Source organism: Ursus maritimus, unplaced genomic scaffold (genome assembly GCF_017311325.1).
Source record: "Ursus maritimus isolate PB19 unplaced genomic scaffold, ASM1731132v1 scaffold_7, whole genome shotgun sequence".
Lineage (NCBI taxonomy): Eukaryota > Metazoa > Chordata > Mammalia > Carnivora > Ursidae > Ursus > Ursus maritimus.
In genome coordinates this window covers 38,332,432-38,461,079 of record NW_024426885.1, presented here as the reverse complement: position 1 = coordinate 38,461,079, position 128,648 = coordinate 38,332,432, and the positions used below count along the sequence as shown (strand labels likewise).

The following is a 128,648-nucleotide window of genomic DNA, read 5'->3' as shown; positions in this document are numbered from 1 at the left end:
TGAAAAGCAGAGCAATCTACACTTTCAATGCTATCGATCAAAATACCGATGACATTTTTAGGAACTGGAATAAATAGTCCTTAAATTTGTCTATGGAAGCAAGAAAAGGCCGAATGTAAGGAACTGTTGAAAAGGAAGAAGCCAAGCTGGGGGCATCACAATGCCGGATTTCAAGCTGTACACAAAGCTATGATCACCCAAGACAGAATGGTACTGGCACAAAAACAGACACATAGACCAATGAAACAGAATAGAGAACCTTGAAATGGACCCTCGGCTCCTTGGGCATTCATCACACAAAAGTAAAGCGAGGAAAAAACATCCACTGGAAAAAGACCAATCTCTTCAATAAATGGTGCTGGGGAAAATTGGACAGCTACATGCAAAGAATGAAAACTTGATACTCTCTCACCATACACAAAGATAAGCTTCAAATGGATAGAAAGACCTCGGATATGCAGACAGAATCCATCAAAATCTGGGGGAGAACATGAAAACAACCTCCTCTGACATCGGCCAAAAGCAACCCCTTTTCATGACACATCTCCAAAAGGCAAAGAAACAAAGATAAAATGAACATGTGGACATCATCAAGATAAAAGCTTCTGCACACAGCCAAGGAAACGCAATCCAAAAAAAAAACTAGAGGCAGCCCACGGAATGGGAGAAGATATTTGCAAATGACGTGTGCTACAGATAAAAACTAGTATCCAAGATCTACAAAGAACTTCTCAAACTCAATGCAGAAACAAATAAGCAAATCATAAAATGGGCAGAAGATATGAACAGACACTTTTCCAACGAAGACATACAAATGGCCAACAGACACATGAAAAAATGTTCAAAATCATTAGCCATCAGGAAATTCAAATCAAAACCACACTAAAGATACCACCTTACGTGAAGTTAGATGGCAAAAATCAACAAGGCAGGAAACAGCAATTGCTGGAGAGGATGTGGAGAAAGGGGATCCCTCCTACATTGTTGGTGGGAATGCAGGTTGAGGTGCAGCCACTCTGGAAAACAGTGTGGAGGGTCCTTAAAAGTTAAAAATTGAGCTACCCATGACCCCAACCATTTGCACTACTGGGTATTACCCCAAAAGATACAGGCGTGAGTGAAGAAAGACACACAATTATGCACCCAGTGTTCATAGCAGCAATGTCCACAATAGCTAAATCGTGGAAAGAAAGACACTGGATGCCTTCAACAGATGACTGGATTAAGAAGCTGTGGTCCATATATACGTGGAATAGTACTCGGCTATCATGAAAGAACGAGTTCTCAACATTTGCTGCAATATAAGACGGCACTGGAGGAGATAATGCTAAGTGAAATAAGTCAAGCAGAGAAAGACAATTATATGATTTCTCTCATCTATTGAGCCGTAAGAACTAGGATGATCGGTAGGGGAAGAAAGGGATAAAGAAAGGGGGTAATCAGAAGGGGGAATGAAGCATGAGAGACTATGGACTCCTGAGAAACAAAGTGAGGGCTTCAGAGGGGAGGAGAGTGAGGGGAATGGGATAGACTGGTGATGGGTAGTAAGGGCACGTGTTGCTTGGTGCTGGGTGTTATACGCAACTGTGTGAATCATCGAACTTTGCATCAGAAACCAGGGATGTACTGTACAGTGACTAACATAATATATAATATAAAATTTTTAATTAAAGGTAAAAAACTAATGATATATTATGTTGGCTAACTAGTTTCTAAGCTAATATTTTAAAGCCCTGTTGTTGATTAAAAAAGCAAATAAAAAAATAAAACGAAGCCACTATAAAGTGAAAAATTAGATATTTCAGGAGGTTAAATCCCAGGTTAAATAAAAGGATTTATTTTTATATAAGTGGCAATTTCAAATACCTCTTTGACATTATATAGGAAGGTTTTTAATCTCCCCAAAGTATTGTTTATAAAACCACTGAATTTCTAGTTCTTGTACATTTTGGATAGGGAGAATATGAACCCTATAATATCTGATTTAAAAATTATTTTAGAATACTGATATCTTCTTTTTATTTTAATATGTGGACCTTGGGCACATGCAAGGAAACTGTTTATCTTTGTAGGGTAAAAGGGTTCCTTTCTATAACAAGTCTCCATAGTTTCATCTCATTAGTCACTGTAGGAATGGCAATTTTCCTCTATATTTATCTTGGATGTTTTCTTCCGTGTTATTTGTTGAATATCATGAATTTATGTTGATCTCCTGATGGTAAAAACCTGACCTAGAAGAAATATGAGCTAATAATTAACGAGAACCCAATCTAATATGGAGGGTCTGCTTTGACTCAGTATGTGGACACACACATATATCCAATCCAAACTTCATCTATTACATACTGTACAGAACATATTTCCCAGGTATAAAAACCCTTGGCATTAGTACCTAAACTTCAGAATATATCTTTCAGTAAAACTTGTCGACCAATGTTTATGTGGAAATATTAGTATTGCTGGTTTCAGTACTTAATACAACATCAAAACAAATTATGTGCAAGGAAAGACTTTCATATTTGAATTTAAAGATGAATATTTGGCACAAAAATCTTTGTAAAGTGGTAGGGGTTTTGGCATTTTTTGGTACTAGGAACAGTAGAGAAAGCCATGGTTTGCCAAGAATCAAATAGGTTTCTTGAAATCATGAAGCAAAGTCAAGTATTTTACCCTAAGGCAATGGTATTATTTATATAGTGACACTTTGCTGTGTTTTAGAATAATGGTTGGGAACTGGGATTTATTTGGCTAATTTATTTTATTATATATTAGTCACCATACAGTACATCAGTACATTTTGATGTAGTGTTCCATGATTCATTGTTTGTGTATAACACCCAGTATTCTGTGCAATACATGCCCTGTATACCCTTCATTGGGCTAGCCCATCCCCCCACCCTCCCCTCTAAAACCCCTCTGTTTGTTTCCTGGAGTCCATTGTCTCTCATGGTTTGTCTCCCTCTCTCATTTTTCCCTGCCTTCATTTTTCCTTCCTTCTCTTAATGAGCTCCCTGCTATTCTCTATATTACAAACTAAATGGCGAAACCATATGATGTAATTGTCTCTCTTGACTTACTTCACTTGGCATAAATCTCTTTCTAGTTCCATCCATGTGTTGATGCAAATGTTGGGTAATCATCCTTTCTGATTTAATACAGAAAATAGTTTTCCATTTAAACTAATCGGAAATAGGATTTCATTTTATATTTCACAAACCATATTTGATTTGCATAACTGGTTTACTGACATTAGCAGGGGTTGCCTATATATTCTGAGATCGTCTAAGGGTGTGTACTGGATCCATCAAGGATTTACTGTTTCTAAATATTATACTCTAAGATCTTGACATTTCTTATATTTCTATCTAGTTATTATTCATAATTTTAGTCTATAGGGTGAGTAAATGGTAAGGGATAAGTATTTAACTATGATACACACATTCCTCTCGTTAGAGAATATTGGTGGTGAGTTTCTCCCAGGATCTTCATTTACTTACCATATGATATCACATGATCAGTCAGGGTGGGAAGGCAAATTAACATAAAAATTCCCACTCAGTTTTGTTTTTTTTTTTCCTTAACATGATATTTTATGCATTACTCATTATATACATTATTGTGACTTTAAATGCATGCATGATGTTTAGTTGCATTTCACAATTATTCAGCTATATATTCTATGGTTGTAACTTGTATTATACAGACTGTGTGGTTAAATTGCCATGTGATTTAGATATTCTCTGACGACATTAGGCCAGAGACTCAGGAACACTACCTTGGCTAGACACATTCTTCTTTCAATTAACTTCCTGGGAATATATGCACAAGAAGTCAATAGAAACTAGCTGTGGTGCTGCCAAACAGAGGAGCCATGGTCTGGAGAAGGGCAGCAAGGAGAGTAAAAGCACGGTGAATGCGCAGGAAGAACATTTTCCAAGCCATTGACTGAGAAAATATATGAGGAATGATTTTCTGTGAGTTCTTGCAAGCAGAGTGGAGCTTAAGACTGAGTTTTAAAGGTCAGGCTTGTACTGCGCTCAAAGGACAGGAAGGCAAATAACCTGGACAGCAGATGGCATGGGAAACAATGATTTGAAAATACCTGGAGCATTCACCTGTGCTTTACTCTCCCTTGCCCTTCTCCAGACCATGGCTCTCTGTTTGGCAGCACCTGAAATAGTTTCTTAGCTGGACTTCTCTGTGCATATATTCCCAGAGGGTCATAATTGAAAGAAGAATGTGTCTAGGCCAAGGTAGTGTTCTGAGTCTCTGGCCTAATGTCTGTCAGAGAATATCTAAATCTGTAACTTAATTTAACCACAGTCTGTGGTTACAAGTTACAACCATAGAATATATAGCTGAATAATTGTAATGCAACTAAATATCATGCATATGCATTTAAAATCACAATAATGTATATAATAATAAGGTAATGCATAAAATATCATGTTAAGGAAAAAAACAAAACTGGTGGGGAAATTTTTATGTTAATTTGCCTTCCCCACCCTGACGATCATGTGATATCATGGTAAGTAAATGAAGATCCTGGGAGAAACTCACCACCATTCTCTAACGAGAGGAATGTGTATCATAGCAAATACTATCCCTTACCATTTAATACCCTATAGACTAAAATTACAGAATAATAACTAGATAGAAATATAAGAAAATGTCAAGATCTTAGAGTATAATATTTAGAAACAGTAAATCCTTGATGGATCCAGTACACGCATAGGCGATCTCTAAAAGGAGAAAGTATATAGGCAACCTGCTTAATGTCAGTAAAGCCAGTTATGCAAATCAAATATAGTTTTGTGAAATATAAAATGAAATCTATTTCTGATTGATTTAAATGGAAAACTATTTTCTGTATTAAATCGAAAGGATGATTGCCAACATTTGCATCAACATGGATGGAGACTGAAAGAGATTATGCTTAAGTGTAAGTCAAGCAGAGAGAGACAATTATCATATGGTTTCATTTATTTGTGGAACATAAGGAATAGCAGGGAGCTCATTAGAGAAAGGAAGAGGAAAAATGAAGGCAGGAAAACAGAGAGGAGACAAACCATGAGAACAATGGACTCCAGGAAACAAACAAGAGGGTTTTAGAGGGGAGGGTGGGATGGGCTAGCCCAATGAAGAGGGTATTAATGGGGCATGTAACACAGAATATACAGGTGTTATACACCAAACAATGAATCATGGAACACTACATCAAAATGTACTGATGTACTGTATGGTACGAAGCTAACATATAATAAAAATAAATAAATAAATAATCAGTTCCCAACCATTATTCTAAAACACAGCAAAGTGTCACTATATAAATAATAACCATTGCCTTAGGGTATAAAATACTTGACTTTGCTTCATGATTTCCAAGAAACCCTCGTGATTCTTGGCAAACAATAACTTTCTCTACTGTTCCTAGTACCAAAAAATGCCAACCCTACCACTTTGTCAACATTCTACAGGTTTTCAAATATTCATCTTTGTAATTCAGTTTGAGTCTTTCCTTGCACATAATTTGTTTTGATGTTGCGTATTAAGTACTGAAACTACAAATACTAATATTCCCACATAAACATTGTGGTCGACAAGTTTTACTGAAAGATATATTCTCTGAAGTTTAGGTACTAATGCAAGGGTTTTTATACCTGGAACATGTTCTGCAGGTTGTGCATGTAATGAATGTGAAGTTTGGATTGATATATGTGTGTCCATACTGGTCACCACAGACCCTCCATGTATTAGATTGGGTTCTCTATTATTAGCTCATATTTCTTCTGAGTCGATTTTTACCATGAGACTGCTTCAATGACATTCAACAAATAACACGGAAAACATCCCGAATAATATAGAGGAAAATTCACATTCCTACAGTGACTAATGAGATGAAACCACACGGAGACTTCATATAAGAAGGAACCCTTTACCCTACAAAGATAAACAGTTTCACTACACATGTGCCCAAGGTCCATATTAAATAAAAAGAAGATATCAGTAATTTAAAAATAATTTTTAAATCAGATAATATAGGGTTCATATTCCCTATCCAAGCATGTACAAAGAACTAAATTCAGTGGTTTTTATAAACAATACTTTGAGGGGATTAAAAACCTTCTATATAATGTCAAAAGAGGTATTTGAAATTGCCACTATATAAAAATAAACTTTTTATTTAACCTGGGATTTAACCTCTGAAATATCTAATTTCTTTTCACTTTGTAGTAGCTTTCGTTTTATTTTTTATTGCTTTTTTTTTTTAATCAACAACAGGAGCTTTTTTAAAAATTATTATTACTCTTCAGTTAATGACATAATACATCAGTGGCGTTTTTAATTTTTAATTAAAATTTTTTATTATATTATGTTAGTCACTGTACAGTACATCCCTGGTTTCTGATGCAAGTTCGATGATTCATTGGTGCGTCATAACACCCAGTGCAAGCAATTGCCTCCTTACTACCCATCACCCAGTCCTATCCCATTCCCGACCCCCTCCCTCTGAAGCCCTCTACTTTGTTTCTCAGAGTCTGTCTCTCATGCTTCATTCCCCTTCAGTTACCCCCTTTCTTTGTCCCTTTCTTCCCTACCGATCATCCTGGTTCTTGCGTTCAACCAGATGAGAGAAATCATATATTGTCTTTCTCTGCTTGACTTATTTCACTTAGCATTATCTCCTCCAGTGCCGTCCATATTGCAGCAAATGTTGCGAAGAACTCGTTCCTTTCTGATAGCTGAGTAATATTCCATTGTATATATGGACCACAGCTTCTTAATCCAGTCATCTCTGTTGAAGGGCATCTCGGCTCCTTCACGATTGCTTGTCAAATGGGCATTGCTGCTATGAACACTGGGGTGCATCTGACCTTCTCTTCACTCGTCTGTATCTCTTTGGGGTAAATACCCAGTAGTGCAATACCGCTGGAGTCGCCAAGGTAGCTCAATTTTAACTTTTAAAGGACCTCCACACTGTTTTCCAGGTGGCTGCACCAACCTGCATTCCCACCAACAATGTAGGAAGGGATCCCCTTTCTCCACATCCTCTCCAGCAATTACCACTGTTTATCCTTGTTGATTTTTGCCATTCTAACTGGCGTAAGGTGGTATCTTAGTGTGGTTTTGATTTAATTTCCTGATGGCTAATGATTTTGAACATTTTCATGTGTCTGTTGGCCATTTGTGTTTATATTAGTTGGAAAGTGTCTGTTCATATCTTCTTGTTTATGATTTGCTTATTTATTTCTCATGTATTGAGTTTGATTCTTTAGCCAGATCTTGGATACCAGTCTTTTATCTGGCAGCATCATTTGCAAATATCTTCTCCATTCAGTGAGCTGCCTCTTAGTTTTTGATTGTTTCCTTTGGCTGTGCAAGCTTTTTATCTTGATGATGTCCCACATGTTCATTTATCTTTTGTTTCTCTTTGGAGATGTCATGAAAAGGTTGCTTTGGCCCGATATCGTGGAGGTTGCAGCCTATGTTCTCCTCTAGGATTTTGATGGATTCCTGTCTTACATGGAGTCTTTTCTCCATTTGAAGTTTATCTTTGTGTATGGTGTGAGGAAGTGGTCAAGTTTCATTCTTTGCATGTAGCTGTCCAATTTTCCCAGCACCATTTATTGAAGAGATTGTCTTTTTCCAGTGGATGTTTTTCCTGCTTTGTAAGATTAGTTACCCAGGAGCCGAGGTCCATTCTGCGTTCTCTATTCTGTTTCATTGGTCTATGTGTCTGTTTGTGCCAGTACCATTCTGTCTTGGTGATCACAGCTTTGTAGTACGCTTGGAAATCCGGCATTGTGATGCCCCAGCTTAGTTTTCCTTTTCAACAGTTCCTTGGCGGTCGGGGCCTTTTCTGCTTCCATACAAATTTAGGTTGTTGTTCCAGTTCCTCGAAAAAATGTCATCCGGTATTTTGTCGTCGGGATAACATTGAAGGTAATAGTGCTCTGGCTTTCATAGATGGTTTTATGAGAGTGAGAATGTACCCTCTATCCTACAGTCTGAAGGGTTTTAGTCAGGAAAGGATGCTGTATTTTGTCAAAATGCTTTTTCTGCATCAATTGGGAGGATCATGCTGGTTCTTGACTCTTTTCTTGTTGATATGATCTATCGCACTGATCAACTTCTTGAGATTGATTACCCTTGCATCGGGGATGAATCCCACTGGGTTGTGATGGATAATCGCTTTTAATGTACTGTTGGATCCTATTAGCTAGGATCTTGTTGAGAATTTTTGGCGTCCATATTCTCAGGGATATCGGGTCTGCATGGTCTCCTTTTTGATGGGGTCTTTGCCTGGTTTGGGGATCAAAGGTAATACTGGCCTCATAGAATGAGTTTGGTAGTTTTCCTTCTGTTTCCTATTTTTGAAACAGCTTCAAGAGAATAGGTATTATTAATGTGCTTTGAATGATTGATAGTATTCCCCCAGGGAATCCATCAGCCTGAACCTTGTTTTTGGGAAGGTTTTGATCACTGCTTCAATCTCTATTCATAATTAATTGGTCTGTTTAAATAATCAGTTTCTTCCTGTTTCAGTCTTGATAGTTTATAGGCTCTGGAAGGCATCATTTCTTCCAGGTTGTTTAATTTATTGGCATAAAGTTGTTGATAAAGTTTCTAATGATCCTTCCTATTTCACTGGTGTTGGTCATGATCTCTCCCTCTCATTTTAATTTATTAATTTGTCCCTTTCTATTCTTTTGAATAAGTTTACCTTCGGTAACTATCCCGATCTTATTTATTCTTGCAAAAGAACTAGCTTCTGAGGTTCTGTTGGGTCTGTGTACTGTAACCTGGTTTCTATTTCATTGATCTCTGCTCTAATCTTGATTACCTGTCTTCGTGTAGGTTAGGCCTGTTCTTCTGTTCCAGCTCAACTTCATGAAGTAGTCTCACTTCCCATTTTAGATTTTCTATTCTTTAACGGGTGAGGCTTTGATGGCTATGTATTTTCCCCTTAGGACTGCCTTGCAGTGTCCATAGGTTTTGGACTGATGTGTTTTCATTCTCGTGACGTCTCAAAAATTGTTTAAACTGATTTTTAATTTCCTGGTTGCCCAATCATTCCTGAGCAGGATGGTTCTTGGATTTCCAGGTGTTTGAGTTTCTTCCAAATTTTTCTTTGTGATTGAGTTCCACTTTCAAAAACTGTTTTGTGGTCTGAGAATATCTGCAGAAAATAATCTAATCTTTTGGTATTAGTTGAGAGCTTGTTTTGTGACCCAGTATATGGTCTATTCTGGAGACAGTTCATGTGCGTCGAGAAAGAATGAGTATTCCTGTTGTTCTGGGGTGGTGTTCTCTTCTTCATCTATGTGGTCCATCTGATCAGTATAGCAATTCAAAGCTCTTGTTCCTTTGTTGATTTTCTGTAGGTGATCCTGTCTAACCCTTGCTGAGAGTGAGTGTTGGGTCCCTATTAATGTATTTTTATCTATCTATTTATTCCCCAGTTAAGAGAGTTGGCTTTGTTTATCTAGCTGCTCCCCTGTTGGGGGCATAGATATTTATAATTGTCATATCCACTTGTTGGATCCCACTCCTTTAAGAATAATATGAGTGTCCTTCTGTCTCTATCAACAGCCTTTAATTTAAAATCTAATCAATACGATGTAGGAGACTGCCACACCCCAGCTTTCTTTTTGAGGTCATTGGCATGAAAAATTGTTTCCATCCCTTCACTCAGTCTGAATGTATCTTTAGGTTCAAAATGAGTCTCTTGTAGACAACTATGTCCACATGGGTCATGTCTTTTAATCCAATCTGCAACCTGTATTGTTTTATGGGAGCATTTAGGCCTTCACGTGGCAGTGATTATTGAGAGATACGATTTTGTGATGTCCTTTGTTGCCTGTAAAGTCTTGTTTCTATAGATTGTAAATTTCTGTTCTGTATCTACACTGGGGACTTTTTACTTTTATAGAACCCTTAATATCTCATGTAGGGCTGGTTTGGTGATTTACAAATTCATTCAGTTTCTGCTGATCCTGGAAGGTCCTTATCTCTCCATCAATTCTGAATGACAGACTTGCTGGATAAAGGATCCTTGGCTGCATGTTCTTCTCTAGCAGCTACCCTGCCAACCCTTCTAGCCTGCCAGTCTCTGTAGACACAGGTCTGACATTATTCTGAGGGGAAATATTTTACCTCTGTACATAGGATTTTCATTCCCACACAGCTGCTTTCAATACTGTTATCCTGGGATCTAATATTTGCAAAGTGCACTATGTGACGTGGTGTAGGTCTGCTCTCATTGACTTTGGGAGAGGTCATCTCTGCCTCTTGGACGCTGAATGCTTGTTTCCTTTGCCGGGTAGGGAAGTTCTCAGCTACAATTTGTTCAAATATCTCTTCTAGACCTCTCTTTCTCCACCCCTTGGGGATGTCGATGATTCTGACATTGGAGCGTTTATTGAGTCAGTAATCTCCCGTAATCTACATTCTTGAGATTGGATTTTTGAGCCACGTTTCTGTTTTAACTTTCTCTGCTCTACCATCCCATCCTTCAATTCACTAATTCATTCTTCTGCCTCATTACTGGCTTTGCTCTAAGACGTCCTGAGTTTTGGGCTGCATTTGATTCTCCTCGTATTTTTAATTTCTGCCAGATTCGCTCTCATTTCTGCCCTTAGAGATTCTGTATTCTCGTTAATATTTTCATTAATAATTTTCAAGCCTACACATCATCATGACCATTGTTACTCTGAACTCCATTTCTGATAATTTGGCTATAATATCCATATCCATCAGTTCTACATGCCAGAGGCCACAGACATATTATCTTTTCTTTTCACCAGGGGGATTTCTCCTCTTGTCATTCTGATGAGGAGAGGTTGCAGTGTTGCCCAGAGCCCTAAAGTACTGACCAGGACCCAGGCCACGGTGTGCACTTAACATAGGGACCTTAAGGATGTGGGCTTCTTGATTTCAGCCTGCCTTCTGGAGGAGGGCCTCGCGTGATTTTCAGGCAACCTGTTTGGGGTAAGTACTTTGCTCCCCTGTGAGGGGAGATGGGATGGGCTCAATGTGAGCCAGTATTTCAGGCTTTTGTTCTCTGGCGGCTTTCCCTGGCAGTTTTCTGTGACTCTTCTAAGAGTCAGAGCAGCAGTGGCGGAATCCCAGCCTCTGTCTCAGAACAGAAAGTGCAATCCACTCTCACTGAGCTCTCTTGGCCACTTTAACTCTGTTTCTGTCAGTGCTGCTAAAAAACCCTGCAGCATCCCGGGATGTGCCCACGCTGCTCTCAATCCTCACTTCAGAGGCTGGCACGTCTCTGTCCTCTGTGCTTATAACACCACCAGCCGCCCCTGGTTCCCGAGCACGCTCTGAGCTCCCAGTCTCAGTCAGTTTAATAGCGCTCCGGCGCTCCCATTTCAGGTTATCCAGTCTAGTTGAGCGCCTGCTCCCAAGCTCCCAGGTATCAGTCTAGTTGAGTGTGCGCTCCTGAGCTCCGGATTTCAGTCTGGTGCCACCTTCATTCCCAGGCTCTTGGTCACCGTCTTCTCCTCCAGTACAAGTGGATGATCTGGCCAGCTCCCCAGTGCAGGAAGCTACCGCTCCCGGTGCCCCGAGCCGAGCGGCTCCCTCCCCCTTCCATTTATCTTCCCGATATCTGTGCGCAGATTAACAGCTCCTCGCTTCGTACCTCAATTTCATCGCTGGAGATGTTTGTTTATAGAGATCAGATGTATCTTCCTCGTCTCAGGCTGATCCATAGTTTTCAGGATGGTCTACAGTACATATCCAGCTCGACTCGGGACCAACCGAAAAAGGGTCCCCCTACTCCTCTGTCGTCTTTCTCTCCTTGCAGAAAGTAGTCAGCTTTCTGTTCGCGAGTTCTGCTACTCTTTTCTTCATTCTCGGTTGTGTTCATAGGTGTCAGAATGGTTTGACGAACTCCCAACTGGCAGATTCATGGAATGAATGAACTAGAAAGTTCCTAACTCCTCATGCATCTTGGAGGCTTTCCCTAATTTACTCAATCTTAATCTTATTTACAGATGAGGAAATAAAGGTGCAGTTTTTCCTTTTTTGAGGATAGATATCATTGCTTATTTCATGGGAAAAATTGTCTCAAGAATTAGTAGCAGATGGTGCCACCAAGCCAATTTTATGCCTCTAGCCATTCATTTAATGTTTATAATTTATTTTAACATTTTGTCATTAATGAATGATCCAGAAGATTCTGCACTGAAAATTGTTCACCCAAAGCCTAAAAAGCATCCAACCTACTTTCTTCTAATATCAAAAGTTGTGACGAAGTTATTAAATGAATTCTGTGGTCTTTTGCGAAGAGGAGTATGTTTATTTATTTTTTGATCTGGAAAGGATTTAAGATTTCTTTATGTTTGAATTGTTTTAAATTGTATAATGTCATGTCTAGATACCAGCCTTTTTAAGTTGTAAGCTGTTCAGACAACCAATTTGGAGGTGTCTTGATTGTTTATGTAATAATTTATTCCCCTCTTTTCCTCTGTTCTCTATGCCAAAATTCCTCATGGGCAGAATTTGGATATACTGGACAAATTAATTTACCTCATTTTTCCTACCTCTTTTCCGTCCTGTATTTTACTTTCTGGAAACTTCTCCATTTACTTGTCAACAATCCTGATTCCTCTTCTTTCAGCTATTATACTTTTAATTTATAAAAAGTTTTTCTTTATTGATTGTTTACCTCAATACTTAATGGTGTTTAAGGATCCAGTATTATCTTGAAGCACCCTGTATAGTTTTGTTTTCCATTTTCTGTTTGGCCAGTTTGGGAGGAAGAAGTGGCAGCAGTTGTTTCCACCCTGCTCTATCCACCATCTAGATCACAGCCCAGCTATTTTCGGGAACTACATTTTAGAGAATCACTTCAACTTGGTTCCAGGTGAATCCCAGTAATGAAAGGCATAGTGTGATGGCTGGAAGGTAGAAGAAAAGCAGGGCTATTATCGTTCTTCTAGAAGTGGTGGTTTGTGTGAACTTCCAAAGAAAATGGTATCAAGGTCGAAGGCTGGAGAACACTGTGTGTTTGTGGCAAAACATTTAATAAAAATGTGAACTCCAGTTAATCTGAAAGCCACTCACATCCCCATTGAAGCCATAGTGGCTATTCATACTAATATAAATCTGACCTAGCTTACCAGCATTTAAACCGCGAATAGATCCCCCCATTGCCCTCAGATAAGCTAAATGTCTACTTTTAAATATCTTCCTGTTTTAGTTCCTGTGAGAGTCTATTTCCATTCAGCTACTGAGAACTCTACCTATACATGGTATTTGACATCATGATAATTTAGACTCTGCCTTTGCCTTCAGCTCATCTTGTTCTATTTCTTTTCCATTTCACCATCACTAAAACTATCAAAGTCATTTTATAGTTGCCTGCTTCTGAAATGCTGGTTGACCATCTTGAAATGCTCTTCATTTTTGCCAAATGGAAAATTTCTTGTGTCTTCAAAAATCGTCTGCGAGTGAAGTCTCAAACATATAAAGAGACCAAAAAGAAACTATTTAAAAATGGAGAAAAACTGAATAGACACTGTTTTCCAAATAGGACACACAAATGGCTAACAGAGTGCAGCAAAGATGCTCACGAGAAATGCAAACATCACTAAGGAAAAATACAAGTACAATCACCATGAGATATCTCTCACACACTTGTTTAGATGGGGTATTACCAAAAGTCCCACAAAGGATAAGAAGTGTTAGGAAGGGATATTTGAAAAAGAGCCTTGTACATTACTGATAAAAATATAACTTGGTGCCTAGCCACTCTGGTAAAACAGTATAGTCTTTCCTGAAGCATTTCAAAACAAGATACCATTTGATCCAGCAATCCCACCTCTGTGTATATATCCAAGGTGACATATGGATCTCAAAGAACATCTAGCTATGTTCACTGCAGCAGTTTTCCAGAATCGCTATGATGTGGAAATAACTAAAGTCCATGTATAGAAGAATGGATTAATAAAGTGTGGCACATGCACAGGTATCTGCAATATCATTCAGCCTTTATAAAGAAAACTTGCCACTTGTAACAACATGGATATACCTGTAAGGACTGCTATTCTAAGTAAAATAGGCCTGAAACCCTGCATGATCTCACTTGTATGTGGAGTCTAAACAAATACATGGAAGCAGAGTGTAGAATGGTTGTCAGGACCCAAGGGAGGAGAATAGGTAGGTATTGATCAGGAGTTTCAGTGACATAATAAATAAGTTCTGGAGTTCTGTATAAATAGGGCCTGTGATTAACAATATTTTATTGCTTACTTAAGATTTTGCTAAGCGTGGACCTATCTTAGATTAAATGCTTTTACCTAGTATCTGTGAAAGAGCCAAAAAAATCAACAACAAGGGGCCGGGAAGAAATTTTTGGAGGTGATAGAGAGAGGTTAATGGCATTGATAGTGATGATGGTTTAAGGCTGTGTACTTATCTCGAGACACATCAAGTTGTAAAGCATTAAATAACCACAGCTTTTGTATGGCAATCATGCCTCCAATGAAGTGGTTTAATTTGTATATGATTGGAAGTATCATAAATAGAATTAGCTTAGGAAATTTGTCTCAATAAAATGTTTTATAGGACCACAATCTATTACATTATAATCTTCACATTAGGGTTTTGTCCTTTACTAGAGGACCATATACATGGCTAAAAGCGTGACCATTCCTGGATTTATAGACTCCGTTTTTTGGATTTCGGTCTTCATTTTTATATTTGTCAGAAAGCTCATTCTTCAATCATACTCTACCTCTAATTATACAAAAAAATTCATTTAGATTGCCCACTTTAAATAAAAAATAATAATAATAATTTAGGAAATGAGGCTGGTCAATAAAGGGATGCTATGGCCATTCCCTCTCATGAAAACGGTCTAAGCCTTAGAAGAATTCTGTTTCCCTACAGCATGAGATTGATGCACACACATGTAGCAGCTAAGCTAAGGGCCAAGAGTGGCATTTCAGAGCATACACAATTATAAACCATATATATTCAAAGGCGAAGGGTACTAGGACCACTACTTTCTGAGCTGAGTATGGAAGGAATGGACCCAAGAATTGGTACCTAACCACAACATAATATACAACATTCTATAATTTTAATTATATATGACAGTATACATGGTAAATCATTATTAATTTTGTTGTTCCATGTTTATGGCTAGAAAGGGAGAGTGAAACAAAAAAAAGATGTAAATCTACAAAATTTTGGAAATTTCAAACTACATGGCTTATATCATGGAGGGAAGAATAAAATTCGGAAAGGATTTTTGAAAAACAGATTTCCATTTTCTAGGGATATGCAGGTGTTCAAGTGAGATATACCGAGAAAAATGCACTAATTCTCGTATTGTTGGCAGAATGAAAACACCTGGTTCTCTGAAGTCTTCCACTCCCACAGACCCCATGTGATTTTTTTATCTTAATATTTTCATTCTGCACGACTGTCTCCCCTCAGAGCCCGGTGGACCTGCTTGTTCATGAAGTGTAGATGACAGGGTTGAGCAGTGTAAATTACTGCTGTGATCCACAAGGGCAGCCCCCTACTGGAGTCAGCCTGTTCGTCTGCTTTGGTTTCACATATATAAAGGCCTACTATATACATCAGAGAACTATGAAAGAATTTGAGATCTAAACAGGTGGAAGAAAGCTTTCTTTTTCTCCTTGGCTGATATGGAGTCTTTATTTCTTCAATACTATGTTACTGTAGGCAATAGAGGTTATGATAAGGGATGTCAAAGGATAATGGCGACGACAGAGCCAACATTTCAGCAGACCTGGAGTCAGAACAGGAGAGATGAATCAGGGCTGGCATCAAGAAAAAGTGGGGGATGACATGAGGTCCACAGAAGGATAACTGGAAATCTTCACTAGTGGACCAGTGATGAGGAAGTGAAGGGCAATGTAGAAGCAGGCAGTGACCAGGGAGGAAGCAAGTCTTCGAGCTCTACTGTGATGGTTGGGTAATGCAGAGGCTTGCAAATGGCCACATGCGATCAGAGACATCACTGCTATGAGGAAGAAACTCCTACGCCAGAGAAATACAGTAACAAAATGCTTGTATGAAACAGGCGGGAAAGGAAATGGTTGCCTGCCTAAGAGAAAGATGATCAGCAACTTAGGAATAACAGTACTTGTGAAAGCAACACTCAAGAAGGAGAAAATGCTGAGGAAAAAGTACATAGGTGTGTGGAGCCGGAGTCAGCACAGGTGATGGTGACTATGACAGCATTGCCTGCAATGGATGCCAGGTACGCCAGGGTGCCAGGAGGGCGTTTCCCAGATGCTGGCTGGCAGGAAACCTCCAAGATGAATTTTTTGGACAGGTGTCCCATTCCCCATTTCCCTTGGGCATCTCTCTGTGACATCCCGGCTGGTCTTAACCTACCAATAAGACATCCAGGAACACAAACAGTTTGAGGAGCATATGATTGTTTGCCTATCCAAGGCGTTGGCTGAGCTGAGAGCTGATTTGTTTAGGCAGTTGATTCTTGAATCAGAAGAACCTGAGTTCATAGGCGCCTAAGGTAGCGCAGTCGTTAGCCGTCTACCTTGACTCCAGGGCGGCGTGATCCTGGCATTCGGGATCGGAGTCCCACATCAGGTTCCTCTACTGAGAACTCTTCTTCCTCTCCCACTCCCCTGCTTGTGTTCCCTCTCTCGCTGGCTGTCTCTCTGTCAAATAAATAATGAAAAATCTTCTTAAAAAAAAAAAGAAGAACCTGAGTTCAAGACTAGTTCAATACTGATTCAATACTGAGTTCTAACTCTTGAGAGATGGGTCATCTTTACCACAAAAGCGTTAACCTTTGCTTTGAACTTCACTTTCACCCTGTGTAGAATATAAAAGATAGGATCTACCTGTTCATGTTCTTGTGGAAATTACTTAAGATAAAGTATCTTTAACTCACTTGCCATATGATGCCAACGTAATCTATATGTGTGCCTCAAAGTCTAATTGTAATGTAATAATGGTCATTATTATAATCCTTAAATAAAGCAACAATACTAGGCAGGAAAACATTATTTTCAAATCATACAAAATTTATGCATACTATCAATTCATAAATCATATACCAACAGTAAATATTGCGAAATATCCCCTTTGAATATCATTTTAAAGATTTGTTTACATTCTATGGTCAAGTTATCATCGATCTATTATGTTGAGGACATATGCTTGAGTACTATGCTGGTCACTAAATGTCAGTATTTTTATTAATAATAATATTTAATAAATGTATATATTTATAAATAATTTATATATATAAATAATTTGTGAATATAAATATAGATATTTATATATTATATAAATATTTATATATATAATATATTTATATATTTTATATATATTTATATTTATATATATATTTATATATTTATATATGATTATATATTTATATATATTTATATATATAGAATTATAAATATAATATATAATATATTATAAATATATAAATACATATAGAGAAAATATATATAAATATATTTATACTTCCATATGTAAATATATAATTAATATTATTTATATTATATATGATTAAGATTATATATATTAAATTAATATATATTATATATTATATATATTATATATATTAAATTTATATAGTATATATAAAAAATATAAATAAATATAAACAGACATATATTATATTTTTATTTTTTTATATTTTATATTTTTATTATATTTTATATTATATATAAATATATTTATATTATATTATATAATTTATATATAATTTATATATAATATAAAAGTATAATAATATTTAATATTAATATTTAATAAATTTAATAAATTTTTGTTAATAAAACCAACCATGAGCCGTTCTTCTCCAGAAGCGGAAACTGAGGCTTAAGGAGTTCCAGAGAGCTTGGGTCATACAGCTGGTTCTTGACTAGATCCGCCAGATGATATAGCCCTTACTGATTTAGATATGGTGTTAAAATATTTTAAAGAAACAAATGTATTGTTTTGATCTCTACACCTGAAGTGAAAAAAGTGCTTTACTTAATAGTTTCCATCCTTAGTTAGAGTCACTGATGAGTTATTGTTGCAACGGAATGACACCAGGCTTAGAGAGGATCTACTTTCAGAACAAGCATGTTATAGAAATACAGGAGACCAGAGACATTATGTTTGCTCAACAACGTACATAAAGTAGAAATACAGGATTTACCACCCCCACCCAGGGTTCATGCTGGGTTGTGATGGAGAGGTGGGAGTGACAGTAGGTCATAGGATTAGCAATATAGGTGGATGTGCTGGACACTTGGCTCTCTATCTCAGTCTTACTATCAAAGCTCAGTGAACATCTCTCTTCAGTCCTTTCATCCAGCATCTTCTCTCACGATGAATTTTGGCTCTAGCACCTCAATACTGAGTTAAAGACTCACAGTGTTGGATGTGTCATTCTCACTAACCCACTGTGGGCCCAGTCATCTGAAGGGCTGCTCATGAAACCAAACTGCTTACCCCTGGTGGACAGCTTGAAGGAGGCGTCTCCTGACCTGTTGACCCAATAAATCCAGCAAGCCCTGGGAACCCTGAGGCCCAGGCAGACACAAGTCACCTCATGAAGAGCAGGGCTTCCTCCTCAAGCAGCTATTGTCTTCAAGAAATCAAAACGCTGTGGCTAAGGAAAGGAGAGGAGAAGAAGCTTACTGCCACAGTCTGTTGTTCCAGATTGGGGTGAATGTGCATCTCATGCTGCCAGTGTTCTTCTGACAAAGCCCTGTTTCCATAGCCCAGAATGTTTCATAGCACAACAAGGCTATGTAGCGTATGACCACTACTAAAAGCCTGAAAGGATCGGACAGATTAAAACAACCATATTTCATGGTGCACTGGAGTTTATATGCAAATAATGAATCATGGAACATTGCATCAAAACTGGGAATGTACTGTGTGGTGACTAATATAACAAAATAAAAATTATAAAAAAATAAAACAACCATGTTTCATTACCTCCAATCTGGGCTAGCTGGACTCACAGACTACTTAGGGTTCTGATGAAAGTCCTGGCTCTGCAATCCCAGGGTAATAGCCCGTCACATGTAACATTGCTGTACCTCCTATACTATTTAACAAAGAATAGACAGCTTCTTCTATTGTTTATCCCTAGGAGTTACTGAGACAAGGGTCCCTCTGCTGCTCCATCCATGGGTTCCCCTGCTTGAGGAGCACCTTTTATTGCACTGTGCTCCTCCATCTATCCGCAACTTCCGTGTGGGCATCCTTGTTTACTGCATCTGCCAATGAGGCTGCTTACATACAGTCTGAGGCTCTGTGATATTTTCCCACCAGACTGTATATAGTCAACAAGCAGAATGGACCCAGGCAGTGAACTTAGAGGCAGGCCTCTAGCACATCTTCATAGCGGTCTGAAAAGACAGGTGCAGAAAGTAGGAAGGCCGACTAGTGTCCTAGGAGCAGGTAACTGGTCACTGGTGAGGATAGGAGATGCTGTGCAACCTTCTAGTATCCTCCATTAAAATGCCTGTGATGATGCTGACTCCCAGAAGCGTCTACACCTGTTCTCTACCAAGATTTTCAAGGAAATTATATGAAGATTTCCCAAACAAGGGTTTCTAAAATCCCAAGTTGAATAATTGCTACTGATTTGAAACCAAAGTCTAGTTTAATTTTCTACATGTGATGTATGTGTTTTGGCCAGAGCACTGTTGTTCTAGCAAATTGATTTTATGGTGAAAAGGCTGACTTACACCTGACTTTCATCGGGCTTTTGGGAAGATGCTGAAGTCCTTCTGGGTGTTTGGATCCTCTTTCCTGCTCTCCTTTGACCGCAAGACACATTCTTCATGTATGCAACTTTGGGGCCTTCTATTAAATGGTTTGTCTATGCCCTTAATTTCTGTCGCTCTGTTTCTCAGTGACACAGGATCCATAGTGGCTGTGACACTTTCTTGTGGTACATCTCGGTGCTTTGTTTAAAGGAGCAACAATGCAATTCTTGTGTATTCTTTCAAAGGTGTGGAAAGAGTTGATGTAATTTCCAAAAAACATTATAAGCAGAATATTCTCTTTTTCCCACATTTATTGTGGCACACAAGTGACATATAACCTTGTGTAAGTTTAAGGTGTACAAAGTATTGATTTGATACACCCATATATTCTGAAATGTTACCACAATACCCAAGGTTAACTAACACCTCCTTTACTTCCCCATATTTACCATTTTATTGTTGTTATGGTAAGAACATTAAAAGTTCTACTCCAGAGCAATTTTCATATGTGCATTACAGTATTACATTAACTATAGTCACAGTGCTGTCTTAGATGCTCAAGAACTTACTTATTTCATAACTGAGAAGTCTGTGCCGTTTATTTGACCAACATCTCCCCGTTTCCCCCACCACTCAGCCCCTGACAACCACCATTTCACTGGCTCTGAGTTAGATGTTTTTAGGTTTCACATATACAAGAGATCCTTGCAGTATTTGTGTTTCTCTGTTTCGCAGGAATAAAATACATCAGCAGATTTATGACAAAGATGACAGTCAATGCAGTAGGAAGTGATAGTCCTTCAATAAGTAGATGGTGCTGCTTCGAAGAGAGTAGGTATTCCAAATGGAGAAAATACCCAACTTGACCCTTACTCTTTAGCATACCAAAAAAAAAAATGTTAAAAGTGAAGGAAAAAAAGAAAGAAATGCAGAAGGTGAGACTTGGATCTAAATGTAAATGGATAAAAGACCTGTGATGTGAGACAGAATCCATCAAAATCACAGAGGAGAACACAGGCAGCAACCTCTTTGACATCAGCCACAGCAACATTTTCATCACACATCTCAAGGTAAGAAACAAAAAAAAAAATGAACTTGTGGGACTTTATCAAGATAAAAAAAGCTTCTTCACAGCCAAGAGCAGTCAAAAAAAAAACGAAGAAGCAGCCCACGGAATGGGAGAAGATATTTGCAAATGACACTACAGATAAAGACTGGTATCCAATATCTACAAAAGAACTTCTCAAGCACTATTGCACTGAGAAACAAATGATCAAATCAAAAATGGGCAGAAGATATGAATAGACACTTCCAATGAACATACAAATGGCTAACAGACACATGAAAAATGCACAAAATCGTGCCCAGGCATCAGGAAATTCAAATAAAAACCACCTTGAGATACCACCTTACACCACTTAGAATTTGCAGGGGTGACAGGCGGTAAACAACAAATGTTGGAGAGGATGTGCTTGGAGAAAGGGGATCCTCTTACACTGTTGGTGGGAATGCAAGTTGGTATAGCCACTTTGGAAAACAGTGTGGAGGTCCCTCAAAAGTTAAAAATTAGGCTACCCTATGATCCAGCAATTCCACTACAGGGTATTTACCCCAAAGATACAGGCGGCTAGTGAAGAGAGAAAGACCTATGCACCCCAATGTTCATACCAGCATTGTCCACAATAATAGAATTGTGGAAGGAGCTGAGATGCCCTTCAACAGATGACTGGATTAAGAAGATGTTGTCCATATATACAGTGGACTATTGCTCAGCCATCAGAAAGAAGATTACACAGCATTTGCAGCAACATGGATGAGACTGGAGGAGATTATGCTGAAGTGAAATAAGTCAAGCAGAGAAAGACAATTATCATATGGTTTCCTCATTTCTGGAACATAAATAGGAAAATGGGTAGGAGAAGGAAGGGGAAGAAGAAAAGGTGGGGTAAAAGGAGGAATGAACCATGAGGCCCCTTGGACTCTGGAAACAAACTGAGGGCTTCAGAGGAGGAGGGTGGAGATTGGGATAGCCTGGTGATATAGGTATTCAAGGAGGGCCAAATATTTCATGGGACTGGGCGTTATCATGACATAATGAATCATGGAACATTGCATCAAAAACTGGATGTACTGTATGGTGACCTTATCAAGAACACAATAAGAAAATATTATTATAACAATAAAAATATAATACATAAATAAATAAATAAATGTAAATTGTCTATAATCTATCTAAAGAAAACCTTGGCAGAATATCTTAATGTAAACATGGGAAGGCAAAAAATGCCTTGACCAAGACAATAGAATTCACCATAAAAAAATAATGATATTAAGTTCTTTTTGTTTATTGGGGCATTAAAATGAAAGCGGAAGCCACAGTGTGGGAGAAGCTATTTTAATCTGAAAAATCACCACACAAATCATTAGGAAAGACAAATGCAAATAAAAGAAATCTGGGGGAAAACAAACAGCAGAGTTCTTTCTAAAGACCATACAAATGTGTTCAATGTTATAATATAAATGTTCAGGTTATTTTAATAGTAAGAGAAATATAAATTAAAAAAACCCATGGTACAGTATAATGTCACACAAACCGGAAAAGCTAAATGCAGAATTGAAGCTGATTGCCAAGTGTCATTAAGTTACCTGAACTCTATTCACTGAGGCTGAAGTTCGGGTGGAAATCTATTGAAGTTTAGCATATTTACATATTTGTTGTGCATGATCCCAGCAATTTCTATTTATGTATTGTGTGTGACTACACACACACACTGTATATATAATACAAGAAGAAAAAGAATTTTAATGATTCATTTACTTATTTTAGAGTGAAGAATGAGTGAATTGTGGGAGGGGCAGAGGGAGATCTCCCAAGAAGACAAAATAAAGATTGATCCCACAACTCTGAGATCATGACCTGAGCTGAAGCCAAGCCCCCCCTATGTTCAACTGGCTGGGAATACCCAGACACTGATATAACAGATTTAGTAAAAATGTTATGTATATACATACATATGCACACATGTATATATATTCTAGAGATATACATCTTAGAAGTACTATATCCATTAAAATGTATTTTGTAGCACTAATTATAAGCCCCAAACTCTTAAAAATATAAGCGTCCTTCAAAGTGAATAAAAAGAAATGGTAGTATATTCAACAAATACTGAACAAAACTTCACGTTCAGGAAACAACATTAGTAAACACAAGCCAATATGTTTGAGCGAAAAAAAAAACCAGAAACAGATCCATAACATTTGCTTCTACTGATCAAAAATACTCAAAACACACTGCAAAAGTAATCTTTGTGATTTTCAAGCAGTATAGTGATTACCCTAATGGACACTAGTTTCTTGAATGTGTTTAATTTGAAAAATATCTAGTTATGTTTTAGAACTTTAAAATATGTACATTATGATTTAATAAAATTCTATTTGAAAGTGCACAAATAATTTGAACAAAGGAGAATAAAGGAAAAAATAGATGTAGAAAACAGATAGTAAGGCCGTCAGGATTAACCCAAAAATATAATAAGTGTGAAAATAGTGGATATCAATTTTAAAAGAAAGAGTAGCTCAGATTAAAAAATAATAAACCTACTAATGCTATATGCTGCTCACTCAGAAATAGTTGATGTATAAGAGCTATAGAGAGGTTGTAAGTAAAAGGATGAATAAATAGAATGAAATATATGCCATACACACTCAAAAAACTGGTAGAGGTAGTTGTGTATTTGACCAAGTAGACATTAAGACAGACTGTCTCTGAAAGTAAGATGTAAACATTTGTATACATACAAACATATACCTTAAAAGTATATTATAATAATTAAAACTACATTATAATAAATTATTATAATAATTGAATAAAAATAAATAATAAATATAATAATAATAGGAAGACACTAACAGTCTAAATTGAACTTCAAAATATATGACTCAACGGATGACAAAGCTAAAATTAAATCAATCATGAATAGGAGATTTTAAACTATCTATCTCAGCGACCATAGAGTGATATTATTCTCAGTTCCATGAACATTAATCAAGTGATCGTATGCTGAACCATAAAGAAGTCTCAGCATACTTCTAGTAGACTGATAAGGACATTACATGCAGAAAGGACAATTTGACTAATCTGTCAATAAATATAGATGCAATTGTGAATAAAATCACAGCAGAATATTTTGTGAAATTAATGAGCTGGTTCTAATTTTTATAGAAGTGAAGCACCAAAGACCATCAAGATAATTTTGATGAATTACAGAAATGGGATTTGGAGAATATATGATTCGAGACTTCTAAACTATGGTGAGGAAACACTGGGCATTTATTTGAGAAAAAGATATAGAAAGAACATAGCACATCTATTGTTGTGACTGAGCTTCTAGAAAGCCAAAATTCATTTGTAGTAGAAAAGTAACTCTGGGAAGAATTCAATGAATAAATATATTTTCTTCAATTTATAATTTCTCTTTGTCCGTTGGGGTAAAATAGTAAGTGTTCTTGCTGGAGCTTCTGCAGTTCATGACCTGGATATGAAGGCATGATGTTCCTTCCTCCTTGGAATCTAAAATTATGATAATTTGATTTGCCATTTATCACTTAAGTCTACATTAATTTTGCATCTGGTATAGCCTGGATCACTTTTGGTGGAACTAATGGATGGAGAATAAACACATGTACCCATATTTCTTACTTTTTATTTTGAAAAAACTGAAACCTTTGAAGGATTTGAAAGCTTAACTTACCAAGAAATTTCAGAGTTCAAATCCAGATTCTGAAACAGTTTCATTTTTATTAATATGCTTATTAATAAAACATATTTATCTTAATATTCTCTCTTGTGATATTTTCTAACCTGTATAGCTTGACGCTGAAGTCCCATTGCTCAGAAATACTTCAGTATGTATTTCCTAAAACCAAAGAAAAGAAAGTTTTATGGATTGAGCGGTGTTTCCCCCAGTCACATAATTTGAATCCCCAACCTCAATATTATTTGAGAGTTAATTATTGAAACCTTATAGGTGATTAAGTAAATAGAATCATAATGGTGGGACCCTACTCAATAAAGTGGGATCCACGATAAGAAAGAAGAAGGATGCAGGAGTGTGCATGCACACAAAAGAAAGAGTATTTGAGACACAGCAGGAAGGTGGAAATCTGCAAAACCCATGAGAAGAAAAATCTCATCAGAAGCCAACCTGCAGACACCTTGTCTTGGACTTCTAAGCTGAGGCAGAAAATAAATTTCCGGGCTGCCTGGGTGGCTCAGTCGTTAGCGTCTGCGCCTAGCTCAGGGCATGATCCAGGGTCTGGGATCGAGCCCCATCAAACTCCTCCACACAGGAGCCAACTGTCCTCCTACTCCTGCTTGTGTTTCCCTCTCTTACTTTGGCTGTCTCTCTATCAAATAAATAAATAAAGTCTTTAAATAAATAAATAAATAAATAATAAATAAATAAATAAATAAAAATAAAACTACCCTATGATCCTTTGTACAGTACTAGATACACTCAATAGATACAAAGCACAGATTCAAAGGGATACATACACACAGTATTTGCTGCATTATCCTCAATACCCAAATTATATGGAAAGAGCTAATGCCCCTGTATTGTTGATGATGGGTAAAAAAAGGATGTGATGCATATCATCCACCCTAAATGGAATATTACTCAGCCATCAAAAGAATGGAATCTTGCCATTTGAAGATGTGGGTGGAGCTAAGAAGTATTATACTAGTGAAATAAGTCAGAATACAAATACCATGTGATTTCACTCGTATGTGGAATTTAAGAAGCAAGGAACTGGGGAGGAAGAGAGAAAGAGACAAACCAAGAAACATATTTTTAAAGATTTTATTTATTTATTTGACAGAGAGAGACAGCAAGAGGGAACTGTAAGCAAGGTAGTGAGAGAGAAGTAGGCCTCACTGCCAAGCAGGAGCCCGATCGCGAGGAGCTCAATCCAGGACCCTGGGATCATGACCCTGAGCCAAAGGCAGACCCTTAATGACTGAGCCACCCAGGTACCCCCAAAACAGATTTTAACTATAGAGAACAATCTAATGGTTGCAGAGGGAGGTGGCTGGGGATAGGTGAAATAGGTGATGCTGAGGGATTAAGGAGGGCACTTGTGACTCTGGGTGTTGTATGTGAGTGTTGAATCACTAAATTGTACACCTGAAACTAATATTACACTGTATATTAACTAACTATGAAAAATAAATAAAAACTTAGAAAGTGGAAAAAAATGGGCAGAGAGAAACCAGATGGACATTTTTCCAAAGATATACAAAGGGCCAACAGGTACATGAAAAGATGCTCACCATCAATATTAATAGACATGCAAACATCATTAAAGAAAAAAGTACAAGTAAGTAGCAATGAGGTATCATTTCATGCTTCTTTGGATGGAGTATTACCAAAAAACAAACAACAAAAGCAAAAACAGAAACAAAAAACACCCAACAAAAACAAAGGATAAGAATTTGTTGGTGAGGATGTAGAGAAAAAGGAACGCTTGTACATTATTGATGAAAAGGTAAATTAGTACCTGTAGCCACTCTGGTAAACAATATAATGTTCCCAGAAACATTCAAAATAAAATTACCATTTGATCTAGCAATCCCTCCTCTGGGTATATATCCAAAGGAATTTGAATATGGATCTCAAGGAATATCTGTACTCCCATGTTCACTGTAGCATTATTCACAATAGCTAAGAGGGAAATGGCCACAAAGTCCATGTAAAAAGAATGGATAAAGAAAATGTGGTATATGTACATTGTGGAGTCTCATTTAAACTTTAAAAGAATCCTGTCACTTGTAAGAACACGGATATACCTGGTGAACATTATTCTAAGTAAAATAGACCTGAAACAGACAAACACTGCTTATGATCTCTTATATGTGGAATCTAAACAAATACATGAAGCAGAGCATAGAATGGTGGTTGTCGGGGCTGGAGGGAGTAGGAAATAAGGAGGTATTGATCAAGTCTCAGTTATACGTAGTAAATAAGTTCTGGAGATCTGTATAACGTGGGGCCTATGATCAATAATGCTATTACCTACTTAAAATTTGCTAAGATGCTAGATCTTAAATTATAATTATCTTACTTGTATATAAGGATAAAGGTTAACAACAAAGGGACCGGAAGAAGTTTTTGGAGGTGATAGACGAGTTCCTAGTATTGAAGTGATGATGGTTTCAAGGGGAACATACTTATCTCCAAACACATCAACTTACATACATTAAATATCTACAACTTTTTATGTATCAATCTTATACTCCAATAGAAAGTGGTTTGAAATTGCTTAATTGGAAGTATCGTCAACATAAATTAATTTAGGGGATTTGTCTCAATAAAATATTTAATATCCCAAGAATATCATAGCATTAATCTCTACACATTAGGGTTTATCCTTCTCGGTACCATCTATGGCTGGTAACCATCAGCCTGGAATTATAGACTCAGTTTTGGATTTCTGGTCTTCATTTTTGTAGCTATTTCTCAAATCACTCTTCAATTATATTCTGTATCTCAAAAGTAATATAAATGCATTTAATTAATTAAGTATAATAAATTATTTGCAATCATGACTAAAATGTTGGGGAAGGCTCACAGTCACTATTAATTTGACCCTGATTCCATCATTTATTCCTACACATTATGGAACCTCAACCACTTTAATACACTCTTCCATAATTCAACTCTCAAAGCGTGGAACATTATTTCCATGTTCCTGAAGTATCCTTGTTGCTATGTCCATAATTATTTTCAAGTGGACCCTAGAGATTATCTGGCTCAATCTCCGCCTTTATTTAATGGAGAAGGTGACTTGTGTGTTTTTGGAAATTGCCTGACAGTTAGTTGAAGGCAGCATAGTCTTGTCCAATACAAATGATTCAGAGTCTATCTGGTCCCTTTGTATTCCATTCCCCTGCACTTCCCTTAGCTATAATTCTCTTTCTTTAATTCCTGTAACAGTGTGTGTACCCACTTTCCTACTCTGATCTTGGTTTTCTAAACTCCTTTTAATACAATGTGTATTGTGAATCATCTGTGATTTTTTAGGCATGTTCGATACTTCTTTCTTGTCAATCAGATGAAATCTGAACTTTTGTAATAGGACCTCAAAGGCCAAATAGGATCTAATCATGGCCAATAGCACATGTTTCATAAAAAATGTATTTGAGATTATCTACTTCAGGGTTTTTGGGTTAAGACAAACAAAATAAAAATTGTCTTAATCTTTTTTGAGGTGTTTCTTCTGAATAATAATAGAAACATTGCGGTTGGAAAGGTGAAAAAGTACTCAAAGTTTAGAGATTGAGATAACAAGAAATGTTGGGTTTAAAATGAGTTATCAATCAGAAGATCCACCTTAACAGTTGACAACACCACTCAACCAGGATATATGTTTAATTTGTTTGTATTCTTCTTGTATAAAGTAGATAAACCCAAAAATAACAATTCCAGAACTTGAATCTTTGGAAGATATTATAGAAATATGAAATAAGGGCTTCCTTCCACTGACATACAAGCATTCTGTGGTAACAGTTTTAGGAGATGAACCGATCATAAGTATCATTATGCATCTGAGGAGTTGGAACAGGAAGAATAAATAACTTGGAACTAGGGTATTGGTCAGCTGTGGGATACTGTGGTTATTACCATTACTTAGGATTTGGTTCTCTAAGACTGAGAACAATTCTGTTTCTCTCCAGCATGGGGTTGCTGCATACATATGTAACTAAGCTGGAGCCAGAAACAGCATTTAAGAGAGCACACCTGATGCAAACCATATATATTCCAAAGGTGAAGGTACTATGACCATTATTTCCTTGGGATAGGCAGCATCAGAGGAATATTGACCAAGCATTTGTACTATTCCATCCTTTCTTCTAACCACATCTTAATATACAACCTCCTATTATTTTAATTATCAAAGTGCCTTTCTTAAGCATTATTAATTCTGTTGTGCAATGTTTATGACTAGAGAGAAGTAAAATAAAAAATGTATATATTACTAAAATTTGAAACTTCATTATGATTTTATCAGGAAGAATAACAATTCAGTAAAAGAATTTTTCAATTAATCAATTGTCATCAATATATGTGGAATATGTGAGGAGAATAGTTATGCATCAAGGTAAATGTGGCCTTTAAAACAGATTTCCATTTGCTAGGACGTGCAGATCAGCTGTAGTTGCCCAAGACCCTGCTACAACTCCTGTGGACTGCTAAATTCGCCAGAATGAAGACAAATTATTCTCTAAACCTTCACTCCAAGGCCATGTGTTGTTGTTGTTGTTTTTATCTTGATATTTTCATTCTGCACATTGTCTCACCCAGAGTGATATGTCTCTTGTTCCTTGAGTGTAGATGACAGGGTTGAGCAGTGGGGTCACCACCGTGTTCACAAGGGCAGCCTCCCTGTTGGAGTCCAGCCTGTTCGTCTGCTTTGTTTCACATATATAAAGACACAGCTGCCGTATATCAGAGAACTATGAGGTGAGAGGAGCAGGTGGAGAAAGCTTTTTCTGTTTCTCCCTGGCTGATGGGGAGTCGCACAATTGATTACTATGTTGCTGTATGCAATGAGGTTATGATATTAGGATGTCAAAAGGATAACCAAAGCAAGGACAAGGGTCAACATTTCCTTGAAGACCTGGTGTCAGAACAGGAGAATGAATCAGAGGCCAACATCACAGAAAAGGTGGGGGATGACATGGGGGCCACAGAGGATAACTGGAAACCTTTACTACTAGACCGGTGATGAGAGTGAAGGCCAAAGCGAAGCAGAGTGACCAGGAGGAAGCAAGTCTTCAGATTCATGATGCTTGGGTAATGCAGAGGAGCTTTGCTAATGGCCTGCCATCCAAAGACTAACACTGCTATGAGAAGGAAACCTTATTGCTCCCAGAAATACAAAGACAAATGCTTGTATGAAACAGGCACGGGAAAATGGTTTGTTTGCCTAAAGAAAGATGATCAGCAACTTAGAATAGCAGCACTTACATTACAACACTCAAAGAAGGAGAAAATGCTGAGGGAAAAAGTACATAGGTGTGTGGGCCGAGGTCAGCACAGGTGATGGTGACTATGACAGCATTACCTGCAATGGATGCCAGATCACGCCAGCAGGTGCACGAGGAAGAGGACCTTTCCCAAGATGCTGGATGGCTTGGAAACCCCTCCAGATGAATTCTTGGACAGTTGTCCCATTCCTCATTTTCCATGGGCATGTCTTTGCACAGCATCATCTCAATGCTGATCTAACCTAGAATAAAGACATCAGGGAGGACAAAGGTTTTGAAAGCATGATTAAGTTGTTGCCTATGAAAGAAGGTGCGGCACACCAACAATGGTTTAATCCCTTGGTTCTTGAATCAGAAGGACCTGAGTTTAATACTAGTTCAATACTGAGTTCTAACTCCTGAGAGATGAGTCATCTTTGGAAAGGAGATTAACCTTTGTGAACTTTTTCACTATCTGTAGAATGAAGATGATAGATAGGAGCTACCTATTCATGTTCTAGGAGAATTAATTAGTCTAAAGCATGTAAGTCACTTGCCATATGATGCCAGTGTTTATTGTGTGTTCCTCAAAGTCTAGTGCAATATTATGATCATTAATACCTGATGCCTTAATAGAGCATCATTACAAGGCAAGTCATTGACTTTTCATACTTACAAAATATTTTTTAATAATATTAATTTGTAAGTAAACATAAGCCATAATGTTAGTAATATTCCTTTGACTATCCCCTTGTAAAATATACATGTTCTATGGTCTAAGTTGTGTGGCATCATCATCGTCATCTATTTGAGGACTTCTGCTTGTTCTGTGCTGGTCACTAAAATTCAGTATTCTAGTACTATTCACAATAACCATGAGCCCCTTCTTTTGCAAGCAGGAAGGTGAAGCTTAGAGTTCCAGAGAGCTTAGATCACATAGCTGGGACTTTGGGAGAATGCCAGAATCTGGAGGATCTGCCATTTCCAAATGCAGTGACAAATTATTTTAAAATGGGATCTAATATATGTTGTTGATGATCTATCAATTTTAAGTGAAAGATTAGCTTTATTTATCATAATTGTTTCTACACCCTTGGTTAGATTCACTGATGAGTTACAGACCTGTGGAATGACATGGGGCTTACAGAGCAACTACTTTGCTAGCATTTTTACAAGAGCCTGGAGACCAGGACATTACAGGGAGCTGCTGACAACTTGAGTGGTGTAAATCCAGGATTTACCACCACCATCCCCACCCCAGGAGTTCATTTTTGTGCAACAGCGGTGCAGGTGGAAGTGATAGTAGTTTATAAGATTAACCCACTGTGGAGGTTATGCAGGGCACCTGGCATTCATAAATTTCTCTTGCATTAAAGCTCCATGAACATTCCTCTCTCTTCAGTACTCTCAAAATATTAACTTCTCTCAAGGATGGTGTTTGTCCTAGCATCTCAATACTAGGTTAAAGTCTACTGTGTGGAATGTGTTTATTCTTACTAACACATCTTGGGCCAGGTCCTCTGAAAGGCTGCTTCTCGCTGAACCAGCTGCTCCCCCTTGAGTGGCACAACCAGAAGGCCTCTGCTTCTGTTCCTGTTGACCCCAGTCGTCCACCAGGTGCCTGGGTCCATGAGGCCAGGGCACACAGGAATCACCTCATGGGGGGGCAGGGCTTTCTCCTCTTGGGTAGTCTTGGAAGACATCAAGCTTGTTACAGTAAGGCTGAGGGAAAGAGGAGAAGGAAACTCATTTGTCACAGCTATTGTCCCCAAGGGGATAAATATGACATTCCATACTGCCAGTGTTCTGTTTTGACAAGGCCCTGTTTCCATAGCCCAGAATGTGTCTATTTACAAGAATTTTATGCAGCCTCAGCGCTGAAACCCCAGAGGGGAACAGATGGACTAAAGCAACTACATTTCACTATGGCCCCAATTCTGGGAAACAAGGCTAGAATCCCAGACTACTTAGGATTCTGAGGAAAAGTCTGACTGCCACCAGTGGTGAAGCCCACCTAACATGCAATATTGCTCACCTCTTATACCAGTTAATGGAGACGGCAGCTTCTTGCAGATTTAGGCCTGGGAGCTGCTGAGGCAAAGTCCTTCTGCGAGGTGCTCACGTCATGAGGGCGCATCTACTCCAAGTCACCTTCTACTGCACTATGGTCCTCCTTCATATCCCTCACCTTTTTCTATGGAGAAGCATCCTTGTTTACTGCAGCAACAGTTAGAAAAGGTGCTGACATGAAAATTTGAAGCCTCTGGTGTTTTTGCCCCACAATACCGTTTGGTGTTTCACCCAGCAGGAAGGACCCAGCCAGTGAGCAGAAAGTGTAGACCCCAAACCTTATCAGATGAAGAGACAGGGGGCAGAAAGTAAAGGCCTGTCTAGGGTCTAGGGCAGCCAATTAGCCAGCTGAACAAAATTACTGGCAGCCTGTGCCCTTATATTTATCTTCCCATTGTCTCTGGTGATGCTGATTCCCAGATGTCCCCATTGTTCTGCCAAGATTTTGAAGGAAATTATATGACAATTTCCCAAGGTTTTTAAAATCCCAAGTTGAATATTGCTACTGCTTTGAGGCAACAGTCAGACTACAGTTTTCTACCTGTGATATTGCACTGAGCAGAGCATAATTGCTAAAAGAACATATTTATGGTGAGAAATACCGTCACACCCTGGCTTTCATGTGGCTTTTGGAAGACACTGCGGAAGACCACCTTTCTTGGTCAATCATTCTTCATGCTTCTGTGTATGTGATTCTTTCATTGCATATTTTCATCTGAAAAATATTTTTCACTGTGCTCTCAATCTCTCCTTAGAAAAGACGTGCACATTTTCGCTTCAGAAGCAAGGGAAATGCTAGACACTTTCTGTAATATCTCTATAACCTGGCAGGCCCCACTCTCTTTTCAAATGCATCTGGATGTGGAATTTAATTCTTTCTAAATATAGAAAAGGCTAGATGTGAGCTTGAGGATGGAGAAGCTGTATCTAGCAACCACTGGGTTGGAAAAGGGCTTTGTCTCCTGGGTATCTCAGCTGGGCTGCTGTGTGAAGTGGCCAATTTTCTGTGACCTCTGGTTTCCCATCAGAGTACATTAAGGGGACTAAACTCCCAAAGTGTATTTACTGGCACCACATAGGGCTACATGAGTAGCTGGAAATTTGTCCTGCATGAATCTGCCTTCTCATAATTGGTCTTGTAAGGTCCAGAGCCAATTATTATAGAAACTTTCATGGTATTCATGGAATCCCATCTACCCATAAATACACAAAATCCCATTTTTACAACATCTATCATTTTCATACTTCTGCTTTCCAGGCCAGAAGCTTGGACCCACTCATGGTTTATTTTCTCCAGTTGGAAGTGAGGGAAAATGAAGAGTAATGAGAAGAGTTACAGTGCTATAGCAATGTGAGACCTTATTGTACAGATAAAAGGCTCATTTGTATGGAGTTTAATTTTATTCAGAAAAATTGCCAGCTTTATACTGGTGCAAGAAATACCTCTCCACTGAGTGAGCCCCCAATGCCAACATGGTAGTGAATGTGGGAGGAGAGGGCCTGACACACGGTTTTGATGGCAAGGCTTAGAAAGTGAACATTCAAAGAAATGGGCAGAACTAACTCTACATTGCATCTGGCGGAAGGGATGGTGAGCCTGGTACCAAGAAAGTATTTCTAATTGTCCTTGATTTAGTTTCTCTTTTCTGGATAGTGCCTTCATGTAAACATCCTTTACCCACTATTTTCTTCATGTTTTTAAACTATGGTACCTTGGCTCATTTGTTGTTTTTGGCCATTTTTCTGACTTTTGCTTGTGCTTTGAAGTGTTTAGTTATCCATTGGTAAGGAAAGGAGGACCAGTTCTTAAGGAAGATTGTATTTGTGATTATCAAAACTTAGAAGGATAAAGCACACGTCTGTTTATGGATTATCCTTTGCAAGAATATTATTATGTTTTCCATTCTGTCTTTCAGCCACTCTTGAGAAATTATATTTACCCCTATATTCAGGATTTGAATAATAAGAATGTTTTGTATAGTTTAAAAATTGTATCTGGTTAATATGGTCTATTCCTAGAATGGTTCCAATTTCTAGTATTATTTCATAAGGAAGGAGGCTTAATTAAGGCCCGAAAGCCTGCAAATCCATCATCTATGATATTTTGTGGGAGATCTGGCACTAGGGGATGGAATATGAAGAAGAAGTGGGAATCAGGATGGAGAGAAGCACTCAGTATGCCCCACCTCAGGCTGAGGGGAGCTGTGAGAATACTAATAATACTTTGAGAACCACTGCTGCCTCTCATGGAATGTCCACATATAGGTAAGGCAACAATGGCAGCAGCTTAGAGACCCAGAACACATCGAATTCCTGATTAAAGGGTTCATTAATATCACATGCAATACCCATTCATCCATGTGAGGGAAAGCATGGTGGTTGTATGATGTAGTTTCCAACTTGGGACCAGAAGCTGAAGGCATGGAGTAATTTATTCTGAGTTTCTTTGTTTGTCTTTTATTCTTGCATGGAAAAAAACCTTTTCTTTTTAATAAGCTACATCATATATATATATATATATATATATATATGAAATAAATTAATTCAGTTGAATTATGTGGGTGTAAAGAAAGAAGGGTAGAAAAAGGCTACCTATAAATCTCTAAGTGAAACATGTGCTTGTGAGTTCTGGATCCTCCTTTTTTTAAACTTGTATTTAAATTACAGATTATTAGGGTAGCCTGGCTGCTTTAGTCGTTAAGCGTCTGCCTTTGGCTCGGGCATGATCCCAGAGCTTTGGGATTGAGCCCCACGTCCAGGCTCCTCCGCTGAGAGCCTGCTTCTTTCTCTCCCACTCCCCCTCACTTGTGTTCCCTCTCTCCCTGGCTGTCTCTCTCTCTCTGTCAAATAAATACAAATAAACTCTTTAAAAAAATAAATAGATACAGTTATTTAAATTCCTTAAATGTTTGGTAGAATTTGCCTGTGAATCCATCTGACCCTGCACTTTGTATTTATTTTGGGAGATTTTTAATTCTGATTCAATTTATTTTTCTGGTTATCATTCTATTCAAGTTTCTATTTTTTCTGTTTCAGTTTGATGGTTTCTAGGTTTCTAGACATTTATGCATTTATTCCAGGTTGTCGGTTGGATTTGGCATGTAGTTTTTCTAATATTCTCTTATAATTGTTTGTATTTCTACGAGGTTGGTTTTGTTTCTCCTCTCTTATTTGTTTATTATTTAGGTCCTTTCCTCTTTTCTTTTTGATAGGTGTATGGCTAGGGTTTATCAATTTTACTGATTTTTCAAAGACTCAGCTCCTGGTTTCATTGATATGTTCTATTGTTTCTTCTGATTTCCATATCATTTATCTCTGCTCTAATCTTTATTATCTTCTTCTTTCTCCTGGCTTTAGCTTTGTTTGTTGTTCTTTTTCTAGCTCCTTTGGTGTAATGTTAGGTTATTTGTGTGAGTTTTCTTACTTCCCCTTCCCAGGTAGGCCTGTCTATATCCTTCCTTTTAAGTTGCTTTTTTCCTTTCCATCAGGTTTGGACTATTGTATTTTACACTTTCATTGGTTTCCATGTATTTTTATATCTTTGATTTCCTGGTTGACCCATTCATTGCTCAGTATGTTGTTATATCCTATATATTTGTGGTGTTTCCAATTTTCTTGTATGGTTTGACTTCCAGTTTCACTTAGCATTGTGCTCAGAAAAAAATTGCTGGTATGATCTCAGTTTTGTACTGCTTGAGGCATAATTTGTAACCAAGTATGTGATCTCTTCTGGTGGAGATTGACCTATGTGCACTGAGAAAAGAATATGTATTCTGCTGCTTTAGGATACATTGTTCTAAATATATCTGTTAAATCCATCTGGTCAGTGTGTCATTCAAAGCTATTGTTTCTTGCTTATTATCTGCTTAGATGATCTGTCCATTGATGAGTGGGTGTTAAAGCCCACTATTATTATTGTATTATACTCAGTATGAGTTCTTTTATGTTTATTATTGTCTTATATATTTGTGTGCTCCCATTGGATGCATAATATCTTTACAATTGTTAGGTCTTGTTGTTGGAGTTGTCCCCTTTACTATTATATAATGCCTTTCTTCAACTTTATTGCAGGCGTTGTTTTAATGTCTAGTTTGTCCAATATAGTAATATTGCTACTCTGGCTTTCTTTTGATGTTCATTTGCATAATAAATGTTTCTCCTTTCCCTCTTTCAGTCTGCTGGTCTGTTTAGTCTAAAATGAGTCTCTTGTAAGCAGCATAGATGGGTGTGGCTTTTTTAACCTTTTTATTTTAAAATTCAATCCATTAACCAATAATGTATTACTGGTTTCAGAGGTACAGGCCTGTGATTCATCAGTCTTATATAATACCAGGCTGCTCATTACATCACGCCATGCCCTCCTTAATGTCCATCACCCAGTTACCCCATTCTCCACCTGCCCCTCTCCAGCAACCTCAAGTTTGCTTCTGTAATTAAGTCTCTTATGGTTTGTCACCTTCTCTGGTTTTGTCTTATTTTATTTTGTCCTTTCTTCCCCCTATGGTCCTGTCTTGTTTCTTAAATTCTACACATATGGTGAATCATATGATAATTGTCTTTCTCTGATTGACTTATTTTGCTGCTTAACATAGTACCCTATAGTTCCATCTCATGTCTCATTGCAAACAGCAAGATTTCATTTTGATAGGTGCATAATATTCCAGTGTGTGTGTGTGTGTGTGTGTGTGTGTGTGTGTGTGCTTATCTCCTTTTCTTTATCCCTCATCTGTTGAGGGACATCTGGAGCTCTTTCCATAGTTTGCCTATTGGGGAGGACATTCTTGCTATAAACATTGGATATGATTTGAATCTTTAATGTATCATGGTGATATTTAATTTCTAACTCAGTCTTTTTATTTGAACCTCATACCGTTTTCCCGAGTGGCTGCACCAGCTTGCATCCCCACCAACAGTGTAAAGAAAGTTCCCTTTTCTCTGCATCCTCATCAACATTTCTTATTTCTAGTTTTGTTAATTTTAGCTGTTCTGACTTATGTGAAAGGTGGTATCTCTCATTGTGGTTTTGATTGTATTTCCTGATGCCAAGTGATGTGGAGCATTTTTCATGTGTCTGTTGGCCACTTGGATGTCTTCTTTGCAGAAATGTCTGTTCATGTCTTCTGCCCATTTCTTGGTTGGGTTTTGTTCTTTGGGTGTTCCAGGTTTGATAAGTTCTTTACATATCTTGGATGCTAGCTCTTTATCACAGTATGTCATTTTGCAAAATATCTTCTCCAAATCTGTAGGTTGTCTTTGGTTTTGTCAACTGTTTCCTTTGCTTTTATTTCCAATGCAGTCCCAAAAGTTCATTTTTGCCTTCGCTTCCCTTGCCTTTGCAGGCGTGTCTAAGCAAAAATGGCTGTGGCCAAAGGTCCAAGATTTGCTGCTTGGGTTCTCCTCTAGGATTTTTGCTGGATTTCTGGCCTCTCACTTTTAGGTCTTTCATCCATTTCGAATCTATCTTTGTGTATGGTGTAAGAAAATGGTCAGTTCATTCTTCTGTGCGGCTGTCAATTTTCCTTTGTTTATTTGAATTGTCTTTTTCCATTGGATATTCTTTCCTGCTTTGTTGAAGACTAGTTGACCATAGAGTTGAGGTCCATTTCTGGGTTCTCTATTCTGTTTCACTGATCGATGTGTTTTTGTGCCAGTACCTTCTGTCTTGATGATCACAGCTTTGTAATAAAGCTTGAAGTATGGCATTGTGATGCCACCAGCTTTGGTTTTCTTTTCAACATTCCTCTGGCTATTCCAGGTTTCTTTTCTGGTTCCATAAAATTTTATGGATTATTTGTTCCAGCTCTGTGAAAGAAAAATGTTGATGGTATTTTGATAAGGTGCATTGAATGTGTAGATTGTTCTAGGTAGCATAGACATTTAACAATATTTATTCTTCCACTCCATGAGCATGGAATGTTTTTCCGTTTCTTTGTGTCTTCTCAATTATTTTCATGAGTGTTCTGTAGTTTTCTAGGTACCTCCTTTTTGCCTTTTTGGTTGAGTTTATTCCTAGGTATCTAATGGTTTGGGTACGGTGTAAATGGGATTTACTCCTTATTTCTTTCTTCTGTCTCGTTGTTAGTGTACAGGACTGCCACTGATTTCTGTGCATTGATTTTAGCATCCTGCAACTTTGCTGAATTCCTGTATGAGTTCTAGCAATTTTGGTGAGTCTGTTGGTTTTTCTACATAGAGTATCATGTCATCTGTAAGAGTGAGTTTGGCTCCTCTTTGGCTTAATTTGAATGCCTTTTATTTCTTTTTGTTGTCTGACTGTAGGCTAGGACTCTAGTACTCTGTTTTGAGGAACAACAGTGGTGAAAGTGGGCATCTCTGTCGTGTTCTGATCTTGGTGAAAGCTCTTAGTGTTTCCTATTGATAATGATATTCTTTGTGGGCTTTTTGTGAGAAAGCTTTTACGATAATGGTGTGTTCCCTCTATCCCAGCAGCTGAAGAATTTTAGTCATGAAAGTGGTAACTGTACTTTGTCAAATGCTTTTTCTGCATCAATTGAGAGGATCATATGGTTCTTTTCTTTCTTTTATTTATGTAGTGTATTACTGATTGAATTTGAGGAGTTGAACCAACCTTGCAGCACAGGAATACATCCCACTTGAATGTGGTAAATAATCTTTTAATCTACTCTTGGATCTATTGGCTAGTATTTTGGTGAGAATTTTTGCATCCATGTTCATCAGGGATGTTATTTGGTCTGCAATTCTCCTTTTGGTGGGGTCTTTGTGTCTGGTTTTTAAGGTAAGGTATGCTGGCCTCATAGAAAGAGTTTGGAAAGTTTTCCTTCATTCCTATTTTGAGACAGTTTCCAGAAGAATAGTATTATTTCTTCTTTAAATGTTTGTTAAGTCCCCTGGGGCTCATCTGGCCCTGGACTCTGTGTGTAGGGAGATTTTTATTATTCTTCCATTTCCTTGCTGGTTATGGGTCTGTTCCAGGTTTCTATTCTTCCTGTTTCCAGTTTTGGTTTAAAATCTTAGTTTAATCTCTAGGAATGCATCCATTTCTTCCAGATTGCCTTAACTTTTTGGCTCATATTGCTCATAATATGTTCTTACAATTGTTTGCTGTTTCTTCAGTGTTGGTCACTTGTGATCTCTCCTCTTTCATTCATGATTTTTATTTATTTGGGTCCTTTCTCTTCTTTTTGTCTAAGTCTGTGGCGTTGATCAATCTTATTAATTTGTTCAAAGAACCAGCTCTAGTATCATTGATCTGTTCTGCTGTTCTTTTGGTTTCTGTTTCCATTGATTTCTGTTCTAATATTTATTATTTCTCTTCTCCTGCTGAGTTTTAGGCGCTTTTGTTTGCTATTCTTTCTCCAGCTCCTTTAGGTGTAAGGTTAGATTTATTATATTTTGAGATCTTTCTTGTTTCTTGAGAAAAAGGCTTGTATTGCTATACTTCCCTCTTAGGACTGCCTTTGCTGCATCCCAAGGTTTTGAACACTTGAGTTTTCTTTTCCACTTGTTCCCATGATTTTTAAAATTCTTTTTAATTTTCTGTTTTGACCCATTCATTCCTTAGTAGGATGCTCTTTAGCTTCCATGTATTTGAGTTCTTTCAAATTTCCTCTTGTGATTGAGTTCCAGTTTCAAAAATATTATGGTCTGAAAATATGCAAGGGAATGATTCCAATTTTTGGTACCAATTGTGACAGTATGTGATCTATTCTGGAGAATGCTTCCATGCCCTTGAGAAGGCCCAGAGAAATATACACTAAACAAATCAAGACAAGACCTGAAACCAGGAAAAGAAAAAGAGAGAGAGAGGAATATAAGTCAGACAGTGTGAGCAGAATAGAGCAATACTGGATTCTGTGTGTATTTTGGTCTGTTTTTGAAAACTAGATCCCAAAATTGTAAAGAAAAACGTGTATAAAAATAAAGTTGAATACAATGAAGGATGAGAATGTAACTGTAGGGGTTCCTGGGTGGCTCAGTGTCGTTAGCATCTGCCTTTGGCTCAGGGCACGATCCCGGAGTCCTGGGATTGAGCCCCACGTCAGGCTTCTCCGCTGGGAGTCTGCTTCTTCCTCTCCCACTCCCCTGCCTGTGTTCCCTCTCCCCTACACTGGCTGTCTCTCTCTCTCTGTCAAATAAATAAATAAATAAATAAATAAATAAATAAATACTAGATAGATAGATAAATAAATAAAATTCAAAAACAAAGAATGTAACTGTAAAAATGGAAATTAAAAGACATGAAAAAGTAAAGAGAGAGAAAAGCAGCAACAACAAAGGAAGGGATATGAACAGATGTATGAATTGGAACAGAGCAAAACACTATCTCTGAGTGTATTTTGGTCGGTTTGTTTAGAAGAAACTACATCTCAAAATTGGCAAGAAAGAAAAACATATGCAAATAAAATTAAATACATTGAAGAGATAGAATGTAGCTATAAAGATGAAAATTAAAAATGACTTTAACAAAACAAACAAAAAACGAAAAAAAGAGGGAGAAGAAGAAGAAAAAAAAGAGAAAGAAAGAGAAAAGCAACAACAAAGGAATATGATCAGACAGGTGAATAGAACAGAGCCATACACTAAGATTTTGGGTGTATTTGGTGTGTTAGAAAAACTGCATCCCAAAATTGTAAAGAAAGAAAGAAACATATATATACACACCCAGACATACACACACACACACACACACACACACACAGATTAAATACAATGAAGGAATGAGTATAACTGCAAAAATGAAAATTAAAAGATTTTAAGGGGTGATAGAGAGGTGGTTGTAAAGGAATGAAAAAAAACAAAAATTAAGGGTACATGTGGTGATGAGCACTGGGTGTTATATACAATAACTAATAAATTGATGAACACTACATCAAAAACTAATGATGTGATATATATGCTGGCTAATGTATTAAGACATATAATAATAAAATTAAAGTTGAAAGACTGAAGAATCATGGGAAAAAGCCGTGAATTCTATGTGCTGTATTTCCTAGCACTGGGGTTGCAGTTCTCCTGATCCATAAACTTGGTCTTGGCTGGAGGATTCTTGTTGATCTTCCTGAGAGGGACCTGTTGCATTGATTCTCAAGTGTCTTTGCCCCAGGCAGAATTGTACCACCCTTGCCAGGGGCTGGACTAAGTAATCTGCTTTGGTTTGCTCTGGCATGTGGCTTTTGTTCCCTGAGCTTTCTGTGCAGCTTTAGAGGATGAATATGAAAATGGCAGCCTCAATCTCCAACGCCAGAGGCCAAAGCGGCACCTCTCAGTGAGCCCTCAGAAAAGCAGTCAATCTCTCCTGTCTCCCTGGTCTTTGGCCACACCATGCTCACCTGGCCTTTGACTGTGAGCATTTCCTACCTCTCCAGGCACACGATTCCTTTTCAATTTCCAAACTCTGCAGACTCCTGCAGCATGCTCCTGTGCCACTCCTTCCATGGGAGGAAGAGGGAGTCTCTGGTTTTCCTGTTCTCTGAGCAGGGGCCCAACAATGCCACAGTTCACGGTTTATAAGCGACCTGGCTTTGAGCCACTCCTGGGCTCACTCTTTTGAATGGCATCCCCACTACGATGCCTAGGAGCTCTGCCACACGCAGGCACCCTGAGGTCTTCCTATGACTCTGAGGATCCTGAGAGCCCACACTGTCCCAGCTAGGGTTCTGCCCCACTTAGCAGCCTGGTGATGCCCCTCCTTGAAGTAGACTTCTCTCAAAGTTCCTATTTAGGTGCTCTGCTGCTGTATCACTTGCTGGCAACTGGCTTTCCGACGGAGGCTCCCTCCCCACCTTGGTCTGTCTTCCTATATGTACCTTGGATTCGCTTCTCGTGCCTCCTACCTTGCAGAAAGTGGTCACTTTTCTATTAATAGAGTTGCAGCCATTTTCTTTTTTCTTAGATCTCTGGTTGAGTTCTGGCAGAGGTGTTTTCAGAATGATTTGACAGCTATGTAGCTGAAAACCTGGGACCAGATGCAATTAAGGTCTCCTCCCCTCATGGCATCTTGGACTCCTGGGGCAGGGTCTTGCTCTTTTATCCATTCTGACACCCTATGTGTCCTATTGATTTGAACATTCTAATTACATTTACATTCAGAGAAATGTAATTATTGGTAAATACGTATTTAATGACATCCTTAGTATTGTTTTTGTTGTTGTTTCTGGAGATCCGTCTTGTCATTTCACTTTTGGTGTTTCCTATCCACTCAAGAGTCCTCTTTCAGGGAACTGGTTTCTTGTCCTTGGCGGGTTGTGGTCCACGAACTCCTTTGTTTTTGTTTGTCTGGGAAACTCTTGATCTCTCCTTATTCTGAATGGTAGCTTTGCTGGACAAGAGTATTCTTGCCTGCATATTTGTCCCATTCAGCACATTGGGCTATCATGCCACTTCCTTCTGGCTTGCCAAATTTCTATTGAGATATTTGCAGCTAGCCCCTAATAGGTCTTCTCTTGTAAAATTATGGACTTCTTTACTTTTGTCTTGCTGCTTTTAAAAGATTTTTCCTTATTGATATACTGTGCAAATTTAATTACAAATATGTGTTCTGCGTTGCCCTGCTCTTGTTTACGTTTAATGGGAGTTTTTCTGTGCACTCCTGGATCTGGATGTCTGTTTTCTTCTTCAAATTAGGGATGTTTTCAGCCATTATTTCCTCAAAAAATTTTGCCCCCTTTCTCTCTCTTCTCTAGGACTCCTGTAATATGAATGTTAATACATTTGATGGAGTCACTGAGTTTAAGTCTATTCTTGTCTTGCATAATTCTTGTTTCTCTCTTTTATTCACTTTCTTTACTTTTCTATTATTTTTATAAAAGTATTCTATGTAATTCATTCTGTACTTCTTCCATCCTGCTGTTCATTGCATCAAACCTGTTTCCAATCAGCTATGGGATTCTTCATTTCCTGAGTGCTTCTTGTGACTCTTGGATCTCTAATGATGAAGTATCTCCCTGAGTCTCCATTCTCTTTTTAAGCCCAATGAGCATCCTTATGATTGTTGCTTCAAATTCCCCACCAGGCATGTGCCTGTCTGTTTTACTTGAGCTCTGGCTGTGGCTTTATCTTGTTCTTTCATTTGGGATGAATTCCTTCATCACTTGACATTTGTCTAGGTCTCTGCCTTCCTACTGGGTTAGAAAAGTCATTATGTTTCCTCTTCCTGAGCATAATGGCTATGAAGGAGGTAGTGAGTGTCTGGGCTCTTGGCTCTTCAGGAGTGTCTCTGGTGTGTGCTATGTGTGCTGTGCTATCATGATTTGGCTGCTCCATCCTTCAGGAGAGTTGTCTGTAAAAGCTCTTCTTGCTTGTAGTAGGCGTTTATTCTTAGAATGTGGTGAGTTTTAACTAGGTGTGCTCTGATGCCTACCAGCAAGATGAGACCTGATTTACTTCTACTAGAACTGAAGCCCTGCAGAACTCTCTTATTAGGAGATGTGGTGTGGGCAGGGATATGCTGGTCTTCTGGAAGGGCTGCTGGGTCTCAGGCAAACTTGACTGAGAAAGTCCAGTCAACCAGAGTGCAGGGGTGTGGAGATTTAGGTGTAAGTTAGGCAACTGGTGTCAGTGCTGTGTTGTTTCCCCACAGGTGGCTCTATGTTTATGCTGTGGGCAGAGGTACTCCAACCAGCTCCTTTGTCCCTGGAGAGGGATCTCCATGAACTCTCCGCCTCTCAAAATCTGTCTCAAGAAAGGCAAATAATTTCCCCCTGTGTATCCCAGATATTCTTCAAAGCATTATTTCCACCTGATCTGTTTGCCTGACTTTCTCGGGAGCAACATGGTGACCTTTAAAACTCTAGGCTTTAAGCCCCACTGTGTTGCAAGAACTCGGAAAGCAACCCCTCTTCTTTTCTCAGTGAATGGCTTTGGGAAATGTTCTTGTGCATTGTCCCTGTGCTGCTCTACTCTCCTTGGCCTTCTCCATGACCATGGCTGTCCCCTTCTGCAACACCTGCCATCTTTTCTCCCTTAAACCATGTCTTCACACTTACTACCTTCTCTGATGTGGCCTCTTCTCCTTAGTTATGGGTTGTTCTGTAAGTCTTGGAGTTGTTCAGGGTATTTAGGATGATTTGGTAGTTATCTAGCTGTGTTCATGAGTATGAGATGAGCTAGGGACCTACTACTGAGCCATGCGGCTCCCCACCCACACCATCTCCCTACATTGCCCCATCCAGGAGTATTTAAATTTCTAGATGGAGACCTAGGGGAAGAAGGGTTATTCCAGCTTGGTGGAAGAGGAAGTCTTTAGTGAACTCTTTGAAATCAAAATTATTTTGGAATGAAAGGCATTTCTTTGTGAAAGACATTCCTCATATGGTAGCCTATGAAAATGATATGAGGATGGATTACAGAAGAACATTCCTATTATTACTATGTATACGATTTGCACAGAAGGTGTGAATTTCTGGGAATAAAACTCGTAGTAGAAGAAAACTCAATGTTTAGTTTGAGTTAATCCAGAAACAGACCAAGCAAGGGATTTGAAGACAAGTAGTTTATTGGAGGCTCCCGATTTCATGAAAGACTAGTAGGAATATGGGGAAAATGATATAGTAAAAGAATTGTATTACTAAGCCAGTGCCCTTCCGAGCATGGAGCCCAGTCTCACTATCGGAATTTTGAGTCATAATTAGCTGAAGATATTCCTTCACAGTTCTTCAAACCCAGAAAGAAAGAAGATGAAGGTGTGTATGGCAATTCTCTACCCATCACCTAGCTGATGATTGCTTGTAGAGTGTTCGTTTTCTAGCACTTCTTGCTTCTCTTGTGCATGGAAAAATGTGCTCCCAGGCCAGAAGATAGTGCTCTGACAGAGTTGCCATAAACCCTCTCAGATTACACTGACAAGTTGAATACAAGGTAATATGGTTGGGGTCCTGGCACTGTCTTCTTCATTATACCCTTTACACTAATTAGATTTATTTGTACATCACCTTGCAAAGGTGTCTGTCCTATTACTTATTTTCACTGCTGAGTGTGGTCATCTATTTCTTAAAGTAAAAAAAAAAAAAAACTTGGTTATACTTAAAAGTGTAAGTGGGTGAGCTGTGGTTCCTGCTGTTGGTCCCAAGAGCCAAATAGATATTCCAACATCTCCTTTCATGCTCATTCTTTCTGTATGTTTTCTTCACCTTTCTGTCAGACTGCTGGTGTCATTTTGCTTGTCCTCTGTCTAACAGACCTTTATACCTGAGAGGTCTGAGCCCCTGGTACACTATGTCCTTAACAGATCATTATTCATGGCTGCTGTTAATTTCCAAAGTTATTACCATGGAAGCAAAAAGATATATTCTACTGAATCTTGTTTAGTTTCTGTATATTTCTTCCTTCCTCTATTATATTGTAGAAACCCTGTCTCCTCCTTGTTAATCAGCGTCAGTTATCTGGCCCTATTTATACTCCCTCCTTTCATCTTTTTCATCCCATTCAAGATACACAACATTTTCATCATTGGGAAAAGTTCTTTGGCTCCTGTTGTCAAACCCCACCACTATATTCAGGTCTGGCAATCCATGCTGTTTTTATTTCACTATATGGTGTTTTTGCTTTTTCTGGAATTTCCATATATACATGGAATTGAATATACACTCTATGAAGCTCAGGAGTTTCTCTTCTCAATATGATGTTTTTGAAGGATTCTATGGTATATTTCATTGTAACAAACAGTTCGTTCTTTTTATGATTAGTAGTATCTCATTCTCTGGATAGGCCACCCTGTTGATGGGCAATTTTTAAAACAACTTTTGTATTGTGAATGAAGCTGTTGTAAACAACGTATACAACTGTCTGAACATACGTTTTAATTGCTCTTAGGTCAATACTTGGTCAATGTGAGATAGCTAAGTTATATGGTAAATGTATGTTTAATTTATCTGAAATAATACATTGTTTTCCAAGGGATTTATTATTTTGTATTCCCAACTATTATGTTTAAATTCCAGTTGTTTTTACTTAGCACTAACCCTGGGTTTTATCCATGCTTTAACATTTAGCCATTCAGTGGGGTTGCCATTTATTACAATTTTTAAATTTATAAGAAAAGTTAATTCTGCCTATTGCATAGTAGATCATATTTTAATGCCCCTCAGAAAAATCATTAAAAGGCATTATTAGTAAAATTAAAAGTATTCCATATTTTTGCTGACTGCCTGCTGCACCTGAGGAGCACTAACTTTGACTCTCACAGAGGAGTATACCCATGTTTTTATCAATGCTGCTCTCCAAATTCGAGGGTCCCTGAGGATGGCACAACGTCAGCACCAAATGGAGAAATTTTAATATATATATTTTTATGAGACTAAAGAATTTGTAGCAAAACATATAATTCAACCAATTTGGAATAGTCCGTTACTGTTTTATCAAATATTTGTTTTCTCATTCTCAGTTTTCTTATTATTAAAAAAATTTTTATTATGGTATATTACTCACCATACAATTACATACATCATTAATTTTCATGTAGTGTGTTCCATGATTAGATTTGTTTGCATATAACACTCAGTCTTGATCTAATGAAAACCTCACCTCAGCATTACCTTTCTGAGTCCTCCGCATAGTAATTGATCTGTATGCTCTTCAGTGCTGATAGGGCCACTTATGATCAGTGGACTGTGATGAGGACATTATTAATGACGTGGTATGGGCGCCTGGTAGCTCATTCGTTAGCGTCTGCCTTTGGCTCAAGAGGCGTGATCCGGTGTTCTGGGATGGAGCCTGCATCAAACTCCTCAGCTGGGAGCCTGCTTCTTCCTCCCCACTTCCCCTGCTTGTGTTCTCTCTCTCCTGGCTGTCTCTCTATCTCTCTCTCTGTAAATAAATAAATAAAATATTTTAAAAAATGATGACACAGTGGTGAAGATGTGGTGAATATAATGATGAAAGTGTGTGGTGGTGATGGTTGCCTTGCACAGTCCCAGCAAGTATAGGTGCTCCATAAATATATATTGAAAGATTAAGTGAATGAATAGCTCGGCTTTTATGGAAGATTTAATACTAATACTATGCTAATTTGAGTTTATCTCCTTATTCTTGTGATCCTTTGCTGTGGTTAATTCTCTTCCCCTTATTAAAGAAGCGGATAGTAGACATATAATAACTACTTACCTGAGTCAGATGTGGTCACTCAAATTCTAGTTAGTGCAATATCTATAGATTTAATTGTTCCTTCAATGTGTTATTTGCCTAGGTTCTCAGAATGTCAGGGATTAGAGGTTACAGTGAATATTAATTTTCCAGACACCTGTTTGGCATTTTTAGCCCTCCTGATTCCTAATAAACGTTTGTCTGCCTGTAAAGGCATGAAATGAGCAGCATAGTAGCTCTTTCAAGTGATCATACTGTGAGTGGACTTCTTCGTGCCTATATTCTAGGAAAGTTAACTGAAAGGAGATTGTGTCGAGCCAGGTAGAGTTCCTGAGTTCCCTGGCCTAATGCCATCAGAATATCTTAAATAACATGGCAATTTAACCATGGCCTGTGACAAGTTACAACTGTGGAACACATAGCTGAACAGACTGTAAAATCTAACTAAAAATTTCACATGTATTTAAAGTCACAATAATGTGTATAATAATGAGTAATACTTAAGATGATATCATGTTAAGGAAAAAACAAAATCAGTGTGAAATTTTAGTTGCGAAGGCCAGAAGTCTCACCTTGCCTTCCCCTCTGACCCAGTCACACATGGTATTCTATACTTTCTAACGCACAGGCAGGCAGCTTCTTCTATGTTTAGCTCTTAGGTGTTGCTGAGAGAAGGGTCCTTCTGATGCGGGGTGCTCCACATCTGGGTACTCTGACCCAAGCCACCTTCTTCTGCACTTGCCTTCATCACACATCTCTTTACCTTTCCTGTGGGAAAAGAAGCATCCTTGTTTTACTGTATCAGCAATGAAAAGCTGCTGACATGCAAATCTGAAGCTCTGTGCTATTTTGCCACAATGCTGTTTTGGTTGTGAAACAAGATGGACCCAATGGTGAGCAGAGGGTGGTCCCAAATCTTCTTATTAGATGCTGAGGCAAGGGCAGAAAGTAAAAGGCATGCCTGGTGTCCTGGGGCAATGGTCTGATTTCTGTTGAGGACCAGGAGGTTGTAGTTGCAACCCTTACTGTTATCTTCCCATTGTCTGTGGGCTGATGCTGACTCCCCAGATGTCTGCACTGTTCTACCAACTTTTTTGAAGGACATCATATGACAATTTCCCCAAGGGTTTTAAAGTCGAAGTTGAATATTGATAGTGCTTTGAGGTAAAAATCCAGACTACAATTTTCTATATGTGATGTGTTTGCACTGAGAGTAAGAGCATAGTTGTTAAAAGAACAGATTTTATGGTGAGAAAAAGAGCTTGAATATACCCTGGTTTTCATCAGGCTTTTGGAAAGATACCTAGGGGAAGACCACCTTTCTTGAATCCAATCATTCTCATGCTTCAATTTGTGACTGTTCATTGCATATTTTCATTTGAAGAATATTTTTAGTTGTGCTTCCCAATCTTTTGAAAAAGCACACATTTTCCTCTTCAGAGAAGGAGAATGTAGGTGGTTTTCTTACTATATCTCTAACCTGGCAGGCCCCTCTCTTTTAAAGAATTGGGCAGTGGATCCCCAGATTCTTTCTAGATGCAGAAGGAAAGAGATGTGCACCTGTGCAAGCTGTATCCATCCAGCAATCCGCTGCTTGGAAAACTGCTTCTTTTCCTGGAAGGTATGTCCTTTGGGATTCTGTGGCAGGAGTGACCCATTTTCTGTGGCCTCTGGCTTCCATCAAATGCCAGTGAAGGGGACTAAACTTCCAAGGTGTATTTGCAGGCTACCCTGATATATAGGAGCTATTTGGAAGTTTGTTCTGCATGAATCTACTTGAATTAATATTGATGTAGATAGTCAAGGCAAATATAGAAACTTTCGTGAGTTTTCATGTGGGTCGCACTTTTTCCACAAATGACTGATTTTTTGTTTGTTTTTGTTTTTGTTTTTTTTTTTTTTTTTTTTTTTGAGAGGAGAGAGAGAGTGTGTGCCCACTTGAGCATGGTGAAGTGTAGAGAGGGGCATAGGGAGGTGGAGAGAGAATCTTAAGCAGACTCTGTCCTGAGCATGGAGCCAGACACAGGGCTCCACTCCACAATCTATGAGATCATGACATGAGCCAAAATCAAAAAATTGGATGTCATTTGTGAGGCACCCAGGTACTAACAAAATCATTTTATAACATCTGCCCATCTACCCACTCTGCTTTCAATCCAGGTCACATCTGGAAGTGAGGAGAAAATAAAGAATATGCAGATGAGTTGCAAAGATCTAGAGCAAAGTGAAACTATGCAATTTAATGCTCAGTTAAGGTTCATTGGCATGGGGTTTTAATTTTATTCAGTGCAGGCTTCATGGTGCAGAAACACTCATCTAACCCAGGCAAGTCCCAGCACCAACACGATGGGCAGGAAGGTGGGAGGAAAGCTCTCCATGTTTTGATGGAAAGGTTGCAAATGGAACTCTCGAAGAAATAGGCTGACTAATTCTACATTACATCTAGCATAGGGGTGTTATTGAGCTGGCCCAAGAAATGTTTAAATTGTCCTTGGTATAGTTTCTCTTTCTGAACAATGGCTTCTGGCTCTCAATACCGATATTTCTTTATGGGTTTTTGTTTTGTTTTGTTTTGCTTTATTGACCTTGAGATCTCACTTATCAAAGACAGTTTTCAGTGTTCCTTGTGCTTTAGTATTTAGTTAGCCAGTTAGGATAAGGAAGAGGGATAATTCTTAAGTTGTATATAAGCGGTGCAGCTCAAAACATGGAAGGATAAAGCAAACATCAGCTTGGCTGGATTTCCTCACGAATATTATTACTTTTACCACACTGTCCCTCATCCTCTTGACAAATTAGGCTACATTTATATTCAGGTTTAGATTATAAAATTATTTTGGTTTTATAGTGTATGGATTCCAATATAGTCTGTTACAAAGGTTCCAATTTCTAGTATTATGTCCCTAAGGACGAAGGCTAAGTTAAGGCCTCTCGAAAGGTAAATCTATCATCTTTGTTATTGTGAGACGAGGTAGGGGATGCTAAATTGAACAGGAAGTAGGGATCAAGATGGAGAGAAGCACTCATTAGGCCCAACCCCAGGCTGAGGCGTGAGTTTTAGTTACTAATAACACTTGAGAACCCTGTTCTCGTGGATTTTCCATAAAAATAAGGCAACAATGCCTACTGGGGACCTGGAATATGTCACTTCTGACCTAGAGTCTCATATTAATATCACACTCAATACCTATCCCTCCACATGAGGAAAAGTATAGTAGTGTTAGTAGTTTCCAATTTGGGGCCAGGCGAGCTGACAGTATAGGGTAATTTTATTCGATCTGGGCATCTTTGTTCTCTTTGTAATACATGCATGGAAAAAGAAACTTTCCTTTTTAATGAACCTGACTTTATATGTAGAATGACTAAATTGAATTTGTATTGTGTGGGATAGAAAGATGTAGAAAAACCTATCTATAAATCTCAGAAGTGAAACTATTTTGTGAGTTCCACCTCCTCCACTTCTCTTAGTTTCTTGGTAGGGTTTTCTTGTGCTTGTCTCACCTCTACAAGGTGTGTGGATCTCAGAGTACCAAGGACAACACCTATGGTTCTTTGTTGTGATTTTAGCACAGATTCTTAAGTATCTTTACCTCAGTACCTTTCAAATAAATGGAATGTTACATTTTTGCAAGGTCAATATTTTTAGAAAGTATGGAAGAACCATAACCTCTTCCCTCCCCCAAACTGAAATGGGGGCAAAGTTCACATTTTGAGTTCACACCTCTTCCTGATAACACCACTTACAGCTGATTACATGCCGTAGTTTTACTTTTAATGGAGAACTACTTAGAGGGAAGATGAGCGATGTGCTATGGCAAGAAAACTAATTTATTGTCCTTTTAGGAAATGGGATCCTTTTGGCTGGAGCTTGAGACATCACCTCCTGTGAATTAGTATATTAGTTGGTGTCATAAAAATCAATTCAAGATTCTAGATTCCAGTAAAAGCAGAATGATCTCTTTCCCACGTGTGACCCTGGGGACTCTGATTGACAACATAATCAAATTCTGTTTTCTTATCCAGCACTTACTGTTGCTTGGAGACAAACTCCTGAGAAGAATTCCTAGGGAACCAGAGGAGATAACTTGGAATTCTTTGGCCTCCCAATATGACTGGACTGGTCAACATTGGATGGAGGTATCTACCAGACTCTTCTTCCTTAGTTGGGAGGGAGTTCAGGCCACCCACAAGGCAGGGAAGGAAAGTGGCCAATGCAGGCATAGTGGGGGAGCCTGTGCTCAGACTGATCCAAGAGGCACTGCCAGGGTAAGCACCTGTGGCATCCTCAGAAGGCTGGCTTCTTCTGAAAGCATGCCTCACCTTTGTCCATCATGTCCATAATGGGGAAAGATACAGCTACCAAAAATATAGGAGCTCTGCTTTCTCCTCATACCCATCTTAGTTTGACTCTTTGTTTTTGAACAGGGCTAAATCCTATCAATCATAGTCAGTGAGGGTTTTATTTCCTAAGTAGCATCTCATTCATAGAAATCACAAACAGGAGGATTAAGATGGCGGAGGAGTAGGAGCACCGTTTTCAGCGGTCCCGAGTTGAGCTGGATGGGTACCAGACCAGCCTAAGCAACCCGCGGAACCAGCCTGAGGCCTTGGGAAGACGCACATCTAGATCTCCACACAAATGAACATCTCCCAGCGCTGAGTGTGAGGTACGAGCGGGGAGCCATGAAACCGTGCACAGATATCGAAGATAAATGGAAGGGAGGAGCCGCCGTGTTCGGGCGCCGGGAAGCGGTAGCCACTTGCGGGAGCGGCGGGCAATGGGCGGCACCACAAAACAGCAGACTGGAACCGTGAGCCGGTGCGCGCCACCCAGGCATCTTGGAACCGGAGTCCCGGTGCGCTCACTGGATCAGACTGGACGCCGGGAGCTTCCGGAGCGCGGGAGGCGGCTGGCGGCATTAGAAACGACAAAAGGACGAAACCGACGCCGGCCCTGGAAGTGAGGAGCTGGGACGCCCGGGTGTGGTATCCCAGGATGCTGCAGGGTTGAGCAACCAACAGTAGCAGAGTTAAAGTGGCCCAGAACATTAATAGAATGGACGCAATCCCTCTGTTCTGTGACAGAGGCTGAAATTAGAGGCTGCTGCTGCTCTGACCCTCAGAAGAGGCACAGCAAGCCGCCAGGGAAAGCCGCCAAGAGAACAAAAGCCTGGACATGCCGGCTCACAGCGGTCTCCATCCCCATCCACCCTACGGGGACAAGGGAGACTCTACCCAAACAGGGTTGCCTGAGTATCACGCGGCAGGCCCCTCCCCCAGAACACAGAAGGCAGGCTGAAAAATCAAAGCCCACAGCCGGGCACCTGGGTGGTCCAGTCATTGAGCGCCTGTCTTCTGGGGCGTGATCCCGGCGTTCTACGGAAAGAGGTCCCTCATGGATCTCTCCACTGGGAGCCTGCTGTTCCTCTCCCACTCCCTGCTTCTGTTCCCTCTCTCGCTGGTTGGCTGCCACATAAATAAATAAATAAAATCTTTAAAGAAGCAGCCCACATCTCTAAGATCCCTATAAAACAAGGGAGCACGGCCTGGGGACCCAGTCAATAATTTGAAGCTCTGGAAACCCTGCAACCTCTCCTCATCAGAATGACAAGAAGAGGAGAAAGCCCCCAGCAAGAAAAGACAGTGAGTCTGGCATGGCCTCATACCCAGAAATGAATATGGATGTAGCAAATTATCAGAAATGGAATTCAGAGTAACGATGGTCAAAATGATGAGTAAATTGAAAAAGTATTAACAAAGGTTACTGAGAATATAGAATCTAAGGACAAGTGAGAATGAATCTGACAGAAATTAAAAATTCTATGAGCAAATGCAGGCAAAACTAGAGGCTCTATTTGGCCAGGGTCGCGAAGCAGAGAATGGTTAGTGGTGGAGGATGGGTTATGAAGGGGAAAAATGAAAATAGAAGATGGTCTCAAAAAAATCCATGCCCACGAATGTAGGTTACGGGAGTGCGGCTCAATGATACGATCCAATGTTAGAATCATCGGCATCCTGAGGGGGTAAAGGAGAAGGAAGAAAAACAGAGTCTAGAAGAGATATTTTTGAACAAATTGTAGCTGAAAACTTCCCCTAATCTAGCGGGGAAACAAACATTATTGTCAAGAGGCAGAGGACCCCTCCCAAGCTCAACCACAACAAACCTCACGCCAAATCACGTCATAGTGCAATTTGCAAATATTAGATGCAAGGATACAGTATTGAAAGTGGCCGGGCAAGAAGTTTCTCACGTGCCAAGGCAAAGGCATCAGAATTATGTCAGACCTGTCTACACAGACCTGGAATGAGAGAAAGGGTTGGGGAGCATATTTAAAGCTCTTTCAAGAAAAAACATGCAGCCAAGGATCCTGTATCCAGCAAGGCTGTCATTCAAGAATGGATGGAGAAATAAAGACATTTCAGAATCTTGATCACTAACCAATTTTGTAACCGAAACCAGCCCTGGGGAGATAATGGGGGGTTCTATAAAGTAAAAGGCCCCAAGAGTGATACAGAACAGAAAGTCACCTTAATACAAACAAAGACTTTACTGGCAACATTGCATCATTAAAATTCTATCTCTCAGTTCTTAATTGCCAATGTGAATAGTTTTGAGCAGCTCCCCATAAGCGCCACAAGTTTGCAGATTGGATAAAAAGTATTACATCCATTTGCTGTCTAGAAATCATTTGAACCCAAAGATGCATTCAGACTGAGAGTAAGGGGATGGAGTACCATCTTTCACGCCAAACTGGACCTCAAAAAGAAAGCTGGGGTAGCAATTCTCCTTATCAGATAAATTGGATTTTAAACTACAGATATAGTTGAACTGAAGGGCACTATATTATTCTTAAAAGTATTCAACAAGTGGATGCCCTGACAATTATAAATATATCTAGATGGTTTTTATGAAATTGAGGAATGTACCCTCTATCCCTACACTCTGAAGGGTTTTAGTCAGGAAAGGATGCTGTATTTTGTCAAATGCTTTTTCTGCATCAATTGAGAGGATCATATGGTTCTTGACTCTTTTCTTGTTGATATGATCTATCGCACTGATCAACTTGCGAGTGTTGAACCACCCTTGCATCCCAGGGATGAATCCCACTGGGTTGTGATGGATAATCCTTTTAATGTACTGTTGGATCCTATTAGCTAGGATCTTGTTGAGAATTTTGGCGTCCATATTCATCAGGGATATCGGTCTGTAATTCTCCTTTTTGATGGGGTCTTTGCCTGGTTTGGGGATCAAGGTAATACTGGCCTCATAGAATGAGTTTGGTAGTTTTCCTTCTGTTTCTATTTTTTGAAACAGCTTCAAGAGAATAGGTATTATGTCTTCTTTGAATGATTGATAGTATTCCCCCAGGGAATCCATCAGGCCCTGGACACTTGTTTTTGGGAAGGTTTTTGATCACTGCTTCAATCTCTTCATAATTAATTGGTCTGTTTAAATAATCAGTTTCTTCCTGTTTCAGTCTTGGTAGTTTATAGGCTCCCAGGAAGGCATCCATTTCTTCCAGGTTGTTTAATTTATTGGCATAAAGTTGTTGATAAAAGTTTCTAATGATCCTTCCTATTTCACTGGTGTTGGTCATGATCTCTCCCCTCTCATTTTAATTTTATTAATTTGTGTCCCTTTCTATTCTTTTGAATAAGTTTGGCCAGTGGCTTATCGATCTTATTTATTCTTTCAAAGAACCAGCTTCTAGTTCTGTTGATCTGCTGTACTGTGCTCCTGGTTTCTATTTCATTGATCTCTGCTCTAATCTTGATTACCTGTCTTCTCGTGCTTGGGTTAGGCCTGTTCTTCTGTTCCAGCTCCAGCTTCATGAAGTGAGAATATAAAAACTGCATTTTAGATTTTTCTATTCTTTTGGGTGAGGCTTTGATGGCTATGTATTTTCCCCTTAGGACTGCCTTGCAGTGTCCCATAGGTTTTGGACTGATGTGTTTTCATTCTCATTGATCTCCAAAAATTGTTTAAACTGATTTTTAATTTCCTGGTTTACCCAATCATTCCTGAGCAGGATGGTTCTTAGTTTCCAAGTGTTTGAGTTTCTTCCAAATTTTTCTTTGTGATTGAGTTCCACTTTCAAAGCATTGTGGTCTGAGAATATGCAGAAAATAATCTCAGTCTTTTGGTATTAGTTGAGAACTGTTTTGTGACCCAGTATATGGTCTATTCTGGAGACAGTTCCATGTGCATTCGAGAAGAATGAGTATTCTGTTGTTCTGGGGTGTAGTGTTCTCTATATATCTATGTGGTCCATCTGATCCAGTATGTAATTCAAAGCTCTTGTTCCTTTGTTGATTTTCTGCTTAGGTGATCTGTCTATTGCTGAGAGTGGAGTGTTGAGGTCCCCTACTATTAATGTATTTTTATCTATATGTCTCTTTATTCTGGTTAAGAGTTGGCTTATTTATCTAGCTGCTCCCCTGTTGGGGGCATAGATATTTATAATTGTCATATCCACTTGTTGGATACATCCTTTAAGAATAATATAGTGTCCTTCTGTATCTCTATCAACAGCCTTTAATTTAAAATCTAATCTGTCTGATATGAGAACTGCCACCCCAGCTTTCTTTTGAGGTCCATTGGCATGAAAAATTGTTTTCCATCCCTTCACTTTCAGTCTGAATGTATCTTTAGGTTCAAAATGAGTCTCTTGTAGACAGCAAATGCATGGGTCATGTCTTTTAATCCAATCTGCAACCCTGTGGTGTTTTATGGGAGCATTTAGGCCATTCACATTGAGAGTGATTATTGAGAGATACGATTTTAATGATGTCATGTTGCCTGTAAAGTCTTTGTTTCTATAGATTGTAAATTTCTGTTCTGTATCACTGGGGACTTTTTACTTTTATAGAACCCCCCTTAATATCTCATGTAGGGCTGGTTTGGTGGTTACAAATTCATTCAGTTTCTGCTGATCCTGGAAGGTCCTTATCTCTCCATCAATTCTGAATGACAGACTTGCTGGATAAAGGATCCTTGGCTGCATGTTCTTCTCAGCTTTGAAAATACCCTGCCAACCCTTCCTAGCCTGCCAGGTCTCTGTAGACAGGTCTGACATTATTCTGATATTTTTACCTCTGTACATAAGGATTTTCTTTCCCCTGGCTGCTTTCAATACTGTTATCCTGGGATCTAATATTTGCAAAGTGCACTATGACGTGACGTGGTGTAGGTCTGCTCTCATTGACTTTGGGAGGGGTCATCTCTGCCTCTTGGACATGAATGCTTGTTTCCTTTGCCAGATTAGGGAAGTTCTCAGCTACAATTTGTTCAAATATCTCTTCTAGACCTCTCTCTTTCTCCACCCCCTTGGGGATGTCGATGATTCTGACATTGGAACGTTTCATTGAGTCAGTAATCTCCCGTAATCTACATTCTTGAGATTGGATTTTTTTGAGCCAAGTTTCTGTTTTAACTTTCTCTGCTACCATCCCATCCTCCAATTCACTAATTCATTCTTCTGCCTCATTTACCCTGGCTGTCAGAGCGTCTAGTTTAGACTGCATTTGATTCATAGTATTTTTAATTTCTGCCAGATTCGCTCTCATTTCTGCCCTTAGAGATTCTGTATTCTCGTTAATATTTTCATTAATAGTTTTTTCAAGCCTACACATCATCTTGACCATTGTTACTCTGAACTCCATTTCTGATAATTTGGCTATATCCATATCCATCAGTTCTGTGGCAGAGGCCACAGACATATTATCTTTTCTTTTCTGGGGGGGATTTCTCCTCCTTGTCATTCTGATGAGGAGAGGTTGCAGTGTTGCCCAGAGCCTAAATTACTGACCAGGACCCAGGCAGTGTGCACTTGTTTTATAGGGACCTTAAGGATGTGGGCTTCTTGATTTTTCAGCCTGCCTTCTGGAGGAGGGGCCTGTCGCGCTGATTTTCAGGCAACCCTGTTTGGGTAGAGTCGCCCTGTCCCCTGTGAGGGGAGATGGGGATGGGCTCAATGTGAGCCAGTATTTCCGGGCTTTTGTTCTCTGGCGGCTTTCCCTGGCAGTTTTCTGTGACTCTTCTAAGAGTCAGAGCAGCAGTGGCGGAATCCCAGCCTCTGTCTCAGAACAGAGAGATTGCAGTCCACTCTCCACTGAGCTCTCTTGGCCACTTTAACTCTGTTTCTGTCAGTGCTGCTAAAAAACCCTGCAGCATCCCGGGATGTGCGCCCCGCAGCTGCTCTCCAATCCCTCACTTCCAGGGCTGGCACGTCTCTGTCCTCTGTGCTTATAACACCACCAGCCGCCCCTGGTTCCCGAGCACGCTCCTGAGCTCCCAGTCTCAGTCCGGTTCCAATGAGCGCTCCGGCGCTCCCATTTTCAGGTTATCAGTCTAGTTGAGCGCCTGCTCCCAAGCTCCCGGTATCAGTCTAGTTCGAGTGTGCGCTCCTGAGCTCCGGATTTCAGTCTGGTCGCACGCGCATTCCCAGGCTCATGGTCTTGGTCTGCTCTCTCACGGGTGCTGGTGGATGAGTCTGGCCCGCTCCCCAGTGCAGGAAGCTACCGCTTCCCGGTGCCCGAGCCCGGCAGCTCCCTCCCCCTTCCATTTATCTTCTGATATCTGTGCGCAGATTAACAGCTCCCTGCTTCGTACCTCAATTTTCATCGCTGGAGATGTTTGTTTATAGAGATCCAGATGTATCTTCCTGCGTCTCAGGCTGATCCCATGGATTTTCAGGATGGTCTGGTACATATCCAGCTCGACTCGGGACCAGCCGAAAAAAGGGTCCCCTACTCCTCTGTCGTCTTTTCTCCTCCTTGCAGAAAGTGGTCGCTTTTCTGTTCATAGAGTTTCTGCTACTCTTTTCTTCATTCTCCGGTTGTGTTCATAGGTATTCAGAATGGTTTGGTAGCTCTCTAGCTGAATTCATGGGACCAGATGAACTAAAGTTCCTGCTCCTCGGCCATCTTGGAGGCTTTCCCTAATTTACTCAATCTTAATCTTATTTCACAGATGAGGAAATAAAGGTGCAGTTTTTCCTTTTTTTGAGGATAGATATCATTTGCTTATTTCATGGGAAAAATTGTCAAGAATTTAAGTAGCAGATGGTGCCTGAAAAGCCAATTTTATGCCTCCTAGCCATTCATTTAATGTTTATAATTTATTTTAACATTTTGTCAATAGCTGAATGATCAGAAGATTCTGCACTGAAAATTGTTCACCCAAAGCCTAAAAGCATCAACCTACTTTCTTCTAATATCAAAAGTTGTGACAGAAGTTGATAAATGGAATTCTGTGGTCTTTTGCAGAAGAGGTATGTTTATTTATTTTTTTGATCTGGAAAGAGTTTAAGATTTCTTTATGTTTGGTGTTTGTAAATTGTATAATGTCATGTCTAGATACCAGCCTTTTTAAGTTGTAAGCTGTTCAGACAGGCAATTTGGAGATTGTCTTGATTGTTTATGTAATAATTTATTCCCCTCTTTTCCTCTGTTCTCTATGCCAAAATTCCTCATGGGCAGAATTTGGATATACTGGACCAAATTAATTTACCTACCATTTTTCTACCTCTTTTTCCGTCTGTATTTTACTTTCTGAAACTTCTCCATTTACTTGTCAACAATCCTGATGATTCTCTTCTTTCAGCTATTATACTTTTAATTTATAAAAAGTTTTTTCTTTTATTGATTGTTTACCTCAATACTTAATGGTGTTTTAAGGATCCAGTATTATCTTGAAGCACCCTGTGCTGGATTTTGTTTTCCATTTTCTGTTTTGACGGGTTGGGAGGGAAGAGGTGGCAGCAGTTGTTTCCACCCTGCTCTATCCTACCATCTAGATCACAGCAGCTGGCACTCGGGAACTACATTTTAGAGAATCCCTTGCCAGCAGGGTTCCAGATTGAATCCCACTAATGAAAGGCATAGTGTGATGGCTGGAAGGTAGAAGAAAAGCAGGGCTATTATCGTTCTTCTAGAAGTGGTGGTTGTGTGAACTTCAAAGAAAATGGTATCAAGGAATCGAAGGCTGGAGAACACTGTGTGTTTGTGGCAAAACATTTAATAAAAATGTAGACTCCAGTTAATCTGAAAGCCACTCACATCCCCATTGAAGCCATAGTGTCCTTACTAATATAAATCTGACCTAGCTTACCAGCATTTAAACACGAATGAATCCCCCATTGCCCTCAGATAAGCTAAATGTCACCCAAATATCTTCCTGTTTTCGTTCCTGAAAGTCTATTTCCATTCAGCTACTGAAGAACTCTACCTATACATGGTATTTGACATCACTGATAATTTAGACTCTGCCTTTGCCTTCAGCTCATCTTGTTCTATTTCTTTTCCATTTCACCATCACTAAAGCATATCAAAGAATCATTTTATAGTTGCCTGCTTCACAAATGCTGGTTGACCATCTTGAAATGCTCTTCATTTTTTTTGCCAAATGGAAAATTTCTTGTGTCTTCCAAAAATCGTCTTTTTGATGAAGTCTCCAAAACATATAAAGAGACCAAAAAAAGAAACTATTTAAAAAATGGAGAAAAACTGAATAGACACTGTTCCAAATAGGACACACAAATGGCTAACAGGTACAGCAAAAGATGCTCACATCACCAAGGGAAATGCAAACATCACTAAGGGAAAAATACAAGTACAATCACCATGAGATATCATCTCACACTTGTTTAGATGGGTATTACCAAAAAGTCCCACAAAGGATAAAAGTGTTAGGAAGGATGTTGAGAAAAAAGGAAGCCTTGTACATTACTGATAAAAATATAACTTGGTGCAGCCACTCTGGTAAACAGTATAGTCTTTCCTGAAACATTTCAAAATAGAATTACCATTTGATCCAGCAATCCCACCTCTGTGTATATATCCAAAGGAATTGACATATGGATCTCAAAGAGACATCTGTACTTCCATGTTCACTGCAGCAGTTTTCAGAATCGCTATGATGTGGAAATAACCTAAAAGTCCATGTATAGAAGAATGGATTAATAAAGTGTGGCACATGCACATTATGCAATATCATTCAGCCTTTATAAAGAAGAAGATGCTGCCACTTGTAACAACATGGATATACCTGTAGGACACTATTCTAAGTAAAATAGGCCTGAAACCCTGCATGATCTCACTTATATGTGGAATCTAAACAAATACATGGAAGCAGAGTGTAGAATGTGGTTGTCAGGACCCAAGGGAGGGAGAATAGGTAGGTATTGATCAAGTTTCAGTGACACATAATAAATAAGTTCTGGAGTTCTGTATAAAATAGGGCCTGTGATTAACAATATTTTATTGCTTACTTAAGATTTTGCTAAGTGGACCTATCTTAGATTAAATGCTTTTACCTAGTATGTAAGGGCAAAAAAAATCAACAACAAAGGGGCCGGGAAGAAATTTTTGGAGGTGATAGAGAGGTTAATGGCATTGATAGTGATGATGGTTTTAAGGCTGTGTACTTATCTCCGAACACATCAAGTTGTAAACATTAAATAACCACAGCTTTTTGTATGGCAATCATACCTCAATGAAGTGGTTTAATTTGTATGATTGGAAGTATCATAAATAGAATTAGCTTAGGAAATTTGTCTCAATAAAATGTTTTATAGGACCACAATCTAGTACATTAATCTTCACATTAGGGTTTGTCCTTTACTGGGGACCATATGTGGCTAGAAATGACCATTCCTGGATTTATAGACTCCGTTTTGGATTTCTGGTCTTCATTTTTATATTTGTCAAGCTCATTCTTCAATCATACTCTACCTCAAGGTAATACAAAATTCATTTAGTTACTTTAAATATAATAATAATAATAATTTAGGAAATAGGAGCTGGTCAGCCAAGGGATGCTATGGCCATTCCCTCTCCTTAGAGAACGGTCTAAGCCTTAGAAGAATTCTGTTTCCCTCTGGCATGAGATTGATGCACACACATGTAGCTAAGCTAAGGGCCAAGAACAGCATTTCAGAGCATACCTGATGCAAACCATATATATTCCAAGGCGAAGGGTACTAGGACCACTACTTCCTTGAGCTAGGTATGGAAGGAATGTGGACCCAAGAATTGGTACTATCCTTCCTAACCACAACATAATATACAACATTCTATAATTTTAATTATATATGGTAATTATACATGGTAAATCATTATTAATTTTGTTGTTCCATGTTTATGGCTAGAGAGAAGTGAAACAAAAAGTGTATAAATCTACAAAATTTTGGAAATTTCAAACACATGGCTTATATCAGAGGGAAGAATAAAAATTCAGGAAAGGATTTTTTGAAAAACAGATTTCCATTTTTCTAGGGATATGCAGTGTTCAAGTGAGATATGCGAGAAAAAATGCACTAGACCTCGTATTGTTGGCCAGAATGAAAACACCTGGTTCTCTGAAGTCTTCCACTCCAAGGCCATGTGATTTTTTTTTATCTTGATATTTTCATTCTGCACATTGTCTCCCTCAGAGCCCGGTGGACCTGCTTGTTCCGCAGAGTGTAGATGACAGGGTTGAGCAGTGGGGTCACCACCGTGGTCACAAGGGCAGCCCCCCTACTGGAGTCCAGCCTGTTCGTCTGCTTTGGTTTCACATATATAAAGACACTACTGCCATACATCAGAGAGAGAACTATGAGGTGAGATGAGCAGGTGGAGAAAGCTTTCTTTTTCTCCTTGGCTGATGGGAGTCGCACAATTGTGACTACTATGTTACTGTAGGCAATGAGGGTTATGATAAGGGATGTCAAAAGGATAACCAAAGCGACGACAAAGGCCAACATTTCAGCAGACCTGGAGTCAGAACAGGAGAGATGAATCAGGGGGCCAACATCACAGAAAAAGTGGGGGATGACATGAGGTCCACAGAAGGATAACTGGGAAATCTTCACTAGTGGACCAGTGATGAGAGTGAAGGGCAATGTGAAGCAGGCAGTGACCAGGAGGAAGCAAGTCTTCAGGCTCATGATGGTTGGGTAATGCAGAGGCTTGCAAATGGCCACATACCGATCCAGAGACATCACTGCTATGAGGAAGAAACCTCCTGCTCCCAGAAATACAGTGACAAATGCTTGTATGAAACAGGCAGGAAAGGAAATGGTTTGCCTGCCTAAGAGAAAGATGATCAGCAACTTAGGAATAACAGTACTTGTAAAGCAACACTCAAAGAAGGAGAAAATGCTGAGGAAAAAGTACATAGGTGTGTGGAGCCGGGAGTCAGCACAGGTGATGGTGACTATGACAGCATTGCCTGCAATGGATGCCAGGTACGCCAGCAGGTGCACCAGGAAGAGGACGTTTCCCAGATGCTGGCTGGCAGGAAACCCCTCCAAGATGAATTTTTGGACAGTTGTCCCATTCCCCATTTCCTTGGGCATCTCTTTCTACAGCAGCATCCCCGCTGGTCTTAACCTACAATAAAGACATCAGGGAACACAAACAGTTTTGAGGAGCATATGATTATTTGCCTATCCAAGACGTTGGCTAGGCTGAGAGCTGATTTGTTTAGGCAGTTGATTCTTGAATCAGAAGAACCTGAGTTCATGGGCGCCTGGGTAGCGCAGTCGTTAAGTGTCTGCCTTCGGCTCAGGGCGTGATCCTGGCATTCCGGGATCGAGTCCCACATCAGGTTCCTCTACTGGGAGCCTGCTTCTTCCTCTCCCACTCCCCCTGCTTGTGTTCCCTCTCTCGCTGGCTGTCTCTCTGTCAAATAAATAATGAAAAATCTTCTTAAAAAAAAAAAAAAGAAGAACCTGAGTTCAAGACTAGTTCAATACTGAGTTCAATACTGAGTTCTAACTCTTGAGAGATGGGTCATCTTTGAAAAAGACGTTAACCTTTGTGAACTTCACTTTCACCCTGTGTAGAATATAAGATGATAGGATCTACCTGTTCATGTTCTTGTGGAAATTACTTAAGATAAAGTATGTAACTCACTTGCCATATGATGCCAACGTAATCTATGTGTGCCTCAAAGTCTAATTGTAATGTAATGGTCATTAATATAATCCTTAAATAAAGCAACAATACTAGGCAGGGGAAAACATTATTTTTCAAATCATACAAAATTTAATAATACTATCAATTCATAAGTACGCATAACAGTAATGTTAGAAATATCCCCTTTGAATATCCATTTTAAAGATTTAACACATTCTATAGTCCAAGTTATCATCGTCATCATATGTTGAGGACATATGCTTGGTACTATGCTGGTCACTGATAATCAGTATTTTTATTAACAATAATATTTAATAAATGTATATATTTATAAATAATTTATATATATAAATAAACAATTTATATATTATATTTTTATATTTTATATTTTATATTTTTATTATATTTTTATATTATATATAAATATATTTATATTATATTATATAATTTATATATAATTTTATATATAATATAAAAATTTATGTATTAATAATAATATTTAATAGTAATATTTAATAAATTTAATAAATTTTTTGTTAATAAAATAACCATGAGCCCGTTCTTCTCCAGAAGCGGAAACTGAGGCTTAGAGAGTTCCAGAGAGCTTAGGTCATACAGCTGGTTCTTGAGCTAGATCCGCCAGATGATATAGCCCTTACTGATTCCAGATATGGTGTTAAAATATTTTAAAAGGGAAACAAATGTATTGTTTTTGATCTCTACACCTGAAGTGAAAAAAGTGCTTTACTTAATAGTTTCCATCCTTAGTTAGAGTCACTGATGAGTTATTGACCTGTGGAATGACACCAGGCTTAGAGAGGATCTACTTTAAGACAAGCATGTTATAGAAATACAGGAGACCAGAGACATTATGGGCTGCTCAACAACATTACATAAAGTAGAAATACAGGATTTACCCCCACCCCCACCCAGGGTTCATGCTGGGTTGTGATGGAGGTGGGAGTGACAGTAGGTCATAGGATTAACCCACGTAGGTGGATATGCTGGACACTTGGCTCTCATATACTCAGTCTTATATCAAAGCTCAGTGAACATCTCTCTTCAGTCCTTTCAATCAGCATCTTCTCTCACGATGGTGTTTGGCTCTAGCACCTCAATACTAGGTTAAAGACTCACAGTGTTGGATGTGTCATTCTCACTAACCCACTGTGGGCCAGGTCATCTGAAGGGCTGCTCATGAAACCAAACTGCTTACCCCTGAGTGGACAGCTTGAAGGAGCGTCTCCTGTTCCTGTTGACCCAATACGTCCAGCAAGCCACCAGGTTCCCTGAGGCCAGGCAGACACAGAGTCACCTCATGGGGGGCAGGGCTTCCTCCTCAAGCAGCTATTGTCTTCCAAGAAATCAAGAGCTTGCTGTGGGCTAAGGGGAAAGGAGAGGAGAAGGAAACACATCTGCCACAGTCTGTTGTTCCAGATTGGGGTGAATGTGCATCTCATGCTGCCAGTGTTCTTCTGACAAAGCCCTGTTTCCATAGCCCAGAATGTTTCATAGCACAACAAGGCTATGTGGCAGCCTTGACCACTAAAAGCCTAGAAAGGATCGGACAGATTAAAACAACCATATTTCATGGTGCACTGGGTTTTATATGCAAATAATGAATCATGGAACATTGCATCAAAAACTGGGAATGTACTGTATGGTGACTAATATAACAAAATAAAAATTATAAAAAAAATAAAACAACCATATTTCATTACCTCCAATCTGGGCTAAAGCTGGACTCCCAGACTACTTAGGGTTCTGATGAAAGTCCTGGCTCTGCAATCCCCAGGGGGTAATAGCCCACGTCACATGTAACATTGCTGTACCTCCTATACTATTTAACAAGAATAGACAGCTTCTTCTATTGTTTATCCCTGGGAGTTACTGAGACAAGGGTCCCTCTGCTGCTCCACGTCATGGGTTCCCCTGCTTGAAGACACCTTTTAGTGCACTGTGCTCCTCCATCACATCCGCAACTTCCGTGTGGAGAAGCATCCTTGTTTTACTGCATCAACAATGAGGAGCTGCTTACATGCAAGTCTGAGGCTCTGTGATATTTTTCCCACCAGACTGTATAGTCAACAAGCAGAATGGACCCAGGCAGTGAACAGAGAGCAGGCCTCTAAACGCTATGAGATGCTGAAAAGACAGGTGCAGAAAGTAAAGGCACGACTAGTGTCCTAGGAGCAGGTAACTGGTCACTGTTGAGGATAGGAGATGCTGGTGCAACCCTTCTATTTATCTCCCATTGTCTGTGGTGATGCTGACTCCCAGGCGTCTGCATTGTTCTCTACCAAGATTTTTCAAGGAAATTATATGAAGATTTCCCAAGGGTTTCTAAAATCCCAAGTTGAATATTGCTACTGATTTGAAATAAAAGTCTAGACTGCAATTTTCTACATGTGATGTATGTGTTTTGGCCAGAGCACTGTTGTTAACAGAATTGATTTTATGGTGAAAAAGAGCTGGCTTACACCCTGACTTTCATCGGGCTTTTGGGAAGATACTGAGGAAGTCCTTCTGGGTGTTTGGATCCTCTTTCCACTGCTCTCCCTTTGACCACCAAGACACATTCTTCATGTATGCAACTTTAGGGCCTTCTATTAAATGGTTTTGTCTATACCCTTAATTTCTGTCGCTCTGTTTCTCAGTGACACAGGATCCATAGTGGCTGTGACACTTTCTTGTGGTACATCTCGGTGCTTTGTTTAAGGGAGCAACAATGCAATTCTTATGTATTCTTTCAAAAGGTGTGGAAAGAGTTGATGTAATTTCCAAAAAAACATTATAAGCAGAATATTCTCTTTTTCCCCACCTTTATTGTGGCATAATTGACATATAACCTTGTGTAAGTTTAAGGTGTACAAAGTGATGATTTGATACACCCATATATTATGAAATGTTTACCACAGTAAGGTTAACTAACACCTCCTTTACTTCCCATATTTACCATTTTATTGTTGTTATGGTAAGAACATTAAAGTTCTGCTCAGAGCAATTTTCATATGTGCATTACAGTATTGTTAACTATAGTCACAGTGCTGTCTTAGATGCTCAGAACTTACTTATTTCATAACTGAAAGTCTGTACCGTTTGACGAACATCTCCCCGTTTCCCCCACCACTCAGCCCCTGACAACCACCATTTCACTGTCTATTTCTATGAGTTAGATGTTTTTTAGGTTTCACATACAAAAGAGATCATACAGTATTTGTGTTTCTCTGTTTCACTTAGGAATAAAATATACATCAGCAGATTTATGACAAAGATGACAGTCTAATGCAGTAGGGAAGTGATAGTCCTTCAATAGAGGTAGATGGTGCTGCTTCAAGTGGGTATTCAAATGGAGAAAATACAACTTGACCCTTACTCTTTAGCATACCAAAAAAAAAAATGTTAAAAGTGAAGGAAAAAAAGAAAAGAAATGCAGAAGGTGAGACTTGGATCTAAATGTAAATGGATAAAAGACCTCGATGTGAGACAGGAATCCATCAAAATCACAGAGGAGAACACAGGCAGCAACCTCTTTGACATCGGCCACAGCAACATTTTTCATCACACATCTCCAAAGGTAAGAGAAACAAAAGAAAAAATGAACTTGTGGGACTTTATCAAGATAAAAAGCTTCTTCACAGCCAAGGAAACAGTCAAAAAAACGAAGAAGCAGCCCACGGAATGGGAGAAGATATTTGCAAATGACACTACAGATAAAAGACTGGTATCCAATATCTACAAAGAACTTCTCAAACGCAATACATGAGAAACAAATGATCAAATCAAAAAATGGGCAGAAGATATGAATAGACACTTCCAATGAAGACATACAAATGGCTAACAGACACATGAAAAAATGCACAAAATCATTAGGCATCAGGGAAATTCAAATAAAAACCACCTTGAGATACCACCTTACACCACTTAGAATTGCAGAAATTGACAAGGCGGTAAACAACAAATGTTGGAGAGGATGTGGAGAAAGGGGATCCCTCTTACACTGTTGGTGGGAATGCAAGTTGGTATAGCCACTTTGGAAAACAGTGTGGAGGTCCCTCAAAAAGTTAAAAATTGAGCTACCCTATGATCCAGCAATTCCACTACAGGGTATTTACCCCAAAGATACAGACGTAGTGAAGAGAAGGGCCATATGCACCCCAATGTTCATACCAGCATTGTCCACAATAGCTAAATTGTGGAAGGAGCTGAGATGCCCTTCAACAGATGACTGGATTAAGAAGATGTTGTCCATATATACAGTGGACTATTACTCAGCCATCAGAAAGAAGATTACACAGCATTTGCAGCAACATGGATGAGACTGGAGGAGATTATGCTAAGTGAAATAAGTCAAGCAGAGAAAGACAATTATCATATGGTTTCACTCATTTCTGGAACATAAGAAATAGGAAAATAGGTAGGAGAAGGAAGGGAAGAAGAAAGGTGGGGGGGTAAAAGGAGGGGGAATGAACCATGAGAGACTGTGGACTCTGGGAAACAAACTGAGGGCTTCAGAGGGGAGGAGGGTGGAGGATTGGGATAGCCTGGTGATGGGTATTAAGGAGGGCAAATATTTCATGGAGGACTGGGCGTTATACGCAAATAATGAATCATGGAACATTACATCAAAAACTAAGGATGTACTGTATGGTGACTATCAGAACACAATAAAATATTATTATAACAATAAATAAATACATAAATAAATAAATAAATGTAAATTGTCTAACAATCATCTAAAAGAAAACATGGCAGAATATCTTAATGTGTTTAGGGGAAGGCAAAAAAATGCCTTGACCAAGACAATAGAATTCACCATAAAAAACAATGATATTAAGTTCTTCTATTTATTGGGAGACAGCATTAAGGAAATGAAAGCGGAAGCCACAGTGTGGGAGAAGCTATTTTTAATCTGAAAAATCTACAAATCATTAAGGAAAAGACAATGAAACAAAAGAAATCTGGGGAAAATATTCGCAGAGTTCTTTCACAAAAAGAGACCATACAAATGGTCAATGTTATATTAAAATGTTCAGGTTATTTAATGATGAAGGAAATATAAATTAAAACCATGGTACAGTATAATGTCACACAAACCGGAAAAGCTAAATGCAGAATTCAGACGGTGCCAAGTGTCAATGAGATTACCTGAACTCCTATTCACTGAGGCTGGAAGTTTAAAATTTGGAAATCTATTGAAGTTTAGCATATTTTACATATTTGTTGCATGATCCAGCAATTTCATATTTATGTGTGTGTGAATACACACACACACACTTGTATATATATAATACAGAAGAAAAAAATTTTAATGATTCATTTACTTATTTTAGAGTGAGAGAATGAGTGTGAATTGTGGGAGGGGCAGAGGGAGAGAACCTCCAAGAAGACTCCCTGCTGAGCGCAGAGATTGATCCCACAACTCTGAGATCATGACCTGAGCTGAAGCCAAGAGCCCCCTATGTTCAACTGGCTGAGATACCCAGGAGCCCCAGTATACAACAGATTTAAAGTAAAAATGTTATGTATATACATACATATGCACACATGTATATATATTCTGAGATATACACATCTTAGAAATTCACATATATATCCATTAAAATGTGTTTGTAGCACTAATTGTAAAAGCCCCAAACTCATAAAAATGTAAACGTCCTTCAAGAAGAGGATGAATAAAGAAATGGTAGTATATTCAAACAAATACTGAACAAAACACACGTTCAGGAAACAACATTGGTAAACACACAAACATAATGTTGAACGAAAAAAGCCAGAAACAAAAGATCCATAACATTTGCTTCTACTGATCAAAAATATCGAAAACACTGCAAAAGTAATCTGTGATTTTTCAAAAGCAGTATAGTGATTACCTAATGGTTACCTGGTTTCTTGAATGTGTTTAATTGAAAAAATATAGTTATGTTTTAGAACTTTAAAAATATGTACATTATGATTTAATAAAAATTCTATTTGAAAGTGCACAAATAATTTGAACAAGGAGAATAAAGGAGAAAAAATAGATAAGTAGAAAACAGATAGTAAGACCGTCAGGATTAACCCAAAATATAGTAATAAATTAATGAAAATAGGCCAGATATCCAATTTAAAAGAAGAGTATCAGATTAAAAAAAAATAAATAAATACACTAAGCTATATGCTGCTCACTCAGAGAAATAGTTGATGTATAAGAACATAGAGAGGTTGTAAGTAAAAGGATAGACAAATGAGAATGAAATATATGCCATACACACTCAAAGAACGGTGAGGTAGTTGTGTATTTGACAAAGTAGACATTAAGACAGACTGTCACAAGAGGTAAAGATGTAAACATTTGTATACATACAAACATGTATAAAATACATTATAATAATTAAAACTACATTATAATAAATTATTATAATAAATTATGAATAAAAATAAATAATAAATATAATAATAATAGGAAGACATAACAGTCTAAATTAGACTTAAAATATATGACTCAACGGATGACAAAGCTAAAATTAAATCCAAAATCATGAATGGAGATTTTTAAACCATCTATCTCAGCGACCATAGAGTGATATTATTCTCCAGTTCACATGGAACATTAATCAAAATTGATCGTATGCTGAACCATAAAGAAAGTCTCAGCATACTTCTAATGATAGACTTGATAAGGACATTACATGAAAAGGACAATTTGACTAATCTGTCCAATAAATATAGATGCAATTGTAATAAAAATCACAGCAGGTATTTTTTGTGGAAATTAATGAGCTGGTTCTAAAATTTTTATAGAAATTAGAAGCACCAAGAACCATCAAGATAATTTTGATGAATTAGAATAAAGTTGGAGAATATATATGATTCGAGACTTCTAAAGCTATGGTGAGGAAACACTGGGCATTTGTGCAAGAAAAGATATAGAAGAACATAGCATCTGTGGTATGACTGAGCTTCTGAAAGCCAAATTTCATTTGTAGTAGAAAAGTAACTCTGGGAAGAATTCAATGAATAAATATATTTTCTTCAATTTATAATTTCTCTTTAGCCATTTGGGGTAAAATAGTAAGAAGTGTTTCTTGCTGGACTTCTGCAAGTTCATGACCTGGATATGAAGGCATGATGTTCCCTTCCTCTTGGAATCTCTGCCCAAATTGTGACCAATTTCAGTTTTGCCATTTTATGCTTAAGATTACATTAATTTTGCATCTGAATAGCCTGGATCACTTTTGGTGGAACTAATGGATGGAGATAAATACATGTGCCATATTTTACTTACTTTTTTATTTTGAAAAAACTGAAACCTTTCAGAAAAGTTGCAAGCTTAACACAAGAACACAAGTTCATCCAGATTCCCCAAGTGATTTCATTTTATTAATATGCTTATTAATAAAACATATTTATCTTAATATTCTCTGCAGTATTTTTCTAACCTGTATAGCTTGACATGAAGTCCCATTACTCAGAAATACTTCAGTATGTATTTCCTAAAACCAAGAAAAGAAAGTTTTATGGATTGAACGGTGTTTCCCCAGAGTCCACATGGTGAATCCCCAACCCTCAATATTATTGAAGTTAGTAGCAGAGCCTTATAGGTGGTGATTGAAATTAAATAGAATCATAATGGTGGGACCCTACTCCAATAAGAGTGGGATCCCGATAAGAAGAAGAAGGGATGCCAGGAGTGTGCATGCACACAAAAGAAAGGTATTTGAGGACACAGCAGGAAGGTGGAAATCTGCAAACCAGGAAAAATCTCATCAGAAACCAACCCTGCAGACACCTTAATCTTGGACTTCTGGCTTCAGAACTTGAGAAAATAAATTTCCGGGCTGCCTGGGTGGCTCAGTCGTTAAGCGTCTGCCTTCAGCTCAGGGCATGATCCCAGGGTCCTGGGATCGAGCCCCACATCAGGCTCCTCCACTAGGAGCCAACTTCTTCCTCTCCCACTCCCCCTGCTTGTGTTCCCTCTCTTGCTGGCTGTCTCTCTGTCAAATAAATAAATAAAGTCTTTAAAATAAATAAATAAATAAATAAATAAATAAATAAATAAATATAAAACTACCCTATGATCCAGCACATGCAGTACTAGATATTTACTCAATAGATACAAAAATACAGATTCAAAGGGATACATACACCCCAGTATTTGTAGCTGCATTATCCTCAATACCCAAATTATGGAAAGAGCCCAAATACCTATTGACTGATGAATGGGTAAAGAGGATGTGATGTATATACACAATGGAATATTACTCAGCCATCAAAAAGAATGGAATCTTGCCATTTGAAGATGTGGGTGGAGCTAAGGAGTATTATACTAAGTGAAATAAGTCAGAGAATACAAATACCATGTGATTTCACTCGTATGTGGAATTTAAGAAGCAAAGGAGCATGGGGGAGGAAGAGAGAAAGAGACAAACCAAGAAACATATTTTTTTAAAGATTTTATTTATTTATTTGACAGAGAGAGACAGCAAGAGAGGGAACACAAGCAAGGGTAGTGCGAGAGGGAGAAGTAGGCCTCCTGCCAAGCAGGAGCCCGATGCGGGGCTCAATCCCAGGACCCTGGGATCATGACCTGAGCCAAAGGCAGACCCTTAATGACTGAGCCACCCAGGTACCCCCCAAGAAACAGATTTTTAACTATAGAGAACAATCTAATGGTTACCAGAGGGGAGGTGGCTGGAGGGATAGGTGAAATAGGTGATGGGGATTAAGGAGGGCACTTGTGATGAGCTCTGGGTGTTGTATGTGAGTGTTGAATCACTAAATTGTACACCTGAAACTAATATTACACTGTATATTAACTAACTGAAAAATAAATAAAAACTTAGAGAAAGTGGAAAAAATGGGCAGAGAAACCGAATGGACATTTTTCCAAAGAAGACATACAAAGGGCCAACAGGTACATGAAAAGATGCTCACCATCAGTAATAGACATGCAAACATCATTAAAAGAAAAGTACAAGTAAAGTAGCAATGAGGTATCATTTCATGCTTCTTTGGATGGGTATTACCAAAAAAACAAACAACAAAAAAGCAAAAACAGAAACAAAAAACACCCAACAAAAACAAAGGATAAGAACTGTTGGTGAGGATGTAGAGAAAAAGGAACGCTTGTACATTATTGATGAAAAGGTAAATTGGTATAGCCACTCTGGTAAACAATATAATGTTCCCAGAAACATTCAAAATAAAATTACCATTTGATCTAGCAATCCCTCCTCTGGGTATATATCCAAAGGAATTTGAATATGGATCTCAAAGAGATATCTGTACTCCCATGTTCACTGTAGCATTATTCACAATAGCTAAGAGGGGGAAATAGCCTAAAAGTCCATGTAAAAAAGAATGGATAAAGAAAATGTGGTATATGTACATTATGGAATCTCATTTAAACTTTACAAAGAAGATCCTGTCACTTGTAAGAACACGGATATACCTGGTGAACATTATTCTAAGTAAAATAGACCTGAAACAGACAAACACTGTATGATCTCACTTATATGTGGAATCTAAACAAATACATGGAAGCAGAGCATAGAATGGTGGTTGTCAGGGGCTGGAGGGAGTAGGGAAATAAGGAGGTATTGATCAAGTCTCAGTTATACGTAGTAAATAAGTTCTGGAGATCTGTATAACGTAGGGCCTATGATCAATAATACTTTATTACCTACTTAAAAATTTGCTAAGATGCTAGATCTTAAATTAGGTACTCTTACTTGGCATATAAGGATAAAGGTTAACAACAAAGGGACCGGGAAGAAGTTTTTGGAGGTGACAGATAGGTTCCTGGTATTGAGAGTGATGATGGTTTCAAGGGTGTATACTTATCTCCAAACACATCAACTTGCATACATTAAATATCTACAGCTTTTTATGTATCAATCATATGCCAATGAAGTGGTTTAAAAATTGTAATTGGAAGTATCGTCAACATAGAATTAATTTAGGGGATTTGTCTCAATAAAATATTTAATGGCTCCAGAATATAACGCATTAATCTCTACATTAGGGTTTATCCTTCACTCGGTACCATCTATGGCTGGTAACCATCAGCCTGGAATTATAGACTCAGTTTTGGATTTCTGGTCTTCATTTTTGTATTTCTCAAGCTCACTCTTCAATTATATTCTGTCTCAAAGTAATATAAATGCATTTAATTAGTGTAAGTATAATAAATTATTTGCAATCATGACTAAAATGTTGGGGAGGCTCACAGTCTTTTCAGTAATTTGACCACAGTTCCATCATTTATTCCTACATTATGGAACCTCAACCACTTTAATACACTCTTCCATAATTCAACTCTCAGCGTGGAACATTATTTCCATGTTCCTGAAGTATCTTGTTGCTATGTCCATGAGTATTTTCAAGTGGACCCTAGAGATTATCTGGCTCAATCTCCATATTTAATGGAGAAGGTGACTTGTGTGTTTTTGGAAGTTGACCAGTTAGTTGAAGGCAGCACCAGTCTTGTCCAATACAAATGATTCAGAGTCTACTCTGGTCCCTTTGTATTCCATTCCCACTGCCACTTCCCTTAGCTATAATTCTCTTTCTTTTAATTCCTGTAACAGTGTGTGTACCCACTTTCCTACTCTGATCTTGGTTTTTCTAAACTCCTTTTAATACAATGTGTATTGTGAATCATCTGTGATTTTTTTAGGCATGTTCGATACTTCTTTCTTGTCAATCAGATGAAATCTGAACTTTGTAATAGGACCATCAAGGCCAAATAGGATCTAATCATGTGTAGCACATGTTTCATAAAATGTATTTGAGATTATCTAACTTCAGGGTTTGGGTTAAAGACAAACAAAATAAAAAATTGTCTTAATCTTTTTAGAGGTGTTTCTTCTGAATAATAAATAGAAACATTGCAGTTGGAAAGGTGTGAAAAGTACTCAAAGTTTAAGGATTGAGATAACAGAAATGTTGGGTTTAAAATAGGTTATCAATCAGAAGATCACCTTAACAGTTGACAACACCACTCAACCAGGATATATGTTTAATTTGTTTGTATTCATTAGCAATATGAAGTAGATAAGCAAATAACTTAGATTCCAAGAACTTGAATCTTTGGAAGATATTATAGAAATATGAAATAAGGGCTTCCTTCCACTGACATACAGAAGCATTCTGTGGTAACAGTTTTAGGAGATGAACCGATCATAAGTATGCATTATGCATCTGAGGAGTTGGAACTAGAATAAATAACTTAGGAACTAGGAGTATTGGTCAGCTGTGGGATACTGTGGTTATTACCATTACTTAGAGTTTGGTTCTCTAAGACTGAGAACAATTCTGTTTCTCTCCAGCATGGGGTTGCTGCATACATATGTAACTAAGCTAAGGGCCAAGAACAGCATTTAAGAGCACACCTGATGCAAACCATATATATTCCAAGGTGAAGGGTACTATGACCATTATTTCCTTGGGATAGGCATGGAGGGAATGTTGACCAAGCATTTGTACTATTCCCATCCTTTTCTTCCTAACCACATCATAATATACAACCTCCTATTATTTTAATTATCAAAGTGCCTTTCTTAAAGCATTGTTAATTCTGTTGTGCCATGTTTATGACTAGAGAGAAGTAAAATAAAAAATGTATATATTACTAAAATTTAGAAACTTCAAACACATGATTTTTATCAGAGGGAAGAATAACAATTCAGTAAAGAATTTTTCAATTAATCAATTGTCATCAATATGTGGAATATGTAGGGAGAAGATAGTTATGCACATCAAGGTAAATGTGGCCTTTAAAACAGATTTCCATTTTGCTAGGGACGTGCAGATCAGCTGTGGTTGCCCAAGACCCTGCACTACAACTCTGTGGACTGCTAAATTCGCCAGAATGAAGACAAATTATTCTCTGAAACCTTCACTCCAAGGCCATGTGTTGTTGTTGTTGTTTTTTATCTTGATATTTTCATTCTGCACATTGTCTCCCTCAGAGCCCGGTAGACCTGCTTGTTCCGCAGAGTGTAGATGACAGGGTTGAGCAGTGGGGTCACCACCGTGTTCACAAGGGCAGCCTCCCTGTTGGAGTCCAGCCTGTTCGTCTGCTTTGGTTTCACATATATAAAGACACAGCTGCCGTATATCAGAGAGAGAACTATGAGGTGAGAGGAGCAGGTGGAGAAAGCTTTCTGTTTCTCCCTGGCTGATGGGAGTCGCACAATTGTGATTACTATGTTGCTGTATGCAATGAGGGTTATGATAAAGGATGTCAAAAGGATAACCAAAGCAAGGACAAAGGTCAACATTTCAGCAGACCTGGTGTCAGAACAGGAGAGATGAATCAGGGGGCCAACATCACAGAAAAAGTGGGGGATGACATGGGGGCCACAGAAGGATAACTGGGAAACCTTTACTACTAGACCAGTGATGAGAGTGAAGGCCAAAGCGAAGCAGGAAGTGACCAGGAGGAAGCAAGTCTTCAGATTCATGATGCTTGGGTAATGCAGAGGCTTGCAAATGGCCACATACCATCCAAAGACAACACTGCTATGAGAAGGAAACCTGTTGCTCCCAGAAATACAAAGACAAATGCTTGTATGAAACAGGCAGGAAAGGAAATGGTTTGTTTGCCTAAAAGAAAGATGATCAGCAACTTAGGAATAACAGCACTTACGATACAACACTCAAAGAAGGAGAAAATGCTGAGGAAAAAGTACATAGGTGTGTGGAGCCGGGAGTCAGCACAGGTGATGGTGACTATGACAGCATTGCCTGCAATGGATGCCAGGTACGCCAGCAGGTGCACGAGGAAGAGGACCTCTCCCAGATGCTGGATGGCAGGAAACCCCTCCAAGATGAATTCTTGGACAGTTGTCCCATTCCTCATTTCCATGGACATGTCTTTGCACAGCATCATCAATGCTGATCTAACCTAGAATAAAGACATCAGGGAGGACAAAGGTTTTAGAGAAGCATGATTAAGTTATTTGCCTATGAAAGAAGGTGGAGAGGCACATAACAATGTGGTTTAGTCCCTTGGTTCTTGAATCAGAAGGACCTGAGTTTAATACTAGTTCAATACTGAGTTCTAACTCCTGAGAGATGAGTCATCTTTGGAAAGGAAGTTAACCTTTGTGAACTTCACTTTCACCCTCTGTAGAATGAAGATGATAGATAGGAGCTACCTATTCATGTTCTAGGAGAATTAATTAGTATAAAGCATGTAAGTCACTTGCCATATGATGCCAGTGTTTATTGTGTGTTCCTCAAAGTCTAAGTGCAATATTATGATCATTAATATGATGCTTAATAGAGCATCATTAGGAGGCAGAGTCAGTGACTTTTTCATACTTACAAAATATTTTTTAATAATATTAATTTGTAAGTAAACATAACCATAATGTTAGTAATATTCCCTTTGACTATCCCTTGTAAAATATGCAACATGTTCTATGGTCTAAGTTGTCATCATCATCGTCATCTGTTGAGGACTTCTGCTTGTTCTGTGCTGGTCACTAAAATTCAGTATTTCTAGTACTCTTCACAATAACCATGAGCCCCTTCTTTACAGAAGCAGAAATTGAAGCTTAGAGAGTTCCAGAGAGCTTAGATCACATAGCTGGGACTTTAGGGAGAATGCCAGAATCTGGAGGATCTGCCATTTCCAAATGCAGTGACAAATTATTTTAAAATGGGATCATATATGTTGTTGATGATCTATCAATTTTAAGTGAAAGATTAGCTTTATTTATCATAATTGTTTCTACCCTTGGTTAGATTCACTGATGAGTTACAGACCTGTGGAATGACATGGGGCTTACAGAGCAACTACTTTAGCACAAGCATTTTTTACAAGAGCCTGGAGACCAGGGACATTAGGGGCTGCTCGACAACTTGAGGTAAGTTGTAAATCCAGGATTTACCACCACCATCCCCACCCCAGGGTTCATGCTGGCCTGTGGTGCAGGTGGAAGTGATAGTAGTTTATAAGATTAACCCACTGTGGAGGTTATGCAGGGCACCTGGCATTCATAAATTTCTCTTGCATTAAAGCTCCATGAACATTCCTCTCTCTTCAGTACTCTCAGTCAGTAACTTCTCTCAGGATGGTGTTTGGCTCTAGCATCTCAATACTAGGTTAAAAGTCTACTGTGTGGAATGTGTTATTCTTACTAACACATCTTGGGCCAGGTCCTCTGAAGGGCTGCTCATGAAACCAAACTGCTCCCCCTTGAGTGGCACAACCAGAAGGAGCCTCTGCTTCTGTTCCTGTTGACCCCAGTACGTCCACCAGGTCACCTGGGTCCATGAGGCCAGGCACACACAGGAATCACCTCATGGGGGGCAGGGCTTTCTCCTCTTGCAGGTAGTGTCTTGGAAGACATCAAGAGCTTGTTGTGGGCTGAGGGGAAAGGAGAGGAGAAGGAAACTCATTTGTCACAGCCTATTGTCCCCAAGGGGATGAATAGGCATTCCATGCTGCCAGTGTTCTGTTGACAAGGCCCTGTTTCCATAGCCCAGAATGTGTCCTAGCACAAGGGTACATGCAGCCTCGAGCGCTGAAACCCCAGAGGGGAACAGATGGACTAAAACAACTACATTTCACTGGCCCCAATTCTGGGCTAAAGCTAGAATCCCAGACTACTTAGGATTCTGAGGAAAAGTCTGGCTGCCACCAGTGGGTGGAAGCCCACCTAACATGCAATATTGCTTTCACCTCTTATACCAGTTAATGGGAGACGGCAGCTTCTTACAGATTTAGGCCTGGGAGCTGCTGAGGCAAGGGTCCTTCTGCTGCAGTGCTCCACGTCATGGGCGCATCTGCTCCAAGTCACCTTCTACTGCACTATGGTCCTCCTTCATATCCTCACCTTTCTATGTGGAGAAGCATCCTTATTTTACTGCAGCAACAGTTAGAAGGTGCTGACATGAAAATTTGAAGCCTCTGGTGTTTTTGCCACAATACCGTTTGGTCACCCAGCAGGAAGGACCCAGCCAGTGAGCAGAAAGTGTAGGCCCCCAAACCTTATCAGATGCTGAAGAGACAGGGGCAGAAAGTAAAGGCCTGTCTAGGGTCCTAAGGGCAGCCAATTAGCCAATTGAGAACAAGAATTACTGGCCTAACCCTTATATTTATCTTCCCATTGTCTCTGGTGATGCTGATTCCCAGATGTCCCCATTGTTCTCTGCCAAGATTTTTGAAGGAAATTATATGACAATTTCCCAAGGGTTTTTAAAATCCCAAGTTGAATATTGCTACTGCTTTGAGGCAACAGTCCAGACTACAGTTTTCTACCTGTGATATTTGCACTGAGAGCAGAGCATAATTGCTAAAAGAACATATTTTATGGTGAGAAATACCTGGATCACACCCTGGCTTTCATGTGGCTTTTGGGAAGACACTGCGGAAGACCACCTTTCTTGGTCAATCATTCTTCATGCTTCTACCAATATTATGATTCTTTTCATTGCATATTTTCATCTGAAAAATATTTTCACTGTGCTCTCCAATCTCCTTGAAAAAGGAACGTGCACATTTTCCGCTTCAGGGAAGCAAGGGAAATGCTAGACACTTTCTGTAATATCTCTAACCTGGCAGGCCCCACTCTCTTTAAATGCATCTGGATGTGGAACCCCAGATTCTTTCTAAATATAGAAAAGGCTAGATGTGAGCTTGAGGATGGAGAAGCTGTATCCATAGCAACCACTGGGTTGGAAAAGGGCTTTGTCTCCTGGGTATCTCAGCTGGGCTGCTGTGGTAGAAGTGACCCAATTTTCTGTGACCTCTGGTTTCCCATCCAGAGCCTGATAAGGGGACTAAACTCCCAAAGTGTATTTGCTGGCACCCATGGGGCACATGGTAGCTGGAAATTTGTCCTGCATGAATCTGCCTTCATCATAATTGGTCTTGTAAGGTCAAGGCAATTATTATAGAAACTTTCATGAGTATTCATGGGAATCCCATCTACCCATAAATACACAAAATCATTTTTACAACATCTATCCATTTTCATACTTCTGCTTTCCATCCAGGCCAAACTTGGACCCCATGGTTATTTTCTCAGTTGGAAGTGAGGGAAAATGAAGAGTAATGAGAGAAGAGTTACAGTGCTATAGCAATGTGAGACCATACATTTAATGCTAAGATAAAGGCTCATTTGTATGGAGTTTTAATTTTATTCAGTGCCAGCTTTATGGTGCAGAAATACCTCTCACACCTGAGTGAGCCCCAATGCCAACATGGTAGTGGGAATGTGGGAGGAGAGGGCCTGACACACGGTTTGATGGCAAGGCTTAGAAAGTGAACATTCAAAGAAATGGGCAGAACTAACTCTACATTGCATCTAGCGGAAGGGATGGTGAGCTGGTACCAAGAAATATTTCTAATTGTCCTTGATTTAGTTTCTCTTTTCTGGATAGTGCCTTCATGGCTTATCCTTTACCCACTATTTCTTCATGTTTTTAAATGGTACCTTGGCTCATTTGTTGTGGCCATTTTCCAGCTTTGCTTGTGCTTTGAGTGTTTAGTTATCCAGTTAGAGTAAGGAAGGGGACAGTTCTTAAAGTTGTATTTGTGATTATCAAAACTTAGAAGGATAAAGCACACGTCTGTTTATGGATTATCCTTTGCAGAATATTATTATGTTTTCCATTCTGTCTTTCAGCCACTCTTGAGAAATTATGTTACCCCTATATTCAGGATTTAGATAATAAGAATGTTTTGGTTTACAGTGTATCTGGTTAATATGGTCTATTCCTAGAATGGTTCCAATTTCTAGTATTATTTCCTTAAGGAAGGAGGCTTAATTAAGGCCCGAGGAAAGCTAAATCCCATCATCTATGATATTTGTGGGAGATGGCATAGGGGATGGAATATGAAGAGAAGTGGGAATCAGGATGGAGAGAAGCACTCAGTATGCCCCACCTCAGGCTGAGGGGTGGAGCTGTGAGAATACTAATAATACTTTGAGAACCACTGCCTCTCATGGAATGTCCATATAGGTAAGGCAACAATGGCAACAGAGACCCAGAACACATCAATTCTGATCTAAAGGGTTCATTAATATCACATGCAATACCCATTCATCCATGTGAGGAAAGCATGGTTGTGTTAGTAGTTTCCAACTTGGGACCAGGAGGGGAAGCTGAAGGCATGGGGTAATTTATTCTGAGTTTCTTTGTTGTCTTTTTTATTCTTGCATGGAAAAAAGAAACCTTTTCTTTTTTAATAAACTTCATCATATATATATATATATATATATATGAAATGATTAATTCAGTTGAATTATGTGGGTGTAAAGAAAGAAAGAGGTAGAAAAGGCTACCTATAAATCTCAGAAGTGAAACCACTGTGTAAGGTTCTGGATCCTCCTTTTTTTTTTAAGCTTGTATTTAAATTACAGTTATTTAGGGGCGCCTGGCTGGCACAGTCGTTAAGCGTCTGCCTTTGGCTCAGGGCATGATCCCAGAGCTTTGGGATTGAGCCCCACGTCAGGCTCCTCCGCTGAGAGCCTGCTTCTTTCTCTCCCACTCCCCCTCCTTGTGTTCCCTCTCTCCCTGGCTGTCTCTCTCTCTCTGTCAAATAAATAAATAAACTCTTTAAAAAAATAAATAAATTACAGTTATTTAAATTCCTTAAATGTTTGGTAGAATTTGCCTGTGAATCCATCTGACCCTGCACTTTTGTATTTTGGGAGATTTTTAATTCCTGATTCAGTTATTTTTCTGGTTATCATTCTATTCAAGTTTTCTATTTTTTTCTGTTTCAGTTTGGTGGTTTCTAGGTTTCTAGACATTTATCCATTTATTCCAGGTTGTCCGGTTGGTTGGCATGTAGTTTTTCATAATATTCTCTTATAATTGTTTGTATTTCTGCGAGGTTGGTTTTTGTTTCTCCTCTCTTATTTACGATTTTATTTATTTGGGTCCTTTCTCTTTTCTTTTTGATAAGTGTGGCTAGAGGTTTATCAATTTTACTGATTTTTTCAAAGACTCAGCTCCTGGTTTCATTGATATGTTCTATTGTTTCTTCAGTTTCCATATCATTTATCTCTGCTCTAATCTTTATTATCTTCTTCTTTCTCCTGGCTTTAGGCTTTGTTTGTTGTTCTTTTTCTAGCTCCTTTGGTGTAATGTTAGGTTATTTATGTGAGAGTTTTCTTACTTCTTCAGGTAGGCCTGTCTATATCCTTCCCTTTTAGGATTGCTTTTGCTACATCCAAGGTTTTGGACTATTGTATTTACACTTTCATTTGGTTCCATGTATTTTTTATATCTTTGATTTCCTGGTTGACCCATTCATTGCTCAGTAGCATGTTGTTTAACCTCCCTATATTTGTGGTGTTTCCCAATTTTTTCTTGTGGTTGACTTCCAGTTTCATAGCATTGTGCTCAGAAAAAGTGTATGGTATGATCTCAGTTTTTGTACTGCTTGAGGCATAATTTGTAACCAAGTATGTGATCTCTTCTGGAGATTGACCTATGTGCACTGAAAAGAATATGTATTCTGCTGCTTTAGGATACATTGTTCTAAATATATCTGTTAAATCCATCTGGTCCAGTGTGTCATTCAAAGCTATTGTTTTCTTGCTTATTATCTGCTTAGATGATCTGTCCATTGATGTAAGTGGGTGTTAAAGCCCACTATTATTATTGTATTATTATCAGTGAGTTCTTTTATGTTTATTATTGTCTTATATATTTGTGTGCTCCCACATTGGATGCATAAATATTTACAATTGTTAGGTCTTGTTGTTGGGTTGTCCCCTTTACTATTATATAATGCCTTTCTTCAACTTTTGTTACAGACGTTGTTTTAATGTCTAGTTTGTCCAATATAAGTATTGCTACTCTGGCTTTCTTTTGATGTTCATTTGCATAATAAATGTTTCTCCTTTCCCTCACTTTCAGTCTGCTAGTCTGTTTAGTCTAAAATGAGTCTCTTGTAAGCAGCATATAGATGGGTGTGGCTTTTTTTTTAACCTTTTTTTTTATTTTAAATTCAATCCATTAACAAATAATGTATTACTGGTTTCAGAGGTACAGGCCTGTGATTCATCAGTCTTATATAATACCCAGTGCTCATTACATCACATGCCCTCCTTAATGTCCATCACCCAGTTACCCCATTCCTCCACCTGCCCCTCTCCAGCAACCCTCAGTTTGCTTCCTGTAATTAAGAGTCTCTTATGGTTTGTCACCCTCTCTGGTTTTGTCTTATTTTATTTTGTCCTTTCTTCCCCTATGGTCCTGTCTTGTTTCTTAAATTCTACATATGAGTGAGATCATATGATAATTGTCTTTCTCTGATTGACTTATTTTGCTTAACATAGTACCCTATAGTTCCATCTATGTCATTGCAAATGGCAAGATTTCATTTTTGATGGGTGCATAATATTCCAGTGTGTGTGTGTGTGTGTGTGTGTGTGTGTGTGTGTGTGTATCTCCTTTTCTTTATCCACTCATCTGTTGAGGGACATCTGGGCTCTTTCCATAGTTTGCCTATTGGGGACATTCTTGCTATAAACATTGGGGTGCAGGTGCCCCTTTGGATCACTACATTTGTATCTTTGGGGTAAATACCCAGTAGTGCAATTGCTGGGCCATAGGGTAGCTCTATTTTCAACTTTTTGAGGAACCTCCATACCGTTTTCCCGAGTGGCTGCACCAGCTTGCATCCCCACCAACAGTGTAAGAGAGTTCCCCTTTCTCTGCATCCTCATCAACATTTCTTATTTCCTGGTTTGTTAATTTTAGCTGTTCTGACTTGTGTGAGGTGGTATCTCATTGTGGTTTTGATTTGTATTTCCCTGATGCCAAGTGATGTGGAGCATTTTTTCATGTGTCTGTTGGCCACTTGGATGTCTTCTTTGCAGAAATGTCTGTTCATGTCTTCTGCCCATTTCTTGGTTGGGTTTTTTGTTCTTTGGGTGTTGAGTTTGATAAGTTCTTTACATATCTTGGATGCTAGCTCTTTATCTGGTATGTCATTTGCAAATATCTTCTCCAAATCTGTAGGTTGTCTTTGGTTTTGTCAACTGTTTCCTTTGCTTTTATTTTAATGCAGTCCCAAAAGTTCATTTTTGCCTTCGCTTCCCTTGCCTTTGCAGACGTGTCTAAGCAAGAAGTGGCTGTGGCCAAGGTCAAAGAGGTTGCTGCTTGGGTTCTCCTCTAGGATTTTGCTGGATTTCTGTCTCACTTTTAGGTCTTTCATCCATTTCGAATCTATCTTTGTGTATGGTGTAAGAAAATGGTCCAGTTTCATTCTTCTGTATGCGGCTGTCCAATTTTCCCAACACCATTTATTGAAGAGATTGTCTTTTTTCCATTGGATATTCTTTCCTGCTTTGTTGAAGACTAGTTGACCATAGAGTTGAGGGTCCATTTCTGGGTTCTCTATTCTGTTTCACTGATCGATGTGTTTTTGTGCCAGTACCTTCTGTCTTGATGATCACAGCTTTGTAATAAAGCTTGAAGTATGGCATTGTGATGCCACCAGCTTTGGTTTTCTTTTTCAACATTCCTCTGGCTATTCAGGTTCTTTTCTGGTTCCATAAAATTTTAGGATTATTTGTTCCAGCTCTGTGAAAAATGTTGATGGTATTTTGATAGGGATTGCATTGAATGTGTAGATTGTTCTAGGTAGCATAGACATTTAACAATATTTATTCTTCCACTCCATGAGCATGGAATGTTTTTCCGTTTCTTTGTGTCTTCCTCAATTATTTTCATGAGTGTTCTATAGTTTTCTGAGTACACCTCCTTTGCCTTTTTGGTTAGGTTTATTCCTAGGTATCTAATGGTTTTGGGTGCAATTGTAAATGGGATTTACTCCTTAATTTCTTTCTTCTGTCTCGTTGTTAGTGTACAGGACTGCCACTGATTTCTGTGCATTGATTTTATATCCTGCAACTTTGCTGAATTCCTGTATGAGTTCTAGCAATTTTGGTGGGGAGTCTGTTGGTTTTTCCACATAGAGTATCATGTCATCTGTAAGAGTGAGTTTGACTTCCTCTTTGGCAATTTGAATGCCTTTTATTTCTTTTTGTTGTCTGACTGTGGAGGCTAGGACTCTAGTACTCTGTTGAACAACAGTGGTGAAAGTGGGCATCTCTGTCGTGTTCCTGATCTTAGGTGAGAAGCTCTCAGTGTTTCCCTATTGATAATGATATTCTTTGTGGGCTTTTTGTAGAAGGCTTTTACGATAATGAGGTATGTTCCCTCTATCCCAACGCTGTGAAGAATTTTAGTCAAGAAAGTGTGCTGTACTTTGTCAAATGCTTTTTTCTGCATCAATTGAGAGGATCATATGGTTCTTTTCTTTCTTTTATTTATGTAGTGTATTACTGATTGATTTGAGGAGTTGAACCAACCTTGCAGCACAGGAATACATCCCACTTGGATGTGGTAAATAATCTTTTAATCTACTCTTGGATCCTATTGGCTAGTATTTTGGTGAGAATTTTTGCATCCATGTTCATCAGGGATGTTGGTCTGCAATTCTCCTTTTTGGTGGGGTCTTTGTCTGGTTTTGGAGTCAAGGTATGCTGGCCTCATAGAAAGAGTTTGGAAGTTTTCCTTCCATTCCTATTTTTTGAGACAGTTTCAGAAGAATAGGTATTATTTCTTCTTTAAATGTTTGGTAGAATTCCCCTGGGAAGCCATCTGGCCCTGGACTCCTGTGTGTAGGGAGATTTTTTATTACTGCTTCCATTTCCTTGCTGGTTATGGGTCTGTTCAGGTTTTCTATTTCTTCCTGTTTCAGTTTTGGTTTAAAATCTTAGTTTATAATCTCTAGGAATGCATCCATTTCTTCCAGATTGCTTAACTTTTTGGCTCATATTGCTCATAATATGTTCTTACAATTGTTTGTATTTCTTCAGTGTTGGTCATGATCTCTCCTCTTTCATTCATGATTTTATTTATTTGGGTCCTTTCTCTTCTTTTTTTGATAAGTCTGGCCAGGCGTTGATCAATCTTATTAATTTGTTCAAAGAACCAGCTCCTAGTATCATTGATCTGTTCTGCTGTTCTTTTGGTTTCTGTTTCATTGATTTCTGTTCTAATATTTATTATTTCTCTTCTCCTGCTGGGTTTAGGCTTTGTTTGCTATTCTTTCTCCAGCTCCTTTAGGTGTAAGGTTAGGTTGTGTATTTGAGATCTTTCTTGTTTCTTGAGAAAGGCTTGTATTGCTATATACTTCCCTCTTAGGACTGCCTTTGCTGCATCCCAAAGGTTTTGAACACTTGAGTTTTCTTTTTCACTTGTTCCCATGATTTTTAAAAAATTCTTTTTTAATTTTCTGTTTGACCCATTCATTCCTTAGTAGGATGCTCTTTAGCTTCCATGTATTTGAGTTCTTTCCAAATTTCCTCTTGTGATTGAGTTCCAGTTTCAAAATATTATGGTCTGAAAATATGCAGGGAATGATTCCAATTTTTGGTACCAATTGAGACCTGATTTGTGACCCAGTATGTGATCTATTCTGGAGAATGTTCCATGTGCCCTTGAGAAGGCCCCAGAGAAATATACACTAAACAAATCAGACAAGACCTGAAACCAGGGAAAAGAAAAAAAAGAGAGAGAGAGAATATAGTCAGACAGGTGAGCAGAATAGAGCAATACTGGATTCTGTGTGTATTTTGGTCTGTTTTTTTGAAAACTAGATCCCAAAATTGTAAAGAAAGAAAAACGTGTATATGTATAAAAATAAAGTTGAATACAATGAAAGGATAGAATGTAACTGTAGGGGTTCCTGGGTGGCTCAGTCGTTAAGCATCTGCCTTTGGCTCAGGGCACGATCCCGGAGTCCTGGGATTGAGCCCCACATCAGGCTTCTCCGCTGGGAGTCTGCTTCTTCCTCTCCCACTCCCCCTGCCTGTGTTCCCTCTCTCACTGGCTGTCTCTCTCTCTCTGTCAAATAAATAAATAAATAAATAAATAAATAGATAGATAGATAGATAGATAAATAAATAAAATTTAAAAACAAGAATGTAACTGTAAAAATGGAAATTAAAAGACATGAAAAAACAAAAGAGAGAGAAAAGCAACAACAACAAAGGAAGGGATATGAACAGATGTATGAACAGAACAGAGCAAAACACTATCTCCTGAGTGTATTTTGGTCAGTTTGTTAGAAGAAACTACATCTCAAAATTGTAAAGAAAGAAAAACATATATACGAAATAAAATTAAATACATTGAAGAGATAGAATGTAACTATAAAGATGAAAATTAAAAATGACTTTAACAAAACAAACAAAAAACGAAAAAAAAAAGGGGGAGAAGAAAGAAGAAAAAAAAAGAGAAAGAAAGAAAAGCAACAACAAAAAAGAGAATATGATCAGACAGGTGAATAGAACAGAGCCATACACTAAGATTTTGGGTGTATTTTGGTGTGTTAGAAAAAACTGCATCCCAAAATTGTAAAGAAAGAAAGCATATATATACACACCCAGACATACACACACACACACACACACACACACACACACAAGATTAAATACAATGAAGGAATAGAGTATAACTGCAAAAATGAAAATTAAAAAAGATTTTAAAAAGGAGTTGATAAGAAATTGGTTGTAAAAGGAATGAAAAAAAAACAAAAAAATTAAGGAGGGTACATGTGGTGATGAGCACTGGGTGTTATATACAACTAATAAATTGTTGAACACTACATCAAAAACTAATGATGTATTATATGCTGGCTAATTGAACATAATAATAAAAAATTAAAGTTGAAAGACTGAAGAATCATGGGGAAAAAGCCGTGAATTCTATGTGCTGTATTTCCCTAGCACTGGAGTTTTGCAGTTCTCATTGATCCATAAACTTGGTCTTGGCTGGAAGTTCTTGCTGATCTTCTAGGGGAGGGACCTGTTGCATTGATTCTCAAGTGTCTTTGCCCCAGGCAGAATTGTACCACCCTTGCCAGGGGGCTGGACTAAGTAATCTGCTTTGGTTTGCTCTATGTGGCTTTTGTTCCCTGAGCTTTCTGTGCAGCTTTAGAGGATGAATATGAAAATGGCAGCCTCCCAATCTCCAGCGCCAGAGCCAAAAACTTGGCACCCCACTCCTCAGTGAGCCCTCAGAGAAAAGCAGTCAATCTCTCCTGTCTCCCTGGTCTTTGGCCACACTCCATGCTCACCTGGCCTTTGACTGAGCATTTCTATCTCAGGCACACGATTCCTTTTCCAATTTCCAAACTCTGCAGACTCCTGCAGCATGCTCCTGTGCCACTCCTTCCATGGGAGGAAGAGGGGAGTCTCTCTGGTTTTCCTGTTCTCTGAGCAGGGGCCCAACTGTGCCACAGTTCACGGTTTATGGCGACCCTGAGCTGAGAGCCCACTCCTGGGCTCACTCTTTGCAGATGGCATCCCCACTACGATGCCTAGGAGCTCTGCCACACGCAGGCACCCCTGGTCTTCCTATGACTCTGAGGATCCTGAGAGCACACTGTCCCAGCTAGGGTTCTGCCCCCACTTAGCAGCCTGAGTGATGCCCCTCAGCGAAGTAGACTTCTCAAAGTTCCTATTTCGTGCTCTGCTGCTGTATCACTTGCTGGCAGCTGGCTGACGGAGGCTCCCTCCCCACCTTGGTCTGTCTTCCTATATGTCACCTTGGATTCGCTTCTCCGTACCTCCTACCTTGCAGAAAGTGGTCACTTTTCTATTAATAGAGTTGCAGCCATTCTTTTCTTAGATCTCTGGTTGAGTTCTGAGGTGTTCAGAATGATTTGACAGCTATGTAGCTGAAAACCTGGGACCAGATGCAATTAAGGTCTCCTCCTCCTTCGGCATCTTGGACTCTGGGGCAGGGTCTTGCTCTTTTATCCATTCTGACACCCTATGTCTATTGATTTGAACGTTCAGTACATTTGCATTCAGAGTAATTATTGGTAAATACGTATTTAATGACATCTTAGTACTTGTTTTGTTATTGTTTCTGGAGATCCCGTCTTGTCATTTTCACTTTTGGTGTTTCCTATCCACTCAAAGAGTCCTCTTTCAGGGAACTGGTTTCTTGTCATGGCGGGTTTTGTGGTCACGAACTCCTTTGTTTTTGTTTGTCTGGGAAACTCTTGATCTCTCCTTATTCTGAATGGTAGCTTTGCTGGACAGAGTATTCTTGCCTGCATATTTGTCCCATTCAGCACATTGAACATATCATGCCACTTCCCTTCTGGCTTGCCAAATTTCTATTGAGATATTTGCAGCTAGCCTAATGGGTCTTCTCTTGTAAATTATGGACTTCTTTTGTCTTGCTGCTTTTAAGATTTTTTTCCTTATTGATATACTGTGCAAATTTAATTACAAATATGTGTTTGCGTTGCCCTGCTCTTGTTGATTTTAATGGGAGTTTTCTGTGCCTCCTGGATCTGGATGTCTGTTTTCTTCTTCAAATTAGGGACGTTTTCAGCCATTATTTCCTCAAAAAAATTTTTGCCCCCTTTCTCTCTCTTCTCTGGGACTCCTGTAATATGAATGTTATTACATTTGATGGAGTCACTGAGTTCCCTAAGTCTATTCTTGTGTTGCATAATTCTTGTTTCTCTCTTTTATTCACTTTCTTTACTTTTCTATTATTTTATAAAAGTATTCTATAGCAATTCATTCTGTACTTCTTCCATCCTGCTGTTCATTGCATCAAACCTGTTTCCAATCTCAGCTATGGGATTCTTCATTTCTGAGTGCTTCTTGTAAACTCTTGGATCTCTGTGGTAAGTGTCTCCCTGAAGTCTCCATTCTCTTTTTTAAGCCCAATGAGCATCCTTATGATTGTTGCTTCAAATTCCCCACCAGGCATGTTACTTATATCTGTTTTACTTAGAGCTCTGGCTGTGGCTTTATCTTGTTCTTTCATTTGGGATGAATTCCTTCATCTTGACATTTTGTCTAGGTCTCTGCCTTCTCTGGGTTAGAAAAGTCAGTTATGTTTCCTCTTCCTGAGCATAATGGCTATGAAGAAGAGGTCGTGTAGTGTCTGGGCTCTTGGCTCTTCAGGGAGTGTCTCTGGTGTGTGCTATGTGTGCTGTGCTATCATGATTTGGCTGCTCCATCCTTCAGGAGAGTTGTCTGTAAAAGCTCTTCTTGCTTGTAGTAGGCAGCGTTTGGTTCTTAGCAGAATGTGGTGAGTTTTAACTAGGTGTGCTCTGGTCTGCTTATGAAATGAGACCTGATTTACTTCTACTAGAACTGAAGCCCTGCAGAACTCTCTTATTAGGAGATGTGGTGTGGGCAGGGATATGTGCTGGTCTTCTGGGAGAGGGCTGCTTGCTGGGTCTCAGGCAAACTTGACTGAGAAGGTCAGTCCAGCCAGAGTGCAGGGGTGTGGGATTTGGTGTAAGTTAGGCAACTGGTGTCAGTGCTGTGTTGTTTCCCCACAGGTGGCTCTATGTTTATGCTGTGGGCAAGGGTGCCAGCCAGCTCCTTTGTCCCTGGAGAGGGATCTCCATGAACTCTGCCTCTCAGAGATGCTGTCCAAGAAGAGCAAATAATTTCCCCCCTGTGTATCCCAGATATTCTTCAAAGCATTATTTCCACCTGATCTGTTTGCCTGACTTTTCTCCGGGAGCAACATGGTGACCTTTAAAACTCTAGGCTTTAAGCCCCACTGGTTGCAAGAACTCAGGAAAACAACCCCTCTTCTTTTCTCAGTGAATGGCTTTGGGAAATGTTCTTGTGCATTGTCCCTGTGTGCTCTATACTCCTTGGCCTTCTCCATGACCATGGCTGTCCCCTTCTGCAACACCTGCCATCTTTTCTCCCTTAAACCATGTCTTCACACTTACTACCTTCTCTGATGTGGCCTCTTCTCTCCCCTTAGTTATGGAGTTTGTTCTGTCAGTCTTAAGGTTGATTTCCAGGGTATTTAGGATGATTTGGTAGTTATCTAGCTGTGTTCATGGTATGAGATGAGCCTAGGGACCTACTACTGAGCCATCTTTTGACTCCCCCACCCACACCCATCTCCTACATTACCCCATCCAGGGTATTTAAATTTCTAGATGGAAGACCTAGGGGAAGAAGGGTTATTCCAGCTTGGTGGAAGAGGAAGTCTTTAGTGAACTCTTTGAAATCAAAATTATTTTGGAATGAAAGGCATTTCTTTGTGAAAGACATTCCTCATATGGTAGCCTATGAAAATGATATGAGGATGGATTCACAGAAGAACATTCCTATTATTACTATGTATACGATTTGCACAGAAGGTGTGAATTTCTGGGGAATAAACTACGTAGTAGAAGAAAACTCAATGTTTTAGTTTGAGTTAATCCAGAAGCAGACCCAGAAGCAAGGATTTGAAGACAAGTAGTTTATTGGAGAGCCGATTTCATGAAAGACCAGTAGGGAGTAGGGAAAATGATATAGTAAAAAGAATTGTATTACTAAGCCAGTTACCCTTCCGGGAACTTGGAGCCCAGTCTCACTATGGAATTTTGAGTCATAGTGTAGAATATTCTTCACAGTTCTTCAAACCCAGAAGAAAAGAAGATGGGGTGTGTATATGGCAATTCTCTACCCATCACTAGCTGATGATTGCTTGTGGGAGTGTTCGTTTTCTAGCACTTCTTGCTTCTCTTGTGCATGGAAAAATGTGCTCCCAGGCCCAGAAGATAGTGCTCTGACAGAGTTTGCCATAAACCCTCTCCAGATTGCCTGACAAGTTGAATACCAAGGTAATATGGTTGGGGTCTGGCACTGTCTTCTTCATTATACCCTTTACACTAATTAGATTTATTTGTACATCACCTTATAGTCATCCTGTCCTATTACTTATTTTTCACTGTAGTGCTTGGTCATATTTCTTAAAGTAAAAAAAAAAACTGGTTATAGCAAAAGTGTAAGTGGGTGAGCTGTAGTTCCTGCTGTTGCCATTGGTCCCAAGGCCAAATAGATATTCCAACATCTCCTTTCATGCTCATTCTTTCTGTATGTTTTTCTTCACCTTTCACCATCAGACTGCTGGTGTCATTTGCTTGTCCTCCTGTCTAACAGACCTTTATACCTGAGAGGTCTGAGCCCCTGGTTACTATGTCCTTAACAGATCATTGTCATGGCTGCTGTTAATTTCCAAAGTTATTACCATGGAAGCAAAAGATATATTCTACTGAATCTTGTTTAGTTTCTGTATTTCTTCCTTCCTCTATTATATTGTAGAAACCCTGTCTCCTCATGTTAATCAGCGTCAGTTATCCTGGCCTATTTATACTCCCTCCTTTCATCTTTTTTCATCCCATTCAAGATACACAACATTTTCATCATTGGGAAAAGTTCTTTGGCTCCTGTTGTCAAACCCCACCACTATGTTCAGGTCCTGGCAATCCATGCTGTTTTATTTCACTATAGATTAATTTTGCTTTTTCTGGAATTTCATATACATGGAATTGAATATACACTCATGAGTGCCAGGTTTCTCTTCTCAATATGATGTTTTTGAGATTCGTATATTTCATTGTAACAGTAGTTCGTTCTTTTATGATTAAGTAGTATCTCATTCTCTGGATAGGCCACCTGTTGATGGGCAATTTTTTAAAACAACTTTTTGGCTATTGTGAATGAAGCTGTTGTAAACAACGTATACAACTGTGAACATACGTTTTAATTGCTCTTAGGTCAATACTTGGTCAATGTGAGATAGCTAAGTTATATGGTAAATGTATGTTTAATTTTATCTGAAATGGCCACATTGTTTTCCAAGGGATTTATTATTTTGTATTCCCAGCTTCAATATGTTAGAATTCCAGTTGTTTTATACCTTTTCTAACCCTGGGTTTTATCCATGCTTTTAACATTTAGCCATTCCAGTGGGGTTGCCATTTATTACAATTTTTAAATTTATAAGAAAAAGTTAATTCTGCCTATTGCATAGTAGATCATATTTTAATGCCCCTCAGAAAAATCATTGAACGTATTAGTAAAATTAAGTATTCCCTTATTTTTTGCTGACTGCCTGCTGCACACCAAAGGGAGCACTAACTTTGACTCTCTCACAGAGGAGTATACCCATGTTTTTATCAATGCTGCTCTCAAATTCCGAGGTCCCTGAGGATGGCTGCGTCAGCACCAAATGGAGAGGAAATTTTAATATATATATTTTTTATGAGACTAAAGAATTTGTAGCAAAACATATAATTCAACCAATTTGGAATAGTCCCGTTACTGTTTTATCAAATATTTGTTTTCTCATTCTCAGTTTTTCTTATTATTAAAAAATTTTTTTATTATGGTATATTACTCACCATACAGTACATCATTAATTTTTCATGTAGTGTTCCATGATTCGTTGTTTGCATATAACACTCAGTCTTGATCTAATGAAAACCTCACCTGTATTTACCTTTCTGAGTCCTCCATGGTAATTGATCTGTATGCTCTTCAGTGCTGATAGAACCCTTATGATCAGTGGACTGTGATGAGGACATTGATAATGATGACGTGGTATGGGGCGCCTGGGTGGCTCATTCGTTAAGCGTCTGCCTTTGGCTCAGGGCGTGATCCCGGTGTTCTGGGATGGAGCCCTGCATCAGGCTCCTCCGCTGGGAGCCTGCTTCTTCCTCTCCCACTTCCCCTGCTTGTGTTCTCTCTCTCCCTGGCTGTCTCTATCTCTCTCTCTGTCAAATAAATAAATAAAATATTTTTTAAAAAATGATGACACGGTGGTGAAGATGGTGAATATAATGATGAAAGTGTGGTGGTGATGGTTGCCTTGCACAGTCCCAGCAAGTATAGGTGCTCCATAAATATATATTGAAAGATTAAGTGAATGAATGAAAAATGGCTTTTATGGAAGATTTAATACCTGCCTAATACTATGCTAATTTGAGTTTATCTCCTTATTCTTACAATGATCCTTTGCTGTGGTTAATTCTCTTCCCCCTTATTAAAGAAACGGATAGTAAGGCATATAATAACTGCTTACCTGAGTCAGATGTGGTCACTCAGAATTCTAGTTCGTATGCAATATCTAGATTTAATTGTTCCTTCAATGTGTTATTTGCCTAGGTTCTCAGAATGTCAGGGATTAGGGTTACAGTGAATATTAATTTTCCAGACACCCTGTTTGGTACTTTAGCCCTCCTGATTCCTAATAAACGTTTGTCTGCCTGTAAAAGGCATGAAATGAGCAGCATAGTACTGTAGCTCTTTCAGTGATCATACTGTAGGTGGACTTCTTCGTGCATATATTCCCAGGAAGTTAACTGAAAGGAGATTGTGTCCAGGCCAAGGTAGAGTTCCTGAGTTCCCTGGCCTAATGCCATCAAGGAATATCTTAAATAACATGGCAATTTAACCATGGCCTGTGACAAGTTACAACTGTGGAACACATAGCTGAACAATTGCCAAAATCTAACTAAAAATTTCACATGTATTTAAAGTCACAATAATGTGTATAATAATGAGTAATGCTTAAGATATCATGTTAAGGAAAAAAACAAAATCGAGTGTGAAATTTTAGTTAACGAGGCCAAGTCTCACCTTGCCTTCCCCTCCCTGACTGATCACATGGTATTCTATACTTTCTAACATGAGCAGGCAGCTTCTTCTATGTTTAGCTCTGGGTGTTGCTGAGAGAAGGGTCCTTCTGATGCAGTGCTCCACATCTTGGGTACTCCTGACCCAAGCCACCTTCTTCTGCACTTGCTCCTTCATCACATCTTTACCTTTCCCTGTGGAAAAGCATCCTTGTTTTACTGTATCAGCAATGAAAAGCTGCTGACATGCAAATCTGAAGCTCTGTGCTATTTTTGCCACAATGCTGTTTGGTTGTGAAACAAGATGGACCCAATGGTGAGCAGAGGGTAGGTCCCCAAATCTTATTAGATGCTGAAGAGGCAAGGGCAGAAAGTAAAGGCATGCCTGGTGTCCTGGGGCAGCTAATTGATTTCTGTTGAGGACAAGAGTTACTGGTGCAACCCTTATATTTATCTTCCCATTGTCTGTGGTGATGCTGACTCCCAGATGTCTGCACTGTTCTCTGCCAACTTTTTGAAGGACATCATATGACAATTTCCCAAGGGTTTTTAAAGTCCGAAGTTGAATATTGATAGTGCTTTGAGGTAAAAATCCAGACTACAATTTTCTATATGTGATGTTTGCACTGAGAGTAGAGCATAGTTGTTAAAAGAACAGATTTTATGGTGAGAAAGAGCTTGAATATACCCTGGTTTTCATCAGGCTTTTGGAAAGATACTGGGGAAGACCACCTTTCTTGGTCAATCATTCTCATGCTTCCGTCAATTTGTGACTGTTTCATTGCATATTTTCATTTGAAGAATATTTTCGTTGTGCTTCCCAATCTTTTTGAAAAAAGAAAGCACACATTTTTCCTCTTCAGAGAAGAAGGAGGAATGCTAGGTGGTTTCTGTAACATCTCTAACCTGGCAGGCCCCTCTCTTTTTAAAAAGAATTGGGCAGTGGATCCCCAGATTCTTTCTAGATGCAGAAGGGGAAGAGATGTGCACCTGAGGGTGCAGAAGCTGTATCCATAGCAATCACTGGCTTGGAAAACTGCTTCTTTTCCTGGGTATGTCAGCTGGGATTCTGTGGCAGGAGTGACCCATTTTTCTGTGGCCTCTGGCTTCCCATCAAATGCCAGTGAAGGGGACTAAACTTCCAAGGTGTATTTGCAGGCTACCCTGATACATATGGGAGCTATTTGGAAGTTTGTTCTGCTTGAATCTGCCCAGATTAATATTGATCTTAGATAGTCAAGGCAAATATAGAAACTTTCGTGAGTTTTCATGTGGGTCGCACTTTTCCACAAATGGCCAGTTTTTTGTTTGTTTTTTGTTTGTTTTTTTTTTTTTTTTTTTTTTTTTTTTTTTTTTTTTTGAGAGGGAGAGAGAGAGAGAGTGTGTGTGCCCACTTGAGCATGGGTGAAGTGTAGAGAGGGGCATAGGGAGAGGTGGAGAGAGAATCTTAAGCAGACTCTGTCCTGAGCATGGAGCCAGACACAGGGCTCCACTCCACAATCCTGAGATCATGACATGAGCCAAAATCAAGAATTGGATGTTTAACTGACTGAGGCACCCAGGTGCCCCAACAAAATCATTTTTATAACATCTGCCCATCTACCCACTCTGCTTTCAATCCAGGTCACATCTGGAAGTGAGGGAAAATAAAGAATAATGGCAGATGAGTTACAGAATCTAGAGCAAAGTGAAACTATGCAATTTAATGCTCAGTTAAAGGTTCATTGGCATGGGGTTTTAATTTTATTCAGTGCAGGCTTCATGGTGCAGAAACACTCATCCTAACTGAGCAAGTCCCAGCACCAACACGATGGTGGGAAGGTGGGAGGAAAGCTCTCCATGTATTTTGATGGAAAGGTTACCAAATGGAACTCTCGAAGAAATAGGCTGAGCTAATTCTACATTACATCTAGCATAAGGGGTGTTATTGAGCTGGCCCAAGAAATGTTCCAAATTGTCCTTGGTATAGTTTCTCTTTTCTGAACAATGGCTTCTGGCTCTCCAATACCCGATATTTCTTTATGGGTTTTTTGTTTTGTTTTGTTTTGCTTTATTGACCTTGAGATCTCACTTATCAAAGACAGTTTTCAGTGTTCCTTGTGCTTTGAGTATTTAGTTAGCCAGTTAGAGTAAGGAAGGGGATAATTCTTAAAGTTGTATATGTGATTATCAAAACATGGAAGGATAAAGCAAACATCAGCTTGTGGATTTTCCTCCACGGAATATTATTACTTTTGCCACACTGTCCCTCATCCACTCTTGACAAATTAGGCTACAGCTATATTCAGGTTTAGATTATAAGAGTATTTTGGTTTATAGTGTATGGTTAATATAGTCTGTTACTAGAAAGGTTCCAATTTCTAGTATTATGTCCCTAAGGACGAAGGCTAAGTTAAGGCCTGCGGAAAGGTAAATCCTATCATCTTTGTTATTGTGAGAGACGAGGTAGGGGATGCTAAATTGAACAGGAAGTAGGGATCAAGATGGAGAGAAGCACTCATTAGGCCCAACCCCAGGCTGAGCGTGGAGTTTTGGATTACTAATAACACTTGAGAACCACTGTTCCTCGTGGATTTTCCATAAAAATAAGGCAACAATGCCACTGGGGACCTGGAATATGTCACTTCTGACCTAGAAGTCTCATTAATATCACACTCAATACCTATCCCTCCACATGAGGAAAAGTATAGTAGTGTTAGTAGTTTCCAATTTGGGGCCACGAGGCGAACCTGACAGTATAGGGTAATTTATTCGATCTGGGCATCTTTGTTCTCTTTGTAATGCATGCATGGAAAAAAGAAACTTTTTCCTTTTTAATGAACCTGACTTTATATGTAGAATGACTAAATTGAATTATGTGTGTGGGATAGAAAGATGTAGAAAAACCTATCTATAAATCTCAGAAGTGAAACTATTTTGTAAGGTTCCACCTCCTCCACTTCTCTTAGTTTCTTGGTAGGGTTTCTTGTGCTTGTCTCACCTCTGGTGTGTGGATGCTCCAGGTACTGGGGACAACACCTATGGTTCTTTGTTGTGATTTTAGCACAAGATTCTTAAGTATCTTTACCTCAGTACCTTTCCAAAATGAAATGGAATGTTACATTTTGCAAGGTCAATATTTTACAGAAAGTATGGAAGAACCCTCAATAACCTCTTCCCTCCCCAAACTTTGAAATGGGGGCAAAGTTCACATTTTTGAGTTCACACCTCTTCTGATAACACCCTTACAGCTGATTACATGTAATAGTTTTACTTTTAATGGAGGGAACTACTTAGAGGGGAAGATGAACGATGTGCTATGGCAAGAAAACTAATTTATTTAATCCCCTTTTAGGAAATGGGATCCTTTTGGCTGGGCTTGAGACATCACCTCACCAATAATTAGTATTATATTAGTTGGTGTCATAAAATCAGTGTCCAAGATTCCTAAGATTCAGTAAACCAGAATGATCTCTTTCCACACGTGTGACCCTGGGGACTCTGGACTAACAACATAATCAAATTCTGTTTTCTTATCCAGCACTTACCATTGCTTGGAGACAAACTCCTGAGAAGAATTCTAAGGAACCAGAGGAGATAACTTGGAATTCTTCAGCCTCCCAATATGACTGGACTGGTCAACATTGGATGGAGGTATCTACCAGACTCTTCTTCCTTAGTTGGGAGGGAGTTCAGGCCACCCACAAGGCAGGGAAGGAAAGTGGCCAATGCAGGCATAGTGGGGGAGCCTGTGCTCAGACTGATCAAGAGGCATACTGCCAGGGTAAGCACCTGTGGCATCCTCAGAAGGCTGGCTTCTTCTGAAAGCATGCCTCACCTTTGTCCATCATGTCCGCAATGGGGGAAAGATACAGCTACCAAAAATATAGGAGCTCTGCTTTCTCCTCATACCCATCTTAGTTTGACTCTTTGTTTTGAACAGAATGGAAATCCTATCAATCATAGTCAGTGAGGGGGTTTTATTTCCTAAGTAGCATCTCATTCATAGAAATCCTGAAACAGGAGGAGGAGTTAAGATGGTGGAGGAGTAGGAGACACCGTTTTCAGCCGGTCCCCCGAGTTGAGCTGGATAGGTACCAGACCAGCCTAAACAACCACGGAACCAGCCTGAGACGCAGGAAGACGCATCTAGATCTCTACAAATGAACATCTCCAGCGCTGAGTATTGAGGTACGAAGCGGGGAGCCATGAAACCGTGCACAGATATCGGAAGATAAATGGAAGGGGGAGGGAGCCGCCGTGTTCGGGCGCCGGGAAGCGGTAGCCACTTGCACGGGAGAGCGGGCGGGCTTGTGGACGGCACCCACAAAACAGCAGACTGAGACCGTGAGCCGGTGCGCGCGCCACCAGGCATCTTGCGGAACCGGAATCCCGGTGCGCTCACTGGATCCAGACTGAGACCGGGAGCTTCCGGAGCGCGCGCGGGGCGGCTGGCGGCATTAGAAACACAAAGGACAGAGACGCGCCGGCCCTGGAAGTGAGGGCTGGGACGCCGGGTGTGGGGTGCACATCCCAGGATGCTGCAGGGTTGAGCAGCACCAACAGTAGCAGAGTTAAAGTGGCCAGAACATTAATAGAGAATGGGCCGCAATCCCTCTGTTCTGTGACAGAGGCTGAAATTCGGCTGCTGCTGCTCTGACCCTCAGAAGAGGCACAGCAAACCGCCAGGGAAAGCCGCCAGAGAACAAAAGCCTGGACATACCGGCTCACAGCGTGCCCATCCCCATCCACCCTCGCAGGGGACAAGGAGACTCTACCCAAACAGGGTTGCCTGAGTATCCACGCGGCAGGCCCCTCCCCCAGAACACAGAAGGCAGGCTGAAAAATCAAGAAGCCCACAACCCGGGGCACCTGGGTGGTCCAGTCATTGAGCGCCTGTCTTCTGCTTAGGGCGTGATCCCGGCGTTCCGGAAAGGAGTCCCTCATCGGGCTCCTCCACTGGGAGCCTGCTTCTTCCTCTCCCACTCCCCTGCTTCTGTTCCCTCTCTCGCTGGTTTGGCTGCCACATAAATAAATAAATAAAATCTTTAAAGAAGCAGCCCACATCTCTAAGATCCCTATAAAACAAGGGGCACGGCCTGGGACCCAGTCAATAATTTGGGCTCTGGAAACCCTGCAACCTCTCCTCATCAGAATGACAAGAAGGAGAAGCCCCCCCCAGCAAAGAAAAGACAGTGAGTCTGTGGCCTCTGCCACAGAAATAATGGATATGGATGTAACCAAATTATCAGAAATGGAATTCAGAGTAACGATGGTCAAAATGATGAGTAGAATTGAAAAAAGTATTAACAAAAAGGTTACTGAGAATATAGAATCCCTAAGGACAGAAATGAGAATGAATCTGACAGAAATTAAAAATTCTATGAGCCAAATGCAGGCAAAACTAGAGGCTCTGACGGCCAGGGTCGCCGAAGCAGAGGAATGGGTTAGTGAATTGGAGGATGGGTTAATAGAGGAAAAAATGTAAGAAGATGGTCTTAAAAATCCATGCCCACGAATGTAGGTTACGGGAGATTACTGACTCAATGATACGATCCAATGTTAGAATCATCGGCATCCCTGAGGGGGTGGAGAAAAACAGAGGTCTAGAAGAGATATTTGAACAAATTGTAGCTGAAAACTTCCCTAATCTAGCGAGGGAAACAAACATTATTGTCCAAGAGGCAGAGAGGACCCCTCCCAAGCTCAACCACAACAAACCTACGCCACGTCACGTCATAGTGCAATTTGCAAATATTAGATGCAAGGATACAGTATTGAAAGTGGCCCGGGCAAAGAAATTTCTCACGTACCAAGGCAAAGGCATCAGAATTATGTCAGACCTGTCTACACAGACCTGGAATGAGAGAAAGGGTTGGGGGAGCATATTTAAAGCTCTTTCAGAGAAAAACATGCAGCCAAGGATCCTGTATCCAGCAAGGCTGTCATTCAGAATGGATGGAGAAATAAAGACATTTCAGAATCGCCAGTCACTAACCAATTTTGTAACCACGAAACCAGCCCTACAGGAGATATTAAGGGGGGTTCTATAAAAGTAAAAAGGCCCCAAGAGTGATACAGAACAGAAAGTCACAACCAATACAAACAAAGACTTTACTGGCAACATTGCATCATTAAAATTCTATCTCTCAGTTCTTAGTGCCAATGTGAATGGTTTGAACGCTCCCATAAACGCCACAGGGTTGCAGATTGGATAAAAAGAAATGACCCATCCATTTGCTGTCTACAAGAGACTCATTTTGAACCCAAAGATGCATTCAGACTGAGAGTAAGGGGATGGAGTACCATCTTTCACGCAAATGGACCTCAAAAGAAAGCTGGGGTAGCACAATTCTCATATCAGATAAATTGGATTTTAAACTACAGACTATAGTTAGAGACACAGAAGGGCACTATATTATTCTTAAGGGAAGTATTCAACAAGTGGATATGACAATTATAAATATATATGCCCCCAACAGGGGAGCAGCAAGATACACAAGCCAACTCTTAACCAGAATAAAGAGACATATAAATAAAAATACATTAATAGTAGGGGACCTCAACACTCCACTCTCAGAAATAGACAGAACACCCTGGCAAAAACTAAGCAAAGAATCAAAGGCTTTGAATGCCATACTCGATGAGTTGGACCTCATAGATATATATAGAACACTACACCCCAGAACCAAAGAATACTCATTCTATTCTAATGTCCATGGAACATTCTCAAGAATAGACCATGTTCTGGGACACAAAACAGGTCTCAGCCGATACCAAAAGATTGAAATTATCCCCTGCATATTCTCAGACCACAACGCTCTGAAATTGGAACTCAACCACAAGGAAAAATTTGGAAGAAACTCAAACACTTGGAGACTAAGAACCATCCTGCTCAGGAATGACTCGATAAACCAGGAAATCAAAAATCAAATTAAACAATTTATGGAGACCAATGAGAATGAAAATACAACAGTCCAAAACCTATGGGATACTGCAAAGGCAGTCCTAAGGGGGAAATACATAGCCATCCAAGCCTCACTCAAAAGAATAGAAAAATCTAAAATGCAGTTTTTATATTCTCACCTCAAGGAGGTGGAACAGCAACAGAGGGACAGGCCTAATCCACACACGAGGAAGCAGTTGACCAAAATTAGCGCTGAAATCAATCAAGCAGAAACCAGGAGTACAGTAGACCAGATCAACAGGACTAGAAGCTGGTTCTTGGAGAGAATCAATAAAATTGACAGACCACTGGCAAGACTTATCCAAAAGAAAAGAGAAAGGACCCAGATTATTAAAATTATGAATGAAAAGGAGAGGTCACGACCAACACCATTGAAATTGGAAGGATTATTAGAAATTTTTATCAACAGCTATATGCCAATAAACTAAGCAATCTGGAAGAGATGGAATCCTTCCTGGAAACCTATAAACTACCAAGATTGAAACCGGAAGAAATTGATTTCTTAAACAGGCCAATTAATTATGAAGAAATTGAGTCAGTGATAAACAACCTTCCAAATAACAAAACTCCAGGCCCGGACGGTTTTCCTGGGGAATTCTACCAAACATTCAAAGAAGAAATAATACCTATTCTCCTAAAGCTATTTCAAAAATAGAAACAGAAGGAAAGCTTACCAAACTCATTCTGTGAGGCCAATATTACCTTGATCCCCAAACCAGGCAAAGACCCTCAAAAGGAGAATTACAGACCGATTTCCCTAATGAATATGGACGCCAAAATCCTCAACAAGATACTTGCTAATAGAATCCAACAGTACATTAAAAGGATTATCCATCACGATCAAGTGGGATTCATACCTGGGATGCAAGCGTGGTTCAATATTCGCAAATCAATCAGCGTGATACATCATATCAACAAGAAAAGACTCAGGAACCATATGATCCTCTCAATCGATGCCGAAAAGCATTTGACAAAATACAGCATCCTTTCCTGATTAAAACCCTTCAGAGTGTAGGAATAGAAGGTACATTTCTCAATCTCATAAAAGCCATCTATGAAAAGCCTACTGCAAATATTATTCTCGATGGGGAAAGCTGGAAGCCTTTCTCTTAAGATCAGGAACTCAACAAGGATGCCCACTCTCGCCACTATTATTCAACATAGTACTAGAAGTCCTTGCAACAGCAATCAGACGACAAAAAGGGAACAAAGGTATTCAAATCAGCAAAGAAGAAGTCAAAATGTCTCTCTTCGCAGATGACATGATACTCTATATGGAAAACCCAAAAGAAGCCACTCCCAAACTATTAGAAGTTATAGAGCAATTCAGTAACGTGGCGGGATACAAAATCAATGCTCAGAAATCAGTTGCATTTCTGTACACGAATAACGAGACCGAAGAAAGAGAAATTAGGCAATCCATCCCATTTACAATAGCACCAAAAACCATACGTTACCTTGGAATTAACTTAACCAGAGACGTAAAGGACCTATATTCTAGAAACTATAAATCACTCTTGAAAGACATTGAGGAAGACATAAAAAGATGGAAAGATATTCCATGCTCATGGATTGGAAGAATTAACATAGTTAAAATGTCCATGCTACCCAGAGCAATCTACACTTTCAATGCTATCCCGATCAAAATACCAAGGACATTTTTCAAAGAACTGGAACAAACAGTCCTTAAATTTGTATGGAAACAGAAAAGGCCCCGAATCTCCAAGGAACTGTTGAAAAGGAAAAACAAAGCTGGGGGCATCACAATGCCGGATTTCGAGCTGTACTACAAAGTTGTGATCACAAAGACAGCATGGTACTGGCACAAAAACAGACACATAGACCAATGGAACAGAATAGAGAGCCCAGAAATGGACTCTCGGCTCTTTGGGCAACTAATCTTTGATAAAGCAGGAAAAAACATCCGGTGGGAAAAAGACAATCTCTTCAATAAATGGTGCTGGGAAAATTGGACAGCTACATGCAAGAGAATGAAACTTGACCACTATCTCACACCATACACAAAAATAAACTCCAAATGGATGAAAGACCTCAATGTGAGACAGGAATCCATCAAAATTCTAGAGGAGAACATAGGCAACAAACTCTACATCGACCAAAGCAACCTTTTTCATGACACATCCCCAAAGGCAAGAGAAACAAAAGATAAAATGAATTTATGGGACTTCATCAAGATTAAAAGTTTCTGCATAGCCAAGGAAACAGAGAAACTAAGAGGCAGCCCACGGAATGGGAGAATATATTTGCAAATGACACTACAGATAAAGGACTGGTATCCAAGATCTACAAAGAACTTCTCAAACTCAATACACGAGAAACAAATAAACAAATCAAAAAATGGCAGAAGATATGAACAGACACTTTTCCAATGAAGACATACAAATGCCTAACAGATACATGAAAAAATGTTCAAAATCATTAGCCATCAAGGAAATTCAAATCAAAACCACACTGAGATACCACCTTACGCCAGTTAGAATGGCAAAAATAGACAAGGCAAGAAACAACAATTGTTGGAGAGGATGTGGAGAAAGGATCCCTCCTCATTTGGTGGGAATGCAAGTTGGTGGCAGCCACTCTGGAAAACCGGTGGAGGTCCTCAAAGCTGGTAAAATTGAGCTACCCTATGATCCAGTAGCTTACGCACTACTGCGTTTACCCCAAAGATACAGACGAGTGAAGAGAGGGCCATGGTGCATCCCAATGTTCATAGCAGCAAGTCAAAAGCTAAATATGAGGAGCCGAGATGCCCTGCACAGATGACTGATTCAGAGTTGTGGTCCATAGTATACAATGGAATAACTCAGCAATCAGAAAGAATGAGTTCTCAACATTTGCTACAACATGGACGGCACTGGAGGAGATAATGCTAAGTGAAAAAAAGTCAAGCAGAGAAAGACAACTATCATATGATTTCTCTCATCTATGGAACAGAAGAACTAGGATGATCGGTAGGGGAAGAAAGGGATAAAGAAAGGGTGAGTAATCAGAAGGGGGAATGAAACATGAGAGACTATGGACTATGAGAAACAAACTGAGGGCCTCAGAGGGGAGGGGGGTGGGGGAATGGGATAGGCCGGTGATGGGTAGTAAGGAGGGCACGTATTGCATGGTGCACTGGGTGTTATACACAACTAATGAATCATTGAGCCTTACATCGGAAACCGGGGATGTACTGTATGGTGACTAACATAATATAATAAAAAATCATTAAAATAAAAAAAAAATTAAAAAAAAAAAAAAAAAAATCCTGAAACAGGACTCACAATAGGCCTGGTTGTCAAGGACACTAAAGGTGGAGAGTGATTCTAGATTCAGGCAACTCTAGGAACTTCAGCATCTGGGTGTTTGGATTCTCTTTCCACTGCTCTCTCATTGACCCTCAAGCCACATTCTTCATGTCTGCAGCTTTATGGCCTTCTACTAAATGGTGTTCTTTATACTCTTAATTTCTATCCCTTTATTTTTCAGTGGCATAGGATCCATAATGACTGTGACACTTTCTTGTGGTACATCTCAATGCACTCTTTCATAAGGTATGAAAAGAGTTTCCACAATTTCCAAAAAACTTCATACAGCTGAATATTCTTTTTTCCCACCTTATGGGGATATAATTGACATATAACCTTGTGTAAGTTTAAGGTGTACAAAGTGATGATTTGATACACACATATATTATGAAACGTTTACCACAGTAAGGTTAACCAGTACGACCTTCACATAATTTCCATTTGTTGTTATGGTAAGAATATTAAAATTTCTACTCTCATAGCGATTTTCAAGTGTGCAATACAGTATTGTTAACTATAGTCACCTTCCTATAGTTTAGATCTTCCTAACCTAACTCATTTCATAACTGGAAGCTCATACACTTTGACCAACAGCTCTCCATTTCCCCCACCACTCAGCTCCTGACAGCCACCATTTCACTGTCTGTTTCTACGAGTTAGATGTTTTTAGATTTAACATACAAATGAGATCATACAGTATTTGCATTTCTCTGTCTGACTTATTTGACTTAGCAATAAAATATACATCAGCAGATTTATGACAAAGATGACAGTCTAATGCAGTAGGGAAGTGAAAGTCCTGCAATAAATGTAGATGGTGCTGCATCAAGTGGGCATTCAAATGGAGAAAATACGACTTAACCCTTACTCTTTAGCATGCCAAAAAAAAAAAAAAAAAGAAGTTAAAAGAGGAGAAAAGAAATGCAGAAGATGAATGGTAGATCTAAATGTAAATGGTAGAACAATCATCTAAGAGAAAACATGGCAGAATACCTTAATGTGTTTAGGGGAAAGCAAAAAAAAAAAAAATTTTTTTTTTAAGATCCAGCAATCACGCTTCTTTTTTTTTAAAAGTATATTTTATTTTATTTTTTATTATAATAATATATTCTTATTATATTGTTAGTCACCATACAGTACATCCCTGGTTATTGATGATGATTCATTAGTTGCGTATAGCACCCAATGTACCATGCAATACATGCCCTCCTTACTACCCATCGTCAGCCTATCCCATTCCCCCACCCCCCTCCCCTCTGAAGCCCTCAGTTTGTTTCCCAGAGTCCATAGTCTCTCATGCTTCATTCCCTCTTCTGATTACCCCCCCTTTCTTTATCCCTTTCTTCTACCGATCTTCCTAGTTCTTATGTTCCATAGATGAGAGAAATCATATGATAATTGTCTTTCTCTGCTTGACTTATTTCACTTAGCATTATCTCCTCCAGTGCCATCCATATTGCAGCAAATGTTGAGAACTCGTTCTTTTTGATAGCTGAGTAATATTCCATTGTATATATGGACCACATCTTCTTAATCCAGTCATCTGTTGAAGTGCATCTCGGCTCCTTTCATGATTTGGCTATTGTGGACAATGCTACTATGAACATTGGGGTGCATATGGCCCTTCTCTTCACTACGTCTGTATCTTTGGGGTAAATACCCAGTAGTGCAATTGCTGGATCATAGGGTAGCTCAATTTTTAACTTTTTAAGGGACCTCCACACTGTTTTCCAGAGTCGCTGTACCAACTTGCATTCCCACCAACAATGTAGGAAGGGTCCCCTTTCTCCTCATCCTCTCCAGCAATTGTTGTTTCTTGCCTTGTCAATGAAAGTAAAAAAAATTCTTAAGCAAGACAAAAGAATTTGCCATAAAAACAGTGGTATTAAGTACCTCTATTTGTTGCAAGACAGCATTAAGGAAATGAAAGCCCAAGTCAAAGTGTGGGAGAAGCTATTTCTAATCTGACAAATCTACAAATCAGTAAGGAAAAGACAATAGAACCAAAGAAAACTGGGCAAAATATTTGCAGAGTCCCTTCACAAAAAGAGATTATACAAATGGCTGGTATTATATTAAAATATTCAGGGTATTTAATGATGAGGGAAATATAAATTAAAACCACACTACAAAATAATATTTCACAGAAATCAAAAAGGTTAAAATGTAAAACTCAGACGGTGCCATGTGTCACTGAGATGATTCAGCTTTCAGATTATTTAAAATACTGAAGTAACGCTACATCAACAAAATCATTTTTTTTGTTGAATCCAAATTTATATGATAAGAACTGCAAAAAGCCAGCCAAGAAGTATAAGTACATTATTGAAGTTATATATGGAGAGCATGATGATGCCATATTTGTGAAGCCTAGTCATTAAAACTGTGTTTGTGAACTACTCCCAGAACCATTGAAGGAGAAAAATGCTAGAATAATAATGAATGAATTTTTATTAGAAAAGTGCCACTGGGGATAATTGCCAAAGTGTTATCAGTAGGTAGAGAGATTAATATTCTGGCTAACAGATGGAGCAGGTAGGTGGAGACGGAATGAAGGCTTTTGTCGTTGTCAGCCCATCTGACTCAAGGTTTACACTTTGCCTCCCCTCCTGCACCCCACTGAACCACTCACGGTGCTAACAATGAGTCTTCTTCCAAGCACAGTGGAAAACCAATTCAATAGGTCCTTCCAATTTGATAAGCAATCTTCATCTGAAACACTCTTCTCCCTCATTATGCAACTGCCAGGTGATTATTAACTCCCTAATTGCAATGGTTCCCAAACTTTGGCATGCATCAGTGTCACCTAACGGTTTGTAAAAATACAGATTACTGGGCTCCATCCCAAGAGTTTCTGACAGTGTAGATGGTACCCACAAATTTGCATTTATAACAAGTTACCAAGTGATGTATTGCTACTGGTGTAGGGACCACACTTTGAGACCCAATGAAATATTTCACTCCTTTGACATCATTCCAATTCTCTTCCAGTAAGTGTGAATTCATCTTTCATGAAGATTATCAGTGAGGGAAATGAAGCTGAGGAAATAATAAGCTGTTTACATCCAGGAACAAAGTGGAGTATAAGCAAATCAATGCAGTGGGAAATAGTAGTCTCAAGTGTGGGGCTTATTGGAATGGAGCAGTTTGTAGGAATTAGGGATAAAAGAATAAAGAGGCAGGGTGACAGGCAAGAGGAAGTTTATTTATTTATTTTTGCTTACTTGGTGTGTCAACTAGCTCTAAGAGCCAAAAGCAGAAGTGGCTTCAGAGTTAGTTAGTGGTAATTGTGATAGAGCATTTTCAGGGAATTCTCCAGGGCTGCATGGGACCCTTGTCATCCCTGAACACCATGAGTAAGGAGCTACCACACAGAGATTCTCTGTGCACTTGGGCTTACAATAAGAAGTAACAAATTCATTTCCTAGCCTACCAGTGACACCAGTGGGATAAATTAACAGATAATCAATTCTTCAGGGAATATTTTTTAATTGTTTAGTTCAACTTAAAAATATTTTTCTGTGAAACTTACATGCTTGTGGGAAATCATAAAATATTACCATCATTACCTTGTTGATACTCTAATTAATGCAGGAAAATAGTTTTCAGGCATTTCCCCTCCCAAAACCTCAGTGAGTCTGCCCTTTGAATACAGAATGGGACTAGGCAAAGCACTTAGAATACAAAAGGTATGCAAGTAATTTATTAATACAGTGACTGAGTATTGGGCTTTGACTGGCAAAGAAGGAAAGTGAGTGAAGACCAGAAGGTGTTCAAAACCTAGAGGTCCAAGATTGGATGTAGGTGATATACAAAAATAAAGAAGCAATTAAATAATGGTAGAAACTAGTTTCAGGCACGTTGGGTAAAGATGTTCTACCCTGTCTCCCTCACTGAAAATGAGTATGAAACAGAATGGGTGGGGCAGCCATGAGAGGATTCTGCACTGTGAATCAAGCAGGAGCATTGGAAAGAAGTGCCACCAAGTCAGTGGTGTGTTCACCATGTTTTCTGTCCTCTGGTTCTCCTGCTTCTTGGTCCAGTCACAAAAGTGAGCAGCAGAGAAGAGTAACTAAGACCCCATGCTTCTGGCTACAGAGCTTAAAAGAGGCACTTCAGGGACATGAGATATATAGGGGAGATTATAATGAGAAGGAACTGGAGGAAAGAGATCCCATTAATTTGCTCAATAATTCAAAGATGTACTCCCAAACTATGCATGACTGCATCTGATCTTAGCATAATCAAGACTTTGAAAACTGAATTACCGAAAGATTCCTGGCCCTACCCAGACTGCCACTGGGTGGTGCACATGTGAGACAGATCTGAATAGCTTTGCAAAGGTTTTGAAAACTGCACTGACATTGAAACTGCAGCTTATAGGAGATGGGAGGGAACGTATGGCCTGAACCGAATCAGGTCTATTACTTGCCAAAATAAAGAAATCAACATTTTCAAAAGGATGGTTAAAAAGACTCAGAGTCTGAAAACCTGCTATCCCACTTCAAATTTACTCAGCAAATGAAGAACCAGGAAAATCTTGATTCTCTTGGGAAAGGATAGTCAAGATACATCAAGTCTCACATGTCAAAGATGTTGAAATTATCTGACAAAGACTTTAAATCAATTATTTAAAAATATTCTAACAAGCAATTACAAGCACTTGTAAAATGAATGGAAACATAGGACTCTGCAATGATGTTTAAAGAAGAAGCCAATGGAAGTATCAGAAGTGAAAAATACGGTGACTAAAAGTAATACTCACTGACTGAGCTCAGGAGCCTAAGTGGTGATGACATAAAATTGTCCGTGAAAGTGAAAATAGATCAGTAAAAATGATCACACCTGGAAAAGAAAGACAATAAAAAGACTTAAAACCAATGAAGGAATCCCAGGGACCCGTGGAAGAATAAAAGGTAAACCTTCTTGTCATCAGAAGGACAAGCACAAAGTGTTCAGTGCTGAAAAAGGTATTTCAAGAGATAATGGCTGAAAACTTCCTAAATTTAGCAAACCACATAAACCCACAGATTCAAGAAGCTGAAAAAACCCTAAACAAGATAAATCCAAAGAAGTTTCATGTTCAGACCAAACATAGTTGAAAGCTAAAGACAAAAAAATATTCAAATCAACCAGAAAAATAAAGGTGTATTAGCTGTAAGGGAAGAAATATTTGGATGACTGCAGATTTCTAACCAGAAACTACAGAAGGACGTTGCATGAGTTTTCAATTGCTGAAAGAGAAGTCCTAGTGTCAACTTGAAATTTTATATTTAGCCAAAAGCACCTTAGGAAATGAAGGTAAAGCGAGGGTGTTTTGAGATGAAGGAAAACTAAGAGAATTTTTCTCACCAGAGCTGCTATAAAAGAATTGCTAAATGATGTTCTTTATTATTATTGTTGTTGTTCTTATTTTATTTATTTTTATTTTTTAATTTAATTAATTTTTTTTTATTTTATTGTTTTAGCTAAAGAAAGTATTTAAAGCAGAGGGGAATGATACCAGAAAAAAAAAATTATGTTGGGGATAATGAGAAAGAGAAATGGTAAATATCTTTGTACATATTCTGCTTTTGAGTTCTTGAAAAATACATTTGATGGTTGAAAGGAAAAATGGTGACATTATGTGCAGAGGTTTTTCAGTGTATCGTGATATAATATAGAAGATAATTATAACATAAAGAGGAGGAGGGTACAGGGATCCATGTGGTTGAAAGATTTCTAAATTCTACTTAAATGATAAAGTGTTAATTCTATTTGGACTATGGAAAGTTCAATATGGAAATTGTAATTTTCCTAGTAACCAGCTAAAGAAATCAATGCCAATAGATATTATTTTTTAAAATCTAATGAATTAAAATGGAAGAATTGCAATAGTCTAGGAACTCAAATGAAGGCAGGATATGGAGATAAAAAGGAAGGAAAAACAGAGGAAAAAACACGTAAAACAAATTTAAAAAATGGTACACACAAATCTAAGGAAATCAATAATTGCATTAAGTGGAAATGACCTAAACTCACCCAACTAAAAGACAGAGATTGGCATAAGAAATACTGCAAGATTCCACTTATGTGGGGTATCTAGAGTACTCAAACTCTTAGAAATAGAAAGTAGAATGGTGGTTGACAGGGATGGGAGGAGGTGGAAAGGAGAGTTGTTTGATGGATACAGAGTTTGAATTTTGCAAGGTGAAAAGGCTCGAGATCTGTTACACAGCAATGTGGATATATTTACCGCTACTGTATTCTACACTGAAAAATGGTTCAGATGGTAAATTTTATGTTATGTGCTTTTTACTACAATAAAAAGGCAGAGACTGTCAGATTAAAAACATAGAAATGAACAAATAAAACATGACCAAACTAAATGTGGTTTATGAGAAACTAATTTGAGATACAATGATATACATAGTTACAAATAAAAGGATGGAAAATGACGTAGCATGCAAATGCTAATCAAAATAATGTTAGAGTAGCTATATTAATGTAAGACAAATATACTTCAGAGGAAAGATAATTGTGAAGATTTAAAGAGAAAGATAACATAATGATAAAATTGTCAATTCATGGGAGGAGTTAAGATGGTAGAGGAGTAGGAGGACCCTGAGCTTGTCTTGTCCCTCAAACACAGCTACATACTTATCAAATTATTCTGAATACCCAAGAAGTCAGTCAGAGGTCTGAGAGAATAAAACCTGGAAGTCTATAAGTAGAAAACCTTTTGGAAGGTAGGAGGTGTGGAAGTTCATTTGGGGAAGACATAGCTGTGGATGTAGCGGTGGGGAGGGAGCCTGCCTACGGAGGCTACTGCAAAGTATTAGAAGTGGTGTAGCACAAAATCTGAACTTTTAAAAGTTCACCACCATGGGGATTGTGCCTGGATTAAAGGTGCTCAGGTGGCAAAAGGGGCCGGAGTGACAGGTGGTCTGAGAATCCCCAGGGTCACAGGAAGAATGGGTGGCACCAAGTTGCGGCACTGTTCCCACGCATAGGATCTGGGAAGCTAGTAGAGTGCAGCAGATCATGGTGTCAGCTTTGTGCTCTAAACTGCAAACCTTTCCTAGGATAGGCCAGCAGGCATGGTGAGGCCCTCCCTTGGAGGAACACTGGGAGTCTGTGCTGTAGGCATCCCTGAAATTTGGAGTTTTGAGAAACTTGGCTACACACCTGAGATAACAAGGCCAGGGCACTGGCAGGGTGAAGACAGTATTCAGATGGAAACTGAGGATACAAATTGGGCAATTGATTGCTCTTCTGTGAGGGCTCACTCGAATGGGGCAGGAATCTTTCAGCTCTGAGGTTAGAGAGCAGGGGACAGCCATTATCATCCAGCCCATCAGTGATAAAGACTTTAGGGAGAAAACAGCACCACCTAGTGGAGGCTGGAGCTGTGTATATCATGAGTGCTCCACCCTGCCAAGCATTTCCACTGAAACAAGTCATCCTAAGAATCAGCTCAGTAGGCCTCTCCCGCAGAGGACCAGCAGAAACAACTAAAACAACTAGCTCACACCAAATTTATTGATCAGAGTGCTACAGAGCTTCAGCTCTAGAGGATTTAGGATTGAGCTGCCTTTTTACTTCTATTCTTTATTTTTCTTTTTTTTTTCATTTATTTTCTTATATTTCCCATTCCTTTTTTAAATTTTTATTAATTTTGAAATATATATATACACATATATATACACATATGTGTGTGTATATACCCTTTTCATATGTATTTTTATATATATGTGTGTGTATACATACATATATATATATACTTTTCATATGTATTTTCAGTTTCTTTTTTGGTCTATTTTCCTTTTAATTTATTTTATTTTGGGATCTAGATTCTTTTAACAAGCAGACCAAAACACACCCAGGATCTATTTTTCTTTTGTTTTGGTTTACTTTTTGGTTTTCTTTTGTTGTGTTTTTTTTCCCCCTTGTTTTTTCTTCGTTTCTGTTTTCTGTTTGTTCATTGTTTTTGTTTTGTTTTTATGTTCTTTTTCCTCTTTCTCCTTTTCTTTTCTGGACAAAATGACAAGATGGAGGAATTCACGCCAAAAGAACGCACATGAGGTAGAACTCTTGGCCAGGGATTTAATCAATACAGAGAAAAGTAAAATGTCTGACCTAGAATTTAAAACAATGATTATAAGGATACTAGCCAGGCTTGAAAAAAGCATAGGAGACATTAGAACATCTTTTACTACACAGATAAAGAACAAAAATCTAGTCAGACTAAAATTTAAAATGCTATAACCAAGATGCAAATACAAATGGAGGCCATAAAAACAAGGATGTATGAAGCAGAGGAGTGAATTAGTGATATACAAGAGAAAATAATGGAAAATAATGAAGCTGAAAAGAAGAGGGAAAGAAAGCTAATGGACCATGAAAGTAGGCTTAGAGAACTCAGTGACATAGTAAAACATACTAACATTCATATCATAGGAGTCTCAAAATATGAAAAGTAAGATAAAGGGGCAGAAGTTTGTTCAAACAAATTATGTCTGAAAACTTTCCTAATCTGGGGTAGGGCACAGACATGAAAATTCAAGAAGTACTGAGAACTCCCATTTAATTCAGCAAAAGTGGGCCATCACCAAGGCATATCATAGTCAAATTCACAAAATACACAGACAAGGTAAGAATCTTGAAGGCAACAAGAGAAAAAAAGTCCTTAGTCTACAAGGGAAGACAGATGAGGTTTGCAACGGAGCAGAAAGGAGTGGAAGGAAATATTCAGCACACTGAATGAGAAAAATTTGCAGCCAAGAATTCTTTATCTAGTCAGGGTGTCATTCAAAATAGAAGGGCAAAACAAAGAAACAAACAAACAAAAAAAACAATAAAAAAAGAAAAATAGAAGGACAAATAAAGAGTTTTCCAGAAAAAGAAAAACTAAAGGAGTTCGTGACAGCTAAACCAGCCTTGCAAGAAATTTAAGAGGGACTCTTTGAGTGCAGAAAAAAAGACCAAAAGCAACAAAAACTAGAAAGAATCAAAGAACATCTCCAGAAACACCAACTCTACAGGTAACACAATAACAATAAATCCATATCTCTTAGTAATCACTGTGAATGTAAATGGACTAAATGCGCCATTCAAAACACATAGGGTATGGGAATGGATAAAAAAAAATTAAAATCCATCTATATGATGACTACAGGAGACTCATTTTAGACCTCAAGATATCTACAGATTGAAAGTGAGGGGATGAAGAGCCATCTGTCAGGCTAATGGATGTCAAAAGAAAGCCAGAGTTGCCAAACTTATATCAGACAAAGGAGATTTTATTTAAGATTTTTTTTTTATTTTTTTTATTTATTTATGTGACAGAGAGACAGCCAGCGAGAGAGGGAACACAGCAGGGGGAGTGGGAGAGGAAGAAGCAGGCTCCCAGCAGAGGAGCCCGATGTGGGACTCGATCCCGGAACGCCGGGATCACGCCCTGAGCCGAAGGCAGACGCTTTAACGACTGCGCTACCCAGGCGCCCCAGACAAAGGAGATTTTAAAACAGACGATAACAAGAGGTGAAGAAGGGCATTATACCATAATTAAGGGGTCTACCCATTAAGAATATCTAACAATTGTAAATATTTACACCCCCAACTTAGGAGCACCGAAACACACAAATCAATTAATAACAAACATAAACTCATTAATGATAATACAATAATAGGAGACTTTAGGGGGATTCGGATAGGCCGGTGGTGAGTATTAAGGACGGCACGTATTGCATGGAGTACTGGGTGTTATACAAAAATAATGAATCATGGAACACTACATCAAAAACTAAGGATGTACTGTATGGTGACTAACATAACATAATAAAAAATTATTATTAAAAAAAAGTAAACAGTGACAATAAAGGAAGTAAACTTCTGACTCAAGGGTAGACAAAGAACAAGATAAGTTGAAGATAAAGAACAAAAGAGTGAATATAAATAAAAAGTTAACTTTGAGTTTGAATTGTGTAAGTGCATTACAGTTCAAATAAAATAAATTAAAAAAAAAAGAATAGGGGATTTTAACACCCCATTTAAGCAATGGACAAATCATCTAAGCAGAAAACCAACAAGGAAACAATGGCTTTGAATGACACACTGGACCAGATGGACCTAACAGATATATTCAGATCATTTCAGTCTAAAGCAGCAGAATACACATTCTTCTTGAGTACACATATAACATTCTGTACAAGAGATCACATACTGGGTTGCAAATCAGCCCTCATTACGTGCAAAAATATCGAGACCATACCATGCATATTCTCAGATCACAACTCTATGCAACTGAAAGTCAACCACAAGAACAAAATTGGAAAGACCTCATATACATGGAGCTTAAAGAACATCCTACTAAAGAAGGAGTGAGTTTAAAAAAATTCATGGAAGCAAATGAAAATGAAAGCACGACATCCCAAAACCTTTGGGATGCACCAAAAGATGTCCTAAGAGGGAAGTATACTGCAGTGCAGGCCTACCTCAAGAAGCAAGAAAAGTCTAAAATACACAATCTAACCTTACCCCTAAAGGAGCTAGAAAAGGTAACAGAAAAAAAAAAAAGACTAAAGCCAGCAGAAGAAGGGAAATAATAAAGATTAGAGCAGAAATAAATGATATAGAAACAAACAAAGAAAAACCCCCCAATAGAACAGATTAACAAAACTCAGAGCTGGTCTTTCATAAGAATAAAATAGATAACCCAAGTTGCACTTATCAAAAAGAAAAGAGAAAGGACCCAAATAGATAAAATCACAAATGATGGAGGAGAGATCACAACCAACAACACAGAAATACAAACCATTATAAGAGAATACTATGAAAAGTTATATTCCAACAAACTGGGCAAACTGGAAAAAATGGACACCTTCCTAGAAACTTGCAGACTACCCAATTGAAACAGGAAGAAATAGAAAATTTGAACAGACCCATAACAAGCCAAGAAATGGAATCTGTAATAAAAAATTTCCCAACAAACAAAAGTCCTGGGCTGGTTGGCTTCCCAGGGGAATTCTAGCAGATTTTTAAAGAAGAGTTAATACCTCTTCTTCTGAAGTTGTTCCAAAAATAGAAATGGAAGGAAAACTTCCAAACTCATTCTAAGAAGCCAGGATTACCTCGATTCTAAAAGCAGACAAAGACCTCAGTAAAAAGGAGAATTAAAGACTTATTATCCCTGGTGAATATGGATTCAAAAATTCTCAATGATACACTAGCAAATTGGATTGAACAGTATATTAAAAGAAGTATTCCCCAAGATCGAGTGGGATTTATTCCTGGGCTGCAGGGCTGGTTGAATATTCCCAAATCAATCAATAGGATACACCATTTTAATAAAAGAAAGGATAAGAACCAAAATTCCTGTCAATAGATGCCAAAAAAGCATTTGAAAAAATACAGCATCCTCTCCTGATAAAAACCCTCAACAAGGTAGGGATAGATGGAATATACCTCAACATCATAAAGGCCATATAATATCACCCTCAATGGTGAAAAACAGAGCCTTTTCCCCACAATCAGATATAAGAGAATGATGTCCACTCTCACCATTACTATTTAACATAGTACTGGAAGTCTTAGCCTCAGCAATCAGACAAGAAAGAGGAATAAAATGCATCCAAACTGGCAAGGAGGAAGTCAAACTTTCACTATTTACAGATAACATGATACTCTATGTAGAAAATCTGAAAAACTCCACCAAAAATTTCCTGGAACTCATGTATGAATTCAGCACGGGATATAAAATCAGTGTGCAGAAATCTGTTGCATTTCTATACACAAATAATGGAACAGCAGAAAAAGAAGTCAAGGAATTGATCCCTTTGCAATTGAACCAAAACCAATAAGATATCTAGGAATCAATCTAACTAAAGAAGTAAAAGAGCTATACTCTGAAAACTGTAACACATTTATGAAAGAAACTGAAGAGGACACAAAGAAATAGAAAAGCACTCATTCTCATGGATTAGAGAACAAACATTGTCAAAATGTCTATATTACCCAAAGCAATCCACACATGAAATGCAATCCCCATCAAAATACCACCAGCATTTTGCAAAGAGCTAGAACAATCAATCCTAAAAGTTGTGTGGAACCACAAAAGACCCTAAAGAGCCAAAGCAATTCTGAAAAGAAAAACAACTGGAGGCATCATGATTCCGGATTTCAAGTATATTACACATGTGTAGTCATCAAGACGGTATGCTACTGGCACAAAAACAGACATATAGATCAATGGAACATAATAGGGAACCCAGAAATGGACCCACAACTACGTGGTCAACTAATCTTTGACAAAGCAGGAAAGAACATCCAATGGGAAAAAGATAATCTCTTCATCAAATGGTGTTTGAAAACTAGGTGACAACATGCAGAAGAATGAAACTGGACCACTTACTTACACCATACACAAAAATAAATTCAAATGGATGAAAGACCTGAAAGTGAGATAGGAAACCTTCAAGGTCTTAGAGGAGAACACAGGCAGAAACCTCTTTGACCTCAGCTGTAGCAACATCTCGCTAGACACGTCACCATAGGTAAGGGGAAAAAAGCAAAAACAAACTATTGGGACTTCATCAAGATAAAAGGCTTCTGCATAGCAAAGGAACCAATCAACAAAACTAAAAGGCAGCCTACAGAATGGGAGAAGATACTTGTAAACAACATATTTGATAAAGGGTTAGTATCCAAAATGTACAAAGAACTTATGAAACTCAACCCTTCAAAAATAAATAACCCAGTTAAGAAATGGGCAGAAGCCATGAATAGACACTTTTCAAAAAAGATATCCGGATGGCTAACAGACATATGAAAAGATGCCCAACATTAATCACCATCAGAGAAATACAAATCAAAACCATGATGAGATACCATCTCACACCAATCAGGATGGCTAAAATTAACAACACAAGAAACAACAGATGTAGGAGAGGATGCAGAGATAGGGGAACCCTCTTGCACCGTTGGTGGGAATGCAAACTGGAGCAGCCACTCTGGAGCACAGTATGGAGGTTCCTCAAAAAGTTAAAAATAGAACTACTATATGGCCCAGCAATTGTACTGCTAGATATTTACCTAAAGGATACAAAAATACAGATGGGATATATGCACCCTGATGTTTATAGCTGTCTTATCAACAATAGCCAAACTATGGAGAGAGCCCAAATGTCCATCAACAGATGAATGGATAAAGAAGAAGTGGTATATATATAATGGAATATTAATCACCTATCAAAAAGAATGAAATCTTGCCATTTGCAACAACATGAATGGAGCTGGAATGTATTATGCTAATTGAATTAAGCTAGTCAGAGAAAGACAAATATCGTGTGATCCCACTCATATATGGAATTTAAGAATGAAAACAAATGAACATATGGGAAGGGGGAAGAGAAAAACAGGAGAGAGGAGAAAAAAGGCATAAGAGACTCTTAATGATAGACAACAAACTGAGGGTTGATGGAGGGAGGTGGGTGGGAGATGCTCTAGATGGGTGATGGGTATTAAGGAGGCTACTTGTGATGAGCATTGGGTATTGTATGTAAGTGATGCATCACTGAATTCTACTCCAGAAACCAATGTTGCACTGCATGTTAACTACCTAAAATTTAAATAATAAATAAATAAAAATTTAAAAATAAAACAAAGGGTATAACAAAGACAATGAAAGGATCCATCTAACAAGAGAATGGAACCCTTATTAGTATTCATGGACTCAACATAGGAGCACCTAATTATATAAATCAAATATTAACAGATGCAAAAGGAGAAATATTATTACAATAATAGTAGAGGACTTTAACAGGCCACATAACATCAATGGATAAATCATCCAGACAAATAATTAATAAGGAAACATTGTCCTTGAACAACACATTATACTAGATGGACTTAATAGATATATACAGGATATTCCATCACAAATCTCTAAAATACACCTTCTTCTCAATTGCACATGGAACATTCTCCAGTAGAAATCACATGTTAGGTCACACACAAAAATTGTCAATTCACCAATAAGGTGCAAAATTCCTAAATATATGTGTACCTCACAAAAGAACTTCAAAATGCTTGGGACAAAACAGGGAGAATTGAGGAGAAATAAATAAATCCACAAATATAATTGGAGACTTTAAAACCTCTATCAGTAATGGATTCAACTGGGGGAAAGAAAATCAGTATGTGGATGAACTGAACAGCACACTTATCTAAATAGATATAATTGACACAGAATGCTTTACAGAACAATAGCAGAATCTACATGACTTTCAAGAGGACATGAGCATTCATCAATAAAGACTTTTTCATGCATCATAACATAAAATTTAAACAAATTTATAATAATTTAAATTGTGCAAATTACATGTATTCTCTGACCATATTTGTGTTAAACTAGAAATTTATTTTTTAATATTTTTTATTATATTAGTCACCATACAGTACATCCCTAGTTTTTGATGTAAAGTTCCATGATTCATTACTTGTGTATAACACCCAGTGCACCATGCAATACGTGCCCTCCTTAATACCCATCACCAGCCTATCCCATCCCCCACCACCTGAAGCCCTCAGTTTGTTTCCCAGAGTCCATAGTCTCTCGTGGTTCATTCTCCCTTCTGTTTACCCGCCCTTTCTTCTTCCCTTTCTTCTCCTGCCGATCTTCCTACTTTTATAACAAAGATAACCAGAAAATTTGAAATTAAATAATGTATTTCAAAAACTTTCTTGGACAAAAAGAATTTATTTATTTCAATCTATTATGTATTTATTACCAATAAGACGTATGAAGGAAAATATTTTCATATTTTGAACTGAATGAAAAATGAAAACATAACATCAAACTTTGTGGGATGGAGCTAAAGCAGTGTTTCCAGGGAAATTTAGAGTGTTACATGATTATAAGTGAGTCGCAAGTCTGCCCATACTCAGTGGAAGGATATTACACAAGAGTGAATACTAGGAGGTGGGGATAATTGGAAGCCACATGAGAGTTTATATGCCACGCCACCTTTATAAGATTTCCATTGGAACAGAATTAGAAAGTTAGTCCAAAGTAAATCTGTCCTTAGAGAAGGAGAATGGATTTTGTTAGTCCTTTACTCACAAAGTGTTTAGAGAAAAAGTGCCTAATCTCTCCTTTCCCCTCCCATCTCCTCTGTCTCCATCCCAACACAGTCCCTTCATGCAGCCACTGTTAGTGGTGGAGTTTGTAGCCTTCCTTAAATACTCATGTGCTTAAATACTTATGTATTAACAATACTTAAGTCTGCTTAATGGGTATTTTCTTTTTATAAAAGTCTGAGCATGTTGATTACATTAATTTTAAAGATATTTATTTATTTATTTATTTGAGAGAGAGTACAAGATGGGGAGGTCAGAGGGAGAAGCAGACTCCCCACTGAGCAGGGAGTCCAATGTGGGCTCAATCCTGGGACCCCAGAATCATGACCTGAGCCAAAGGCAAACACTTTAACAAACTGAGCCTCCCAGGTGGCTGGCCCATATTGATTACACTAATTTTATATTTGCTTTATTGCCTTAAACTTTTTATTTAACCTTTCACTTTGAAATAACTTCAGAGTAACCAGAAAAGTTGCAAACTGAACACAAGCAATTCTCATATACCCTTCATACAGCTTCTGAAAGGATTAACATATAACTAGAGAGCAATGGTCAAAACTGGGAAATTAACATTTTATTTTCAGATCTATTCATATTTTGTCAGACGTCCTACTAAATGTCCTTCTACTGGTCCAAGATCCAATCCAGGGCGTGTGTTGTATCTGTGCATACTTTCTTGCTTCCTAGACCTTCTCTGATCTGGGATAGTTTCTTTCATATTTCATTTCCTTTCATGACTTTGATACTCTTGTAGGGTGCTATTTATTCTATACAATGATGCTCAATGTGGGGTTGTCTGATTAAAGTTAGCTTGTGGGTTTTTGTCAAAAATACTATGGAAAGATATTGTGCCTTTCTCAGGCATATAATGTCACATTCTTATTACTAGTCATGTTAGTCATGGAGCCACTGATAGTGGTGGAGTTTGTAGCCTTCCTTAAATACTCATGTACTTAAATACTCATGTATTAATAATACGTAAGTCTGCTTAATGGTATTTTCTTTTTATAAAAGTCTGAGCATATTGATCACATTAATTTTGAAGATATTTATTTATTTATTTATTTATTTATTTATTTATTTATTTATTTATGATAGAGACAGAGAGTACGAGATGGGGGAGGGTCAGAGGGAGAAGCAGACTCCGCACTGAGCAGGGAGTCCAATGTGGGCTCAATCCTGGGACTCCAGGATCATGACCTGAGCCAAAGGCAAACACTTTAACAAACTGAGCCTCCCAGGTGGCTGGCCCATATTGATTACACTAATTTTATATTTGCTTTATTGCCTTAAACTTTTTATTTAACCTTTCACTTTGAAATAACAGCAGACTCCGCACTGAGCAGGGAGTCCAATGTGGGCTCAATCCTGGGACTCCAGGATCATGACCTGAGCCAAAGGCAAACACTTTAACAAACTGAGCCTCCCAGGTGGCTGGCCCATATTGATTACATTAATTTTAAACTTGCTTTATTGTCTTAACTTTTTATTTAACTTTTCACTTTGAAATAACTTCAGAGTAATCAAAAAAAGTTGCAAACTGGACAGAAGCAATTCTCATATACCCTTCATACAGCATCCTAAAGGATTAACATATAACTAGAGAGCAGGAAATTAACATTTTATTTTCAGATCTTATTCATATTTTGTCAGATATCCTATTAAATGTCCTTCTACTGGTCCAAGATCTAATCCAGGGCATGTGTTTTATCTGTGCATAGTTTCTTGCTTCCTAGACCTTCTCTGATCTGGGATAGTTTCTTCCATATTTCATTGCCTTTCATGATTTTGATATTCTTGTAGGGTGCTATTTATTCTATACAATGATGCTCAATATGGGGTTTTCTGATTAAAGTTAGCTTGTGCGTTTTTGTCAAAAATACTATAGAAAGATATTGTGCCTTTCTCAGGCATATAATGTCACATTCTTATTACTAGTCATGTTAGTTTACTGTCAGTGATAGGTAATCACTTGGTTAAAGTGGTGTCTGTTTAAAATCAGTAAAGTAAGTATTTTTCCCATTGTAATTAGTGCCTTATTAGAAGATGCTCTGAGGCTATGTAAATATTCCATCCTTATACTTTTGCCTACTCATTTAGTATCCAGTAAAGATTCTTGCCTGAAACAATTTTTACTGTGGTATTTTTCAAATGGTGATGTTCTATTTCCATCACTCCATCCACACTTAAGAGAATACTAGTGTAAGGAAGTGGTTTTCCTTCCTACTATCTGTTTATTAATTCAACTATTTATCCATATCAGCATGGATGGACTCACGGGTATTTGTTTTATTTAATGGTCTATATCTATTCGTACCACTGTTCCTTGTGTTGCTCAAATTGTTCCATATATGGCCACTGGGAGCCCCGTCAGGTCAGCTCCTGTGCCTTTTGACATGTCTGCATTATTCTGGGGGCACCTCCGAACATCATAAAGGAGCTCCAAGCTCATCTTGATCTTTCTTGTAGCAACACTGTAATCAGCCATTTTCGAAAGAGCTCTGGTTCCATTTATTGGGTTGACTTGGGCCATTTCAGCACAATCACAATTGATGTGTGTCCCCATTGGTCATCTGAAGCTCTCTCTTTTTTTTATAATTTTTATTTTGTTATATTAGTCACCATACAGTACATCCCCAGTTTTTGATGCAATGTTCCATGATTCATTATTTGGATATAGCACCCAGTGCATCATGCAATATGTGCCCTCCTTAATACCCATCACTGGCCTATCCCAATCCCCCACGCCTCTCCCCTCTGAAGCCCTCAGTTTGTTTCCAAGAGTCCACAGTCTCTCATGATTCATTCCCCCTTCTGTTTACCCCCCCTTTCTTCTTCCCTTCCTTCTCCTACCGATCTTCCTATTTCTTATGTTCCATAAATGAGTGAAACCATATGATAATTGTCTTTCTCTGCTTGACTTATTTCACCTAGCATAATCTCCTCCAGTCCCATCCATGTTACTGCAAATATTGTGAAATCGTTCCTTTTGATGGCTGAGTAATATTCCATTGTATGTATGGACCACATCTTCTTAATCCAGTCATCTGTTGAAGGGAATCTCAGCTCCTTCCACAATTTAGCTATGGTGGACAATGCTGCTATGAACATTGGGGTGCATATGGCCCTCCTCTTCACTACATCTGTATCTTTGGGGTAAATCTATTTGCAAAAGAATGAAACTTGACCACTCTCTCACACCATTCACAAAGATAAACTCCAAATGGATGAAAGACCTCAAAGTGTGACAGGAATCCATCAAAATCCTAGAGGAGAACATAGGCTGCGACCTCTTTGACATTGGCCACAGCAACTTTTTTCATGACACATCTCCAAAGGCAAGAGAAACAAAAGAAAACATGAACTTGTGGGACGTCATCAAGATAAAAAGCTTCTGCACAGCCAAGGAAACAGTCAAAAAACTAAGAGGCAGCCCATGAAATGGGAGAAGATATTTGCAAATGACACTACAGATAAAAGATTAGTATCCAAGATCTACAAAGAACTTCTCAAACTCAATGCACAGAAAACAAATAATCAAATCAAAAAATGGGCAGAGGATATGAACAGACACTTTTCTAATGATGACATACAAATGGCTAACAGACACATGAAAACATGTCAAAATCTGAAGCTTCCAATTCTTTAATAGAGTTTCTTACCACTGAATCTAGCTGCATTTATTTTGTTTTCCTAGGACTGGTGTTGTAAGTCCTCATGCACTCCCACATGCTTTATTGGATTACTTAGTTTTTGAAAATTATAAATAGGTAGGAATTTGTGATAGAAACTCTCCTGGGAGGAGTATTGCTTTTCCCTACCATCATTTCCAGATCCAAGTTCTGACATTCTCTTTCCTTTTTCTTGCCTATTTTGTTTGACCCTAGCTTGAATGTTAAAAGGGAAGCTTTTTTGCACCCTCAGTGATAGAGATTTTCTTACTCACCATTCCGCTGGCTTTGGAGAAGATGCTGTTAGGCCAGTTTTTGCTTTTGATTATTGCTGTAACAATAAACTCTTCCTCTAAAAAACGCTCTGTGGGAAGATTCTGTCTTGTATGTTTAGAAGAGAGAGCACTTTAACATAAGAGTTCTTCATTCTTAGTTTTCTGACTCTAGAGCTAATGATTTCTAGGCTATTAACTGTATAGTTTTGAAATCAAAAGCCTGACACACCATTTCATGAGGACCCCTGGATGTTGTCTATCAAGACTTGCTCTTTTTTTTGTGCCACAAAGAGTCTCTCTGGGCCCACATCAAACCTTCTTTAAGCAAAACTCATATGTATTCTCACTATAATCATAATTCTTGTGCTTAAATTCTAAAAGAGCACAATTTCACTAAGCATGATTTAGAACTGCAAAGGCTATTTATGGGGAACTTTTCAAATGGCAAAGACAAAGCATTTTAGAGTAGCTTCTGGAAAGAAGGAAACATACCAAATATTCAGAAGGCAGTTTTTTGGATTGGTATGCTGAGGGCTCAAAACAAAATTTTGATTCCATTACAGCCATCCTCAAAAATTCTCTGGGAAAACCTAAAGTTAAGAACACACTTCATTCGCTTCATCATATGCTGGTCCTCACTCTGGCTTCTTATGTTCTACCTGCTGTGATTTCACAATGCAGACTACTTTCCTCAGGGTTTTACCCAGAAGACTATTGATTTAATGGGTCATTCCTCACTTCAGATGTCCAGAAGGTAAATCGGTGGAAGATGAATATAAGCTGCGTCATATTAGAGCCATAATAATGGACTTCCAAAACCACAGAAAAACCAAAGCATGGCTATGGGATGTTGAATTGTATTAGTCATTTACTGGCCAGGGATTTTAGATCTGGACCACTTAATCTTTCTCGGATAAAGACAAAATTTATTTTGAAAACTGTCATGTGGGAAAGTTAAAATGATTTTTAAAATTCCATCATGGAAAACACCTAACAAGGCCTAGAAAGAGCAAGAAAGGAAAAGTAGGTCATTTTGAATAGCTACAGTTATAAACAACAAAGGAGACAACTCTAGAGAAGATTCTAGAATTCTGTTTCAAGAAACTTTAAACGATATTCTTGGGTGGACTCCATGCTAATGTGGAAGAATCCCTGTCCTCTCTTTGTATAAATGGTCTAAAACCTGAAATAGGGAACTTGGTCAGAAAATTGTATGAGAAATTGTAGATCTGGGAATCTCCAATATGTGGCTGAACATTTTCAGATGGACTTAGAAAAACTAATAAGCTTAGGGCCAACAATAAACTTATGCCGTTGAGATAAAACAAAAAGATCCTTGAAAAAGAAATTAAATTGAAAGGCCCTCTATCATCTAAGAACTATAGAACTATTAATGAGGACATGTGCAGCTATATAAACAAAACGGTAATGGGAAAAGTCAATGTACTACTTTATCTATTTATCTATCTATCTATCTATCTATCTATCTATCTATCTATGTGCTTTCAGTGGCTGCCCAAAGGATTCCACATCTTGGAATGTCTGTAGTCTTTGGTTCTTCATCAATGACACAGTGTTTTGTTTTGTTTTTCTTAAGTTTTTATTTAAATTCTAGTTAGTTAACATACAGTGTACCATTAGTTTCAGGTGTACGATTTAGTGATTTAACATTAAATACAATACCCAGTGCTCATCACAAGTGTGCTCCTTAATCCCCATCACCTGTTTAACCTGTTGCCCCACCCACTTCCTCCTTGGTAACCATAAGTTTGCTCTCTAGTTAAGTGAATGTTCTCTCTCCTCTTCTCTCTTTCTGTATGTGAAGCTTTTATTTTGATGTAGTCCCAATAGTTTATTTTTGCTGTTGTTTCATTTCCCTCAGGAGACATACCTCCTAATAATAAGGAGACATGATAAGGAGTTGCTCTGGCCGATGTCAAAAAGGTTATGGTCTGTGTTCTCTTCAAAGATTCTTATGGTTCCGTATCTCCCATTTAGATCTTTTATCCATTTTGGATTCATTTTTGTGTATGGTGTGAGAATGTGGACTAGTTTAATTCTTCTGCAAGTTGCTGTCCGATTTTCCCAACAGCATTTGTTGAAGAGACTGTATTTTTTCTATTGGATATTTCTTCCTGTTTGGCCAAGATTAGTTGACCATGTAGTTGCGGGTTCATGTCTGGTTTTCTATTCTTTTCCATTGATCCTATGAGTCTATTTTTGTGCCATCACCATACTGTTTTGATCACAATAGCTTTTTAATATAACTTGAAGTCTGGAATTATGATACCTTCCGCTTTGCTTTTCTTTTTCAAGGTTGTTTTGGCTCTTCAGGAGCTTTTGTGGTTCCATAAAATTTTAATGTTGTTTGACTTAGCTCTGTGAAAAATACTGTTGGCATTTAGATAGGGATTGTATTAAATATATAGATTGCTTTGGACAAGCTTCTGCACATGAAGGAAATAGTCAACAAACTAAAAGACAACCTATGGAATAGGAGAAGATATTTTGGGGGGCCTGGGTGGCTCAGTTGGTTAAGCAACTGCCTTCAGCTTAGGTCATGATACTGGAGTCCCAGGATCAAGTCCCACATTGGGCTCCCTGCTCAGCAGGTAGTCTGCCTCTCCCTCGGACCCTCCCTGTTCTCATGCTCTCTCTCTCTCTCATTCTCTCTCCCTCAAACAAATAAATAAAAATCTTAAGATATTTGCAAATGAAATATCTGATAAAGAGTTAATATGTAAAATTTAAAAGAACTTATAAAACTCAACATTCAGAAAATGAATAACCCAATTAAAAATGTACAGAAGATGTGGTAAACCATTTTCCAGAGATTACATACAGATGGCCAACAGACACATGAAAACATGATCAATATCATTCATTACTAGGGAAGTACAAATCAAAACTACAATGAGATACCACCTCACACCTCTCAGAATGACTAACAGCCACTATGCAGGAAACGTCAGTTTTTGGTAAAGATGTGGGGGAAGGGGTGCCTTCTTACACTGTCAGTGGGAATGTAAACTGTTGAAGCCACTCTTGGAAATGGTATGGAGGTTCCTGAAAAAGTTAGAAATAGAAGTACCTTATGATTCAGCAATTACACTACTAAGTATTTGCCTAAAGGATACAAAAACACTAATTCGAAGGAATACATGCACCCCAGTATGTATAGCAGCATTATGTACAATAGCCAAATTATGGAAAGAGCCCAAATATCTATTGACTGCTGAATGGATAAAGAGGATGTGGCATAAATATATGCAATGGAATATTACTCAGCCATCAAAAAGAATGAACTCTTGCCATTTACAAGATGTGGATGGAGCTAAGGATATTTTGCTAAGTGAAATGTCAGTCAGAGAAAGACAAATACCATGTGATTTCACTCATATGTGGCATTTAAGAAACAAAATGGAGCATAGGGGAAAAAAAGAGAGACAGAGAGGAAAACAAAGAAATAGACTTTTAACTATAGAGAACAAACTGATGGTTATCAGAGGGGAGTTGGCTGGAGGGATGGGTGAAGTAAGGGATGGGGATTAAGGAGTGCAGTTGTTGTGATGAGCTCTGGGTGTTGTATGTAAGGGTCGAATCACTAAATTGTACAGCTGAAACTAATATTACACTGTACATTAAATAACTGAAATTTAAATAAAGACTTAAAGAAAGTGAAAAAGATGGGCAGAGAAACTGAATAGACATTGTTCCAAATAGGACACACAAATGACCAACAGGTTCATGAAAAGATGCTTACCATCACTAATGCAAATGCAAACATCACTAACGGAAAACACAAGTAAAACCACAATGAGATATCACTTCTCACTTCTTTGGATGGCTATTACCAAAAACCCCACAAAGGATAAGAAGCGTTAGCAAGGATATGGAGAAAAAGGAACCCTTGTACATTACTGATGAAAATGTAAATTGGCGCAGCCACTCTGGTAAACAATATAGTGTTTCCTGATACATTTCAAAATAGAAGTACCATTTGATCTAGGAACCCCACATCTGGGTATATAGCCAAGGGAATTGAAAGAAGGATCTCAAAGAGATATCTGTACCTGCATGTTCACTGCAGCAGTTTTCACACTTGCTACAATGTGGAAATAACCTAAAAGTCCATGTAAAGAAGAATGGATTAATAAAGTGTGGCATATATACATTATTGAATATCATCCAGCCTTGATAAAGAAGAAGATCCTGCCACTTGTAAGAACATGGATATACATAAAGGACATTATTCTAAGTAAAATAGGCCTGAAACAGAATGACAAACTCTGCATGATCTCACTTATATGTGGAATCTAAACAAATACATGGAAGCAGAGTATAGAATGGTAGTTGTCAGGGGCTGGGGGAGGGGAAATTAGACAGGTATTGGGCAAGTTTCAGTGATACATAATAAATAAGTTCTGGAGTTCTGTATAACATAGAGCCTATGATTAATAGTAGTTTATTGCCTACTTAAAATTTTGCTAAGAGGGGATATCTTAAATTAAGTGCTTTTGCCTACCAAGTAATGACAAAAAAAATCAACAAAAGTGGCTAGGAAGACATTTCTGGAGGTGGTAGATAGGTACAGTAGTGGTGGTGATGATGGTTTCAAGGGTGTATACTCATCTCTGAACATATCAGGTTCTATAAGTATCTACAGCTTTTTGTATGTCGATCATTAATCAATTAAGTGGTTTAATTTTTATGATTGACTGTATCTCCAACAGAGAATTAGTTCAGGGGATTTGTCTCAATAAAACATTTTATAGCTCCAGAATCTAATGCATTAATCTCCACATTAGGGTTTCTCCTTCACTGGGTATGATCTATGGCTGGTAATGACCATCCTGGATTTATAGACTAAGTTTTAGATTTCTGGTATTCATTTTTGGGTTTGTCAAGCTCACTCTTCAATCATAGTCTTTCTCAAAGTAATACAAAGTGCATTTATCCAGTTTGAGTATAATAAATTATTATCAAAGTCTGACTAAAACCTTGGGGAGGCTCACATTCTTTTCAGTACTTTGACCACAATTCTTTGATTTATTTTCTACATTCCTAAACTTTGACCACTTCACAACACTCTTCCGTAATTAGCTCTCAGGGTGGACAATTATTTCCATGTTCCTGCAGCATCTTGTTGCTATGTCTAGGAGTATTTTCAAGTGGAAGCTAGAGACTCTCTGATTCAGTCTCCGTATTTTACGGAGAAGGTGACTTACCTGTTTTTGGAACTTGATCAGTTAGTTGATAGGCAGCACCAGGCTTGTCCAGTGCAAATGATTCAGAGTCTACTCTGGTCCATTTGCATTCCATTCTCACTGCCACCTCCCAAAACCATCATTCTCCTTCTTCCAATTCTTGTAACATTGTCTATACCCGTTTTCCTACTCTGATCTTGGCTTTTCCAAACTCTTTTTTATACAATGTATACAGCCAATCACCTGTGATTTTTTAAGTACATGTTTAGTATTTCCTCACTGTCAATCAGATGAATTTTGAACACTGTACTAGGACTATGCAAGCCAAATAGATCTAATCATGATGTAGGATGTGTTTCATAAAATGTTTATCTAACATTTTCTGAGGTTATTATCTAACCCCAGGGCTTGGATGAAGAGAAACAAAATCAAAAATTTTCTTAATCACTTTAGTGGTATTCTTTTGAAGAATAAATAGATACATTGTAGCTGTTAAATAGTTGGGAAAAGTACACAAGTTTTACAGACTGATATAAAGGAAATGTTGGTTTTAAAAGAGATTATCAATCAGAAGATAACCTTACAGTTGACAACACATTTCAGTGAGGAAAAATGTTTAACTTGTTTATTTTCATTAGTAATATGAAGTAGATAAATAACTTAAATCTTCGGAAGAAATTATAGAAACGTGAAATAAGTGCCTCTTTCCACTGATATACACAAGTATCTGTGGTAACAGCTTTAGAATAGGAACCAATCATAAATATGCATTATGCATCTGAGAGGCTGGAGCTAGAATAAATAATCTAGGAAATAGGAGCAGGTCAGCCATGGGAGTGTGCAGTCATTCCCTGTCTTTAGAGAATGGTCTAAG

General features: G+C 38.6%; 2 protein-coding genes and 2 pseudogenes across 2 annotated transcripts; all 4 read right to left on the bottom strand.

The window, feature by feature from the left end:
* Positions 1–15,686: 15,686 nt before the first annotated feature.
* LOC121101174 lies at positions 15,687–16,346 on the bottom strand (annotated as a pseudogene).
* A 12,731-nt stretch (positions 16,347–29,077) lies between these two features.
* On the bottom strand, positions 29,078–51,960 carry LOC103667917 (annotated as a pseudogene).
* A 9,347-nt stretch (positions 51,961–61,307) lies between these two features.
* Positions 61,308–62,270, bottom strand: LOC103667916 (olfactory receptor 6C74-like). Its single transcript, XM_008696189.2, has one exon. It carries the CDS (start codon positions 62,250–62,252, stop codon positions 61,308–61,310), a length of 945 nt encoding a protein of 314 aa, XP_008694411.1. The 5' UTR covers positions 62,253–62,270.
* A 12,459-nt stretch (positions 62,271–74,729) lies between these two features.
* On the bottom strand, positions 74,730–75,691 carry LOC121101319 (olfactory receptor 6C74-like). Its single transcript, XM_040624818.1, is given in 2 exon segments — positions 74,730–75,304; positions 75,307–75,691. Coding segments are annotated over 2 exon segments (960 nt in total).
* Between the last annotated feature and the right edge of the window lie 52,957 nt (positions 75,692–128,648).

What these genes read in the sequence shown, in the direction of transcription:
- LOC103667916 (XM_008696189.2), bottom strand. Translation starts at nt 62,252, where the DNA reads ATGCCCAAGGAAATGGGGAATGGGACAACTGTCCAAAAATTCATCTTG.